The sequence below is a fragment of the Acomys russatus genome, chromosome 5 (assembly GCF_903995435.1).
Source record: "Acomys russatus chromosome 5, mAcoRus1.1, whole genome shotgun sequence".
Lineage (NCBI taxonomy): Eukaryota > Metazoa > Chordata > Mammalia > Rodentia > Muridae > Acomys > Acomys russatus.
The window spans coordinates 26,534,071-26,670,607 of NC_067141.1; the positions used below are offsets into that span (position 1 = coordinate 26,534,071).

The 136,537-nt window shown below is 51.7% G+C and overlaps 9 protein-coding genes and 1 long non-coding RNA gene across 15 annotated transcripts in view; 4 read left to right on the forward strand and 6 right to left on the reverse strand.

Annotated features, from left to right (window-relative positions):
- Positions 1-10,362: 10,362 nt before the first annotated feature.
- On the reverse strand, positions 10,363-17,844 carry Tbc1d10c (TBC1 domain family member 10C). Of its 3 annotated transcripts, XM_051145807.1 has the most exons (10): positions 17,567-17,844; positions 17,248-17,425; positions 16,309-16,408; positions 15,875-15,982; positions 15,684-15,790; positions 15,395-15,509; positions 14,694-14,759; positions 14,373-14,562; positions 11,401-11,555; positions 10,369-11,109 (listed from the first exon to the last, which is right to left on the reverse strand). In XM_051145807.1, the coding sequence occupies exons 2-10, from the start codon at positions 17,397-17,399 to the stop codon at positions 10,762-10,764; spliced, it is 1,341 nt and encodes a 446-aa protein (XP_051001764.1). In that variant the 5' UTR covers positions 17,400-17,425; positions 17,567-17,844; the 3' UTR covers positions 10,369-10,761. The 3 variants fall into 3 exon arrangements, with proteins under 3 accessions (XP_051001766.1, XP_051001765.1, XP_051001764.1); XM_051145809.1 differs by lacking the exon at positions 17,567-17,844 and having other exon boundaries at positions 10,363-11,109; positions 15,395-15,505; positions 17,248-17,392; XM_051145808.1 differs by lacking the exons at positions 17,248-17,425; positions 17,567-17,844 and having other exon boundaries at positions 10,363-11,109; positions 15,395-15,505; positions 16,309-16,786.
- A 1,436-nt stretch (positions 17,845-19,280) lies between these two features.
- Positions 19,281-22,752, forward strand: Ppp1ca (protein phosphatase 1 catalytic subunit alpha). Its single transcript, XM_051145810.1, is given in 8 exon segments — positions 19,281-19,437; positions 19,921-20,052; positions 20,193-20,311; positions 20,313-20,424; positions 21,101-21,205; positions 21,796-22,019; positions 22,110-22,244; positions 22,316-22,752. Coding segments are annotated over 8 exon segments (993 nt in total). The 5' UTR covers positions 19,281-19,382; the 3' UTR covers positions 22,427-22,752.
- Positions 22,753-23,148: 396 nt separating this feature from the next.
- Positions 23,149-29,877, reverse strand: Rad9a (RAD9 checkpoint clamp component A). The gene is made up of 11 exons (XM_051145811.1): positions 29,468-29,877; positions 29,314-29,384; positions 28,809-28,937; positions 28,142-28,256; positions 27,942-28,041; positions 24,951-25,060; positions 24,753-24,862; positions 24,614-24,678; positions 24,383-24,520; positions 23,460-23,661; positions 23,149-23,373 (listed from the first exon to the last, which is right to left on the reverse strand). The coding sequence occupies exons 1-11, from the start codon at positions 29,499-29,501 to the stop codon at positions 23,278-23,280; spliced, it is 1,170 nt and encodes a 389-aa protein (XP_051001768.1). The 5' UTR covers positions 29,502-29,877; the 3' UTR covers positions 23,149-23,277.
- A 13,140-nt stretch (positions 29,878-43,017) lies between these two features.
- On the forward strand, positions 43,018-51,834 carry Clcf1 (cardiotrophin like cytokine factor 1). Of its 2 annotated transcripts, none has more exons than XM_051145812.1 (3): positions 43,018-43,414; positions 49,320-49,486; positions 51,187-51,834. In XM_051145812.1, exons 1-3 carry the CDS (start codon positions 43,399-43,401, stop codon positions 51,679-51,681), a joined length of 678 nt encoding a protein of 225 aa, XP_051001769.1. In that variant the 5' UTR covers positions 43,018-43,398; the 3' UTR covers positions 51,682-51,834. The 2 variants fall into 2 exon arrangements, with proteins under 2 accessions (XP_051001769.1, XP_051001770.1); XM_051145813.1 differs by lacking the exon at positions 43,018-43,414 and adding an exon at positions 43,485-43,546.
- A 9,376-nt stretch (positions 51,835-61,210) lies between these two features.
- On the forward strand, positions 61,211-62,768 carry Pold4 (DNA polymerase delta 4, accessory subunit). The gene is made up of 4 exons (XM_051147053.1): positions 61,211-61,514; positions 61,761-61,850; positions 62,047-62,158; positions 62,526-62,768. The coding sequence occupies exons 1-4, from the start codon at positions 61,418-61,420 to the stop codon at positions 62,548-62,550; spliced, it is 324 nt and encodes a 107-aa protein (XP_051003010.1). The 5' UTR covers positions 61,211-61,417; the 3' UTR covers positions 62,551-62,768.
- A 748-nt stretch (positions 62,769-63,516) lies between these two features.
- Positions 63,517-64,209, reverse strand: LOC127190003 (ragulator complex protein LAMTOR5-like). The gene has a single exon (XM_051147054.1). It carries the CDS (start codon positions 64,181-64,183, stop codon positions 63,911-63,913), a length of 273 nt encoding a protein of 90 aa, XP_051003011.1. The 5' UTR covers positions 64,184-64,209; the 3' UTR covers positions 63,517-63,910.
- Positions 64,210-74,219: 10,010 nt separating this feature from the next.
- Positions 74,220-74,931, forward strand: LOC127190004 (uncharacterized). Its single transcript, XR_007830682.1, has 4 exons — positions 74,220-74,256; positions 74,416-74,471; positions 74,552-74,591; positions 74,870-74,931. It is a non-coding gene; the product is annotated as an uncharacterized LOC127190004 (long non-coding RNA).
- Positions 74,932-88,920: 13,989 nt separating this feature from the next.
- Ssh3 (slingshot protein phosphatase 3) lies at positions 88,921-96,974 on the reverse strand. Of its 3 annotated transcripts, none has more exons than XM_051145814.1 (14): positions 96,710-96,974; positions 96,221-96,261; positions 95,531-95,762; positions 93,402-93,520; positions 93,255-93,326; positions 93,029-93,094; positions 92,729-92,917; positions 92,554-92,659; positions 92,228-92,356; positions 92,063-92,109; positions 91,337-91,483; positions 90,953-91,153; positions 90,598-90,859; positions 88,921-89,335 (listed from the first exon to the last, which is right to left on the reverse strand). In XM_051145814.1, exons 1-14 carry the CDS (start codon positions 96,773-96,775, stop codon positions 89,051-89,053), a joined length of 1,962 nt encoding a protein of 653 aa, XP_051001771.1. In that variant the 5' UTR covers positions 96,776-96,974; the 3' UTR covers positions 88,921-89,050. The 3 variants fall into 3 exon arrangements, with proteins under 3 accessions (XP_051001771.1, XP_051001773.1, XP_051001772.1); XM_051145816.1 differs by having other exon boundaries at positions 92,554-92,647; positions 96,221-96,258; positions 96,710-96,973; XM_051145815.1 differs by having other exon boundaries at positions 92,554-92,647; positions 96,710-96,973.
- Positions 96,975-98,295: 1,321 nt separating this feature from the next.
- On the reverse strand, positions 98,296-113,591 carry Ankrd13d (ankyrin repeat domain 13D). Its single transcript, XM_051145818.1, has 15 exons — positions 113,327-113,591; positions 112,687-112,822; positions 112,438-112,562; positions 111,681-111,726; positions 111,455-111,598; positions 111,041-111,230; positions 101,704-101,770; positions 101,264-101,345; positions 101,005-101,066; positions 100,779-100,909; positions 99,542-99,699; positions 99,318-99,434; positions 99,072-99,235; positions 98,899-98,990; positions 98,296-98,682 (listed from the first exon to the last, which is right to left on the reverse strand). The coding sequence occupies exons 1-15, from the start codon at positions 113,414-113,416 to the stop codon at positions 98,469-98,471; spliced, it is 1,818 nt and encodes a 605-aa protein (XP_051001775.1). The 5' UTR covers positions 113,417-113,591; the 3' UTR covers positions 98,296-98,468.
- A 3,280-nt stretch (positions 113,592-116,871) lies between these two features.
- The window catches only part of Grk2 (G protein-coupled receptor kinase 2), a 20,709-nt gene continuing 1,043 nt past the window's right edge, over positions 116,872-136,537 (reverse strand). Inside the window, exons 2-21 of the mRNA XM_051145817.1 lie at positions 125,716-125,792; positions 123,595-123,668; positions 123,378-123,479; positions 123,190-123,264; positions 122,970-123,031; positions 122,428-122,479; positions 121,624-121,715; positions 121,136-121,235; positions 120,973-121,051; positions 120,758-120,888; positions 120,443-120,537; positions 120,267-120,374; positions 119,999-120,065; positions 119,683-119,783; positions 118,938-119,004; positions 118,764-118,859; positions 118,354-118,516; positions 118,085-118,221; positions 117,883-117,996; positions 116,872-117,805 (exon numbers count right to left, since the gene is read on the reverse strand). Of these exons, the coding sequence (XP_051001774.1) occupies positions 117,641-117,805; positions 117,883-117,996; positions 118,085-118,221; positions 118,354-118,516; positions 118,764-118,859; positions 118,938-119,004; positions 119,683-119,783; positions 119,999-120,065; positions 120,267-120,374; positions 120,443-120,537; positions 120,758-120,888; positions 120,973-121,051; positions 121,136-121,235; positions 121,624-121,715; positions 122,428-122,479; positions 122,970-123,031; positions 123,190-123,264; positions 123,378-123,479; positions 123,595-123,668; positions 125,716-125,792 (1,957 nt within the window). The 3' untranslated portion in view covers positions 116,872-117,640. The remainder of the gene's footprint in view (positions 117,806-117,882; positions 117,997-118,084; positions 118,222-118,353; positions 118,517-118,763; positions 118,860-118,937; positions 119,005-119,682; positions 119,784-119,998; positions 120,066-120,266; positions 120,375-120,442; positions 120,538-120,757; positions 120,889-120,972; positions 121,052-121,135; positions 121,236-121,623; positions 121,716-122,427; positions 122,480-122,969; positions 123,032-123,189; positions 123,265-123,377; positions 123,480-123,594; positions 123,669-125,715; positions 125,793-136,537) is intronic.

The window sequence follows — 136,537 nt, forward strand, 5'->3', positions numbered from 1 at the left end:
GACTGAAATAATTCAACCATGGTCCAACCCTGTTCTCGCCGGGACTCAGTGATTCATCTACCATCATGGGCTTTGCTGTTACCTAGTATGTGAATTTATTGCCTCCTCACCGCCCCGGCGCGGCACCTCTTAGCGAGGGCTGGGCATCCTTTTTATTTGTATTTTCTGAGGCAGTGTTTCATGGAGTTTAGGTTGGCCTCAAACTTCTAGGTATTGGAGAATGACCTTGAACTTCTGACAACCGTCTCTACCTCCTGTGTGCTGGGATTACAGGTGTGTTCCACATGGCACCTTTTACGTGTGTGCTGGGATGGAACTCGCCCTGGTGTCTACTGAGCCAGCACTCTGCCAACCACCTAGCCACCTCAGCCCTCCTTTGGTTCCTTTATCTTCTTTTTTCATTTTCCTTTTCTTTTTTTGAGACAGGCTTCTTCTCCTTAGACCAGGCTGGCCTCCGACTCAAGGCATTCCACCCTTCCAAGCAGTGAGCTAGCTGAAAGGTGTGCCCCACATCTGGTCTCATAGGGAGCTGGGGATTGAACCCAGGGCCCATTACATGTTAGGCAAGGATTCCTCTAAACAAATTACATCCTCAGCCCTGTTTGTTTGTTTTGCTATGTGGCGCAAGCTGGCCTTGAACTGGCAATCTTTTTGCTTCTGTCTCCTGAATGCTGAGATTAAAAGCACGTGCCCCCTAGCTCAACATCTCTACGGGTATATGGAGTCCTTTTTGTTGTTATTGTGTTTTGTTTTCTCGAGACACGGTTTTTCCTGTGTAACAGCCCTGGCTGTCCTGGAACTCGTTCTGAATATCAGGCTGGCCTCAAACTCACAGAGATCTGCCTGCCTCTGTCTCCCAAGTGCTGGGATTACAGGCATGTGCCACCACCACCCAGCTTGGTGTATGGAGTCTTGGCACTGTTTTCCTTGCAGGAAGTCTCACACTCCTGTCCCTTCTCTGGGGCCGGGAGCCTCAGGGTAACAGAAATGGGGACATGACTCCTTGCAGTGCCTTGGCCAGTACAAGCCTGGCAGCTGAGCCTGTCCTCAAGAGCCAGGTGGAGGCAACTTGGGCAGATTGTTAACTCTCTCTGGCTTGGTGGCTGCCCGGTGCCTGCCTTGTCCCTACCCCATGGCTTCTGAAGAGGTATGTCTGGCCTGGGGGAAATCATCTGTTGGCTCAGATACTAAGTTATAGCTCAGGGCATCTCAGGACACCAGGGCGAGTTCTTTGTGTCCTTTCCTGGGAAAGTACTCTGATGTCACAGAGCATAGGCTCTTTACTGTGTCCCCAAACCCAGACCAGTGCTGAGCTCATACATAGGTGGGACTAGACAGGTGCTGTTGGAATGAGGAACTGTCATTGGACTGACAGCACCCACCTTCTGGGGGTAATGTGACATAGGTGGGTGCCCACTACACTGGGTAGACATGGTTATGGGGTGTGAACTGACAGCCCTCAGGACTAGGTCTCTAGGTACCAGTCCTTGCCCTCCCTCTATCCAGGGACTTGGGCCTTTGTGAGAAGGGACCACAAGAGACTCACCATTTTGGAGGTGAAGAGGCTGAGAGACTAGGGGACAGAGAGACAAAGCAGGGATCAGGGCAGTCTGGTCCCTATCTGACCTTTCAATCCTTAAGACTTCAAGGAGCCCAAACGCCCTCTGTCTATCCCTGCCCCACTCCCACCGTCAAGGAAAAAGAGAGACTTCTGCTTTACGGATCCCAAGAGCTATGCAGCTCTGAGTTCTCCAACCCCCAGTTACTCCAGCTATGCTGGGAACCCCGGTGTTGGCTCAGTCCCAGCAGTTATGGTAGGGGGCGCCCAGAGTCCCAGTGAATGTAAGGTTAGTGTCTAGCTCTACAGGCTCTCGGGTCCCCAACCCGTATTCCCACTCATCCCCGCCCCACTGGCTTCCCTTGAGTAGGGCAGGAACCGGGGTACCTGCTAGTGGCAGCACTGGACCGGGCTGGGCGGGCAGGCGGGTGGGCAAAGAACAAGAGAGTGCTGCAGTAGTGGTAGCAACACAACGCACTGTCGTCCTTATATAGCGAGCCCGGCGACGCCCGGGGCGGGGCATCCAGACTCATGCCAGGGCCCAGCCTCCCCTTTTCCTTAATGGCTCCCAGTTGGCTCCACCTTCCGCAACTCTGCCTTAGGACGAGGGACTTGTGGGCGAGAGGGTGTTGGGACCTGGTGACCTACCGAGGCGATCCACAGTACAGACACAACCCTGATCCAGAGCTGAGGAGTATACAGACGCAGACAGAGATACAGTGAGACCCACAGGGAAAGGAGAGGGGAAACGCCGTGAACTGGGAGGAGAGACAGGGAAGGGAGAGTTGAGCTCAGGGGTCCTGCACAGGCTGCAGCAATCCACCTGCCCCTTATATGGAGCAGAACTCCCAGTCCTGCTAGCCAGGCAGCTGTTAGTTCTAGTCAGGACCCCTGGCCACAGGGCACACTCTCTCAGTGCCCCCTGAGCCATGGCCTCTGCCAGTTAGGTAGCAGGAGGACAGCCCATTAAGATGCTGGTGGGAAGCTATGCCAGAGCCAACATCCAGGAATAGGTCTCCCAGAAGCCCACATACCTGATCCATGTACATGCAGTTATACCCACAATCTCCCTGAGACCCACACAATCATATCTGGAGGCTCACACGGTCAGTCTCCCCCATCTTGGCTCTGGGCTGCAGGATCTGGACAGCTAACCTTTTAGTTCTGAAACTCAGTTTCCTTCTGTCCTCAACCATAGAGTCTGGCTCCAAGTGGCATCTACCTTGAACCAAATGCTCTGACCCTCCTTCCTCCTGTTTTGCTCCCCAGGACCTCCATTGTGCTCAAGAACATCCTGGGTAGTGAGAAAGTCCTTAAGGGGCCAGCAGCACTCCTTGGGGGCAGAGGTAGCACCTCTTGTAGTTCCTTGCAAAGTACACACATAGTAGTGTGTGAGGACCACCTCTGTCCCTACCACTCAGAAGAGAAGGTGATTTATCCAGCATCCTCTAGTCCCCCACGTCCTCCCTTTGGAATTTCTAGCGCTGCTGTGGGCTCCCCTGCTCCAGGTCTACATGGTCCCTGTCACCACCGTGATTCCTACAGTGAGGGGCAGCTATCCCAGGAGCCCCACTTCCTTGCTCCAAGTATGGCCTGAGCTCCAGAGGGGTTCTACTGTGCGGACAAGGTGGAGTACAGATGGGTTATGCAGCCACTGGGGGAATCTCTGCGCAATCGTTGGTTTGTTTGTTTGAGACAGGGTTCTTTTGTGATGCCCTAGACATCCTGGACTCACTTTGTAGACCAGACTGGCCTCGAACTCACAGCGATCCACCTGCCTCTGCTTCCTGAGTGCTGGAATTAAAGGCATGCCCAGCCCACTGTGCACTCTTTACAGGTAAGGCTGCGTAGGGGGTTCTCGATACTAGGTGAGCTTCTTTCTTTTCTCTTTTTGTTTGAGACAGGGTTTCTCTGTGTAGCCTTGGCTGTCCTGGACTCACTTTGGTTTTTCTGTTTTTGTTTTTGTTTTTGTTTTTTTTTTTTTTTTTTGAGACAGAGTTTCTCTGTGTACTAGCGCTGGCTGTTCTAGATTCACTTTGTAGACCAGGCTGGCCTCAAATTCACATCGATCCGCCTGCCTCAGCCTCCTCAGTGCTGGGAATACGGAATACAGGTATTCGCCACCATCATCTGGCAGTATCTCAATTATTTATTAACACTGTGAAAGCTGTTATGACTCTTCCTTCATGCATTGGGAAGTGAGGCTCAGAGAGGTGGTACCATCTGTCCAAGGTCAAACAGCTGGTAAAAGCCAGTTAGCTGGGATCTATCCTGTGCTCTAATTATACATGCTGTCCAGGGAACAGCATGGTGCTGTCCCATTCCGAAGCAAGCCTGGCCGGGCATCAGGCTCCTTGTGTTTGCCTAATAAGTGAACAAAGAAAAATTCTGAGATGTCTTAAATTTATTTAGAAATGGTAGAGAGGAGGAAGAAAAAAAAAAAACAGAAGTAAACCAGCTAGCAGCTTCCTAAACATGTGTTGAAGGATTGGTCCACACCCCAGGAGTTGAACCATGAGGGTGCCATTATTTTTTACAATCTAGCCAGTTAAGAAGCAATGTTGCGGGCTGGAGAGATGGCTCAGAGGTTCTGACTGTTCTTCTGGAGGTCCTGAGTTCAATTCCCAGTAACCACATGGTGGCTCACAACCGTCTATAATGAGATCTGGTGCCCTCTTCTGGAGTGCAAATGTACTTGCAGACAGAGCACTGTATATATAATAATAAATAAATAAATCTTTAAAAAAAGAAGAAGAAGCAATGTTGCTGGACATGGTGGTACAGCCTGAAAACCCAGCCCTGGGCAGGAAGGGAAATCGCTGTAAGTTCTAGGCCATCCTTGTTTACTTAGTGAGACACGGTTTCAGAAGAATAAAAGTAACACTAAGCTAGGGCTGGTGTCACAGGCCTGTCAGCCCAAGTACTTGGAAGTTTGGAGCAGGAGGATGACAAGTTCATACTTGACGGGGCTATGAAGCCAGCAAGAGTAGCCCTGTAAAACCTTGTCTTAAAAATGAAAAGTCAGAAGGAACACTTGGGGACTAAGTCAGCAATAGAGCTTGCCTGGCACAAGTGACGGTCTGAATGCAACTCCAGTACCTCAAACAAAACAAGACAGCCAGGCGGTGGTGGCATTTGAGAGGCAGAGGCAGGGGGATCGCTGAGATTGAGGCCAGCCTGGTTTACAGAGTGAGTTCCAGGACAGCCAGGGCTGCACAGAGTAGCCCTATCTTGTAAAAAACCAGCAAACAACAGCAACCAACAGGGCAAAGACACTGTAGCGTGTGGAAGCACACTCAGGCAACCCCAGCAACCGGAAGGCTGAGGCTGGAGGGTGGTGAGTTGAAGGCCAGTCTGGGAAGCATGGAAAGGCTGGCTTGAGGGAGGATTGGTGACCAACACCCGCAACCCAAGACCTCCAGAGGTAGAGATAGAAGGATCTGGAGGATCTGGAGGAGTTCACAGTCATTTGAGGCTACATACAGAATTAGAGGCCAGTTTGAGCAACATGAGAGATTTTGTTTCAAAACACAAGCAGACAAAGCTCTGTCAGAAAGAAAGAAAGAAAGAAAGAAAGAAAGAAAGAAAGAAAAGAAAAGAAAACCAGCCAGGCAGGGTGGCACTTACCACCCTAGTACCCAAGAGGCTGAGGCAGTTGGATCACCACATTTATGGATAGCTCTAAACACATAGGAAGTTTCAGCCCAGCTTAGGCTACTTATCAAGATCCTGTCTAAAAAAAGAGAGAGAAGACTGTGAGTTCGAGTCCAGCCTGGTCTACAAAGTGAGTCCAGGAAGCCAAGCCTACACAGAGAAACCCTGTCTTGAAAAACTGAGAGAGAGAGAGAGAGAGAGAGAGAGAGAGAGAGAGAGAGAGAGAGATAAAAGAAGAAGAAGAAGAAGAAGAAGAAGAAGAAGAAGAAGAAGAAGAAGAAGAAGAAGAAGAAGAAGAAACAGCAACAATACAACAACAACAACCAAGCATAGTGCACACACCTAAAATCCCTAGCACATGAAAGATGGTGGAGCCTGGAACAGAAGTTAAAAGTTCAAGTCCAGTCTTGGCTGCACAGAAATTCAAAGCTAGCCTAAGCTACTTGAGAACCTGTTTCAAAAAAACAAAAAGACACCAGGTGTGGTGGTGCCTGCCTTTGATCCCAGCACTCTGGGGCAGAGGCAGGCCTCGTAGACCAGGCTGGCTAGAGGGAGGCATGGTGACCAACACTCACAATCCAAGAACTCCAGAACTGGATATAGGAGGATTGGGAGAAGTTTGGCTAGCTTGGTCTACAGAGAGAAAGTTCCAGGACAGCCAGGGCTATTATACAGAGAAACCCTGTCTTGAAAACAAACAGCCAGGTGTGGTGGCACACACCTTTAATCCCAGCACTGGGGAGGCAGAGGCGGGCAGATCTCTGTGAGTTCAAGGACAGCCTAGTCTACAAAGTGAGTCCAGGACAGCCAAGATAACATAGAGAAACCCTGTCTCGAAAAACCAAAAGAAAAAAGAAAACAAATAAATAAACAAACAGGTAGGATGGGGTGAAAAAATGGCTTAGTGGTTAAGAGCACCACTGTTCTTTCAGAGGACCTAGGTTTAATTCCCAGCACCTACATGGTAGTACAAAACTGTCTGAACTTCCACTTCCAGGAGATTTGACACCCTCTTCTGACCTTGGACACCAGGCAAGCATATGGCACACATATATACATATGGGCAAAACATACACATAAACAAAAACGGCTGATAAGATGGTTCAGTGGGTAAGCACACTTGCCACTGAGCCTGAGTTCAATCCCTGAAAGCCATAGAGCCAACCCATGCAGGTTGTCCTCTGACTTCTACACACATATGCACGCACAAATGCATGCACGCAGCATAAGAAATGTAAGCCTCTGTCTTTTTTACATTCAACTTCTCTTATCCCAAACTTTGGCCATCAGATTAGCCCAATCTTTTTTATCCATAGTGGGTGTAAATCATTTATACCTTTTCTTTTTCTTTCTTTTTTTTTTTTTGCTTTTGTTTTTTTGTTTTGAGACAGGGTTTCTCTGTGTAGCCTTGACTATCCTGGGTCCCTTATGTAGACCAGGCTGGTCTCAAACTCACAGAGCTCCGCCTGCCTCTGCCTCCTGAGTGCTGGGATTACAGGTGTGCACTGCCATGCCCGGCTCATTTACACTTTCTTCCCCCCTGCCTCCCACCTTGACTCACTCCCCAGGTTTTCATGATAAAGGTACTCTGGCTTTGTAATTCTGGAGCCAAGTTTCCAGCTGCTACCCAGTCTTGCTGCTGGGTGGTGCCAGAACTAGTCCAGTCTTCTGGCCAGTATCATTGTGATGGTTCAATAAGCCATATTATTTCAGGGAAATCTCGGTCTCAGTTGTGAAAGGGGTGGTCAATCCAAGTTTGGCAACTTTAGTCTGGGCTCAGGGCACTGAGACGTGGGGCAAGCATATGGGCTGTTTTTGCCAGGGAAGAGGCAATGCCACCCAAAGCTAAGCTGGGCAGGGTTAGGACAGGGTGCGGTAAAGTGACTCTGTCCAGATGTCATTATGAGAGTGAAATGGGTAGGGAACCCAAGACGAAAGCTGGGATAGGAGTGGTAATCTGCTGATTATCTGTAGGGGAAAACTGGGGCTCTAAGTGATCGGGAAAGCCTTTACTATTTAAGAACTTGGCAGGAGGTCCATATTTTGGCTCTGAACCTGGGAGGCTGTGGGGATGGGAGATTTTGTAGTAGATGACAGTACTGGCATTGCTTTGTGGAGGAGGGCCCATCACAATGTGTGGATACAAGTGTTCACACTAAAGCTGGGCATGGTGGCACATGCCTTTGATCCCAGCAGGGATACGCAGATCTCTGTGAATTCAAGGCTGGCCTGGTCTACACAGTGAGTTTTGAGGCCAGCTTGGTCTACATAGTGAGTTTCAGGACAGCCAGAGCTATAAGATGAGACCCTGTCTCAAAACAAAAACAAACAGATAGATAGACAAACAAACCGTTCACATAAACCAGAACTTGGGAGATAGAGGCAGGCAGATCACCCCCAGTTTGGGTCCAGCCTGGTCTACACAGCGAGCTGCAAGGCCAGCTTGAGCTGCTGTATAGCAGGAAGCTGTCACAAAACAAAACTGTGCCTGCACAAGAAGGAGCCTTATTGTTTGACGTCTCAGGGTTGCCATGGAGATGGCTGACAACAGGACCTGCTCAAGTGCTGCCCAGAGACTGCTTCCCAGAGGAACCACAGTGACTCTGCTCCAGCCAGGGCCCTGCTGAAAACCCGCTCCTAGTGAGCCACTGCTACAGAGACTGTCTCGGCTCCTGGCTGCAGAGGTTGCCCCATCCTCATGTCACCTAGAAAAGCTGATCTGTAGAAGGAAAGGAACACATGGGTGGCCTCCCCTACCTGTTGCGTGCCTGAGGTCCCCACTTTTTTTGTTTTTTTGTTTGTTTGTTTGTTTGTTTCTCTGTGTAGCCCTAGCTGTCTTGGAACTCACAGAGATCCTCCTGCCTCTGCCTCCCAAGTGCTGGAATTAAAAGTGTGTGCCACCACCACCTGGCAAGATCCCACTTTTGCCTGCCAGGGCTTTGGCACTGACCAGAGCCTCAGATTCTGTTCTGGTAGGCCTAGCTGCTCTGCCTCCCACGGTGGCCTTGGGCTGCATGCTCGCTCAGCACCAAGCCTCCTTCCAGGGCCAGTATGGAGACACTGGACAGAGAATCTGAGGAGCAGCCTTATGAACCCCCCAGATAAAACAATTAGCTGTAGGTACCCCAGTGAGGAAGAGGGAGAGAGGGAGGCACCAGAGGCTCCTTGTGTCTTCGATCTTTCCTTTATGTAGTGAGGATAGACACTAAAGCCTCACACAAGCTAGACAGCACTCATCTACTAAGCTACACCATCCAGCCCTGTTTCCTTTCTTGTTTTTAGACACAGTATCCCTATGTTACCTAGGCTGGCCTTGAATTTCATAGGCCAGGTAAATCTTGACCTTGTGGCTCTCCTGTCTTAGACTCCAGTGTAGCTGGGAATACAGGCCTGCACTGCCAAGCCTGGCTTTTCTAGGTATTACACACAGGAGCCCTCCAGGAGAGTAGGCCAAAGTGGATATCCAGGGCTGGGGGCAGGGTACCCCCAGCGTGCAGGTTGTGGTAAACCTTTGATCTGCCATGGGAGTAAGGATTTGGCCAAGTTCTATGCTTCCATGCCTCAGTTTCCCTAGGAAAATACCGATAAGGGCATGGCCTTCTATAACTGCTTCCTCCAGGGCAGGCTCCATGTGATAGGGACAGGTCTGCCTGGACTTGGCAGATGCCAGGAAACATACATGGTGTACTTTTCTTTTCTTTCTTTTAGGTTTTTTGAGACAGAGTTTCTCTGTGTAACAGTTCTAGTTGTCCTGGAACTCGCTCTGTAGACCAGGCTGGCCTCGAACTCACAGTGATCTGCCTGCCTCTGCCTCCCAAGTGCTGGAATTAAAGGCATGCACCACCACCTCTGGCCATGGTGTACTTTTCTTTCTTGCTTTTTTTTGGGGGGGAGGCAGGGCATAGGGAAGGAGGGCTGAAACAGGGTCTCACTAGGTAGCCTAGGCTGGCCTTGATGAAATGCTGATGCTCCTACCCCCACTTCCTGGGTGCTTGGATTACACACATCATCTGGCTAAACTCACAGAATACATTTCCATAGCCCTGGGACTAGAACATTCCATATCCAGATTCTGACAGAGGACCATGCCAAAGTCCCACACAGCTATAGGACCCCCACACCAGGGACCCACACTTATCACAACTAAGTGTGTGTACTGCTTTGTGGCTTCCCCTTTGCACACCTGCTCTTCCTCCAACATTGTATCACAAGGAAGTGATAGCAGAGACTTCATCATGGCCAGGGTAGTGCTATCACACTTCCAAGGATGCACTGACCTCTGTTCCGAGTCTTACACAAGGGAGAAATTCATTAAAAACAAAAACAAAAACAAAACGACCCACTCCTGAGCCATGAAGAATACCAGGCCTTCGTCCATTGTCTTATAAAATGGGCCCCTTCCTTTGTCTGGGGTAGGAGGAGAGTTGCTGGTTTCTCTGACATAGCACTGTGCCTCTCTCCTCAAGTGGAGCATCTCCCTCTTCACCTTTCCTCTGCTCCGTCTCCCTTCTGTTGCCTCCACCACAGCCACTGCACAGTTTCTCATGGAGAGGGGGTCTCCAAGTCCTTCTTTTCAGTCCCTGCCTGCCTCACTCACACATTCAGGTGCCGGGAAGCCACCCAGGGAGCCAGGGAGCCAAGCCTGCAGCATCAGAACCGGCCCTGTTGTCTTGACAATGGCTCACATCCCAGGCACCCTAGGCACCCACAGGAGCAATTAGTGAGTGTGGGAGAGGGTTTCCATGGTGGCGGGCCCAAAGGGGTACACCAGGGCCTGGGGAAGAACAAGGGCCAGCAGGGCCTTTCTCCTTTGTCCGGAGCACACTGGGCCTTTGTTTGTGTCTGGCTCTCTTTGACAGATGGGACCAGGAGCATGATTAGGGAAGCCAGCATGGCTTAGAGTCCCCCACCCAAGGGAGGCCTGAGCCATCTGGGGGAGGCAATGGGAGGCTGGAGACCCTCTCTGGGCCCAGCTGTCACTGGGGAGTCTTCCTCTGGCAGGCAGAGAAGCTTGACTTGTACCCCAGAGGCCGGGGCAAGCTGGCATACTACTGGCTCCTTTCCCCTGTAAACACCTTACCCAGTAGCCAACGGGCAGCCTTGGTGTGTCCCTATAGGGCGCTAGGACAGGAAGGGTGGATGAAGGCAGGAAGGAACATGGCAATAGGTCCAGGGTGGAGTGTGGAGGAATATTCGATCCAACTTTATCAGGCATCTTCTTGGTCAGGCTTTATTTGAGGTTTGCCTGCAAGAAGCCCATGGGGGTACCATCACCCATCCAGAAGCTTCACCCCCACACTCCTTCAGTGCTGGCTTTCATGCTGGTAATGGTAGGCACCAGAGAGCTCCCCACAAGCTCTACACAGTGACCTTCCTTTATCTCTGTGCCTGACACAGTCCTTCAAGTGGGGAGATACTCCGCTCTTCAAGGCGGTCCTTGCTGGGAACAGCGGAGTCCCACAGGCCAGCAGGAAAGTGCAGGACACATTTCTGGGGCTGGCTTCACTGTTCAGATGATTGAAATATGGTGGCACTAAGTGCATGAACACTCAGAAGCGGGTGTCCAGGAAAGAGACGGAGCCTCGCTGGGACTTGGAGGGACCCTCAATAGGGGGTCCCCGGGCCCTGGTCAGGAGCCCATGGAAAGTCTTGCCTCGGGTCTGTGGCTTGCGTCGCGGTGGCCGGGGCTCCTCTGGGGGCTGCACCACAATTCGGGGTATCTCGGGTTTGGTGACTCCTCGCACCCCTGCCAGCTGCTGGGACTCAAAGATGGCTTGGGCCCCAGGAAACCTGGCATGTGGCAGAGGGGCTGGCCCAGACGATGACTTGGGCAGCTGGGGCAGCTGGATCCTAATTTCCCGTTGCAGGTCTCTCTCAGAGAGAGCTACACTGTGCACCTGTGGGGAACAGTTAACACCGACTTTGCCTGGACTGGGTTGTCAGGGCACAGGAAGCCTTGAGGTCCCCCCACACACACACCCGGGGCAGGCAGTACACAACCCCAGGAAGTGGCCGAGAGCTGAGACATAGCTTTGCCAGGGACCCGAAGAAAGACAGCTGAGGCCTGGGGGTTCTCACACCCTCTGCAGCTCAGAGCACAGGAACTGAGCCTGGCTCTCACTGAGGTTCAGCTTTCTGAGCTGTGCAGCATGGACAAGACCGCGGAAGACTGTAGCAAAGATACCCACCTGGGACATGAAGGCCTCTTCCTGCAGCTGGGTGGCGGGGATGGCTCGCAGGGCACCCAGTGTCTCCAGTAGCCCTGGGCACGCTGTGCGCTGTTCCACAGTGCCCAGTGCCAGGCGCATCAGTGTCAGCCCCACACGGAACAGTACCTTGACACCTGCAGGGAGGAGAGTAGCTTGCTCACAGGAAACCAGCCTGCCCCCTCCAGTTCCTCAGCCGAGTCAGTCCTCATTCTCCCTCTACCTCATTGCACTCACTTCACCCAACTCAGGCCTGGAAAAATGACCAAAGACGGCAATTTGTTTATTTTTTTGAAACAGGGTCTCATGTAACCAGGCCTCTACCTGTCTACATAGCCAAGAACGGCACTGACATTATGAGCCTCCTGTCTTCCTTTAGAGGGCTGGGTTACAGGCATGTGACACCACAAGTGGCTTGGGTTTTGCTTTTGCTTTGTTTTTTGAGACAGTCTTACTTTGTGGTTCTGGATGGATGAGTGGACTTTACCATGTAGCTGAGGTTGGTCTCCAACTCACAACAATCCACTACCCTCTGCTCCCCAAATACCTGGATTAAAGGTATGTGCTACCATGCCCAGTTTGTTTTGTTTTGTTGAGACAGGGTCTCACTGTGTAGCGCAGGCTGACCTGGAATTCATTATGTAGCAAAGATTGACCTTGAACTTGCAGCAGTTCTCCTGCCTCTGCCTCCTGGATATTGGGATTATAGGTGTGTGCCACACTTGGCTATTTATTTAGTGTGTGTGTGTACTGTAAGCCTGCCACATCACATGTGTGAAGGTCACAGAACCTCCTGTAGGAGTCAGTTCTTTTCTTTCACCATCTGAGATCTGGAGATCAAACTTAAGCCATCAGGCTTGGCTACAGCACCCTTACCCTCTGAGCCAGCTCCTCAGCCCGCACACCTAGTTGTGTGTGTGTGTGTGTGTGTGTGTGTGTGTGTGTGTATTTATTTTTGGTTTTTCAAAACAGGGCTTCTGTGTAACAGCTCTGGCTGTCCTAGACTTACTTTGTAGACCTGGCTGTCCTCAAACTCACAGAGATCCACCTGCCCCTGCCTCCCAAGTGCTGGAATTAAAGGCATGTGTGCCACCACGCCCACCTTGGCTTTCTGTTTTCTTGAGTTAGAGTCTCAGTCTGTAGGCCACACTGGTCTGGAACCATGTGACCCAGCCTTGCCTTGAACTCACGGCAATCCTCCAGTCTCAACTGGAGGCTGAGATGATGCCTAGAGGACACAGAACACTGCAGGAGCCAAGCCAGGCTCAGTTTGCCAGATACTCCCAGGGCAGCCAGCCAGGAGGTAGGGGCTGCTAACAATCTATGCCAAGCCTTCTCTGACCTCAGCATCCTGTCTCTTCGAGGAGTAGTTGGGTTGGTGCCTATTGAGGCCTTTCCATCTTGAATCTGCCACCTTCTGATTCTAGGAAGGTTCTGGGCAGAACTTCCTTTCTTCCTAAACCAAAAACAGCACTAGCACGCGCGCGCACACATACACACACACACACACACACACACACACACACACACACACACACACACACACACACACCTTGCCTAGTCCTAGGGCCTCATAATCCCTTCCTAGCCTCTTCTGAACCACTAAGAGGAGCTAGGGTGCCAGGGAGCCCTAGTGACAACTATGACTTATAAAGGAACGATTGCCACCAACAATGTCATCATTGCTATTAAGCAGAGCCTGTGCAGTGCTTTTCCCCAAGCAAAGATCAAATGGCCCACTGTGATCGGCCCTGCCTCTTCAGGTCTGAGGCTAGAGAGGAAGTGACACATGTGCTTTGGGTATTTGTGACATGATTTTCTTTCTTTTTGTTTTGTTTGTTTGCTTGCTTATTTTTCGAGACAGGATGTGTGTGTGTGTGTGTGTGTGTGTGTGTGTGTGTGTGTGTGTGTGTGTGTGTAGCCCTGGCTGCTTTGGAACTAACTCAGTTTGTAGACCAGGCTGGCCTTGAACTCAGAGATCTGCCTGCCTCTGCCTCCCAAGTGCTGTAATTACAGGCCTGTGCCACCATGTCCAGTGTTATGCAGTGCACCGGTTTTGGGTTTTTTTGTTTGTTTGTTTGTTTAGTTTTTTGTTGTTGTTGTTGTTGTTTGTTTTTCAGGATAGGATCTCTTTGTGTAGCCTTGACTGTCCTGGACTCGCTTTGTAGACCAGGCTGGCCTCAAACTCACAGCAATCTCCCTGCCTCTGCCTCCCAAGTGCTTAAAGGCATGCGCCACCACCGCCCGGCTACTCTTATCTCTCTATGCTCTTCCTCCCAAGAGTCACCTGGGTTGCTGTGGCCTGGTCTTCCTGCTGGGGGTGGCCTTCCTGGCCTCTGTCCTCTACCTGCTTGCCTTCCAGTTTACCTCCTCCATAGAGCAGCCAGAACTGGCTTTAAAAACAGCAACCACCTCCTGCTGCTCTCCTGACACTCTGTCACATCCCTTGATTTATTTTCTTCATGACACTTATGACAGTCTATAAATATCTTCTTAATTTGGGTACTGTCACCTCCTAGCCCCACACCCACCAATGAAAGTTTCATAAGCTAGCTGTCAGAGCCAGCTTTGCCGGGCCCCTCAGGAAGAGCCATGGGCTCAAGGCCCTGGGAAGGAGCACCTCCTATTTCTGTGGACCATGCCTCAACCTTGCACACCCTGAACCACTCGCATATCACAACACATGCTTTGATCAACCTGGTTCCTGCACACAGAGTCCCCTCTGCCCTCCCCGCAGTCAGAGACTTCCCTTTCCTCATTCTCAGCCTCCCACAGTGGTCCTTGTGACAAAGTAGAGGCCCTCATTCATTACTCTGGGATTGTTTCAGAGAGATGGGCTGTTTTTTCCATGGACACACTCGGGTCCATGTGACACAAGGCTCCAAAGGGCTGAGAGTGGGAGCAACAACACAACACATTTAGACAAGTGAGCTAGCCCCCCAGGCTCCACTCACCCTCACTAAGGAAGGCATCCCAGATGCGCAGCACTGTGGGGAAGGGCAGCGAGCGGGTGAAGAGGCACAGGAACCACTCAGGCAGGTAGAGCAGGGGCCCAACGCCTACCTGCTGTAGGTGCTTGTACACTCGTGGGAGCAGCCGCCGCAGGAGAGCCATGAACACTTCAGCATCTAGCTGCACCGCCTCCTATAGCCAGGCTCCTTTTCAGTCTGGCTAGCCGGTGCTGCAAGCCTCCACTCCCAAACCCCAGGCTTCTGATCCCTCATTCCCCAAGCCCTCACTTCCCATTTTCACCTCCTCCCTACCCAGCCTCTCACCATGTGAGGCCCATAGTAGCCAGGGAGGTAGAGCTCACAGATCTGGACCAAACACCAGAAGGCTTCCTGAAGGCAGGGGCACAGACCTGTGAGTGCTCATTAAGGAAGAGTTCTCTGAGGGGGAGGAGGGGTGGGGAACAGGCATAGGGACCTGAACTCATGCCACTTGCACCCTCCTCAGAGCCTGTCCTATCCTGGGGGTGAGGGGTTGGAAATCACAGGGCCTGGGTCGGGGTGGGGTGGGAGGGGCAGGGGTGTGTGTCTGTATTTGAGGGTCATAAATTAGGAGCAAAAGCTGGGAGTGCCTCAGAGTTTATATCCCAGGGTCTCCACCCAGGGCCAAAGCCGTGGTGCTCTAGAGCCTCAGTGTCACAAACTATAAGATAGGGGAGCTGGTGTGAGGGGTACTCCCAGCAAGCCTGGTCACGGTACGGAATTCAGGACCAATAGTCAGAATGTCAAAGTGAAAATTTCCCAGGTTCAGAAGTCAAGATGATAGACCTAAAGGTTACTGAGAGTGGCGGACATGAGGCTTTGGTCACTAGAGCAGGTTCTGAAGTAAAGGTACAAAGGAGCCTGGGGTCTGAGTACCTAGGGTTGGAGGTTAGGGGGTCTAAGAGCTCAGTATCATGGTGGTGGTGGGAGGGCACAGGTCACTAGGGATGGATTGAGGGTCTCAGAGCAGGGTCAAGGTCACTCACCTCCGGGGGCAGATGCATGAGCAGCACAGCAGCTACAGGGCCCTGAGCCTGGCAGTATCCCTGCTCTGGCCGGTACAGGGTGTAGGCCTTGAGAACCTGCAGCAGCCCCTGCTGCCTGTGCCAGAAGATCTCATTAGGGCTAGCCTCCGAGGCCTCCCTACCCTGCTCTCTGTGGCCTCTGCCCAGGCCACAGCCTCTCTCAGCGCCCCCCCCCCAAAGTAAAGTAGGAAACTGAACTAAAGAATCTAGCATGGGGACTTGGGGTCACTGTGTATCCCGGGTCTCATACCCATGTCCCTGGGGTGACACAAACATCTCGTGCAGAGGGAACTGGCGGTGCAAGTCCCTGCCAATTGTCTCCATCCACTGCGGGTCTCCAGGGGCTGCTGCCAGCTCCTATGAGTGGTAGCAAAGCAGATGTGAGGGCTCAGGGTGGCAAGGAGCTCTAAGAAGGGAGGTAAAGATCTGTCAACTTCTCACCTGATAGGTGCCAGGGTTGCTCTTCTGACACATATGAGCCCCACATAGTAGGGGCCAACACCGGGCCCGCAGAGCCGAGGGGATGCCTTTTCTGCACTGTATCTTTACCTGTGGGTGAGGTCAAGGTGTCGTGTTAGGTCAACATCTCTTGCTGTTGAGGGCAGGTCCCAAGCACAGGTCTTTCTTTCTTTCTCTTTCAACCGGGTTTCTCTGTGTAGCCTTGGCTGTCCTGGAACTTGCTCTGTAGACCAAGCTGATCTCCAACTCACAGAGATCCACCTGCCTCTAACTTCAGAGTTCTGGGATTAAAGGTGTGCGCCACCTCTGCTCATATCCAAGCACAGCTTCTTATTGGTCAAGGGTCCACTTGGGTGGCAGAGGCAGAAGTATTAACAACTATGGGGACCAGTGTATGTAGACCCCTCTTTCCTTACCTTCTTGTATTTTCGAGACATGGTCTTCTCCCAATGTGAGGTCATCTCTACCCATTTCATCTCCCGCTGGCGGATGAGGTCTGCAGGGGGTTGACCAGACCTGGAAGCACAGGGCACACACAGTATTCCTTGGAACACATGCCTTCCCATTGCAGCCTATCAGGGAAACCCCAGTTCCTGGTCTGGGGCACTCTGAGGAGTCCTGGAAAGAAATCTGTGGCCCAGAAGCTGCCAATGGTTGTCACAGTTAATGGAGGGGAATGTGGCTTCAACAGGGACAGAAGCAGGAGAGAGCAGGGATGAGGACGTATATATTGAGGGGGGGTCTGTTTATCTGTCCCCCAAAACAGAAATAGAGACAATTCATAGGGAAGTTGGGTGGACAGTGCCCAGGACTGGAAGCCAGGAGCCTTGAGTTTGAATCGGCTTCTGTTTCTGATCTGCTGTGATCTATGTGCTGTGTCAAGTTTCTGCCTGTCTCTGGTTGGTTTAATGGAAGGTTCGCCTGAAGAGAATGGTGGCGCACGCCTTTAATCCCAGCACTTGGGAGGCAGAGGCAGGTGGATCGCTGTGAGTTCGAAGCCAGCCTGGTCTACAAAGCGAGTCCAGGACAGCCAGGGCTACACAGAGAAACCTTGTCTCAAAAACAAAACAAAACAAAAACCTGAAAAGGAGATGAAAGAGCCACAGATTTCCCTCTGGGGTTCTTGGGGAAGGATGTGCAGCTTTCAGGGAGGATGAAGACCTCAGAGGATGAAAGAGACATAAGGGACATCACCCCCAGGGCCATTCTCACCTTAGAATCCACCCTGGACCGGAGAAATGGCTGAACGAGTTCTGAACTAGTCACTACAGGGAGCTCCCTGAGGCCAGGCCTAACTTCAGAACACAGCTCTCAGTCTCTGTACCCTACCGCCTCCCCTCCCCATGCCTACTTACCCCAGCTCTGCTGAGTTACCCCCAATGAAGCCATAGCGGTCTGCCTGGCGATATGGACTGGGCCCATTCAGCTCTGAGTCGGAGCCTAGAGAGCTAGAATCATCCTGTAGTTCTGATGGTAGCAACAGGTCCTCCCCCAGGGCCTGGGCCATTGTGCCCTAGACCCCAGTGTCACAGGCTGCAAGACATACAGGAGTGGCCAGACTAAAGTCAAGGGATTCTAGTCACCGGCCCTCAGCCCTGAGGTACCACAAAGGCCAGGTCTCTGCACAGAGACCCAGCTCCAGCCCTGGCCTCTAGCCCCAGCAGCCCAGCTCACCTCCTCCCTGCACCTCTCCTCCTCCTCTCACTTCCTCCTCAGTCTCAGCTTCAGCAGCCTGTTGGGGGCCCCTCCCTGGTGGGGGGGACACCCCCCCTTCCTCTATGAGGTTCTTCCTGCTTGCCCTAGTGCCCCAGCCACGAACTCCTCCCATCCACAGGATGCTAGGTGTGATGAGCCCCCGGCTTGCCAAGATGAAGATGACAGGCCACTTTGAGGTTATTTGCATGTAAAACCCAATTCATGACTCCAACAAGAATTATGCTTTAATGTTTTGGCTTTTTTTTTTTTTCCCTGTTTTCTTTCTTTCTTTCTTTTCTTTTCTTCTTCTTCTTCTTCTTTTTTTTTTTTTTTTTTTTGTTTGTTTTGTTTTTCAAGACAGGGTTTCTCTTGTATTCCTTGTATTCCTGGCTGTCCTGGACTTGCTTTGTAGACCAAGTTGGCCTCGAACTCGAAGAGATCCACCTGTCTCTGCCTCCTGAGTGCTGGGATTACAAGTGTGCCACCACACCCGGCTTCTGTTTTCTTTCTTTTTGGAGAGCAAAGGGATAAGGTCTGGGAACAGGGTCTATGTAGCCCTGGCAGGAGATGAACTTACTGTGTAGTTGAGCATGACTTTGAACTTCTGTTCCCTTCTCTAGATTCCTGAGTGCTGGGATTTCTTTTTTTGTGTGTTGTTTGCTTGTTTTTGTTTGTTTGAGACAGGGTTTCTCTGGCTGTCCTGGACTCGCTTTGTAGACCAGGCTGGCCTCGAACTCACAGCTATTAGCCTGCCTCTGCCTCCCCAGTGCTGGGATTAAAGGTGTGTGTGCATCATGAGTGCTGGGATTTTAGGCCCTGGTATTACAGGTGTAAGACACATCATACTTACCTTAATGTGTTACTGTTTAAAATAATACCTTTTAGCCAGTCATGGTGGCGCACGCCTTTAATCCCAGCACTCAGGAGGCAGAGACAGGTGGACAGCTATGAGTTTGAGGCCAGCCTGGTCGACAAAGCGAGTCCAGGACAGCCAAGGCTACACAGAGAGACCGTGTCTTGAAAAACAAAAAACCAAACCAAATAAAACAAAAATACCTTTTTTTCTTTTCTTTTCTTTCTTTTCTTTCCTTCCAGAGCCAGGGTTAGACCCTACCTAAGGTTTTGCACATACTAGGCGAGTCCAAGTACTCCACAAAGTAATTTACAATATGAACACGGTACAATACTATTACATCACTTAGGGGAAAGAAATTAACACAGCAGGCACCAAGGCAACCTGGATCAAAACATAAAAGTTCAGTAGCAGGAATGCATGGGTCTGGTCACGAAGACGCGAGGTGAATGTGAGGCTCTGGCAAGTCTGGAGCCCACTTCTCAGTATCACTGAGCCTTAGGGTGTTTTCCTGCACCTGGAGGAAATTCTTTACTGTGTTTGAGAAGTCAGCGACTAACGTGCTAACATCACAATCCTATAACTCGGGTGGGAAGAGATTTGGCGAGAGAAAAACAATTTCTACAGTACTTCCGGTCCTAACTCCTCTGAACATAGCGGGCCGATTCCTCCAGGGTGGAGCCGACCCAACCCAGCCTTACCAAACCCCGCCCACCACCCCCAGCCAGGCCCTCCCCGGCTGAGGCGCTTCCCGTCCAGCGGAGGCGCTAGAGAGCAGAGAACTACGGGCGCGGCGGGGCGGGGCGGTAGGCCAAGGAGGCGGGGCGGAGAGCCGGGGGCTGGCTGGGGCGGGCGGAAGGAGAGCCAGGCCGGAAGGAGGCTGCAAGAGGGCGGGAGGCAGGAGAGGGCCCGGAGCTGCTGGGCCGGAGCGGCGGCGCCGCCATGTCCGACAGCGAGAAGCTCAACCTGGACTCCATCATCGGGCGCCTGCTGGAAGGTGGGCAGGGTAGGGAAGGTGCGCGCGCGCCGAGCCGGAGCCCGGGCCCTTCGCCGTCCGGAAGTGGCGCGCGGGCGGGCCTGCCGCTCCCTGGGGCCAGCGTCGCTTGGGCGGGGACAGGCCGTGGTGTCCCGTGGCCACGGCATTCTCTCCCTCGCCCCCGCGCGCCTGGGCTTTGGAGCGCGCTCTGGGGCCGGGGACGCCCGGGTGGCCCGGACTCAGGGTTAGAGCCTGTGAAGCTAGCAGGGAAGGGGGTCTAGGAACGAGGAAGCAAGCTTCGGTTGACAGGCTCCTGAGCACAGCTATCTCTCTCACTCGAGGGCCTCCGGAGTGGCTGAGGGGTCGGGTCTTGCCCTCGGAGGCCTGATGTAGAGGTTTCGGGGAGGCTCCCTGGCAACAGTTGCCCGTGTTGGGGGGGGGTTATGTCACCTACCCCCATCGGGTCTCCGAGGTCAGGGTCCCAAAACCCCATTCCGTACCCAGTGCAGGGCTCACGGCCTGGAAAGAATGTGCAGCTGACAGAGAATGAGATCCGTGGTCTGTGCCTCAAATCCCGGGAGATTTTCCTGAGCCAGCCTATTCTTCTGGAGCTTGAGGCGCCTCTCAAGATCTGTGGTGAGCCCCTTGCTTAGAACCCCTTATCTTCCTGAAAATATCCCCTACTCCTGCCAAGGTACCTGTTTTTCTTCTCCCTTAGCCCATTGCTCCCTGGGTCCAAGTTTAAATCATGCACCTACCTAGCCTTTGGTTCCCAGGTGACATCCACGGTCAGTACTATGACCTTCTACGGCTGTTCGAGTACGGTGGCTTCCCTCCGGAGAGCAACTACCTCTTCTTGGGGGACTATGTGGATCGGGGCAAGCAGTCTTTGGAAAACCATCTGCCTGCTGCTGGCCTATAAGATCAAATACCCTGAGAATTTCTTTCTGCTTCGTGGGAACCACGAATGTGCCAGCATCAACCGCATCTACGGCTTCTATGATGAATGTGAGTGGTTTGGATGTTGCTGGTTGCCCAGAACTACATCCCTGTTCCTCAAGGGCCCCTTACATTGCTCTGCTGCCAAAAGACCCCTGATGTCCTATGAGCCCTGTAAGGCCCCAACATGCTGTCATCCACAGCACTCAGGAAGGCCCTGGTGAATGGTGGAGGGCTGCCCATTTGCTAAGGCTTCCTCTACAGTCTTGCTTGACCCCCTCCCCCCAATTACACCCCTTACTAAGCATTTAGGGTGCCTGTAAAAATAAACCAGACCCGCCAGGCATGGTGGCGCACACCTTTATTCCCAGCCCTCGGGAGGCAGAGGCAAGCAGATCGCTGTGAGTTCGAGGCCATTCTGGTCTACAAAGTGAGTCCGGGACAGCCAAGGCTACACAGAGAAACCCTATCACGAAAAACTAAAAATAAATAAATAAACCAGACCTGATTTTGGCTTGGCCTCCCATCAAGGTTGGACCAGAGTGGAGTTCGGGTCCCTGTGGACCCAGGTGTTGGAATTCTGGAAGGTAGATGAGGGAAGAGCAGGGAAAGGACTTGAGCCTTCCTAGCCTTCCCTTCTCCTACAGAGTAACCCATACAGTTACTTGGAGTCCACAGAAAAGTAGACTGAGGGTTTTGTGGGCTGGGTGGTCTTCCCTGTGAGCCATTTCCTTCTCCTATGTAGGCAAGAGACGCTACAACATCAAACTGTGGAAAACATTCACTGACTGCTTCAACTGCCTGCCCATCGCAGCCATTGTAGACGAGAAGATCTTCTGCTGCCACGGAGGTAAGCGTGCTTGTACAGTCCAGTGCTGGGCTCCGTGGACCACATCCTTAGGTAGGGGCCTTGGGAAGTTGTTAACAGAATTCTTCCAGTTTCCTGGAATAGCTCTCCTTGAATTTCATTTCGAGTGTCACTTACTGTAGTAGGAACTCACCCACACCCCAGTTTGGCTGCACTCTTTCCTGCTGTGGCACTTGGCATCCTGTAGGCAACTCACTCGTCTTCCCCAATGGAGGTCTGCTGTTTGCACTTCGTTGTTTTTCCTCTCTTTCTCTCTCTCTCTCTCTTTTTTTTTTCCTTTTTTGGTTTTTCGAGACGAGTTTCTCTGTAGCCCTGACTCTCTTGGAACTCTCTTTGTAGACCAGGCTGGTCCTGAGCCCACAGAGACCTGCTTGCTTCTGCCTCACAACGCTGGGATTAAAGGCGTGCGCCATGCCCGGTCGCTCTTTGCATTTTTAAAAGAGTTCTACCTGCCTGAACTTCAGGATTCCAACAGAGGAACCCGGGGTGGCGGGAAGGGTGGGGCTGACCCCTACCAGCTTCTGGAGAGTCCTTGCTTTTTGGTTTAAGGAATGGTACCCCCTTCACCCCAGGTCTGTCTCCAGACTTGCAATCCATGGAGCAGATTAGACGTATTATGCGGCCCACTGATGTACCTGACCAGGGCCTCCTGTGTGATCTCCTGTGGTCTGACCCTGACAAGGATGTTCAAGGCTGGGGCGAGAATGACCGTGGTGTCTCCTTTACCTTTGGGGCTGAGGTGGTAGCCAAGTTCCTGCACAAGCATGATTTGGATCTCATCTGCAGGGCGCATCAGGTGGGTTGCTGGGTCTGAGCAGGCGGGGTGGGGGGGGGGGGGGTGGCAGCTGTTTAACTAGTAGAGCAAACAGTTCTTGTCCTTGCCCAGGTTGTAGAAGATGGTTATGAGTTCTTTGCCAAGAGGCAGTTGGTGACACTCTTCTCAGCTCCCAACTACTGCGGGGAGTTTGACAATGCTGGTGCCATGATGAGCGTGGATGAGAGCCTTATGTGCTCCTTCCAGGTGAGTGTGGGGGAAGAGGCTGCCAGACTGCCTGGCTCAGCACCAGGAACCTGACCAGTGTTTTCTTTCAGATCCTCAAGCCCGCTGACAAGAATAAGGGGAAGTACGGTCAATTCAGTGGCCTGAACCCTGGAGGCCGTCCCATCACCCCACCCCGCAACTCTGCCAAAGCTAAGAAATAGCCTCCATGTGCTGCCCTTCTGCCCCAGATGGATTGTTTGACAGAAATCATGCTGCCATGGGTCACACTGGTCCCTTGGGCCCGCCCATCATGGGGGAACACACAGCGTTAAGTGTCTTTTCCTTTATTTTTTAATGAATCAACAGCAGCATCTAATCCCCCAGGCTCCCTCCCACCAGCACCTGTGGTGGCTGCAGGTAGGATCCTGGGGCCAAGGCTGCAGCTCAGGGCAACGGCAGGCCAGACTGTGGGTCTCCAGCCTTGCATGGCTGGCAGCCGGATCCTGGGGCAACCCATCTGGTCTCTTGAATAAAGGTCAAAGCTGGATTCTCGCCATGGCCTCTGTCTCCCTCATGCCAGCAGCCCTTTGGTACAGAGCCACAGGGGAGGGCAGACTGAGTCAGGTCCAGAGGCTGTTAGGATTCCAAGCCAAGGCCCAAGAATGGGGAAAGCAAGGGAAATAGTTCCTACTAACCACAGAAGGTCCCAGAGGTTTGATAGGGAGTTCATGATTGGCAGAGGGTAATCAACACTGACTTTTCCTTTTTAAGAAGTGGGTGAGCTTGAGAAAGGTAGGTTTTTAGCTTTGGCTAGATGCTGGGAGCCTGGCTCTGTGCAAGTAAGAGGTAAAGAACCTGTCAGGTGGCAGCTGGGCACCAGAAAGAGGTCTGATACAGGTTGAATCATGAGTAACATAGAACATAGACCAGACATAGCTGCCTAAGAAGCTCTGCAGCAGCCAGACAGGTAGGGCCTACCGCAGGCATAGCCTGTGTCCCATGCGCAGCTCCGCCAGTGGCGGTGCCTGCTTCTGCCCATGATCTTTTGGACACAGACTTCAGTTTCTCAAGTTCAGCCTTCACCATCACTGTCTTCAGCCAGCACAGGGCTGGTACCCTGAGGGGAGTGTGCAGGAGCCAGGATGGAGCCAAAGAAAAGTGAGCGAAACTGGAAAGAAAACAGAAAGCCCAGTGAGCTCTGAAAGCAGAATCCTTCCTCACCCCAAGGTCCCTATCCCAACCTCCAGCTCCTACCTTCTTGGGCGGGGGAGTCCCAGGCACTGTACTGGGCTCAGCTTCCTCCCCGGAGGGGGAGCAAAGGTCATGGGAGGGCTGGGGGATAGGTGGGAGGGAAGTGGAAGGCTGTGCCCGGGAACCCTCACTGCCCACGGTGGTTTCCATGGCAATCATGTAGCAGTCGATGTCATCATTGGTAAAGTCATCTAAGTGGGGTATGCTGTAGGCAGAGACAATATCAGGGAGGAACAGGGAAGAGGGATACAGAGGAAGCCCCACTTTGGAGGGCTTGAGGCCTCAAGACTGCTGGTGAGCTCTTGGTTTTATTACTTCCTGATTGGGCTGGGAGGAAAGGATGCAGGGGTGAAGTGGGAGCTTCCTGGTGGGGGTGGAACTGGAACCCCTTTGATCAGAGTTCAGGTAGGGGCCCAAGGGAGGCATCCTGGGGGCCAATTTAGCTCAGCTGGGGGAGGGAAGCAACAAGTCCTGTGATCAGGGCCACATGGGGCCCAATCCCTCACCTTCCCAAGGGATAGGAGCTGGAGAGCACCATAACCCAGGGATAGGCTGGGCTCAGAGCCAGACCAAACTTCCTCCGCTCCCACTACACTGAGCCCATCCTCCCAACCCACCTGCCCTTCCAGCCACCTGTTTCCCCTACACCAGGCAGCTCCCTGCCTCCCAGTAGCCCTTTCCCTCCTAGCCTGGGAGGAGGCTCAGAGGGGAGGCCTCAGCCAGAGAAGGAAGCCAGCAGGACCTTGGGGACGCCTCTCTGGATGGGAGGGGTTGAAGTACAGCTGACCATGGAAGCTGGAAGCCCTGTAGAGGCAGGCCTGACAGGAAGTGTATGGATGGGGGAGGTGCAGAAGCTGGAAGTAGCAGGCTCAGCCTGAGGTGTGCAGAAATGGAGGGGGAGGGGACTGGGTCCTGGATGCTTTTACCTGCGAACCTGCTTCTGAGGCACAGGCTGGTGGGGCTTTGGGGAGCACAGGTCCTGGGAACATGGGTCTTGCTCTAAGAGTGTGGCCAAGACAAAGTGGGCATCCAGCAGAGAATCCTCAATGGTAAAGATGACTGGCCTGGGTGACAGGATGGAGTGAGCTAGGTTACCCTGCTCTGCTCTAGGCACCCCAGAGCCCTATCTCCTCCCCAGTCTAAAACCCTGGAATTACCTGCCTGGAACATCAAAGTGGACGGTAAGAGGCAAATTCGCTGACTCTGCAAAGCTCAGGAGCCCCTGAGATGGAAGAAGCAGGCATGAGAGCTGGCCTGTGTCGGGACGAGTCCATGTGACAGCAGCAGTGAACTCACCCGAAATTCCTTAAGGCAGAAGGTGACAGCTGTCCCCTCAGAGGCGTTCAGCTGCTGGAAGTCCTCCTCTCCAATGCTAGTCTCAGTCACCATGGCTTTGCTAGTGCTATCTATGGGGCAGGTACAAGATGAGTTAAAAGTCTGTGAGTCCTAGCTTTACCCCAGCTGTTCCTCCTGAGGCAAATCTAATTCCTTCACCTGCCTCCTCCTCCTGATAGCTGCGCAGGATGACCCGTCGGCCACGGCCAATGCCCAGTGTCACCTCAGTCAACGCAGGGGGAAAGGACAAAACGGCCTCTGCCAGAACCCTGTGACAGGCAAACAACAGATGTGCATAAAGTGCTTTGCCCACTCTTGAGGACAGACGATGTATAAGCAGGATATGTCACCTGCCTGCCCAGACACTGCAGGAGGATGGGCAGGCGACACTGGAAGGAACAAAGGGCTATTTGCTATGGGATGCAGGAACCCCTGACTATCAGGGCAAAAGGCCTGCTTCATTCTAATGCAGAAGGGGACAAAAAGGAAAGCTGGGTAGGAGCACATTACTATTAGTCCCAGCTGCTTTTTTGGGGATGGGGTAGGGGTTGTTTAAAAACAGATTCTCCAAGCCAGACAAGGGGGCGCACACCTTTAATCCCAGCACTTGGGAGGCAGGGGCAGGTGGATCTCTGTGAGTTTGAGGCCAGCCTGGTCTACAGAGTGAGTCCAGGACAGCCAAGGCTATACAAAGAAATCTTGTATCCAAAACAAAAAAAAAAAAAAAAAAAAAAAAAAAACTAGGTTCTCTACATGTAGCCCTGGGTAACCTCAAACTCAGAGCAATCCTGCCCTCTTAAAGAGCTGGGGTCACAAATGTGCACACTATCATATCCAGCCTGGCTGCTGAGCCCAGGGAGCTCAGTAACTTGTGTAGAATAGCAACATTATGTACCCACACACAAAAATGGAAGTGGGAGTAGATCCTAATGGTGAGGGTGGAGGGGGGATGTTGAGACAGAGTCTCACTATATAGCTTGGGTTGCCCTTGAACTCACAGAGATCCATTTGCTTCTGCCAGGCCTTGGCTCCCATCTTTTTTTTTTTTTTTTAAGACAGGGTTTCTCAGTGTAGCCCTAGCTGTCCTGAACTCCTCATTGTAGACCAGGCTGGCCTCAAACTCACAGGGATCCACCTGCCTTTGCCTCCCTAAAGGCGTGCGCCACCATCCCCTGGCTTGGCACGGCTCCCATCTTCTAAGGATACATATTGCTGAATGTTTACAAAAGGGTAACACCTAGATTTGCCTCAAGACAACTTTGAGAGCTGGGAGTATAGTTCAACAGAATGCAGTCTTTGGGTTCCATCCCTAGAACTGGGGTGGTGGTGGTAAGTGCCTGGCATCTATATTTGAAATTTTAAAAATTATTTTGTGTGGGTGTTCTGTGGAGGGAGGAGCAGCTCAGATACCCTGGTGCACACGTGGAGATCAGAGAACAACCTACAGAAGTCGGCGTTCTCCCTCCACCATGTAGGTTCTGGGGATTTAAAACCTGACAATTCAGGCTGTCAGGCTTAAAGCAGGAGCCTTACCTGCTGAGCCACCTAGTGACTTCTGTATTTCAAAGTATGTGAGGAGAAAAGCAGCTGGCACTGGGAATTTAGCTCAGTGGTGGAGACGACCTAGCGAGCACGAGGTCCTTGGTTCTATTACCAGTGTTTAGAGAAAAGGAAAAAACAAAACAAAGCAAAAAACCAAAAACAAACAGCACCTAGTGCCTTTCCCTCTCATCACTATTACAGACCTTTGGGAAGTGACATTGGGACCTGAAGGGATGTTCAGTCCCTGAGGAATGAATGGGATCCCGGACTACTTGCGTGAAAGCAGTGTCCAGTACGGGCTGGGGGCAGTCCACCGCACACTGGGACCTTAGCCTCTGACAGAGCCCACGTCCTCCTATGGTGACTGGTGGCTGTGCAGCCCTCCTAGACTCATCTCCCTTGCCCAGCTTCTTCCTTTGGCCCAGAGCCCAGGAGCCCTGGCAGTAGGAAGGAGCCACTGTAAGAGGGACACTACCAGAAGAACGAACAGGTTCGAGGGCTTTGGAATTCTAACACAGGGTCAAGGACAGGCCTTTAAGGTTAGTTAGGTCATTCAAGAGAGCTGCAGACAGGTCACAGGTGATCTCTACAAAAGCAATCAGAGCATGCCTGAGTGGCAGAAAGCCAAACCAGGCCTCGGATATAGCAGGCAGGACCCCAGTCAGTGCAAATGGGGAGGGGCAGCAGCCTCTGCTTTTCAAGAGCCAGCTACGGGCCTAGATGTGCCCTGGGCTGCCTGATCTTCACACGGAAACCCCTGCATACAGAGAAAGGTGCTTTTATGTATGTTATGTGTGAAGTACACGAGCGGAAGCCAGAAGACTTTCTCAGGTGGTGGTTCTTCTCAGGTGCTGTCAACCTTGTTTTGAGGAGGAGGCTGTGTTTTTGTTTTTGATACAGGATCTCTGGCCTGGGCTTGTGAGCCCTAGGAATCCTGTTTGTATTTCCCAAAGACTAGAACTACAACTGGACACCACACTTTTGGTTTTTGTTTGTTTGTTCTTTCTTTCTTTTTATTTTTGTTTTGTTTTGTTTTTTCAAGACAGGGTTTCTCTGTGTAGCTTTGGCTGTCCTGGACTCATTTTGTAGAGCAGGCTGGCCCCGAACTCACAGTGATCTACCTGCCTCTGCCTCCCAAGTGCTTGGATTGCAGTCGTGCGCCACCATAGACCAGCCGACCACACATTTTTATATGAGTTCTGGGACCCAAAACCAGGCCTTCACGCTTGCACATCAAACATGTTACTGAACTATATCCCCGGCACACACCCTTTTTGAGACAGTCTAGAAACTCACACCTGCACCTAAGAATGGCTGGGATGACAAGCATAGACTGTTGAAAATAGTACATTCCTAGACCAACACTTAAAGCTCCAAAGGCCAGGCGTGGTGGCACACGCCTTCAATCCCAGCCCTTGGGAGACATAGGCATACGGATCATTGTGAGTTCGAGGCCAGCCTGGTCTACAAAGTGAGTCCAGGATAGCCAAGGCTACACACAGAGAAACCCTGTCTCAAAAAACCAAAAAAATAAAAAACTAAAAAAATTAAAAAGCTCCAAAGATGGAAGACAGAGACTCTGACTAAGTTTGAAACAGGTGTTCTTACCGTGATGGGGTACGGAGCAAGTGGGGGCACAAGGCTGGATTGAAGACAGCCTGCAGAGATTCACAATCCTGGAAGGAGAGGTTGTGTGTCTTCTTGACCCCTGGATAAGAGGAAACAAGTCTCAGTGGACTTGACAGTCTTCCCTTCCCTAACCCCCACTCCCATAGAGGAAGCTCTTGGCTGACCGGCTGCTTGCTCACCATACTTGCAGTGGAGCTGGATTACCAGGTGGCTGTTACTGCCACTGAGGAAGATGCAGCACTTTTCCACAGTCTTCTCCACCATAGCCAGAGAGCGGAAGACGGACAGGAAGGACTGGGCAGGGTAGGACATAAGCCTGGCACCATGCCTCCATGGACCAGCTCTACATCCCATGTAGGGCCTGGTCCATCACTTGCCCAGCAAAGCTGCGAAAGGGGTTCCCACTACATGCCAGATGTCTACACACTCCAGGCCTTGTCCATGGTGTTCCCATTGCTGGGAAGGGCTGGCTGCTAACCTTTTCTTGACCAACTTCAATGTTACCAACCTAACCCACGGTTGTTTTTTTTTTTCCTAAGATGTATTTATTATGTACACCTACAGACCAGAAGAGGACACCAGATCACATTATAGATGGCTGTGAGCCACCATGTGGTTGCTGGGAATTGAATTCAGGACCTCTGGAAGAGCAGTCAGTGCTCTTAACCACTGAGCCATCTCTCCAGCGGCTGCCCCACCCCCTCCCCGCAGCTCATATAAATCCTCTAGAATCTAAACATCTTCACCTCACTGCATTTTCATGGAGTCGTTCCCCTATGAGGCTAATTCTCCAGGCATTTACTGAGTACCCTGGCTCAGGGGCACAGCTGTGGAGATGCTCCGTACCTTCATCAGGATCTTACAGCGCAGCAGGTCCTGACCAGGGGAAGACGCCTGGTACTGCTGGAAGAAGAGTGGGGCAAAGAGGAAACAGGCATAGGCAGAACGGGAAGAGTTCACAGTCCGTAGGGAGAGCTGAGACACAAAAAGCAAGAAAGACATAGTCAGGGGCAACGGCAGACCCACTCCAGTGGCCTGCTTTTCCATCCTCTTCCGTCGATTACTGAAACTCCCTTCCCATTCCGTGTAGCAAGACTTTCTGCTTATAGCCCTCCCAATTTTCCGCGGCCCAGGATCTGCCATGATTGCTTTTTCTCTAAGTACGTTAGCCCCACATTGCCTGCCACTAGGCGCTCTAGGGAAAGCAAGTGCCCTCTGTACACACATGCAACCCCAACAACTCAAGGGAAATAAACTGCGCCGAAATACCTGTCCACCATCATCTTGAAAGCCCGAGCAAGTCTAGGCTCCCCATTGAATCCGCTCCCATCCCGGTATCCAAGGCTCTTACCCCGTCCTTCAAAGGTTCCAGATAGAGCTCATCCCCGATTCGGGATAGCGAATGGACAGCCTTGCCCAGCACTGTGGGGAGGAGAGCAGAAAGTGGTTAGGGGGACGCGTCGGGCTTGCTCACATTCCCCGCCGCCAGGCAGGTCCAAACTCACCCTTCACGTTGCCGCCGGTGATCAGGCACTTCATGGTGCACCAGCATTGAACTCGAACCTAACTAGCAACCAGAGCCGCTCAGGACCCGACTCCCCGGAGCCACTACGGAAGCCTCAAGTTCCTTTCCCCGCCAGCCCGGCCTCCGCATCCTTATTGGTCCACCAGGGGCAACTCCGTCACGTGAGAAAAACGTTCCTAAGCTCCGGTGTCACGTGATTTAGTCAGTTCCCGGGGTGTGGTCTGTGCACGTGACTCGAGAGTGCGAGCGCCTACGTCATTCAGGTCTGGGTCTTCCAGCCCAACCCCAGCCTTCCACACCCTGCAAAGCTCTGCAGCTCCACTTGGCTCACGCGAGGAAGGTCATAGTTACGAGGAATCAGGTCCCTGCACCAGGGATCGAGCTGTGGACCCGGATCTGTGAGAAGGAGTAGATCTTCCCGCGTCTCTAACTGATGAGGTTACAGGGTCAAAGCAAGATAGCCCGCGGATCAATTTGGGCTGTCGTGGCAATAGCCACCAACTCCCCCGAAAAGTTTGCGCAACTTGCTTCAAGAGCCATGAAAAGGAAAGGGGCTGTCCATTCTGGTTGCAGGATTCCTCCCTGATTTCCATAAATACACGGAAAGAACAGAAGGTCTAGGACAGGAAAGGGTAGGAAGATAGGCCTGTCAGAAGGAGTAGCAGCAGCAGAGGCATACTGGGATGAGGCACTCTATGAGTAGGGGCAAATGGGTGGGTGGGGCGCCCTGCTGAAGCGATGAGCTGGAACCCTGGAGACACTTTTAAGCACTACACATGATTTGTGTGCATTTTACCAATTATCCAGACAGTATGAAAGCGTGGAGGGTTATCAGCTGGGATGCAGTCACTCTGCCCTGGGTGTTAGCTCCCTCAAGTGTGGAAAGAACAGCCTGCAGCAACGCTTGCTCATTGGCCCTGTGACCCCTGTGATCCTGTGGGTAATGGGTAGGCTGTATTTGTTACCTAGTCCCCCGTTGTTTTCCTAGACTCTTCTCCCTTTACAGCTTTTTGTCCTTTGTTGTTTGGGGGGGGGGGGGAATGCTTTTCAAGACAAGAGTTTCTCTGTGTAGCCATGGCTGCTCTGGAACTCATTTTGTAGACCAGGTTGGCCTCGAACTCACAGAGATCCTCCTGCCTCTGCCTCCTGAGTGCTACTAAAAAATCTATTTATAGCCAAGAGTGGTGGTGTCCTAGCACTGGGAGGCAGAGGCAAGGGGAATCACTGTGAGTTCCAGGCCAGCCTGGTCTACAAAGCAAGTCCAGGATAGCCAAGGCTACACAGAGAATCCCTGTCTCAGGAAAGAAAAAAAAAATTTATGTATGCACATGAAAGCATGTGTGCTCGAATGCCAGAAGAGAGTATCAGATCCCATTACAGATGGTTGTGAGCCATCATGTGGTTGTTGGCAATTGAACTCAGGACCTCTGGAAGAGCAGTCAGTGCTCTTAACCACTGAGCCATCTCTCCAGCCTCTCCTGTCCTTTCTTAAAGCCTCCTTGGAGGAGAGGGGGCTGCTTTCTCTTTCCACACGTAGCCACCTCCAGCTCCTTAGGCCAGGAGTTAGCTCTTATAGCCCCTCCCCACTCGGTCATTTCTTCAGTAGATTCTGACTGCATCACTTCCCCAACAGCTGCTGCCCTGCTTTCACTAGCCAAACACATTCTCTATGATGTGCCTCCACTGGTTGAACTCTCCTGACCAAAGTCTCTTGATCTGGAACTCTCAGATCCAGGTCCCTGTCTCCACTGTCTCCTACCTTGATCACCTATCTCCAAAACCTTGTCTGGCCCTTGACTGCCACTAAGGCTGCTACCAAGGCTGTGGCCTGCATCTCCCATGCTACTGTCTCTTTATGGACTCAGCAGCAAAGGTTCCCTCAGCACAGAAAACTTAGGCCAACCTGGGCTATATAGCAAGACCCTGTCACACACACACACAAAAAACAAAAACCGAAAAAACTAAATATGTGGCACAGTTACACCAGGTTGCTCCTCAGTGTTGAGAAGGAGAAATCGAGCTTCCTCCCCTGCCCACAGTGACCCTTGCCAGGCATGGTGGCACAGGCTTCTAATCTCAGGTTCTTAGGAGGCAGAGGCAGAAAGGTCACAAATTCAAGGCCTATTGGGATTACAGAGAGAGTTCAAGGCCAGCCCGGGTACTTTAAGGAAAAAGGGCTGATAGGCCACCAATTTGTGCTTGCTGTGCAAGCTGGACAACAGTTCAGCCAGCAGAAGGCAAGAAAGGAGAGGCCTGATTGATTCCTGAAAGTTGTCCTCTGTGGGATGCAAGTGATGGCAATCCCGCTCTCTCTCTCTCTCTCTGTTTTTTTCTTTTTTTAAGATTTATTTATTTATTATTACATATACAGAGCTCTGCCTGCATGTACATCTGTAGGCCAGAGGAGGGCACCAGATCACATTATAGATGGCTGGGAAATGAACTAGGGACCTCTGGAAGGTCAGTGCTCTTAACTGCTGAACCATCTCTCCAGCCCCTTTCTTTTTGTTGTTGTTGTTGTTGTTGTTTTGTTTTTGTTTTGTTTTTTGGTCTGTTTGTTTTTGTTTTTTGTTTTTTTAAGACAGGGTTTCTCTGTGTAGCCTTGACTGTCCTAGATTTGCTTTGTAGACCAGGCCGGCCTTGAACTCACAGCGATCTGCCTGCCTCTGCCGCCTGAGTGCTGGGATCAAAGGTATTCAGCACCACTGCCAGGCTAAGTGCTGGCAATCTCAAACACACTAATAACAGATGAAAGAAAAATACATAAATAAAGAGCTGGAATGTGTCTCCCAGTAGAGCACTTGCCTGGGTTTAAGCTGGGAGTGGCCCACACCTTTAATTTCAGTACAAGGGACGAAAGGCAGGCAGATCTACAGAGTGAGTTCTAGGACATCCAGGGCTACGAGAGAAACATTGTTTCAAAAACAAATGAACAAAAGCTCTGGGTCCATCCCCAGTACCACACATGACACAGTGAGCTGTTGACTTCCTTTTTCTTCTTCCCACCCTACCCAGGGTAGGTAAGTGTGGTTTTCAAACTTCCTCCACTTCCTCCACTTCCTCCCCTGCCCACTGCCTGAGTAGCCTGACTCAGCAGGAGACAGCCAGCAAGGCTCCCTGGAAGCAAGGGAGATGGCTGCTGAGTGACCTGTTTCTGCCCCTGCCGCAGTGGGTCTAAGATGCTATCCACCTGAGGACATACATACTAGGAAAAGGAGAAAGAAATTACTTTGGGTGGCCACCCTCCTGCACTCTTGCTCAATTCCAGAAACCTTCTGAAGTACACTGGGCTGAGGGAGGACAGGGAACAGGATGCTCACCCAGACCCCTTCCGACCTGACACTTAGATCCTTAAGGGCTTCTCTGTGCTATAATCGTGGGAGACAAACTACTTCTAGGGCCTGCTTCCCCATCCCATGCCTGAGTTGAGTCTAGTAGGAAGCTTTCCAATCCACCTGTTTTGAAGTTGGCACATCCAGGCATGCACATTTGCCCCAGGAGCACAGTGGGAGAGAGAGTAGGGACCCATGGGGACCTTGTTATGTTGGGTAGGAGATGGATCACTCAGAGACTTGGGTCCATCCTGAAAGTTAGCAGAGCAAAGTGTGGCTCCAGCTATACTCACAGATGGTCTGGAGGAAGTCAAAGACCCTCTCTGCATCTCTCTTTTTCCGTCAGATGCAGTTGGGTGAGATGATCTCTCAAGATTCAACTGCCAAACTTAAAATGTTCACTTCTCTCCATGTTAGAGGCAACTTCCTACAAGTAGGTACCTCTGTGTATATGCAAGTGTATCTGGGGATGGCAATAAGGAATGGGTGCCTAGCCCCATATCTGACCACGCCCCCTGGAGGGGGAGGCCTGGTGGCACTCAGAGGAAGGATGGCAGCCTACCAAGAAGAGACTTGATACCCTATGAGCATATACTGGGGGAGGAAGTCCCCCTCAGTCACAGTCATAGGGGAGGGGAGTAGGGGGAAAGCGGGAGGGAGGGAGGAATGGTAGGATACAAAGGATGGGATAACAATTGAGATGTAACATGAATAAATTAATAAAGTATATTTTAAAAATAAAATAAAATAAGAAGTTATAGTATTAGTTGCCTTTGACAGGAAGGTAATTTGTGCCTTAGAAATTAGGAGTAGGGTGCTAGAGAGATGGCTCAGAGGTTAAGAACACTGGCTGCTCTTCCAAAGGTCCTGAGTTCAATTCCCAGCAACCACATGGTAGCTCACAACCATCTATAATGAGATCTGGGACCCTCTTCTGGCCTGCACAAGCAGAGTACTGTATAAATAATAAATAGATCTTAAAAAGAAAGAAAGAAATTAGGAGTAAATCTGGGTATGGTGTGCAGGAGGCAGAGTCATGTGAATCTCTGTGAGTTCAAAGCCAGCCTGATGTACTTAGTGAGTTTAGCCCAGGCCAGCTATAGCTAGAATGTCAGGCCCTGCCTCAGAAAAAGAAAAAAATGAAAAAAATTATTTGAGTAGTAATTTTGAATTATTTAATTAAATTAACAATCAGACAATCACATAAAATTTATCACCGCCAGGCATGGTGGCACACGCCTTTAATCCCAGCACTCAGGAGGAAGAGGCAGGTGGATCACTGTGAGTTTGAGGCCAGCCTGGTCTACAAAATGAGTCCAGAACATCCAAGGCTACACAGAGAGACCCTGTCTCGAAAACCCTAGATAAATAACTAAGTAATAAATAAATAATGTATTACCAAGTTCATGCCTATGTGCTTAAAGAATATTAAAAATATCTGAGCATGGTGGCGCACGCCTTTAATCCCAGCACTCGGGAGGCAGAGGCAGGCGGATTATTGGGAGTTTGAGGCCAGCCTGGTCTACAAAGCGAATGCCTTTTTTTCCCCCCCAAGACAGGGTTTCTCTGTGTAGCCTTGGCTGTCCTGGACTCACTTTGTACACCAGGCTGGCCTCTAACTCGCAGTGATCCAGCTGCCTCAGCCTCCCGAGTGCTGGGATAAAAGGTGTGTGCCACCATGCTCTGCTGGTTAGGGCTGAATCATGGGGACCCCAAAACTGGGACTCGGTGCCCAGCCGTTCGCTACTTCAACGCACACTGGGTGCAGCTTCCCAAGTATGAGGTGGAGACAAGCTAAAGCTCCTCGATCCAAGGGTTCAGTGTATCCACAGGTGCCACAGGGAGGAGGACAGAGGAATGCTGGGAGAGGAGAGCCTCCTGGAGAATAGTATGCCCCGGTTAGACATGTGCCTGAAGACCTGAGGGCATGAGGTGTCCCAGGGAGAGTTGAAGTGCTGGGGCTGGGGTGGGAGGGTTACACAGAGACTTAAACTAACTGGAGACAGCTGACAAAAAGCAAAGGTCTGAAATGTCACCGTGAAGCTGCACCTTGGAGAAGGCCAGGACTGTGGCTCTGGGAACATGCTGTCAGACTGGGCCTATCAGGAAGGGCTCTGTCCCTTCCTCTGTCTTAGGCAGTACTACTTATAGACAATACAGGTACAGTTACTCTTGGGAGTTTTGTCAGACTGGAGTAATTAAAAACCAGAAGGGTGGGCTGGAGAGATGGCGCAGAGGTTAAGAGCACTGACTGCTCTTCCAGAGGTCCTGAGTTCAATTCCCAGCAACGACATGGTGGCTCACAACCAGGTATAATGAGATCTGGTGCCCTCTTCTGGCCTGCAGGTGTACATGCAGACCACTGTATGCATAATAAACACATAGATCTTTCAAAAACAACAGAAGGGCAGAGGAGTCTGGGGAGTTGGGGTTCACTTGGGTTTGTCTTGAACTAGGCTGTACATACAGGGTATAGCATTTGTGTGCCTGCTGGGATAACTGACTAGGCACGGTAGCTCTGAGCTGTTGGGGCACCAGGAAGGGAGAACAGCACTTGGCCTGCTTATGATGCATGTGGGGCACACCAGGGGCTGCCAGCCCCCATGGCCAAGCCCTGCCCAGGCTTTCTTGTTTCTTGGCATTTGTCCCAGCAATCAGAACAATGTTTGGCGCGTAGCATTAGTTTGATGCATCTCTGCTGAATAAGTGAAGAGTAAAGATTCAGAACCTTTGCAAGCCTTGTTCTTAAAGTCTGAATTTTCTTTTTTTTAATATATATTTATTTATTATGTATACATTGCTCTGTCTGCCACAAGAGGGCATCAGATCACATTATAGATGGTTGTGAGCCACCATGTGGTTGCTGGGAATTGAACTCAGGACCTTTGGAAGAACAGCCAGTGCTCTTAACCACTGAGCCATCTCTCCAGCCCATGAATTTTCAGTGTATAGACTGGAGTTACTCAGAGTCTCTCCTTCAAGGAGCTACTGTACATATTAGTTCATTATGCAAAGCTCTTCCAATCTGCTATTGCAATAATGATGATATTCTACCTATTCTATTTGTGTAGTCCATCCTTACTGTCATCAGAGAGAGCAACAGAGCAGACCATCAGCTTAGATCAGGATGGAGCACAGGGATCCTGGAGGAGAGTCTCTCCAGTGAAACGGTATAGAGAAAGGCATGGAGCCCACAGGCTGGAGAGTCTACGGGCTCAGTCCGGGACAGAAGTTAGAATCAGCCCCAGAGAGCAGCTAAGAAAAGAAAGCAGGCTGCTGCTGCTTTGAGCCACCACATGTGGTCCTTCAGTTCTGGGCTTTCGCTGGTCCTTAGCCTCCAGAGCATGGAGAATGAGAGTGCTTATGGTTCTCAAAATCTCCTGGAGGCTCCCATGAGATAAAGATGTGGCCAGTCTCCAGACACACAGACACGGTGCACACATGGGGGACCAGGTCTTTTCAGTCTTCAGGGCTGGAGGTGGAGGGAGATGGGATGGAATTTTTCCAGCTCTCAGGGGGATGGAAAGGGGGAAGCTCAGCTTGTTCACCAAAACCTGGCATGCTGGAGTTACAGGGCCCCCTTGGAGTGCAAGTGAGGTAAGTTTAGGACAAATCAAAGGCAGCATGCTTCACCCAGCAGGGGAGGACACCGATGGAACTCATTACCCCAAGATGTGGTCCCGGTTGGAAATATAAATAGCTTCACAAAAGGTTTAGATAAATCCATGGATGACAGCTCCATTCATGAGTTAGATGGGGAATGAGGCTGTTGGGGGCCCCCTGGGCAGGCATCAGGGAGGCAACCTGACCTCCTTAAAGACCACCCCTTGGGGGTCCAGTTAAAGAAAAACCTCCGGCCACAGGGATTCCTGAAGGTGACAATTGGTGTTCCTGTGGCCCAGGGTGTGGTCTGAGTCCCCTGTCTTGTCAATTTACCCCACACTTAGCAGCCATTGCTGGGGAGATTTGGACATTAACTAGCTCTGGGGAAAAGTGGTTTAGCCAGGCTGTCCCCTACGGGACCAGCAGAGGGAGACAGACACCATATCCAGTCCTGGATTTCAGCGCAAAGCCAAGGTGGCTGGCCTGATCTGGGGTCAAGCAGGCATCTGTGACCTTGCCTTTTGCTTGGTGGGTCCTCGGTCCTCCTCATAAGAGAGAGGGGGAAAGGAGGTGTCTTTCCTAGGATTTGCATGTGGACATGAAAGTGGTAAGGGGCTTTCAGAGATATAAGGACAGAATGGAGAAGGGGCCACTTAATAGCAGGTTGCCTGCCTCTATGAACCTAAGCAAGTTAGTTATACAATGTGTGCCTTGGATTCCACATAGTAAGGTGCCAACTGCAATAGCAAGTGCATCAAGAGGACTGTGTGAGATTGCCTTGGGAAGCACTTAACTAATTTTCATTCTACCAGGCAGGTAATAAGTGCTCCGTAAACAGTAGCTACATACAGGGTGGGAAGACTACAAGGCTTTTGGTACTCCTTGGAGCGTTGCAACTTGCAAAGCCCTTTTAGTTCACCGTCTCCTGTGGGCCTTACCACAACCACAAGGATTTTGTGATGCTGAGGGCCACTTGTAGCTGGCTGACCTGGGCCTTCACTCTACCCAGTGCAGGGGGTAGAATTCAGGGCCTTGTAAAGTCTTGGCCACTGAAAATCCCAGTCTGGAATTTCTGATTAAAAAGGGGGGGATCTGTCTGACTAGAGTTCCTTGTGAGTCACAGGCTGGTTGAGAAGGAGCCAGTTCCAGGTACCCTGGTCTGCACTGCAGTCTCAGAGCAAGCTACCCACACCTCTGTCCAGTATTAAAGTCACCTTTCCATATGGCTCTGGAAGGCGGGCTGTCTCCAGGCCCACACTGGACAGTGAGGCACGCACAGCAGCTGCTTTAGACAGGACAGCACAGACATGAGTGTCAGCTCCTCCCCAGCTCTGTATTTCTCTTCTGTTAGCCATGCAATTTCCTCTGACCAATCAGGGAGGTCTTCTTGACATCTCCACATTCTATAGCCCTCCACAGCCTCTCAGCTCCTAGTTCATCATCATTGTTTTGGTCTGAGACAGGGTCTCACTGGGCAGCCCTGATTGACCTGGAACTCACAAGGGTCAGTCTGCCCTTGCCTGCCAAATGGGTGAACAAACTGTGCTTATCTTCGATTTTGTTGTTGATGCTGTTTGCCTGCCTTGCTAGGGATCAAACTTGGGGCCTTGTGCATGCTAGGCAAGCACTCTGCCACTGAGTGTCAACCCCAGCTCTAGTTCTTATTGTATTTAACAAATTTGACAAGTTGACTCTGACACAAATTCATGCAGATACTCTTATCAGGGACTGCAAAGAAGAGGCTGTCAAATTCATCAACCCTGTTCTAGAGAGGACTAGGAGTAGAGGGAATAGTGACTTGACCAAGGTCACATAGTAGAAGAGGGACATATTGTCTCGTGTCACTAAGCCTCATCAGCTCACCATTGATGGGCTCAGGGACCGGGGCTATCTCTGACCTTTGGCCTGGACAGTCTGGAGAGGTCTGAAAAGAGGAGAGTGGGGAGAAGGGAGGGAGAGAGTGGGAGGAGCCAGCAGTGACTCAGCAGGGCAGGATAAGGATCTCCCAGCCCAGGGAGAGGTAACCCCACTCCTCTGCCAGGGGAGACAGAGTCACAGAGCCTGCGGCATGGGTTGGCCAGGGCAATGGAACATCCTGGGAGAATGGCAAGGACAGCTCCTGGCAGGCAAAGGAAGAGTCAAGCACCTGGGGGTATCCCTTCTGCCCCTGCCTCTGCCCACACCCATCACCCAGACACCCAGACAGCAGAGGGGAGACCACATAGTGGGTGCGCCTTAGCTTCCTTCCAGGTTCACCGGGGAAATAGGGTGAGGTGTCCTTTGGGGAGGCCTAAGCTGGGCCAGGTATGGGTGGGGGAACCAGGGCAGGGCAGGGAAGTTGCTGAGGTAAGAGGAGCCCTCTGCCCCTAGGGTTTCCGCTGACATCAGGACCAGCTCAGGGTGAGGCAGGGCCCTCTGGGCTGGAGTGTGCTGGAGAAAAAGGGAAAGTGCCCAGTCTTCTATCCTCAGCTTCCTCCTCACAATACTGCAGGAGTTTCTGGCACACCCTGTGGGCCTGACTTTGTGGACCAGTGCAGAGGGAAGCGCCCTCTTGTTGCTCTGGTGGATGACTTCTAACCTCCACTGTGGCTCCACTGCCCAGCTCCAAACTCCTTCCTGATGGAAGCCAGAATCTAGCTGAGGTTGTTCAGTGTCCTTGGGATTTGGCCTCTCTTGGACACAGGAGGACATTAAGGCACCTGGCCCATCTTACAGTGCATGTGGTGGAGGGAAGTGACAGGACTCTAGTACTCCAGGTACTAGAATAATCTATATATATCAAGGAACGCCTTGTTATCTTGAAGGACCCCTGTGCCCAGAGCCACAGGCTCATAGCCAGAGGACTCAATGAAGTTTTGCAACATAGAATGTGCTTTCAGCCTCTTCTCTTTGGAATCCTCTTAAGGCAGCCACCAGGTTGGTACCAAAAGGACATACTCAAGCCAGGCGTGGTGGCGCACACCTGTAACCCCAGCACTCGGGAGGCAGAGGCAAGTGGATCTCTGAGAGTTTGAGGTCAGCCTGGTCTCCAAAGCGAGTCCAGGGCAACCAGGGCTACACAGAAAGGAGGCCCTCAGGAAATATCTGGTGACATTTTGTAGTGGATGACAGTACAAAATGGAGCTCAAGAGACCCCTTTCCAGCCAAGTGTGGTGGCGCATGCCTTTAATCCCAGCACTTGGGAGGCAAAGGCAGGGGCTGCTGTGAGTTTGAGGCCAGCCTGGTCTACAAAGTGAGTCCAGGAGAGCCAAGGCTACACAGAGAAACCCTGTCTTTAAAAAAAAAAAAAAAAAGTCTTTCTTCACACCCTCTGATACCTGTCAAGAGGAGAGCAGATTAAAGGTTTCCCTAGTTCAAGAATCAAGAATTGGGACTCCTTAGGCCAGGGTCCCTTCAATGCCAATAGCTGTACCAAACATAGTATTTTGGGTTACCTGAAGACACCCTTCCCACGACGGTTATAGGACAAAAGGAGGAAAAAAGAGAGGGAGGGAAAGTAGAAAGGGGTGGGGCTATAGCCAGTCCCTGAGCCAACACCCAGTCACTTTTAATCCTTGGAGGACAGCTTTGCCCCTAACTCAGCACACTTCTTGGGTCTACCTGCCATCCACCTGTAGCCTGCTCTTTGGAAGGTCAGAGGAGGTGGCAATCTAGCATCCCAACCAATCACTAACCCACTGAATAACGGAAAGAGGAGGGTAGAGATGGTCAGACCCCACTGTACACTGGCCAATGGGAACCCAGCCTCACTCTCCACCCTGCCTGCTGCTGCTGGGAGCTGTGTAGTTAGTGCCCAGTGGACCCTACTACTGTGGCTAGTGATGGCATTTAGTAAGTGTCCCCACACCCAAATTCTTGAAGGCAGGGCTGGGACTTTCTCCTCTGTTTGTTATGAGACTAAGTACCCCAACAGAAGCTGAGAAAACACCCTTCCAAGATCCCACAGGACAGAGGACAATTCTGTATTCCTGAGGGTGCTTATCTGGAGCTGGGGGAGGTATCTGGTTTCTCCTCCAGTCTCCACAGTACCCCCACTCACACTCATAGACTGCTGGAGTTGACCAGGTTCTGAGACTCACCAGAGAAGCAGTCGCTTCATCAGCCCTTCAGTTGGAAACCAGAACGCAGCACCTGTCCTGCCCCACCCTGCTCCCCAGAAACCCTGGGGGGCTCTCCTGATTCACTTTTCTTTCTTCCTTCTCCCCCAAATTCCAGGAGCCCACCCCTATTGGGGATTTGGCAGGAGGCAACGTTTTTACTCTGGCCCCCACCCCACCCCAACTGGCAGCTTCTAGCTTGCTGCCTTTGCCCAGACATGGCAGAGGGGCACTGGCAGCTTGGAGATGGAGTTGATTTTCCCTTTGGCACTGTAGGAGTTGGGGGTGGCCCTTGCTGGGTAAGGGGACAGGGCAGGGAGGCAAGTCCAGACATGGGGCTAAGGGAGAATCTGACTTCCCTAGAATGTGGGGTCACTACATTAAGAGTCAAAAGACACACAGTGAATCCCAGGGGCCATTTATAAGACCAGTTGCCCTGCTCCTCATCTGAGCTGACCTGCTGCAAACAACTGCCCACAGTCCCTGCAAGCCAGTGCCTCAGAGAGCCTTGCTGCGGCTGGGTGGGTGGAGTAACCCGCCAGAACCCTCTCTCCAGCCTAGAAGGCTGTTTCCCCTTTCCTTCTGTAACTCCAGCTCTCCTCCTTCTCATTCCTACCCTTCTGCCTCTCTACTTTCCCAAGTCCCTTCTTCTTTATCCTTCCTTTTCTCCCCCAACCCCCAGCCCTCCTTCCTTCTCTTTCTCAACTCTTTTCCTTCTCTCTTCATTGAGGTTGCTTTCTCCCTGACTCAGCAAGGTGCTTTATAAGGTGCTGAGGGGGCTCAGCCAAATCCAAACCACATTTTCTGCAAAGCCTTTCCACCAGGGGCGAGCTGTGGAGCTGCACAGCCCACGCTGGCTTTCAAGCTGCTCCCCTTTCCTTCCTTGGAAAGGGTAGTAGATGCTAAGACAGCTCCTGTGCAGTCTGGGTCAGTTACTTGTGGGCATCAGCCTTCTTGACCTTGGCCATCAAGAGATGGTTAGGCTCACTGGCCAAGAATGTCATTCAAACTCCAGAGCCCTGGCTGGTGGAGGGGTGGGGCGCTGGGGGAGGGAGGCCTAAGCACTTTTCACAAGGGCCCCTCCAAAGACTTTTCATCAGAGCAGCGACTGATGCTCCAGAGCCCCTGCCCCCACCCCAGACCAGCTCTCCATTCTCAGCCTTTTCTTGTTCAGAAAAAAAAAAGAGGGGGGGGTGAGCGAGAGAGAAAGGAAGGGAGAGAGGGAAAAAAAATAGAAAGAAACAACCCAACAACAAAGTCTGTCCCACTCCAGTGAGGTAATTGAAAACAAACTTCTTCCCCACCCCCCCACCCCCCCACCCCAGTTCTCCAGTGCAGAAAAGGGAAGTGCTGCCCTGGGAAACCAGCACTAGCCAAGACTGATGCCTACTCCGACCCACAGGCCAGAGGGGCCGTGCTAGACTGGCAGAGTGCCCTCCTTCCCCAGGGGCACCAGCAGAAGTGGGGTATGGATGTCTCATAGCACTCCAGAGACAGGCATCATCTTCCAGGTCTGACTGTCACCCGTACAGCACCCTGTTGAGACTAGAGACAAACAGCAGCTCAGTGTCAAATGACTTAAATGGTGATATGCTTTTACAAGCACCCAAGACTTGGGGACCAAATGACTGTCCCCCAAGAAAAATCACAAAATGGGGCTGTCTCCAAGCCCCAGATGACAGCTGTTTCCTCTGCACTGGCTCTCTAGCTCACTCACTTTCCCTGGCAGCCCTTTGGAGAGGGAGGGAGAGGAAAGGAGACCCTCCTGGGACGCTCTGGGCTTATGGGTCCCCTAGGTCTCCCACTCAGAAAGTCCCAACCCAGGCCTGAGGGGAAGGAGGGAGAGTGTTCGTTGCCAAACCACCCCTACCTCACCACCGGAAAAACCAACAACCCAAAGCCCTAAAGGGAAGAGGATGCCAAATGTCTCAAACGGGATGCTGGGTCTATCCGTGGCCTTGAATCTGCAAGTTCCCGCTGAGTCACCCGTGAAGCCTCTGGTGTTGAAACTGGTCTGGTGCCTTGTGCTGATTAATGAATTACAAATCCCCCACCCATGTGCACTCTCCCTGGTCACTGTGAAGAATGAAAACCCTTGTGAACTCGATTGAGAAGCTGGGCCTTGGTCCCCTGTCCCCTCCTCAGGGGGCATTGTGAGCTGGTTAGTCACCTGCCTCAGTCCCTGGCGCCTCACTTCTAGCTTTTGGAAATGGGACAAGTGGCGGGACAATAGGCAAGGGGGGCGGTCAGCTCAGACAAAGGGCAGCAGGAAAAACACCATCACTTGCTTGGAGGCCAGCTTGTTGGCATTTGAGAGAATGTGTCATTGCATTTACTCAAGTGGGAGGGGGAGGGAAGGTTAGAAATGAAGAGGCAGAGGTAGGGTGGGCACAGGGACCCTAAACCCCGCAGGGAGCGGAGGGAAGGAGGCCACCATGCCCTGGTTCATACCAAGAAAGAAGCCTACACCAAGGCCAGCTCCCTCTCCAAGCTCTCAAGAGTTTGCAGAGAGACGATGCCCTCCCTGCCCCCTCCCCCAGGAGGCCTAGGGTGGTACCGTCACAGCCTTGCCTCACCTCACCCCCCCTCAGTGTTGTGGGAGGGAAAGGAGCCCCAGAAGCCCTCCCTTCCCTCCTCCCCCCTCTTCCCCCACCCGGGGAGGGCTGCTACAATTTGTGGTTACAGCTTTACACGTCAGAAAAAAAAAAAGTTTGTAGAATGTCCCACACCGAAAAAAAAATGCGAAACCGAGAGAAAAAAACCTGCGAGTGGGCCTGGCGGATGGGATTATTAAAGCTTCGCCGGAGCCGCGGCTCGCCCTCCCACTCCGCCAGCCTCTGGGAGAGGAGCCGCGCCCGGCCGGCCCGGCCCCCAGCCCCATGGACCTCCGAGCAGGTAGGAGCCAGGCGTCCGAGGCCTCGGCCTCTGCCCCCGCCCAGCAGCAGTGAGATCCGGTTCCCGTTCTCCTCCCCACCCTTGGAGCCCCAAACCGGGGCCGGGCCGGGGAGCAGAGCTCGGGCTGGGGAGGTACGGTCGGGCGCCCTCGAGAGGGGCCGGGTGGGGACGCGGCATTCCTGGAGTCCGCTTGGCGGAGCCGGGAGGTGGCCGAGAGCGCGGCGGGGAGTCTGGACAACCCTCAAACCTGGACAGGCGACCACCTGGAGCCACGGCGAGGCGGGGTCCCAGGGAACCCACGGACACAGAGCCCCGCGCCAGAGTCGGGGCGAGCAAGTCCGAGGCGGGCAGCTAGGGTGTGGAGAAGGGGGGGGGGGGACGCGGCGCGAGGGAGGAGGGGGCCAGGAGAGGAAAAGGGAGGGCGGGAGGGAGTTAGAGGGGGAGCCCGCGGCCGAGCAGCGGGAGGCGAGGGGAGGCCGACACCTCGGGCCGCGCCGAACTTCTTCCTCGGCCCGCGGGGAGGGGAGGAGGGCGGAGGGTAGAGCAAGGCTGGCTGGGCCGGGCGGCCGGGCCGCGGGACTCCCGGCTACTACGCTGCGCGCGGCGTGGCCGGAGCCCTCCATGCTGCCCACCGCCCAGGAGGCAGAGGCAGGTAGGGGCGGCACGGCGGGGCGGCCGGGGCCCCGGGCCCACGGTGGCCTGGGAGTGATTACTGCAGGAGGGAGTTGGGGGGGGGGGGGAGACGCAGCCCCGCCGGACCCAGCAGGAAAAAGTCCGTCAGCTGCCCAGGAGCGCCGAGAGCTGCCGGCAGCCCCTCGAGCGGCTGCTTGGCCAGGCGGCCCTTGGCAGGAGGGCGGGCCGGGCAGGGAGTGGACGCGCCAGAGCGGGCAATGGCTCAGCCGAGCCCCGAAGCCCGGCGCCCGGACCCCGCCTCCGCCCCCGCCGCCGCCGCCGCCGGGAAGGGAGCGGACGGGGGCGGGGCGGGGCCGGGGGCGCCGGGGCCACACAAGGGGAAGGCGCCACCGCTGCCAGGAGGGGTCCGGGATCGAGAGGTCACGGTCGAGGAGGTAGGACTAGTGAATTGCCAACTCCCACCGCCGCAGTTCTCGGGGCTGAGCCCTTCAAGCAAAGTCCGCGCAGCTTCTCCAAAATCCCCGCACCCATGTTCTCACCTACCTTTCTATTACACTGGGCTTCAGGAGGCTTCCCTTTGGGAGAGCCCAGGGACAGGAAGAACCTGCCAAAAGAGGAAGGGGGGCAGACGGTGGATGTATGGCAGCCGCAGTCCAAATCTTAGAGACGGGAGGTTGGAACCATCAGGCGCACCTCTCCCTCCTGGGAGTCTGACGAGGGAAATCTCTGGCTTTCGTTGTCCTTGACAGACTTGAGTCTCAGTCTGGTACACACTTCCATCAGTCCGCCCCACACGGGACACAAGTTCTTAATTCCCTAACAGACAAGGTGCACTCCTTCTAGCTCCAGTATCCTGTAGCCCACATTTCAAGGCAGAGGAGGAACAAATAGAAATGGCAGCCACTGTCACCGGGCAGCCCCAGAAGCGTCTGCTGACTGGAGTAATGGGCCCCGGCTGCACACTGAAGTGACCAATTCACACTCTTGCAAGCCCTGCACACCAGCTACTGATTCCTGACACTTCACATTCCTCCCCTGTTCACAACCTGGATCCTGCACACTCTGCAGCCCCTTCCACACCCTCCTGCGTACTCTTGACCACAACACCCTTTACACACACACACACTGGTGACTTCTGGCCTCAGTGGGCTGCTCAGCCGTTTGACTGTGGCTTCACTCCCATCTCCCCGAATACACCAAGAGCCCTCTTGTGGCACATTGGAGCAGCTTTTCCCTCTGTCTAAGCGTAACTCCTGGACTGACTTCACACGGAAAGGAATTCTTTGCCTCTGCCTCTTTCTCTGACCCTGGTTTCTTCTATCTTTAGACTAGAGGGAAGAGAAGGTTAAGGGGGGGGGGCGGTGTTGGGAAGGACACAGAGATGGAGCCCCGCAGGATTCAGCTGGGGGAGCTGTAGCAAGCACAGTGCCATCTCCTGATGAAGCCCACTGTCACCAGATGGTTTGTGGCAGAGCTAGGTCCCCTGGCTTCCAGCACTACCTTCCAGGAATGCTTCCATTCCTCCCCAGCTTTGGGGGAAGGGAACCTGAGAAGGCAGAAGTGAAGGAAGGGACGAAAGTGAAGGGAGCAGCCAGGCTTGAGGCTGGGAAGACTAGATTTCTGTGGGTCTTTCTCTGGGTAGCACCCCTGATATCATACCACTTGTTAGGCTACTCCCTCCACCTCCCCTCAGTGGATCCTTTCAAGGTCACCCACATGCTGGTTCTGATCTGGACTAAGCATGACCTTTCCTTCTGGTTCCCATACTTAGCCTAGACTGTAGGACTCCTGGGCTCCACATCTAGGACTCACAGCTGTTAGCCCCTAGTCCCAGGTGCAGTCTCCCCCATCTACCCTGGACATCTGTGCTGCTGAGCCCCCCACCCTCACTGAGGGTGGTCAGCCTGTGGGATGGGCCAGGAGCTGAGGGGAGGCTGGCTGAAGGCCTGCCTGTGTAGCATGTGGGGGTGGCCCTTGGGCTTGCTGGAGCTAAGGCAATTTGTGTGTGTGTGTGTGTGTGTGTGTGTGTGCACGCGCGCGTGTGCGTGTGTGTATGCATGTTCATGAGGGGGGGCCTAGTTTCCCAGGGCCCAGGGATCTGGATAGAATTAGGGGCTGGCCCTGGCAGGGGCCAGGATGGGGAGTGTAGGGGTGCTGGAGCAGGAAACGTGAGCTGCACTCATTAGCTCCTCACGTGCTCAGCCGGATTTTATAAACACAAGGAGAGGATGTAAACAATCAGTGGGCAGCAGCCAGAGGCAGAGCTGGGGCTGGGGACCAAGGCTGGGGGAGGGGGCTGGGATGCAGCCTCATTGTAGGGTCCACCTGCATACCATGAGCTAGAGAGGAAAGCTGGGCTCTAGCAACCTGCCCTAGGCACTAGTAGCCCCTGGCTCAGTGCTCACAATGAGCTCAGGTGTTCTCTGAGCCGCCTGAGATATGGGTACATCTTGCCTAAGACCAGGGCTGCAGAGTCCTGTCCTTCACCTGTCCTTTCTCCTCTGCTGACCTCAACTCAGATCCCTGTGACTCCTGTGCTGCTTTCCGCTTCTCTCTAGGACTGGTCAGTAGGCTCCTTCTGTTCTTCCGTGTGCCCCCACCCCCCAGCCTGCAGTGACACAGTTACCTCAGAACTGAAATATTCCTGGAAACACCGGCCTTGTCTGGTTAATTTCATGAGCCGTTTTTCTGCCCAGATGACTTAGCTTTTTGTTTATCCAAAGGCTTTCCCCCCCCTTGTTGTCCCAGTGGAAGGAGCTGTACTCCCCAGGGGTGTCCCAGGGCCCAGGAAAGGAGGGGGGTACAAGCTCGGGCTGGGCTCCCGACAGTACCTCCTGTTATGGGACAGACAGAGCCTAGTCAGGATCCTGGATGACAGGGCTGCCTCAGGCTGGGTGGGGTGAAAAGGCCAGCCAAGCCTCCAGTTTCTGCTTTGGCAGGACTTTGGCAATGCCACTAATTTCCAGCAAAGCCATACTCCTCCATCCTAAAAGCGGTGTTGAGCTGGAAGAGCCACTCGCCATGGCTCTAGTCTCCAACCCTACATGATACCCACAGCATCTGACAGGGGATGTAGCCAGATGCTCATGGCTTGGTACAGAGGAGGAGGAGGACTTGGACGTACTTGGGGATTCAGTGACCAAGGATTAGAAAGAAAAAACAGAGTTAGGTAAGACCTAGGGAAAGGACCAAGGAAGGAACACAGGCTGCAGATGGGAGAGAGGAAAGTGGAGCCTGTTCGCCCAGGAAGCAGTTAAGTGTCTGACCCTGCTGTCAGAAAACACATGTGAACTTGCATACATATGAACGCACAGGCACGCATGCATACACACACTCAAGCAAAGACCCTGTCATTCCCAAGAGTTCCTAGGACAGGATACCCACTCCTCTCGTGCACCACCTGCAGTCAGCTAGTCAAGCCCCGGATAGTCTGTACTGAGTGTTTGCGCCATAGCAAAAGTACTCAGCTGCCTCCTGTGTTCCAATGTGACCAGCAGTCCTGGATAGTAACCTCTAAAGCCCTAAAGACTTAGCGTTAGGACAGACTCTAACCCTGATCTGGCCTTCACGCCTTCTTAACTCCAAACCCTATCCTGAGCCTCAATGCAGTCAGATTGTTAAGCCTATCCGATTGTTTCTACGAAACGTGTCATTATAGAAAAATCTGTAAACTAGAAGAAAGAAACCACTTGATCTCATACCTATCCAAGCTTAAAACCCAAACTAGCCCTGCTTTTTGTGACATGCCAAACACCATTCTATCTGACATGTAAAGCAACACATTCACAGATCTTGGTCCCAGCAAACCTTCTGCCTGCCCAGACTTAACCACATCCCCCTCCTGGACTCAAATCTCAACCACACTCATTCAACCAAATCCCAAGTCTAAATTCATCTGAAATGTGACGACTAACGGAGTCAGTCCTCCAGCCTGAGCTAGCCCACTGCTAATCACACCCCGCCCCTGTCCTAGCCCAGGTGGGCACTGATTTTGATCTTGGGCCTCACTAAGAAGCCCTTTAGAAAAGCATGTTTCCCACCTGAGTCTGGCCCTTTTCCCAGCCTCGACTCCTGGCTTCTGGCATGATAAAACCCTCCGCTGTCTTCTGTGGATCGGCCTGCCTCCTTAAACTCCCATCTTTCCCCTTGATACTTTTCCAGACAAAGATAGGGGAGACATGGCCATGCCTGTTGGTACAAGTCTGTAATCCAGCTACTTGGGAGGCTGAGGCAGAAGGATCATAAGTTCACAAGCAGCTTGTGCAACTCAGGGAGACCCTGTCTCAAAACTAGAGAAGGGCTGGGGCTGTAATTCAGTGATAGAACACTTGCCTGCATGAACAGGCCGTGTGTTTAATCTTAGCACTGCAGGAAAAAGAAGTAGTGGAGGGAATCAAACTTCTGCATTGCTAGTAAGGGGAATGCTATGTCCCCCTGAACTTCAGCTAACCCCCTCCTACCCTCACAACACCCAGGAAACACTCTAGTGTATACCCACCACGTTTTTTGTTTTTTTTTTTAAGAAGCACATTTATTTATTTATTTATTTATTTATTTATTTAATGTACAACTGCCCTACCTGCAGAAGACAGCATCAGATCCTATTATAGATGGTTGTGAGTCACCATGTGGTTGCTGGGAATTGAACTCAGGACCTCTGGAAGAGCAGACAGTGCTCTTAACCACTGAGCCATCTCTCCAGCCCCCCTCCACTACTTATTACTCCACAAACCCTCTTGGCCCCTTCAGTTGACCGTGGCCTTGGAACACTACTCCTCCCTCCCATGGTGCTGCCTCTCTTCTCACTCTTCCCCAGGTTCACTGCTCACAGCTTCCTGGAGCTGACATGTGCCATGTTCCCACCCTTAGTCCCTGCTGCAATGTGCCTAGAAGACACGGAGAAGAGGCTGGAATACAGCTGGCACTACAGCATATTGACACAAAGTCCCTAAAGCCTGGCCTGCCCCTCTGAAAACAGGCATGCATACATATTTGGCACATATATGCCAAAGACTTTCAGTTGACAGATGCAGTCAAGTATCTACTGATAGACACAAATGCCAGGACTCTGTCTTTGCATACATACCTTCACATACACTCTTCTTGGACCAGCAGTGGTCCCCTCCCCCACCTCCTCCACCTCCCATCTGGTCTCTCACTCTCACCCCCCCCTTCCTAGCCCAAGGTGGGGACAGACACCTGAGGGGCTGCCAGCTGTTTCCCCGCTTGGGCCAGGGCCCTCCCTCATACTTCTTGCCCATCCTATCCACAGGGGACTCGTGGGGGATGTTAGCTTGCCTATGCACGGTGCTGTGGCACCTCCCTGCAGTGCCAGCTCTTAATCGCACAGGAGATCCAGGCCCTGGCCCCTCCATCCAGAAAACCTATGACCTCACCCGCTACCTGGAGCACCAACTCCGCAGCTTGGCTGGGACCTACGTGAGTATGCCGGTTTACTTTGGTCACTTGACAAAGTGGGAGCAGAGGCTTTTGGGAAGGGAGAACATGGTACAGGGGTCCTGATGAATGATGGAGTGATGAGAGGCCATTTGGGTCAACACAGCTTCTCCACTGGCCTATCTCCTGCCCTTCCCTCTCAGGTGCCTCCCCCACCCCCATCCTGGCCCCAGGACTAGGCATGTGGGCAGGCCTCGAACCCGCCTTGGCCCATTGCCCCATTGGCTGCCAGCCCAGCTGCCTGCCTCCCCCTGGGGGCTGGGGAAGTCTCCTCTGTTTACACCGTGTTGTGGTGTCTCTTGCAAGGGCGGGGCTGGGTGGGGATGGGGGGCCCCACCTTCTATGCTTGTGTTCCAGCTCGCCTCTACCCCCAGACCTGGGGCCCTGTTGTTCTAGACCCATGGGCCTCCCTCCCTCCGTCTGCCTCCCCCATCAGTCACAGGCCTCTTAGGGGGTCAGAGGAGGATCTACAGAGAACGCAGGGCAGTCATGTCAAGGGTTAGGGCATGGAGGGTGGCGGTACCAGAAGAATTTGAGGGTAGTCCAGAGATGTTCATAGAGCCCAGAAGAGAAGGGAAGAGGATCTGAGGCGCTGAGGACCATGGGGAACAGGCCCCTCTTCCCGTGTTCCTCTTCCACATCCCAGACCCCACTCCTGAGCCAGGGAAGAAAAGGGGAGGAGGGTGGCGGGGGAGCTGGCTCCAGCCCCAGGATACACCGAGGAAATTAGTTTGTCTCTGTGCTTGTCAGCGTGTGAACCTCCCCCTGGGCCCTTGCCTATCCCAGGCCTCGCCCCTCTTCTCTTTCCCTCCCAGTTGCACATCTCCCATATCCCCTTCCCTGGGCCTCAGGCTGTTCCCCGGAGGCCTTGGCTTTGCCCTTTTCCCTGGGCTGTGCTGCCTTCCATGCCCTTCCTCCTACCCTCTTTTGAGATTTCCTCAGTTTCTTCCTTTTACAACCCTGCTTCTAGCAACCGAACCCTCTTCTTTGGGGTGTTGCTGAGTGCATTACTGTCCCGTGTCCCTTTGGCTTGAGGGACTGGGCCTGTTGAAGAGAAGTTTTGGTGTCACCAGATCCCTTTGCCTCTGATACTGGCTGGTTTCCCCAGCAGAAAATTGCTTGAGTCTGCTACCCTCTCTGGTTCCCGACCCTTTCTCTCGTGATTTTCTCTGCCAAATTTCTTGAAGGAGTCGTCTACACCCTCTGTCTCCACTTCCTCTCCACCTACTCATTTCTTAACCCCCTGCAATCTGGCTTCCAGGCGACCGACGGTCTGTCCCAGGTCATCAGGCATCTCCTTCTCAACAAACCTGGCAGCATTTTCTGCGGCTGCCCTGCGGAGCTCTGCTGCCTTCCTGAGCTCTTCCTGGCCTACACTCTCAGAGGCCACCTTCTACCTCTCCAGCCTGGCCTCCTGGCTCCTCTTCTTCTCTGCCCTGCCCTGTGGTGGGCACTCTCTGCCCAGCCAGTCAGCACGCCCTTCCCGAGAGGCTCCTTCCTGGTTTTCTCTTTCTACACCTCTCCATAGGCCAGCCCATCACCCCACTGCTCCACCTGTCACCTCCATGCCAATGCCACATTTGCTGGAAAAGCTCAGGAGCTCTGTGAACAGAGGCCTCCATGCCAGGAGCAAGCTGGCAGCTCTGCTCTCCTCCTTCCCCATCGCCCTCTCCTTTTCACAGCTGAACTACCTGGGGCCCCCTTTCAACGAGCCTGACTTCAATCCTCCTCGGCTAGGGGCAGAGACTCTGCCCAGGGCCACTGTCAACTTGGAAGTGTGGCGAAGCCTCAATGACAAGCTACGGCTGACCCAGAACTATGAGGCCTACAGCCACCTCCTGTGCTACTTGCGTGGCCTCAACCGTCAAGCTGCCACAGCTGAACTACGGCGTAGTCTGGCCCATTTCTGTACCAGTCTCCAGGGTCTGCTAGGCAGCATTGCAGGTGTCATGGCAGCTCTTGGCTACCCACTGCCCCAGCCTCTGCCAGGGACTGAGCCAGCCTGGGCCCCTGGCCCTGCCCACAGTGACTTCCTCCAGAAGATGGATGACTTCTGGCTGCTGAAGGAGCTGCAGACCTGGCTGTGGCGTTCAGCCAAGGACTTCAACCGGCTGAAGAAGAAGATGCCACCTCCAGCAGCTTCAGTCACCCTGCACGTGGAGGCCCATGGCTTCTGATCTCTGACCCTTAACTCCTCCCAACCCCAGCCACAGTCAGCTGTGCTTCTGGGTTGGAAAAACCTGCATACCAACATTCGTTGAGCCAGGAAATGGACAGTGGGAGCTCTGCCCTCCTCAGCCTTGGATGGGGAGTGCAAGAACATAGCTTCATATGCTCTGTCTCCTGACTAGCTCCTAGAATCCTAGGGACTAGGGAAAAGGTGCCCACTACTCTGGCCTGTTTCCACAGAAGTTACGCTTGAGGGACCCGAATGGCTCAGGTGGGCATAAAGGCTCTCCCCGCGTCCTGCTTTCTGCTTGCCACTTGCCAGTACCCACTCAGTTCCTCATGTGGCACTTGCAGAAGCACACCTGGAGGGCACGGGTGGGGGTCACAGTAGCATGTGCCTTGCTGGGGTAAAGCCCCTTGGCTTCCCTCCCTCTCCTTGGATGGGTGTTGCTCCCTTACCCCAATAACTACATGTCCAGTTCAGGAAACAAGACGGCCAGTCTAAAGAGGAGTGTGATAGACGCTGGAGGGGGTGGGGCTATGCTGGAGGTGGCCTAGAAACAGAAGATGGAATACTGAAAGAGAAGGGCAGGGACAGACCAGACCCAGCTGTCACCAAGGCAACTGATGACACAGGGTGGAAAACAGAAGCCATGTTGAGCACCAGGACCTTGCCTTGAATTTTCTTGCTGACATCTCGGTGCCTCCTCTCTGCCCACTTTCCCAGGGTATCTGTGGTTGCCTGGGCTGGGGAGGGCAGCCACAGCACAGCCACAGGGTTTCCTGAAAGTTTACATTGCAGTAGCATTCTGGGGTGAGGGGGTGGCTCCCCCAGGTTCTATCCCCAGCCCCACCCACTCATGACTCTTTAAGTGTGTTGTATTAATATTTATTTATTTGGAAGATGTTATTTATTAGATGATATTTATTGCAGAATTTCTATTCTTGTATTAACAAATAAAATGCTTTCCCCAGAACTTGGAATCTGCCTCGCCTGGCAATCTAACTGGGATACATTGCTGGTGATCCTAGCCCTGCCTGCTGTGATTCTGTCTCCTTACACCATAGAGTACAGGAGGCTTGGGGTACAGGCTCTTTCTGCTGGCCCTGGAGCAACACAAGACTCCTGGAACCCATTCTCACCTTTGCCACGCCCACAATGCCTTGTCCTCCCACATACCTGTGTGTGGTTCATGTTGTCTGCCACTCTTCCTTGCCTCTGGACTGCTTTACTGGTCATCCAGAGTTGTCTGGCCTGTTATGCTCCCCTCTGACTTCTTAATCACTAGTCCCTGACATTTAGTTGCAAGCTTTCCCAGCCTCCATTAGTGGCTGCCTGCTGGGGCCCTCACCTCACTCTTCTGGGCAGGGTGATGGGCAGCAGCCGAGCCAGTGTTCTTTGCTCTGGTCTGTTCCTTATGCTCCAATGTAAAAGCCTATTTGGAGGAGGAGAGTTCTTACTGGACTGCTAGACAATGGGATAGATGGGAGGGATGCTCCAAACGTCAGTCTCACATTACAGCCTGTTAGCTGGGTAGCTTTAGACAAAGTTTTCTGGTCTTTGGTTTCCCTATCTGTGAAGTAGGGATAATTAGATGTCCTTATGCAATTGTTGGAGAGGGCAATAGAAGCATTAAAAGTGTTTGGCTACAGCAGCAACCATTGTAGTAGCTACAGATTAGTCAGGACACATTCTAGTTACGAGCTACTACGCAAATTAATGGGTTAATTGCTCCCAGGAAACACATGGATATTTTATGAGAGCCTCCTAAAGAAAATGACTTAAGCAAGGAAGTAACAAATAATGACAGTGCCGGTCAGCTGACAGGTACTTTAAAGACCTAATTACCTGTCCTTCACCATACTGGCTGGGTATATTGAAAACAACCTGGTACCTGACCTTGTGGAACTTGAATCTTCTTGGGAAGAAAGAGAAGCTTCCCTGAAATAATAAGGTCTAAAAGCCCACTTACATGGTGCAGTGGACAAGCAAGGACATGAACCCTAGTAAAGGGTGAGCTGAGGGTGCAGGGAGGAGTTTCGACCACTTACGGCTAGCCAGCCTCAGCATCACGTCACTTGGCCCAAGTAGAACATGCCCTGCTTCTATGGGCCAAGACACTTAGAAAACTCTGCCCCTTTGCCTAATAAGACACACCTAGGGCATCAGGCTTTCTCTATATACATGCAAAATATATCATGGCTTATGACACGCAAATCAGTAAGCAAGGAACTATGAGGGAGACAGGAAGGAAAGCAAGGGCCCTGTCTTCTCAGCGTTCAGGAGACCATGCTGTATCAGCTGGTGAATTCCTTACGGCTCCTAGTCACCCTCCTCCCTCTGCTCCATCTTTCCTTCTCCCCTTCCCTCTTCCTTTGTCCTGCCCCAGTTTTTTCCTCTCCTCTCCCCCTCTTCTTCCCTTTCCTTCCCCCACACCAGCTTTTTTCCTCACTCTGTAGCCTACGCTGCCTTTAAACGTGCCACGCTCCTGTCCTCACCTCTGCAGTGCTGGGCTAAGAAGCATATACTGCTCTGTGCTAGCACCCAGCTCAGGCTCCAACCTAAAGGTGCTCTGTTCATGTATCCTGTAAGTGTGGAACAAACAATCTAGAAAGGCGAGTAGGGAGACCTCACATATATATCGGAAAATGATGAGGCAGATTTGCTTAAATGTAGAAAGACCAAGGCAATGGGCCAATGAGATGCCTCCGTGGGTAAAGGTGCTTGCTGCCAAGCCAAACAACCCGAGTTTTATCCCTGGAACCCACATGATGGAAGAAGAGAACTGATAAATACTAAGAAAGGTAGAAAGTCAAGCAGGCAGATCCATCAAATGTAAGTCTTGGACAGATGAGGGCTGCACCTGATGAGGTGAAAGGCTTAAGCTGAGAGCATGGAAGGAGGCAGCAGTGCCTGAAGCCACCAATGTATGTGCAGTGCCTGGCACACAGCAAGTGCTCCACACACCTTTTGCATAAAGGCACAGGGTGGGATTCTGTACCATACTCAAAGGGCAGGAAGATTTAGACAGCAGCGATTGGGTGGGACGCAGGTGAGTCTCCTTTTCAGGAACACAGTATTCTGAGGGCAGGCTCCAGGATTGCTCAATCATGCATCCAGATAAATGTTTTAGCATAATGCCTGACACAGTGAGGTCCTAAGTAATTTGATTTAAACTGATGTAAAGATTGTCCAAAACAAAAGTTTTGAAGAGTTTAGAAGTTGAGAGCTTATCAGCAGTCTCTTGCTCTGGAGAACCGGAGAGAAGACACCAGAGGAGAGCACACAGTCTGGGCAGTTAGGAGCCACAGGCATGTGTTTGTTGTGGATATAGGGAGCTCTGTAGATCAGGCTCACTTCAAACTCACAGTGATCCTCCTGCTTTAGTGTCCTAAGTGCTGGCATTATAGGCACGTGTCACCATGCACAACCCACAGGACCCTCTGAGATCGCAGGTGAGAGGCAGACACCAAATGTGAGTCCAGCAAAGCTACAGGGTGAAGCAAGCAAAGTGAACACATACTCTCAGTGTCTAGCCACGCTGAAGAATGGAGAGGTTTGGGGTACAGACTGAAGAGAGAAAAAGCAGGGAACCCAAACGCTTGCTGGACAGCCACAGGGAAGACCCAGGTGATTTTAGCATCTTATGAGTCCCTTTTGTGTCATTTCCTACCAAACCAGAAACAGCTTGCCTCTACCCAGAGCCGCCTCAATATGCTCTTAGCCTCCAGGAAGCTGCTCTCTCTCCTAGGTGAGGGGTTTCATCTGCTGGGCATCATCTTGGACACAGTGCATTTCCAAGCATGTAACATGACATGTAACAAGACAGAGGTTTCCAATATACATGTGCTCTCTGGAGAGGAGAGGGGGAGTCAAGCACTCTAATCTCCACTCTTTTTGTTTTTTTCTTTTGTTTTTGTTTTTGAGACAGGGTCTCTCTGTGTAGCCTTGGCTGTCCTAGACTCACTTTGTAGACCAGGCTGGCCTCGAACTCGCAGAGATCCACCTGCCTCTGCCTCTGGAGTGCTGGGATTAAAGGCGTGCGCCACTACTGCCGGCTCATCTCCACTTTTGCACCTTTCCCCCTCAGGACACAGGGCTGCTGGAGCAGTGCTCTGCTTCTGTGATACCTGAGGGATCCAGGTAGTCTTGATGTGTATCTTGGCCTTTCAATACCTGGGCTTCTGATTCTTAAGACCTTGCTTAAGAGTTGTAACCTGCCAGAGCTACAGAGATGGCTCAGTGGTTAAGAGCACAAACTGCTCTTGCAGAGGACCTGGATTTGATTCCCAGAACGCACAGAGCAGCTCACAACAGCCTGTGGCTTCAGCTCCAGAGGGCTCTGACTCCTTTGGCCTCTGTGAGAACCTACACTCATATATATGCTCATACCCTCACACAAGTACACATAATTAAAGGTAATAAATATTTGACTAAGAATATTGCTCAGTGGTAGAGCATTTGCTGTTTTTGTTTTTGTTTTTAATATTTTATTTTATGTGCATTGGTGTGAGGGTGTCAGATCTTGGAGCTAAAGACAGTTGTGAGCTGCCATGTGGATGCTGGTAATTGAACAGGGTCCTTTGAAAGAGCAGACCGTGCTCTTAACCACTGAGCCATCTCTCCAGCCCACTTGTTGTTTTTGAAGCACTGAGTTCAAATCCAAGTGCCTCAACCCCACCACCCCAAGAAAAACAAAAAACAAATAACATCTCAAAAAAACAACAAAAAACCCTGACTTTTGCCAAGCCTTGTGGCCCATGCGCTCGGGAGGCAGAGGCAGGCAGATCTCTCTGAGTTCAAGGCCAGCCTGGTCTACAGAGTGAGTTCCAGAACAGCCAAGGTTACACAGAAATCCTGTCTCAAAAAAAGCAAACAAAACAAACTAACAACAACCCAAGATTGTAACTTTTGTAACTTAGATAACCAAAGGCACCTCATTATCTCTGAGACAAAAATGTACATGAAACAGCAATTCTCTTCCACCAGGAGCTACTCGTCTCCCACGGGGACCACGGGGACCACAGGGACCACGGGGATGCTCTATAGGGTACAGTGCCAAAGACCCTGTCACTGTGATTGGAAATTATAAGAGATATGTCAAAAACCCAAGCAGGTGTGCACACATCTGTAACCTTAATACTAGGGAGGTGTAGGGAAGAAGATCAGGAGTTCAAGGCCAGCCTTGGTTTACATAGTAAATTCAAAGTCAGCCTGAGCTACAAGAGTCTTTCAAAAAACAAATCAGGAAAGAAAGAAACAAACAAACAAACAAAGGAAAGGAAAAAATGAGAGTTCTGAAGTGCTCTCTGACCCCGTGGCCCCCACCCTAGCTTTCTGTGTGTGTGAGCCTCAGTGCTCCCCACAGGAAGCGTCTCTTCCCTTCTGTGCCTGCCTTTGTTCCTTCTGTTATCTGCTTGTAGCATCTGGCACAGTGGCTCACAAGCACTCAAGGGTTGCGTTTCTAGGGGACCTCCTCTTAGAGCCCTCCTCTCTTGACTTCGCCATGCCTGTCTTGCTGGTGCTCAGCCTTGGGGAGTGCCTTCTCTATACCCCACCTCCACCTCTTGTTTAGATGCACTGCCCCCCCCCCCCCCCGCAGTCCTGTGATCCGAGGGGGAAAGGAGCCAGAGTGGAGATGAGAGGGGTTCACTTCCCCCTTGTCCTCTCCAGAGAGCGCACGTGTATTGGAAACCTCTGCCATGTTACATGCTTGGAAATGCCCTTGTGCCCAAGTTGCCCAGGAGATGAAACACCCCCCCCCCCCCCCCCCCCCCCCCCTAGGAGAGAAGGCAGCTTCCTGGAGGCGGCTCTGGGTAGAGGCAAATCACCACACCTCATCAGAGAACAGCCAGACCTCAGGGGCCCCTCACCAGCACCAAAATGGGGAGGCAGAGGACAGCCCCCTGCTCCCCTCAGCCCAGAACACAAAGGTCAGCAATTTGGGGCGGCTGCACACTCTGGTGGTAGTCCCTCTGACTTCTCCCTTCTTCTCTGGAGCCATAAACGTTCCTGTGTCCTCTCAATCCTGTCTGGAAAGGTATTTCCAGTGGGTTTTATCTTCCTCAGCCCCTAGAGGTCCAGAGTGTTCTGTCTGGTACACAAATGCACTAGCTGGGGACAAAACCCTTGCCAGCAGACTAGTGACAACGACAGTGAGGGGGCAGTTGTGAGAAAGCTGTGTGTCTGAGTCCCGGCCCTGCTTATCTTAGCCTACAGGCCCTACTAGTTCAGGGATAACTTGGAGGTCCCGCCTCAATTTGCCTTGTCTTCGGGGAGAGGGCTCCTAGGGACTAAGATTTCTTTCCTCCTGGATAAAGTCTGACACCTGGTGGCCAAAGTGAGGGATGACCAGAAGGGCACGTTTTCAGATCTTCCCAGAATTTCTTCAAAACCTTTGACTGGGTGAAAGGGGAGCTGACCAGAGCTGATGTGGAAAGTTCATGGGCATAATGGACACTAGAGACCCAGGGACAACTTCCTATTCCCTTGCCCTTTAAACCCATGGAACTCGAAATGCCAGGCACAGGAGCTGTGTCTGAGAGAGTGGAGAGGCAAGGAGGAGCTCCTGAAGGAATAGGGCACTGGGGCGGGGGGGGAATGAAGGCAGCATAAGTAACACATTTTGGGGGTGTCCTCTGTCTGCTCAGAATCCCCTGGGCTAGACTGGTTTTCAGTTCAGAGTGAGTAGCAGGGCCTGAGGAGGTGGGGGGGGGGGTGCTAAGAAGAAGGAAAGAAATGGGATAGCGCTCACATCCCTGTGTAGCTGCTCTCCTCCCGCCTCTCTTCTGCCTGTCTGTCTTCTCAGCTCTACATGGCTCTCTCCACATGACCCATCTCACCCTGGAGAATGGGGATTTCAGGATGTGTGTGTGTGTGTGTGTGTGTGTGTGTGTGTGTGTGCGAATGTGCCACACTTAGTAAAGATTAAGGCAAGCTTAATCTGCTCTCCACTGGAGCAGTCAGCAGAGACTCTCAGCCCCAGTTCTGGGCTTCTTTCTGTTCAAGTTGTTTGTTTTTCTGGTCTCCCCTGGACTTTGACCTTGAACTTAGGTATTTCCTGTAGGTATTTCCAAGGTGCAACAGTTAACTCCTTCTAGTTCCATCACCAGCTTCTGAGGACAGTGCTGACCAAGGACATTTTTTTCCTTCTTTCTTTCTTTTCTTTTCTTTTTTTTTTTTTTTTTTTTTTTTTTGTTTTGTTTTGTTTTGTTTTAGAAGACAGGGTTTCGCTATGTAGCCCTGCCTGTCCTGGACTCACTTTGTAGACCAGGCTGGCTCAAACTCACATAGATCTACCCGCCTCTGCCTCCTCCCCTGAGTGCTGGGATTAAAGGCGTGCACCACCATGCCTGGCCCAAGGACATTTCTAATACAAGACAAAACTGAGCCCTCAACACAGATCACCAGCCTGGTCTCCACTCTCAGAACTGAACAGCAATTTAGTGGATGGGCCCAGAAAGCTGCCTGCATCAGGCAGAGTTCTAGGTGGGAAGGGGAAATGATAAGGTTAGGGAAGAAAGAAGGGAAACCCCCAAAGACAGGAGGCCGAGGGTTAGTCAGCTCTCCAAACTCCTTAGAGAACCATCTGATGCTCAGCAGCCCAGGGTGCTCCCAGTGCTGACTGGGAGAAGAGAGCATGCATCCTAGGAAGAGCTCCCTCACATCCCAGCCAGAAGGCAGTGCTAGAGTTTCTGCACTCAGGCAGAATACTCTGGATCTCTAGGGGCAGAGGGAAGCTAAGGCCCACGGGAAATATCTTTCCAGACAGCGTGGGAGAAGCTAGCTGGGCCTGAGCCAGGCAGAACTGGGGTGGGGGGTGAGGGGAGCAGGTAGAGATGGCCCAGCCGGGATCCACAGAGCAGTTTAGGGTGTCAGGGGCGCCAAAGAAGAGAGGGGACTAGGCCCAGGCAGCAGTGGGAGCTGCTGTGGCGGCCCAGTGGCACACCCCATTTCACGCTCCCTGGGCGGTGTAGGCCCCACGGCTATCAGCTTTCAGGGGTGGGAGGGACCAGGAATGAGGAGGGGTCTGCCCCACCCATGGTTCCCTGATCCCTCTGGGCTTTGTGGACTCAGGAAGTGGGTGCCACATACCTTCGGGAACAGCCCCTGAGTCCCTTTCTGAGGCCCTTTTAGGGAGGAATGGTCAGTCCCAAGGAGCCTAGGAACTAGCCCACTATAGAGCACACTGTCCGGCTAGACCTAACCCCATGGCCTTCCCTTCTTGTAGAGAACCCTCTCTGTCCCTTCCCTCACTCCCCCTCTCCCCATATGTGGGCTGCACTTGTCCAGGAATCAGACCTAAGCCACATCACAGAGCTTCAGGAAAGGAGGGAAAAGGCCTCCCAGCAGCCATCGTTAGACCTTGTGCCCTGGAAGGAAGAAGGATGGGCTCTCCAGAGGGTGATTAGTGCTGGGTCAGCCCAGCGCTGGTTCCCAGACTCCCACTGGCCAGCACTTTCACCCGATGCCAGGAAGTTGGTGAGGGGGAGGTGGGAGTAGGGGTGAGTCAGCGATGACAGGAGCCCCAAGACAAAGGTCACGGTAGAGAACTGAGAGGCACTGTTTACAGAAATCCACCTCCTGGAGGTCTTCTCCCCGTGTCTAACATCCTCTTTTAACTCTGAGTTCTTTTCCTGCCCTCCTGCCCAGGACTGACAATTGTGTATGTCCCTCGACCATGTAAGCCTGGAAGCTTCTGGAGCACAAGGAAGGCTAGAACCCAGGGCACAAGTTACCTACACTTCCCACTTGAAAAAAACTTTTTTTTTTTTTAAGTTAGTATGTAGGAAATGCTTAAAACAGCACTTGGCACATGGCAAGTCCCTCATAAAGGTTAGGGTTATTGATACTGTTTTCTACTCAAGTACACATTTGGAAGAAACAGCAGCAGATCTGTTGATTAAGGACTGGGGATCTGAATCTACGGGGAGTGGGGACTAGATTCACGGCGTCCTGCTTGGAATGGAACCTTCCTGACTGGCAAAGTGGACAGAGGCAGGCTGTGGGACCTGACAGAGGACACAGCAGCCGCACGCCTGGGCTGAGTGGACAGTGTCTCTGCCAGCAGCCTGTGAGAAAGGAGCCTTCTGAGCCCATGGGCTTCTCCAGCCAGGTCTCCCGGGGCCGTAGGACCAGGGAAGGGCCTGATTAGTCCAAACTCTTTGGGCCTACAGATCTGATCCCACAGCACTCTGGGGCCAACCGACAGGAGTAAAAGGTTCCAGCAGGGCTCAGGGGACTTACAAACTGGCCACGGGGATTAGTGAGACTGAAAAGAACATTTGCCTAGGAAGGAAAAACGGGAAGTGAGAGGCCGAGGATAACTCTCTATAGGTCCCTAGGGACTCAAGTAGACCAATGAGGGACTAGAGGAGGTGGTGAAGTCTGGGGCATCTTGACAGGTCCTTGGTTCCGCCTAGCCCCTCCTCACTGCGAACCCGCAGATGCCCCGCCCCCTGCCGGCTGCCATTGGCTAGAGTTAGGGCCCCGCCCCGCAAAGGCCTCTTGTCATTTGCTTAGGTCTCTGATGCTTGTGTGCTTGTGGGGGCGGAAGACAGGCGTCATCCCCTGGAACCTAGGGACTTCCTCTCTCTGCTTGTCTGGGTCAACTTGTCTGTCCATCGCTGGCCCATCTTTCTCTGCTCCTCTCTCTCACTCTCAGCAGCTGTCTCTCACAGGCCCGCTGCCCTGCGTTTTCTTTTCCGCTATTGCCTCCTGCTCCGCCTGCCTGGGTGGCCGCCATGGGTCGGAAGCGGTTCATCACTGACTCCTACCCTGTTGTGAAGAAGAGGGAGGGGCCCTTTGGGCACAGCAAGAGGGAGCTGGCTCCCGAACTAGGTCTCTGAAATGTGGGGGTGGCAGGAAGAATGGACATGCAGGCACCAGAAAGAAGTGTGTGTGTGTGTGTGTGTGTGTGTTGGCTAGAAGGGGAAGCTAGCGTTGTCTTGCACTTCCGGTGAGCTGTCTAGCTGCAAGATGGCAAAGGCAGACGAGTGAGGAGATAGCCAGGGTACAGTGGCACAGCTCTAAGTCCAGGGTAAGGCAAAGGCCTGGATGGGCCTGAGAAGCCCTGTTTAATTGCAGGGGAAGACACCCAGTCCTTCAGCCAGGAGGAAGCAGAGCTGGAGCTGCTGAGGCAGTTTGACCTGGCCTGGCAGTATGGGCCTTGCACAGGTGAGAACCCCACCTCCAGCCCCTCCCATCAGGTACATCTCTGAACCAGTTCTATCGTCGATGTCTCAAAAGTAAGCCAGGTGCCTGCCTAACTCTTGGACCCTTTCTTCTGAGACTGGAGGTTCAAGAAACTGCCCTCTGTATCCTCTAGTCTAGACTCTTCTCCCTGTCCTGAGTCTTCTTTCCTCCCTGGCAGGCATCACACGGCTGCAGCGCTGGCATCGGGCAGAGCAGATGGGCTTGAAGCCTCCCCTAGAGGTGCACCAGGTGCTGAAGACACACCCTGAAGACCCCCGCTTCCAATGCAGGTCAGGACAGGCCAGACAGCTTTCAGGGGAACTGGGGCCTTCTCCAGGAGTTGCCGCTCTCTGTCTGCATAGGGGCTGCTTTGACTTGGAGACATGGGTACAGGTTTAGGGGGTCCTTCCTGACAAGCAAAAAGGCGCTTCTAGGTGCCTGACTCAAGACAGATCTCTACAGTAACCTTGGCCTCTATGAGCCACTGGTGCGGAAGAATATACCTAGGGCCCATGGAGCTATGTATGAGCACTGTGGTGTTCACCCGAGCCATAGAGCCATGACAGTAGCTGGGAAATGGCGAAGGTGCATCAAGGGCTAGAACTGACTTAGCTATGCTTTCCTCCCCCCTCCCCACCCCCCACCTGTCTTCCACAGCCTCTGGCATCTCTACCCAATCTGAGGTACCACCTAGGTTGTCCTCCCCTTGGCACCTCCTAGCAACCAAGAACTTGAGGACAGTAGACACTGTTCAGCTCGGCTCGGCTCTGGAGAAACATCAGACTGACTTGGGAGGTCTTCCTGGTTCAGCCTCTTGTCTGTCAAAAAAACAACTTCTGAAGCTCCTGAGGACCTGTGCAGCTGAAGCTAAGGTCCTCCAGGGCCTACTCATGACCACCAGATAAGACCAAAAGGTCAGACTCCCACACCCTGACCTATGGTGTGGCAAATCCAGCACAGTCTGGCATAAAGCCAGATGTAGGCAGATGACCTAAAAGCCTGCCTTGTTGGGCATCTAGCTGAGGACACAACTGGCTGAGCTCTTGAATCTAGAAGCTCAGTAATGCTTGCAATAAAGTACGTGGAGCCTGAAGTCTGTCCTTTAGTCCCTTAATATGGCCCTCTGGTAGCTATCAGTTCCCCAAAGGCAAGTAGGCAGACTATAGGATTTTTGTTACCTCCCTTTTGTCGGAGGGGGTGGTGGTGGTGTTTGAGACAGGGTTTCTCTGTGTGGCATCCCTGGCTGTCCTGGAACTCACTGTATAGACAAGGTTGACCTCTAACTCGCAGACATTCACCTGCCTTTGTCTCCCAAGTGCTGAGAGTAAAGGCTTGTGTATTACCACCAGACTTCGATATCTGTCTGCCTAAGGCAGTCTTTTCAAAGCTGAGTGGCCTTAGGTGTCCCCTGGTAGTACTTAGACAGGTACTCTAAGTCACCTTCACAGAGTAGCCATCGGCAAAGCATGCCTGTTATGCCCAGCTCATAAGCAGCTACTGAGTTCCTGGCACATAAGTCCCCCTGGGGTGTTACTGAAAATATAGACAAAACAGACATGAAAATCTGTTATGTCCTGTGGTAGTCAACATTAAGTAAAATTAGGGTGAGGGCTTTGTAGAGGGTCAGAGAACGTCAAGGTGAGAGCTGGACAGAAAAAGCCCCATAGTACAGTAGCATTTGAAAACACACAAACGAAGTAAGGGAGAGAATGCTCATGTCTGTGTGCCTGTCTTAGACAGAAAGAATGGCGAGGAGAAAGGCTCAGTGGCAGGAACATTTCCAGACTGTTCACACAAGAACATGAAGGTCAGAACACAGGGGACAAGGGGAAGGCAGAAGGGGATGAGCCCAGACAGGTAGCAGGCCAGTCCCACTGGACAGTGTAGACCGTGAGAAGAAATCTGGACTTTACAATGAGAGGAGCTATGGATAGCTTATTTTATTTTATTTTTTGAATGATCTAACTTCTGGAGCTTTAATAGTTTTACAAGTTAGGTGACACAGGTAGGAGTGAATCCCTGTGACAGGCTGACATGAGATGTCAAGCGGCCATTTTGTGCACTGCCACTGTGATGCCATTGTGTTTCTGGATCATGTTACCATTGTCTGATTCTAAGCATACCACAGAGATGTCAGTGGGGTCAGAGGTTAGCCTAGCTGCCTGCTGGGCTAGAACAGGTATCACTCCAGCATGCTCATCCGATAGGGTACCATGGCAGCCCAGATTAAGTCCTTGTGAGTCTGTGCACAGGACTCCAACAATGGATGGATTCTTCATTGTGTCTTCCAAATGCTGCTCCAAATTTGCCTCCATCTTGCCCGCTGTCAGCCCCAGCCCTGGACCCATAAAGTTATCAATAGCTTTAAGGAATGACATCACTGAACTTATGTTTTGTAAATATGACTGCAGCTGGAGACAGTCTGTGGAGCTGGGGAAGCAGACAGGTGGTGAAACGGCGCTCCTCAGCAGGCTAATGAAACCTGCCTGAAAAGAGGTGACATGGTGGGGAGTGGAGCTGGTAAGAAGTGGCCAGATTTTATTCTGAGGGGACAACTGACCATTAGGAGCAGGAGCCAAAAATAACTCCACAGGTTTTGGCTTGAGTGGCTGGAAGATCAGATATCCCATAGTTAATAGGGAGGACTGTGGGAAGAGCAGAGTAGGAAGGGAACCCAAAACCAAGAGCTTCTGCTGGTTTGGCCTCTGGGGGCGGTGCTGCGGGCAGAGCCTGGGCCTGGCCTATAGTATGCAAGCGGTCTATTATTGAGGTACACCCCCAGTCAATATGTTACATTTGAAGTATTTGCAAATGTACCTCAGTGAAGTGTAGGCAGAGGGGATGATAAATCTGGAGTTCTGGAGAGGTCTATCTTTGAGATATAACTTTGGGGAACTTTTAAATGGCATTTAAGGTCACAAGAATGAGTTGGGCACAGTGGTGTGCATGCGGAATCCCGATACTCTTGAATCTGACTCAGGAAGTTTCCAACCCAGTCTGGCAACACAGCAAGACCTTGTCTCCAAAAAGTTTTCAGCACTTGAAAAATAAAAGCAGGCAGATCTTCTGTGAGTTCAAAGCCTGCCTGGTGGAATTACAAGGCAGTTAGGGCTACATAGAGAAACCCTATCTTAAAAACAAAACAAAAAACCAAGTCTATCAACCACTCAGTATACTAAGAGTATTGAGAAAAGAGGGATCCGAGGACAGCCCAACCCACGGAGCTGGGAGAACAGAACAAAGGAGATGGCTGGGTGTATAGCCTGCAGAGCCAGAGAAAGACCAGTGGTGGAACGGAGGGCCAGGAGAGTCCTGGCAGAGAGTTTCAGCCTTGGGGGTTTTCAAGAAGTTGGTAAAATGCAATCTGAGAGGGTCCTGCTGGATTCAGCCACACACAAGTCCCTGGACACTTTGATAAGAACAACTTTGTGCTGTGATGCTAAGAGCCTGCCTGAGAGTGGGGACAGGGAGTCTGTCAGCTTTGGTTTGTTCTTAAAGGGAGGAAAGACTTATACTGGCTAAAGGCAGCATTGTGCTGGGGACAGGTGGCGACAATGGCAGGAGCAGCTCTGCTCTGACACTGGACTGTGAGGAAGAACAATGTGCGGTGCTTCGCAGACCCCATGCCATCCTGTCATTCCAGTTTCAGTGTCTGTGCTGCCCAAGGGAGCACATGCCACTTCTTTGAGGAGCACTTTACTGTAGAGGAGTGCAGACTGGAGTGCTAGCTAGAAAGGGATGAGATCAAAGGGACAGTTTGTTTTTGTCCTTTGTTTTAGATGGAGTAGCACAGCAGCTTAATTACACAGTGTGAACAGTCAAGAGTGCTGCCCCAGGGCAGGATGTGATGTCGTGGTTGAGTGAGGTCATTGTTCAGGTCAGGAAAGCTGGGGACTCTAAGGAAATCTACTGTGAGCATGCAAGAGTAGGTACTGGAGAGGATGGTTTGAGGGGTGGGGATCCTGGAGGAGCAGATGCTGCTCACCGAGAGCTCCCACTGCTGGGTAGGGTAGCATGCTTGCAGAGCTTCCCCTGCCACCTGCCGAGTACTGCACAATCTCATTAGGTAAGTGCTGTCTATGCTTTACAGATAAAGAAACTGAGGCTGAGAGGGAAATGTTCTGCCCAGCCAGTAAACAGCAAACAGCTGCCCCGGCAGGCTAGCCAAACACCTGCACTCCAGATGTTTAGGATGGACTTGATGAGATAAGGCCTACTTGTGGGGGAAATTTAAAAAAAAAAAAGCCTCCTGTAATACAAGTGCTGCCCCCAGGCAACCTAGGAGTCTAAAGACAGAGAGGCGCCTGGGTCTCTGGAAGCAGAGAGCATCTGGGGTGGGGGTGTACAGCAACAATTCTGCAGATGCCTCTAGTGCAAATGACCCCTCCTGCTTACCCTCATCTGTACCAAGCCTTTGGGTTCAGTGTACCTGCTTCTTAGACCATCCACCTCAGAGTCTCCGAGTATTCTCAGTAGTTTTGTGTTTTGTCTTTTAAAATATGCCAATTTTACACTGACTCAAGACTGCAGTGATGTGTGGGAAGCAGCTGTTTTTGTTTTTGTTTTGCTTTTTTTGAGACAGGGTTTCTCAGTATAGCCCTGGCTGTCCTGGAACTCACTCTGTAGACCAGGCTGGCCTCAAACTCACAGAGATTCACCTGCCTCTGCCTCCCGAGTGCTGGGATTAAAGGTGTGCGCCACCACCACCCAACTTGATATAGCCATTTGAACATAAAAATAAATGAAACCCCTTCAGGAAGATGTGTTGGTGTGGCCTATGGCTGGCTTCATATGCCTCTGACACCTATCACGGTCTAGCTGGAGCTGAGCAGCGCCGTCACAGTAAATAAGCACTCACTCAGGGAAATGGGAGGTACCCAGGCCTTGAAGGGTAAGGCAGAGGGCTGAGCAAACTCTGTGTGTGTGTGTGTGTGTGTGTGTGTGTGTGTGTGTGTGTGTGTGTGTGTGTTGCGGGGTGTTCAGAAGTTTCTGTCAACATGATACAGAGTAGAAACTGAGAAGAGAGAACCTCAACTGAGAAAAATGTCCCCATCAGATTGGCTTGTACGGCATTTCACGATTAATGACTGAGGTACAAGAAGCCCAGTCCACAGTAGGTGATGCCATCTCTGAACAAATGGTCCTGAGGTGTATGAGAAAGTAAGCTGGGCAAGCCAGGAGGATCAAGCCAGTAAGCAGCATTCCTCCATGGTTTCTGCTTGAGTTCCTGCCCTGACTTCCCTCAGTGGTGGATTGTTACCTGGAAGTATAAGATGAAATAAACCATAGCAGGGTGTGGTGGCGCATGGCTGTAATCCCAGCACTCAGGAGGCAGAGGCAGGCAGATCGCTGTGAGTTCGAGGCCAGCCTGGTCTACAAAGTGAGTTCAGGACAGTCAAGGCTATACAGAGAAACCTTGTCTCGAGGAACAAGCAAATGAACAAAAAAAGATCCCTCAGTGTTCCCTGTGCTGGCCTGCTTGTACCTGTTACGGCATGCCATTGTGACAGGTGTGCTCACTGCTGGAGAGGGTTTTACCTTTTCTCTGGTGACAACCGTCCACTTTACGTTCATGTCTGGTTTTGCTCTATTTGTCCCTCCAGCTTGTGAAATAATTTACAACGTGAAGGCTGCTCCTAAGCTTTAATGAAACCTAGGCTCTACCTAAATCACTCCTCTGTCAGGTTCCTGTGGCAAGCCTGGGCTTCCAGTGGCTAGCCTACTCAGTGCAGCCTATTCAGACCCACTGAGGGACAGAGCAGAGACAGTCATCATGGTGGGAGCACCTGGCACTGTCCAGCTTTCCCCACATGCCCTATATCATCAGCCAGGATCCTGCCATTACAGTCCTACGCAGCTGAGGTGCAAATTTATCCAACCTCAAGGATATTAGTTTGACATCCTTCATTGAAATCATAAATGCTGACAAGTCTCTTTCAGTCTCTATCTGGAAGCTGATTTTGCAGGTCCACACAATGTGGAAATACCTGTCTAAGGTGACGGGCTAACACTCTTTGTAAGAGCAGAATATAAGCAGCAGGAGCGAACTTTAAGTACCTGATGGCTATAAAGGCAAGAATATGTATGTATAAGCTGAATGTGTGGTTCAGTAGTAAAATATGTGCTTAGGGGCTGGAGAGATGGCTCAGCAGTTAAGAGCACTGACTGCACTTCCAGAAGTCCTGAGTTCAATTCCCAGCAACCACTTGGTAGTTCACAACCATCTATAATGAGATCTGGTGCCCTCTTCTGGTGTGCAGGTGTACGTTCAGACAGAACAATATATACACAATAAATAAATAAATATTTTTAAAAAATGTGTTTAGTATAAAACCTGGGTTTGATCCCAGCAACAGCCTCTCCCTCCTTTCTCCTCCTTCTCTCTCTCTCTCTCCCTCTCTCTCTCCCTCTCTCCCTCTCTCCCTCTCCCTCCCTCCCTCCCCCCTCTCTCTTATGCTATTAGGCTGGGAGGATGGCTCAGTGGTAAAGGCACTCACCAGCCAATCTGATGATGCTCATGACACACAGAGGAAGGAGATAACTAACTCTCGCACATTGTGCTCTGACCTCCACACATGCATCATGGCATGTTGTGCCTCTCATTACCACTAAAAATAAATAAATGTGATTAAAACAAGAAAGTTGGGATCCTGCTCAAACTACGGCACCAGCCAAGGACAATATGTGAAGTAAACTTCGAACCCTTACCCAGATCTAGCCAATGGACAGGACATTCTCCACAGATGAGTGGAGAGTGGGGTCTGACTTTCACACGAACTCTGGTGCCCCATATTTGACCACATCCCCTGGATGGGGAGGCCTGGTGGCACGCAGAGGAAGGATAGGAAGGCTACCAAGAAGAGACTTGATACCCTATGAGCATATACAGGGGGAGGAGGTCCCCCTCAGTCACAGTCATAGGGGAGGGGAGTAGGGGGAAAGCAGGAGGGAGGGAAGAATGTGAGGATACAAGGGATGGGATAACAATTGAGATGTAATATGAATAAATTAATAAAATATATTAAAAAATAAAATAAGAAAGTTATAGTATTAGTTGCCTTTGACAGGAAGGTAATTTGTGCCTTAGAAATTAGGAGTAGGGTGCTAGAGAGATGGCTCAGAGGTTAAGAGCACTGGCTGCTCTTCCAAAGATCCTGAGTTCAATTCCCAGCAACCACATGGTAGCTCACAACCATCTATAATAAGATCTGGTACCCTCTTCTGGCCTGCACAGGCAGAGTACTGTATAAATAATAAATAAATCTTTTTTAAAAAAAAGAAAGAAATTAGGAGTAAATCTGGGTATGGTGTGCAGGAGGCAGAGGCATGTGGATCTCTGTGAGTTCAAAGCCAGCCTGATGTACTTAGTAAGTTTAGGCCAGGCCAGCTAGGGCTAGAATGTCAGGCCCTGCCTCAGAAAAAGAAAAAAAAAATGAAAAAAATTATTTGAGTAGTAATTTTGAATTATTTAATTAAATTAACAATTAGACAATCACATAAAATTTATCACCACCAGGCATGGTGGCACACGCCTTTAATCCCAGCATTCAGGAGGCAGAGGCAGGTGGATCACTGTGAGTTGGAGGCCAGCCTGATCTACAAAATGAGTCCAGGACATCCAAGGCTACACAGAGAAACCCTGTCTCAAAAACCCCAGATAAATAAATAAATAAGTAATAAATAAATAATGTATTACCAAGTTCATGCCTATGTGTTTAAAGAATATTAAAAATACCTGAGCATGGTGGCACATGCCTTTAATCCCAGTACTTGGGAGGCAGAGGCAGGTGGATCACTGTGAGTTCAAGGCCAGCCCGGTCTACAAAGTGAGTCTAGGTCAGCCAAGGCTACACAGAGAAACCCTGTCTCAAAAAAAAAAAAAAAATTAAAAATAATAGAAATACCCAGGCTTAATGAACCATACCTACAATCTCAGCACTTGGGAGGTGGAGGCAGGAAGACCAGGAGTTCAAGGCCAGCCTCAGCTACACCGTGAGCTTGAGGTCAACATGGGTTTCTTGAGACTTAGTCAAAGAAAAACGATGATGATAATTGGGCGGGGGGGCAATGTCATAGGGTAAAAGGCCACTGTGCCTTACACTGCAACATTCCTGTGGCTATGTCTGGACTCACTGTGGTGCAGTCACTGGGAGAGAAGGGATTCCTACCTCTTCCTGGGTAGGTATCCTTTCAAAATGTTATTTCGCTGGGCGTGGTGGCGCACACCTTTAATCCTAGCACTCAAGAGGCAGAGGCAGGAGGATCACTGTGAGGCCAGCCTGATCTACAAAGTGAGTCTAGGACAGCTAGGGCTAACACAGAGAGACCCTGTCTCGAAAAACAAAAACAAACAAACAAACAAACAAACAGTTATTTCTAGCAGGCTCATTTCCCCTTTTTCCTGGCAGTGCCCCAACACTGGGACAAGGGGTAACTTGTCAAGACAACAGATTTGGCAGAAGTTCAAGTATGATGACTCTAAAATGAACGCAAACACTTCCACTTAGTTGGTTAGCAAGCACATGCGGGACACCTGTTGGTGTGGGTAGCATGTGGAAGAAAAAGCCCTGCCCCACCCCATAAATACATGATATGCTCAGCTTCACTCCAGTGACCTCAGACAGCACCCTCTGCCAGCCAGGTGCACCAGAAACAAGAAGTTTAAAACAGCCCGGCTCTGCGAGGATCTGAAGGAAGCGTGACGCATACCTCCATCACTGGACTCACAAGCCCAGTGCTACAACGTACCCTGAAGAATCGCTTCAACAAACAAAACAACATGTGCACAAGCCTGTTCATTGTGACACTGTGTGAACAGCAAAACGCAACGCAACCTCTGACCCTGCCCACGGGGGCTGCCCGGTGTGGCACCACAGCTAGAGACAGGGAAGAGGTCTTGGCTCATGTGCACTGATTTGCAAGACAAATTGTAAAATATGTAGTAAACTCTTTTTGTTTTAGGAAAGAAAGAGAAGTAAACTATGTGTTTGAATTTTTAAAAATGCAGGAAGGGTAAACTAGAAGTGCTGGAGGAGGGCACAAAGCCAGGCGTCACTAGGGGCATTCTACACAGTTTGGTTCTTGAACTATATAACTCTGCTAAAGATGTTACATGGCATCTTCATATTTAACTGAGGACCTAAATATAAATGTAAACAAGTAAATCTCACTGTAAATCTCACTGATATTACAGCCAAAGAAAAGGGAACTATGAAAGCTGGGAAGATGGCTCAGAGGGCAGAGGCCCTTGCTGCTAGACTTGACCTGAGTTTGATCCCAGGACATACCTGGTGGGAGGACTGACTCTTGCAAATTGTCCCTGACCTCTGTACACATGCCATGATATACCCGCACCCACACACACATGCACACCAAATAAAGAAATTTAATGACAAGGTCTGGGCGTGATGGCACACACCTTTAATCCCAGCACTCGGGAGGCAGAGGCAGACGGATTGCTCTAAGTTCGAGGCCAGCCTGGTCTACAAAGTGAGTCTAGGACAGCCAAGGCTACACAGAGAAACCCTGTCTCAAAAAACAAACAAAAAGAAAAAAAGAAAAGAAAAAAAATTAATGACAAAACAAGAAAAAATAACATAATAATATATTTTGACTATAATCCATAGGTTCCTAACAGCAAAGGAGCTATCGACAAACACTTTACTTCCTGGGCTTGTTGCAGATGACAGTAGTATGTTATATTTGCATATATATATATATATATATATGGGCTGGTGCAGTGGCAGATGCCTGTAATCCCAGCACTCAGAGACAGAGGCCGACAGATCTCTGTGAGTTCAAGGTCAGCCTGATCTTTTGTTTGTTTGTTTGTTTGTTTGTTTTATTTTTTTTTTCAAGAGTACCCTTGCTGTCTCAGACTCAATTTACAAACCAGGCTGACCTCGAACTCAGAGAGCTACCTGCCTCTCTGCATCCCTGAGTACTGGAATTACAGGAGTGCACCACCACGCCCAGCTGAAGCCAGGCTGGTCTACAGAAGGAGTTTCAGGACAGCCAAGGCTACACAGAGAAATCTTGTTGGGGGGAGGGGGGAGCTGCATGCCTTTAGTCCCAGCACTCAAGGGGGAAGTTGGGGACAGGACAGAGGCAGGTGGAGTTCGAAGTCATGTGAGTTTGGGGCCAGCCTGGTCTACAAAGTAAGTCCAGGACAGTCAAGTCTACACAGAGAAGAAACCTTGTCTCAAAAAATAAAAAATAGGGCTGGAGAGATGGGTCAGAGGTTAAGAGCACTGCCTGCTCTTCCAGAGGTCCTGAGTTCAATTCCCAACAACCACATGGTGGCTCACAACCATCTATAATGTGATCTGATGCCCTCTTCTGCAGATAAAATACTCATATACAATTAAAAAAAAAAAGGTCACCTCCATGAGCTTCAGACACACTGTTGCATATCAGGCACTTTGTTCACGACCTGGAGGCAGTGAGAAGGAGGCGTTAGAGGGGAAGGGAGGCAGGGGAGTCAGGCAGCAGAGGAGGCCTGTGAAAATTAAACTATGACAAAGCTGGAGGGAGCAGTAGAGGAAAAGAGAGAAAAGGAGACGGGAAAGGAGGCTGAGGCCGTGTTGCCCTTCCCTGCCAACAGCCAGGGAGCGGATGTGAGTAAGGATGGTGGGCTCAGAGTGAGATCAGGAGATAGAGGGTTTGTGCTTCACCACCCAGTGAACCAGAGAAGAGTGAGGCCTTTGTTGCCAGCCCCGGCAGGAGTGCAGGAATACCTGATGACTCTGTCACATGGCTAAAGGCCATAGGCCTGGGGGAGAGGCAGGTCACAATGAGTCAAGTGAAACTCATTTGTTTTTATGACTGAGTAATATTCCATGATGTGAATAAGCCCAGAAGCATTAGCCATTTATTCGCTGGTGGATACTTTCATTTATTTCTAGTTCGGGACCCTGTTGAATAAAGCTGTCATAAACAGTCATGTGCAAGCCTTTGTGTACACTTTCCATTTCTCTTGGGTAAATGCCAAAAACTCAGATTACTGGGTTGTATAGCATATGTGTATTCAATTTTACTTATTTATTTTTAAATATTTATTTTATTTCATGTGTATGGATGTTTTGCCTGCATGTCTATCTGTGCACTGTGCCACTGTGCACTGCCCACAAGGCCAGATGATGCCCTGGGACTGGAGTGACTGTGAGCTGCTGGAAGCCCAAGCCTGGTCTAAAGAGGCGCACCTGCCCACCGAGCCATCTCTCCAGGCCACGTCTATTAAATTTTAGAATAAATAGTAAATTCATCTCCCAAAATGAGTCTGCCGTTTTACATTCCCATCAGCATGTAAGACAGTGTTAGGGGATTAGGCTCAATGATTCCTAGCGTGTGGACCCAGCATGTGTGAGATCCTGAGCTCAACCACCAGAATTGAAGAGTGGAGGTAGTGTAGGGGCCTCATGTCCTCACCAGCACCTGCTGCTGCCAGCCTTTCAAGTTCAGTCATTCTTCTTAAAAATGTTTGTATCTAGGTTGGGCAGATGGCTCAGCAGTTAAGAGAACTTACTGGCCAGGAGTGGTGGCGCATGCTTTTAATCCCAGCAGAGGCAGAGGCAGAGGCAGAGGCAGGTGGATTACTGTGAGTTTGAGGCTAGCCTGATCTACAAAGTGAGTCCAGGACAGCCAAGGCTACACAGAGAAACCCTGTCTCAAAACAAAACAAAACAAAAAGAGCTTACGGTTCTTTCAGAGGGCAGGGTATGACATGTATATGTGCAGGTGTGCAGTCAGAGGGCAGAGCAGGTGTGTATGTGTGCAGGTGTACAGTCAGAGGGCAGGGCAGGTGTGTATGTGTGCAGGCGTGCAGTCAGAAGGCAGGCAGATGTGTATGTGTGCAGTTGTGCAGTCAGAGGGCAGGGCAGGTGTGTATGTGTGCAGGTGTGCAGTCAGAAGGCAGGCAGATGTGTATGTGTGCAGTTGTGCAATCAGAGGGCAGGGGAGGTGTGTATGTGTACAGGTGTGCAGAGGGCAGGGCAGGTGTGTATGTGTGCAGGTGTGTAGTCAGAGGGCAGAGCAGGTGTGTGTGTGTGCGGGTGTGCAGTCAGAAGGCAGGCAGATGTGTATTGTGCAGTTGTGCAATCAGAGGGCAGGCAGATGTGTATGTGTGCAGTTGTGCAATCAGAGGGCAGTGCAGGTGTGTATGTGTGCAGGTGTGCAGTCAGGGGCAGTGCAGGTGTGTATGTGTGCAGGTGTGTAGTCAGAGGGCAGGGCAGGTGTGTATGTGTGCAGGTGTGCAGTCAGAAGGCAGGCAGATGTGTATGTGTGCAGGTGTGCAGTCAGAAGGCAGGCAGATGTGTATGTGTGCAATTGTGCAGTCAGAGGGCAGGGCAGGTGTGTATGTGTGCAGGTGTGCAGTCAGAGGGCAGGGCAGGTGTGTATGTGTGCAGTTGTGCAGTCAGAGGGCAGGGCAGGTGTGTATGTGTGCAGGTGTGCAGTCAGAGGGCAGGCAGATGTGTATGTGTGCAGTTGTGCAGTCAGAGGGCAGGGCAGGTGTGTATGTGTGCAGTTGTGCAGTCAGAGGGCAGGGCAGGTGTGTATGTGTGCAGGTGTGCAGTCAGAGGGCAGGGCAGGTGTGTATGTGTGCAGGTGTGCAGTCAGAGGGCAGGGCAGATGTGTATGTGTGCAGTTGTGCAATCAGAGGGCAGGGCAGATGTGTATGTGTGCAGGTGTGCAGTCAGAGGGCAGGGCAGGTGTGTATGTGTGCAGGTGTGCAGTCAGAGGGCAGGGCAGATGTGTATGTGTGCAGGTGTGCAGTCAGAGGGCAGGGCAGGTGTGTATGTGTGCAGGTGTGCAATCAGAGGGCAGGGCAGGTGTGTATGTGTGCAGGTGTGCAGTCAGAGGGCAGGCAGATGTGTATGTGTGCAGTTGTGCAGTCAGAGGGCAGGCAGATGTGTATGTGTGCAGTTGTGCAGTCAGAGGGCAGGGCAGGTGTGTATGTGTGCAGGTGTGTAGTCAGAGGGCAGGGCAGATGTGTATGTGTGCAGGTGTGCAGTCAGAGGGCAGGGCAGGTGTGTATGTGTGCAGGTGTGCAGTCAGAGGGCAGGGCAGAGGACAACTTTGTAAAGTTGATTCTTCTACCTTTGAATGGGTTCTGGGGATTGAACTTGGGTTGTCAGGCTTGGCAGCAAGGGCTTTTCCCCCCAGTGGTAAAGAGCACTAATTTCCAGAGGATTCAGGTTCAATTCGCAGCACCCACATGGCAGCTCACAACTCTTTGTAACTCCAGGATCTGACCCCTCACACAGATGTGCATGCAGATGTCCTATACATACATGTGCACCAATGCACATCTTTAAAAAAAATTTTTTTTTCGAGACAGGGTCTCTTTGCGTAGCCTTGACTGTCCTGGACTCATTTTGTAGACCAGACTGTCCTCGAACTCACAGTGATCCGCCTGCCTCTGCCTCCCGAGTGCTGGATTTAAAGGTGTGTGCCACCAAGCGCAGCTAAATTTTTACAAAATGTTTTATTTATGTATATGTGGTAGGGGTATTTTTATTTTAATTGTGTGTATGTGCACATAAGTGCAAGTGTCTGCAGAGGCTGGACTGCTCTGGTGCTGGAGTTACAGGCGGTTGTAAGCCAAGCCGTCTAATATGAGTGTTGGGAACTGAACGTGAGTCTATGGAAGAGCAGGATATATCCTAACCAAGGGGCCATATCTTTAACATGATTACTTGGTTCAGCAACATTCCAGTCGCTCCATAGAGAAGCTCTGCAGCTACTGGCAGTCGGTTCCAAGTTGGCAACAGCCAACATATTTCAGTGTCTATGGATTTGCCTATTCTGAACATTTCAGAGAGAATCATGCAGGCTCGAAAGACTGCTCAGTGGTTAAGAGCACTGGCTGCTCTTGCAAGGGACCTGGGTTCAATTCCAACACCCACATGGCAGCCCATCAGCATCGGTAACCTCAGTTCCAGGGGATCAGATGCCCTCTTCTCACCTCCAGGGACCAGGTACACACATGCTCCACCTAATTGCATTTAGGCAAAACACTCATACACATAGAAGAAAAAGAACTAAATCTAAACAAACAGACAAAAAACCCCAGGGGATCTGATGGCTCTTCTGGCCTTTGGGGCACTGCATAAACATATTCATGAGTGTACTGCACAGATATATGCCAGCAAAACACCCATAGACATAAAAAACTTTTTTTTTTTTTTTTTTTTTTTGGTTTTCGAGACAGGGTCTCTCTGTGTAGTCCTGGCTGTCCTGGACACACACAGGCTGACTTCAAACTCACAGGGATCCGCCTGCCTCTGCCTCCTGAGTGCTGGGATTAAAGGTGTGCACCACCACACCCAGCTTATAAAAATGTTTTTAATGAAAATAAAAAAATAGAATCATGCAGCATGTGGTCTTTTTTGTTGTTGTTATTGTTTTTTGATTTTTCAAGACAGGGTTTTTCTGTGTAACAGAGGCCTGGCTGTCCTGGACTCTCATTGTAGACCAGGCTGGGCCTCGAACTCACAGAGATCCGCCTGCCTCTGCCTCCCAAGTGCTGGGATTAAAGGCGTGCGCCACCACGCCCGGCAAAAGATTTAATTCTTTGTATTTTATTTTTTTGTTGCTTATTTTTATTGTATTTGTATTTTATTTGTATGAAATGTTTTGCCCATGTGCCTGGTGCCCTAGTATTTTGTTTTGTGTATGTGTGTATGTGTGTATGTGGACCCACACATGCCATATGGTGGTCGGAGGACAATCTTGGGTGTTAGTTCCGGCCCTCTGCCTGTTTGAGATAGACTCTCTCTTCTTTACTGATGCATGCATCAGCTTCCAGAGATCACTTGTCTTCTTATCTCCCCACAGTAGCGCTGGGACTGCAGGTGCCTGTGCTATTGTGTCTGAGTTTACGTCAGGTTTGCATGGCAAGCACCTTACACACCTCGCCTTCTCCCCAGTCCTGTAAATATTTCTTGGGTGTGAAGGGAAAGGTTAGAGGGTCCCTTCTAGCTAGAGAGAGCAGCAGCAGCAAGCACAGGGAGCTGAAAACGTGTTTTGAAGGGACAGCTGTTGGTGTAGTCTAAGAAGACTGAAAGACACTGGGTGCTGGTGGCGCACACCTGCAATCCCAGCACTGAGGGGGCGGGGCAGGCGAATCGAAGTGAGTTCAAGGCCAGCCTGGTCTACAAAGCTAATCCAGGACAGCCAAGGCTACGCAGAGAAACCCTGTATGGGGAAGTAAGAGGTCAGGCGTGGTGGCATATGCCTTTAATCCCAGCACTCGGAGGCAGAGGCAGAGGCAGAAGCAGGCGCATCGCTGAGTTCAAGGCCAGCCTGGTCTACAAAGCGAGTCCAGGACAGCCAAAGCTACACAGAGAAACCCTGTCTCAAAAAACAAAAACAAACAAACAAACAAAGAAAAACAACAAAAAAAAGAAGGAACGAAGACTAAGGACGTCTTGGAAGATAATGCTAGAAAGGCCAGCTGGTGCCAGTGTGAGAAAGGCCCTGATTCATGAAGACAAGAAAGTCAGATGGGCACTTGCCAGGCCATGGAGAGCACCACTGAAGGCACTAGACACGGAATAATATGAAAGCAAAGAAATGTTTCTAGAAGAACCTAGCCGCTGGGCTGATGGAATGACACAACCTGGTGTGAGCCCACAGACAGCAATAAAGGCCTCGAAACCATGAAGGCATGGTAACAGGCAAGGTGGAGGAAGCGGGGACAAAGGGAGAGGTTTGGAGAAAGACCATCAGAATCTGGTAACTGGTTATATGTGGGAAGAGATGCTCACTGGGAGGCGTACATTTGGGTATAAGGGACACAGCTGGCTAGAAGCTCCTAGACTCAGAGACAAGCTGCAAGCACAGAGGAACTTAGTGTGCCAGCTATCCAGTCACGTGGACCCTTCACAGGCCCTCATGCTCCAACATGGTCCCGACTAGAAAAAGTATCCTTGCAAGGACAGTTGCTTGCTCAGACCAGCCTTGGGCTGGCCCTACAACCCACTGTCAGAAGCCTTGAAGCCAAGCTACTTTATTCCCGGGCCTTTGGTTCCACCATGGCATCCCTTTAACCAAGTCCCTTCCTACCTGGGCTCCATGTTCCTGGCGTTCCTGCCCTGCCCTCCTCTCTTAGCTGAGTCCTTTCTCCTTTGTCAGAGATATCTTCCCAGAAGACAACACACCTGGGACTAGCGCAGGGGCCAGCCAGGGGCTGGCTGTGTTCAGCAGCTTCCTGCCCAAAAGGAAGGGGATGGCAATGGCAAGGCCTTCTGAAGAGACGGAGTTCAGCCGACACAGGTGCGTTCAGGACAAGGACGTCCTCAGGATGTGGACAGGGCTGAAGGAGGCACGTAGCTGAGCCACAGTGAAGGGTGGTATGTTTTTCTGAGGGCTTCCGAGGCTGGGAGTCAGTCCGCAAACCAAGATGGCTGCTTGGGAAGACAGGCTGCTGCTGTCCTGGTAAACCCACCTATCTCCAGACCCGCTCAGGACACATGTGAGGACATATAATGGAGGACACATATAATCTGCCCCCTCCTGTCGATGTAGCCTTTTGCCCAGACCTGTCCCCCTCTGCATCTGCCTCTGGCCTGAGGGAGGGCAGCAGGCAGGCCCTGCTTTGGTCTTACACTCTGTGTTCCCTTCCTTGCCGCACTGCTGGTCGCTGTGCTGCTGCAGCTCCCTGAACCAGTGGGTGCCAGCTGGGCTGGGTCGGAATTACTACTCAGGCCAGCCTCGCCAGGCAAACTCTTATAGCTTCCTTCCCATGCAGGTGGGGAACAGATTTCCTATTCTTCCTCTCGCCAGAGACACAATCCCCCAAGTGTCTCAGCTATCTGGCTACCCATGTGCCAGAGGATGAACCCGGCTGAGCCAAGGAAAGGAGCTGTGACTCTCCATGGCACTGTCCACATGGGAGCTGGTTTGCACCTACTGAGACATGAGCATGGGAGATGCTCTTCTAATGCGTCTGATGATGAATAATCGAAACTTGTGGAAAATAGAAAGGAAATTCTGGCTGAATTGGGAAGAAAGAGAGTTGCTTCCTGGAACCCAGCTAACAGAGGACTGTGGCCTCCCCAGTAGGCAGATGACACCCACAGCTCCCGTGGCAGGTAAGCTATGACGTCACAGGTAGGCAGACTGAAGCCAAACTCTAACGACATCCCCTTAGCGATAGCAGGCAGGAAAGATCGCTGGTCTCGATGCCATCATGTAGCATTTTGAGCTACACCTGAAGAATCCTACCTCCAAGTTGAAAAGTAAAGCTATCTCACAAGAACCTGCTGCTGCTGTGGTTAAGTAAGATCTCATTTAAGCGGCTTTAGAAATGGTAAAGGATCAGCTGGCACAGGCCTTCATGGTAGACGTGGAGCTACCATGACTTTTCAACCATCAGGCCTGCAGTTACCAGGTGTCACATGGCACTTAGCTGCTAAGGAATCCCATCCCCTGTATAAGCACTTACCTGCAGCCAGTGGAGTAGGAGCAAATGTGAGCAACAGCAGGGCTCCAGGCACAAGCAAGGGCCATAAGAAGTGTAAGAGCTCTCCCTGGCTTATGCCTCCAGGACAGGGAGCACCATGTAGTCCCCTGAAGTCCTGAACCATATCATATCTAGGGACAAAAAAGGCAATGGTTGTGCACTCTCCCTCCTTTATAGCATCTCTGCAGCTTCCCTGTTTTGAAGGTGACTTTGCTCCCACCTGCTAGCAAGAAGACTAGGAGAATCCAGATCTCTTTAAAGAGGCCCTGTCCTCGAGGCTTTCCCCTTTCGGCCTTACTTATTTGTGCCTAACTCAAGACACATCACTGCTCTGAATCCCTGGACACCTGTCTCTGAAGGCTTAACTTCTGGGTAGGACTGGAGAAAAGCAGGCCCAAATAACCCTGAAAATGGTGCTGCTGGTGCTAATGTCAACCTTTTGCAGCAACCTGGTAAGCTGGTGTGGTAGATATGGTTTCCCACTGCCAAGGGGGAAGAGTTGGTAATGAAAAAAGCGAGTCCAGTGCAGACATAATGAAAGGGGAATCCACCACTGATCTTTTTCTTTTTTTAAGATTATTTATTATATATACAGTGTTCTGCCTCCATGTACACCTGCATGCCAGAAGAGGGCACCAGATCTCATTATGGATGGTTGTGAGCCACCATGTGGTTGCTGGGAATTGAACTCAGGACCTTTGGAAGAGCAGCCAGTGCTCTTAACCTCTGAGCCATCTCCCCAGCCCCTCCACCACTCATCTTTAAGATTGCTTCATGGCCTCAGTTTTGTTCCTCCTATCATAGCTCTTGCCCCTGACCACACTCCTCCTCCTATAGGAATGGCTGCATGAGGGCCCAGGGTAATTTAAGCACCATAGCCTGGTTCCTCTCTGCAGGAAAACTGTTAACTGATACATATCATGTGCTAACCATATATCAAGCAGAGAGTAAAGTGATCACCAGAATCTGTCTTCTAGGACCATCCAGTCACGAGTATAGACAGTTCCCTTCGGTGTCACAGGCTCTGAGAAGGGTCCCCAGAATACATTTCCCCTAATTTTTGACTTACACACTATACACATATACTAGGAAACTCCTTTGAAGTCTCCACTCTTTCTCAGTATATCATGACTTGGGCGTGGTCTCTCCTGCTTTGGAGTCTCCAGAGCACAGTGACCTAGACCTCAAATGCTATATTACTTGTATTAAATTATGTCTTTGAATCTGGGCCCGGTGGCGCACACCTGGAATCCCAGCACTCGGGAGGCAGAGGCAGGTGGATCACTGTGAGTTCGAGACCAGCCTGGTCTACAGAGTGAGTCCAGGACAGCCAAGGCTACACAGAAAAATCCTGTCTCAAAAAAAGAAAGAAAGAAAGAAAGAAAGAAAGAAAGAAAGAAAGAAGAAAGAAAAAGAAAGAAGAAAAAAGAAAAAAAAAAAAAAAAAAAAAGAAAAGAAAAGAAAATGCTCATGGTGCTGAAGAGCTGGCTCAGTGGCTTGGAGCACTTGTGGCTCTTGCATAGGACCCAGGCTTGATTCACAGCACACGGCATCTCACAAGAATCCCTAATGTCAGTTCCAGGAGGATCCGATGCCCTCTTCTGACTTCCATGGGCACCAGGCATGCACATGGTGCACAAACATACCTGCAAGTAAACAACTTCAATTCTAGAGACTCTGGTGCCCTCTTCTGACCCCTGTGGGTACTGCATGCATAAACACCCATACACATAAAATAAAAATGAGTATTTTGAAAATGTATGTTAAGTATATTCAGCAGCTTTCATATAACAAGTGAGTGCTCACATCCTCTAAGGATCTTTGTTTTGGTTTTCGACACAAGGTTTCTTTGTGTAACAGAGCCCTGGCTGTCCTGGACTCGCTTTGTAGTCCAGGCTGACCACCTCTGCCTCTGGAGTTATGGGATTGAAGGCACGTGCCACCATGCCCAGCCGTCCTCTGAGGATCTTAAGGAAAAGTGTCTTCTTCCCCACCATCAGACGTTAGGCCCTGACTCCTCCCTCCATGCTGTGCCAGTGAGTGCACGAGCTGTCAGCACTGAGGCTGCATCAGTAACTCCAGCCCCCTCTTCACTATCAGCTGCCACCAGTCCTGCTCGAGGAAATGGATATGCCCAGAAATAAAATAAGCTATTTCAAAAATCAGGGATCTAGACTTAGAATAGTGCTTACTGTCTGTGGGCACTGGGCTAAAAGTGTTATGTTATCTCATTTCATCCTTAAAAGCTGGGATGGGCTGGGGTTGGTGGTGGTGGTGGTTGTGGCAGCAGTGGAGGTGGCCACAGCAGCACACACCTTTAGTTCTAGCACTTGGGAGGCAGAGGCCTCTGAGTTCAAGGCCAGCCTGATCTACAATGTGAGTTCCAGGACATCCAAGGCTACACAGAGAAACCCTGTCTTGAAAAAAACAAAAACAAAAAAGAAGAAGAAGAGAATACAATGGGGGGGGGGGCGCGGCAGCTGGCTCAGCACTTAAGAGCGCTTGTTCTAACAAAGGACCAGATTTGATTCCTAGCGCCCACATGGAGGGGTTCATCACTATCCTTAAGTCCAGGTCCCGAGGATTTGACACCATTTCTGATCTCCATCAGCACCAGGTATTCACGTGGTGCACACACATACTTGTAGGCAAAACACCCACACACATAAAATAAACCTTAAAACAAAAACAAAAAGGTGGTACTGTCATTACTCTCATTTGTGCTCATGAGGTTTAAGAGGTGTAATAAGTCTGCACACACACCACAAAACCAGTTTTGAGTAGATCATATTCCAAGCTGAGATTCTTGCTTAAGCCACCTCTCTCTCATACATACACTTTTCCCCCCTCTCGAACTTGGTGGCTATAGCTGATGTAAACTGCAAGGGTAGAAAACACCTTGGGGATAATTTGCTTCAAGTTCATTTATTTATTTATTTTTAAGACAAGATCTCACTATGTACCCTTGGTTGGCTTGGACTTACAGAGATCCAGTTTAATCTAAAGGCGTGCAGCACCACAACCTGCTCAAGTTCCTTCCTTATTTTACAGAGGCAGGAACGAAATAAAGACATTTGTCTTCTATTCCAGGGCAAACCCCATTGTATTGGGCCGGAACAAGGACGAATACTGAAGCTGGGGGTCAGCCTGGGGTTCCTATTCCTTTGGAGGCAGTCAGATCCAAGCCCCAGATAGGGAGAAGGATTCTACTTTCACATTCACCTAGAGCCCACCATCCCTGCCCGCTGTCAGCTCGTGCCCGAGGAGTACCTGTGTGCGGTGCGCGGGCCCTCCGCCAGAGGGTGACAAGATTAGAAACCGGTTCAAGGCGAGCGGCACCTTGCAGGCCAGAGAGCCAAACAGTGGTCTCGCCTGGCTACTCAGGACGCCGAGACCCCGGGAGCGCTCGGACGCCAGGACACTCAGGAGAATATGGCAGCGCTAGTCCCGGGAGGCAGGACAAGGTCCCCCATAACGGTTTGCAAATCCGGCCCTAGCTCCTTTGTATTTGAGGGAGCAACATTCTAACCCTATTCAAAGCAGAACTGTCCAGATTACTCGGGGTCCAGGTTCCCATGGAAACAAGAGAACTTCTTTGCGCCTGTGCAGTTGCGCTCGACACGCTGGGAAATGTAGTTTCCAGTTTGCCACTAATAGACCTACGGAATGGACACAAGATGGCGCCCGAGCGTCGGGGTTGGTTCTAAGGAGCCGGCCGCTATTGCTGTGGCCTCAGGAAAGGCCGCTCAGGCCTGAAGGTCGTAGACTGGGGGGCTGTCTTGTCTCTGAGATGTCTAAGAATCGAGCAGGGGCGGAAGCACAAGCGATGAAGAGGGTTTGGTTTTGCTGTGTTTTTGAACAGCCTAATGAAGTGTTGCCCTGGCGCCGGGCACAGGGGTGACCCACTGGTGATCTCGCCTTGGCATAAGAAGGCTTTGAAGGTGCAAACAAGCCCAGAATGGGGCTAACCTGAGAGATGTCAGCTCCTCATGACTGCCAAGTGTTCAAGTCGGGGCTGCGGTATCAGGTGGGAATTGAACGGGGCCCCTGAGCACAGGAATTTTCTGATCCTGCTTGTGGGAGTTGGGTGTTTCCAGGCGGTTCTCCACCCAGAGCCCTGCTTGTGCTTATGTGTGAAATCAATGAATTGACCCTGAGAAACAGTCTGGAGTTAGGCTCCTGGATGGAAAACCTAGAAACGCAGCATCTGATTCAGGCTCTATTAAATGCACAGTAGTCTCTTTTGAGTCTCAGTTTCTAAACACTGGTGGTTATAAGGTCTGCCCTTTGTCCCTCTGCATAGTGACTTCTTCGGTGTGTAGGCTGGATGACTCTTTAAAGAGATAGATATCCCATTTATTGTTTAAAAAAAAAAAAAAAAAAAAGGTGCAACTTCCTGGAAGGAAATTAGACGTCTGATGAAATTAAAAATGTATAGTCTTTGCTTTAGCAACTTTAGAAATATGTCCTACAGATTTAGTAGCAAACAGGTTTTTTGTAAATAAAAATGTAGTCAAAAGTATTTAGGAAACGTTAGTGGAATGGGATTTTTAAAAATGTAGCCAGACTGTTCATCAATAAATGGTCACTTACATATCCCTTCAAGTGACACACATCTTTGATCCCCCAGCACTAGGGAGGCAGAGACAGACAGATTTCTGAGTTCGAAGCCAGCCTGGTCCACAAATGAGAAGAAATCCTGTCTCAAAATAAATGAATAAAAAAATAAATATTAAAAAATTAAAAGGTCAGGGGCCGGGTGTGGTGGCGCATGACTTTAATCCCAGCACTTGGGAGGCAGAGGCAGGTGGATCGCTGTGAGTTTGAGGCCAGCCTGGTCTACAAATCGACTCCAGGACAGCTAAGGATACACAGAGAAACTCTGTCTCGAAAAACTTAAAAAATAATAAAAAATTAAAAATTAAAAGGTCATTCAAGGACAGCCTGGTCTACAAAGGGAGTCCATGACAAGATACCACAGAGAAACCCAGTCTCGAAAAACCAAGCAAATAAATAAATAAAATTAAAATAAAAAAGGTCACTTAAATACACAACAGATTATATAAAATTGAATATATATGGTATTAAAATTTTTTTATGTGTGGTGTTGAACTCAGGGTCATGAACGTGGTAGGCAAACCCCTTTACCTGGGTGCTTTTAAATCGAGGCATATCTTATGAGAAAGTGATATGAAAGTCACAGTTTGAAAATTATTTTAGGGGCTGGAGAGATGGCTCAGTGGTAGGAGCACTGATTGCTCTTCCAGAGGTCCTGAGTTCAATTCCCAGCAACCACATGGTGGCTCACAACCATCTATAATGTGATCTGGTGCCCTCTTCTGGCGGGCAGGTGTATGTTCAGGCAGAGCACTGTATACATAATGCTAATATGCTGTTGTCTAGGGCCAGAGAGAGGACTGGTGGGTGAGGGAACCTGCCACCAAGACTGACCACCTGAGTTAGAAGGGAGAAGTGACTCCCTCCAGTTGTTCTCTTGGCCTCCACGTACAAGCTGTGGCATTTGTGTGCACATGCACACGTACAAAGTATAAAAATGTAATTTTAAAAATGTAAATGCTGCCAGGTGTGGTGGCACATGCCTTTAATCCCAGCACTCAGGAGGCAGAGGCAGGTGGATCGCTGTGAGTTCCAGGCCAGCCTGGTCTACAAAGCGAGTCCAGGACAGCCAAGGCTACACAGAGAAACCCTATCTTGAAAAACAAAAACAACAACAACAAAAAAAATGCTATCGTCTACACTTTTTTACCTCCCCCACCACAAACCCCAAGACAGGGTTTCTCTATGCAACAAGAGCCCTGGCTGTTCTGGACTCAATTTGTAGACCAGGTTGGCCCACCTGCCTCTATCTCCCAAGTGCTGGCCTTAAAGGGGTGCCTTTATTTATTTATTTATTTATTTATTTATTTATTTATTTATATTTTGGTTTTTCGAGACAGGGTCTCTCTGTGTTAGCCTTGGCTGTCCTAGACCTTGTTGACCAGGCTGGCCTTGAACTCAAAGCAATCCGCCTGCCTCTGCCTCCAGACTGCTGGAGTTAAAGGTGGCCCACACCGAGCTTGTTTTTTGTTTCAATGAGTGCTCTATCTGCATGTACACCTGCATGCCAGAAGAGGGCATCAGAACCCATTATAGATGGTCCTGAGCCAGCATGTGGTTGCTGGGAATTGAACTCAGGACCTCTAGACGAGGAGCCAGTGCTCTTAACCCTGAGCTATCTCACCAGGTCACTTACATTCGGACAGAATCCACATACTAACATATTTGTTTAGGTAACCATGGAGCATTGTGGAGGGCCTCAGAAGCTGTGAGTAGCCATTGCCTGTGAAGATAGAAGTGAGGCACTGAACAGATGGGACAGGGATGGAGAGATGGTTCAGTGGTGGAGAGCGCCACCTGCTCTTCCAAAGGTCCTGAGTTCAATCCCCAGCAACCACATGGTGGCTCACGCCCAACTGTAATGTGATCTGATGCCCTCTTCTGGCTTACAGGTGTACATGTGGGCAGAACACTGTATACATAAAAATAAATAAATAAATCTTTAAAAAAAAATAAAAAGAAGATAGGACGAAGACTTAATTATCAAGGTCTTTAGCAATTTGTTTCAGCTTTGTTTACACATATCTTAAGTATTTGCCTGTGTTCTTTAATGCAATTACTCTCCTTCCCAGGCTTTGTTTCCCCAATGCTGGATCCTTCTTTCTTAGGTCCTTGTGGGTAGGGGGCTGGAAGGAGCAGAGTTGATGAGGGTGTCCCTGTTTTTGGAGTTGAGCGAGCAGCAGCAAGCAGAGCTGTTCCCTGACACTGCTGACTTCACAAGCCCTCAGCCCTAGACTCAGCAGCCTGATGGGCCTCCTGGACGGCTGTCAAAGGGAAGGCAGCCCCATATTTGCTTAGTACCTTGGGTCAGTAATGGCACTAGTTTCTGTGTGCCTGTCCTCCTGACCTGATGCATGCCACCCAGACGGGCTTAAAGGACTTATTCCAGAGAACACCCAGAGGCTTGGCTCTAGCTGTGTAAATGGCCAGCATTGTTTCAAAATAAAAATCAAAGAGAGGGGCCAGGCAGTGGTGGCATACACCTTTAATCTCAGCCCTTGGGGAGGCAGAGGCAGGTGGATTGCTGTGAGTTCGAAGCCAGCATGGTCTACAAAGTGATTCCAGGACAGTCAAGGCTACACTGAGAAACCCAACCTTGAAAAACCAAACCAAACAACCCAACAAAAAAACCAAAGAGAGGAGCTGTGCTATGGCTTCTGAGGTTTGCTTTGTTTTACAAACAGAAACACTCTGAGTGCAGTGGCTTGGAATTGATGAAGTTAGGACTGAGACTCAAGTCTCCACACCCAGGACTCTTCTCCACTTCAGGGTTATGGAAGGCCTGGGGATTCCCCCAAGGGTTTGGGAGACACTTTCAGTTTTTGTTCACTTTGGTTTGGTTTTTCAAGACACGGTTTCTCTGTGTAACAGCCCTAGCTGTCCTGGACTCACTTTGTAGACCAGGCTGGCCTCAAACTCACAGAGATCTGCCTCCCCTCTGCCTCCCAGGTGCTAGGATTAAAACCGTGGAACACCACACTGGGCTGGGACAGACACTTTCATGAAACTGGACATGTTGTGATATTCAGGTCTGGTGTCAGTTCCTCTCAAGACTGCATTAAGGAGGCACTGATCACACTTACCCAAACCAGTGTAGTATGTCATAGTGTCACAGGACACAGAGCATGATCTTGGGACCAGTATGAAAATGACAGTGATGAAAGCACTAACTCCCTTTTTCTTTTTTTAAGACATGGTCTTACCTTGTAGCCCTGACTGGCCTCATACTTCCCATGTAGGCCAGGCTGGCCTCAAACTCAAAGAGATCGGCCTCCAAAGGGCAGGGATTAAAGGCTTGTGCGTGCCCCTATGCCTTACCCACTAAGTGCTTTTACAGGGTAAAATGAGCAGAAGAAACCCCTAGGTGGGTGGGATCCATAAGCAGCTACACAGAGAAACCCTGTCTTAGGAAGCCAGGAGGGGGGAAAAGGAAAGAGAGAAGAAAAAAAAAGAAACAAAGAAAGAAAAGCTGGGTGTCATGGTGCAGGCCTGTAATCCTAGCATTTGGGAGGCAGAGGCAGGCTGTGACTTCGAGGCCAGCCTGGTCTACAAAGCAAGTCCAGGACAGTCAAGGCTACACAGAGAAACACTATCTTGAAAACCCAAAAAAAACAAGCCCCCCCCAAAAGAAAGAAAGAAAGAAATTGGTGGTGGGGGGGTTTGAGAGGTGGCTCAGAGGTTAAGAGCACTGGCTGTTCCAGAGGTCCTGAGTTCAATTCCCAACAACTACATGGTGGCTCACAACCATCTATAACGTGATCTGATGGCCTCTTCTGGCCTGCGGTGTACATGCAGACAGAGCACTGTATTCATAATAAATCTTAAAAAAAAAAAAAAGGCCAGGCGTGGTGGCGCACGCCTTTAATCCCAGCATTCGGGAGGCAGAGGCAGGCGGATCGCTGTGAGTTCGAGGCCAGCCTGGTCTACAAAGTGAGTCCAGGATGGCCAAGGCTACACAGAGAAACCCTGTCTCAAAAAAAAAAAAAAAAAAAAAAAAAGACAGAAAGAAAGAAATCGGGCTTTCTTGTAGTACAGTAGGAAGGTGATTCTTAGAACCCAAAAATGCTCAAGAACTAGAATCAAATGTCCAAATGGAAGTTCAGCTTTCAGGACAGGCGTGGTCTTGTCCAGGCAGGCAGTAGCAGCTTCTACTTCCTCATAGCGAACTCCCTTTAGCTGACCCATATAGGCTTGTTCTCCCTGGACCTGCTGACGGGCTGGGTGGCTAGCATTTACCCAGGCCTTGCCCTAGAGATGAGGACGTAGCACCAGCCACCCGCTTCTCTCCCCCAACACACCACTCAACCAAAACAGGTCTGTCGTGGGACACCTGAGGGACAGGAGAAGCTGGAGGGGGCAGGAGAGTAGATGTGATGTATAGACAGAGAAGGGTCTGACTGAAAGACCGATGGCTTTGTCACAACTGGAAAACACAATATGAAAATGTCTTTTATTTCTCAGTACAAAGCCAGGTAGATACAATACAACTATGAAAAACCTGACTGGCCAGAGATCTTCACAAACAAGAAGACTCTCTTTAACCCAGTGCCCTGTGGCCCAGTGCAGGCCGTGGGAGAAGTGGGGCAGCAGCAGGGATTCTGGTCAGCGGGTGGGTAGGTAGGTGGCCTGTGAGCCCCCCTAGAGCCTGTGGGGCTGGGGTCTGAAAGTGCCATCTGCCTTTGTGGCCCTCGGCTCCCTGGTCTAGCTGCCTGTAGGACTGCAGTGAAGAGGGTGCAAGGGCGCAGGGTGGCATGGCCAGAAGTTGAAAGCCAGGGAGACATGAACTAGAAAACCTCCCCTAAACATTTCTGGTTTTAATTCCATGGCTGCATAAAATATTAGAGGGTAGGTGGAAAATGAAACTAGGGTGTTGTTACCCTTAAAGGCACCTTGAATGGCTCTATCTATACCCTATGTAGAAAGTCTTGAGCCCTTGACAGGTGGACATGGGTATGAAACCTAAGGCTGCAAGAAGTGACAAGGGTCCAGGGACTTCTGGGAGGGAGCTACAGGGAGTGTGCAGGCCCATAGGTGCAAAGGGTGCTCATCTGAGAAGCTATGACCAATCTGTTTAGTGTCTAAAGGGACATAGTCTAAGTGCTTAGGCCTTGCCCTCCTCTCTGCTGTCATCTACACTGGCCTGCCTCATCACCTTCCGGAGCCTAGGTGTAGAAGGCACACCAGCCTCCCCCTGCCCTTGTCCCTGCTCCTGGAAGGCCTGGGTCCTGCTGGCCACAAGGGCAGCACTATGAAGGGCAACCACAGACTGGCGAGACTTCAGGGCAGGCCAAGGTCCTTTGCGGACCTGCTGGCCACCTTTGGCTCTTGGAAGCTGAGGGACGGGCTGAAGAGGTTCTTCATCAGAAGACTCATGGGAAGAGAAAACCTGGGTGGGGAAGGAAAAAGAGGCACAGAGCTCAGAGCCAGGAAAGGGGTAGGTACACTTCCCAAGGGAAAAACAGCACCTGGCCCTCGCCCTTGGTCTCACCTGCTTGAACTTTCTCCTGGCCCCTAGGAACCTTTTTAGCTGACCGAACTGGCTTTAGCCACGGTATCCTCCCCCCCCCCCCCCCCCCCCCGTCTGTGTACATTCAACCAAGTGAGCCATAGCCAAAACCTTGCCAGGTGCCAGTCCCTGAAAAGGGCTCTGTGATACCAGGGCCTGGGTACCTCACAGGACACTTGTTTTTGACAATAACCACCATTAATACCACACCTTCTATTGGTCCATACTCAGCACCTAAAATGTTCTTCCTAGCTGAGTGTGGTGGCGCACGCCTTTAATTATCCCAGCACTCTGGAGTCAGAGGCAGGCAGATTACTGTGAGTTCAAGACCAGCCTGGTCTACAAAGCAAGTCCAGGACAGCCAAGGCTACACTGAGAAACCCTGTCTTGAAAAACCTAAAAAAAGAAAAGAAAAAGTTCTGCCTGCACCAACTCCTTCTTTTTGGCTAGCCATGTGACCTCATGTCACATGTGGGGCCTGGCTTCCTCAGTCAAGGGCCAGCTTCCTGTCCTAGCTTGTGCCCAACAGCTCTCAGCACACAACATGCTTGTCCGCTTAGTCAGTAGGTGGGCTGTGTGAGCACAAGGGCTCTTCTCTGTGCTTCAGGAATGGTCTTGCCTCTCTGCTCCACTTCAGGCTACTTCTCCAGCCATCAGCTGACAGTGGAGCTCATGGTCTGGGGAGCATGCTCCCTCCAAAGCTGGGAGCCAGGCCCCTTAGGAAGTGAGGCAGTTTGTCAGGCTGGGCCTGGGCTGTCCCTTGTTTCTGGTCAGACCTGCAACTGCTTAGACCCTGGGACCACTGGGTTTTGTTTGTTTGTTTGTTTTAGGTTTTTCAAGACAGGGTTTCTCACTTTATAGACCAGGCTGGCCTCGAACTCACAGAGATCCTCCTGCCTCCGCCTCCTGAGTGCTGGGACCACCAGCCTGGGGGAAAGGGAGGAGCCTGAAGGTGGTTCCCATCCTCAGGTACCCAGGACAATCTTGAGTTGCCTTGTGCAGAAAGGTGTGAGGTGGTCAGTGAGGAGGAAGCAAGACAATACCCTCCTGTGAGGGGCCTGCGGCCTCACATCAGCTCCAGCACTCAGCTCCCTTACCCTCTTGTGCAGAGCTACTGCAGGGAAGGAAGCTCCCCAGCTCACCTCAGGCAGGTCTCCAGCCTCTGGGGCCCTCTCTGGCTCCAGGAGACTGATGGAGCGCATGACCCCTCGGAGGTTGATGCGGGGCCGCAGCCCAAGCTCTTCTTTTGATGTTTCCTGGCTTTTGTCCAGGCCCATAACTATCACCTTCCCACTGCCCCCTGGCTCTGGTGGAAGAGGCAGCAATGGTGTAGAAGCTTCAGGTGCCAGGGACTCCTCTGGGGAGACCACGCCCGCCTTCTGCTCCCAGACATGGCTTTGCCGGCTGTGAGGAGGAGGCTCTGAGTCAGCTTTGAGTGACAAGGCATCCACCCCCTTAGTATACACATTGCCTTCTCCCTCATCCCCTCCCCCATACCTGGCAGTCAAAATGCCCTGGTAGGTCTGTAGCTGACGCAGGAAGCCGGGATTAGGGCGCACAATGGGCCGGAGCTCCTGCACATGGATCAGGGCTTGCTCCAGGCCCCAGCCATACTGTTTCATGGCATAGGCCAGCACTGTGGCAGCAGAACGGCTGACACCCATCTTACAGTGGACTAGCACCCGAGTGCCCTGTGCTCTGTGGAGGTGAGAGGCGGTCAGTCAGTCCGTCTCTCATCCCCAGCAACTGGCAAGGGGCAGGGAAGGGCTCAGGACACAGCAGTGAGAAGGAAGTGAGGATGGAGGAGGAGGAGAGGAGCAGGAGGAGGGCACCAGTCCCCACTGCAGGCTGGGGCTTAGCAGAAGCTGGGAGCAGCCCAACCTGGCGTCCTCAATGAAGTGATGTGTCTCCTTCCAGTGGGGCAGCAGCTGTGCAGACTCCTCATCCCAGACACGAACATTGTGATAGGTGAAGAGCTCAGGGAAGAAGTTGTCAATCTCCCGGGCCATGTTCAGGATGTGACTTACCCTGTACCAGAGGGCCCAAAGCCAGAGTGATGTGGCAAAGGACCAGGCTCCCTGTCCACCTCTCTTGGTTCTTGGTTCTGAGAGTCAGGAGATGGCAGCACTTGGAGTGGGAAGGGAACTGAGCCAGCCATCAGCTGACTACCCTTGGGCATGAGGTTCCCTGATTCTGTGCTTGCAGTCAGCGTTCAAGCTAAAAGCTGAGACTAGGGGGCTCACAGCAGCAGGCAATCAAGGTTCTAGCAGGTCTCCCAGAAGCCACGGTGGGGGACAGCAGATTCCTTTCAGAAGTGGCAACCATTTCCCTACTAGAAGAAGTAATATCCTTTTGCCTGAAGAGGTAGCCAGGTAGCCAGGCACCTCTTCAGCTTGGCAAGTGCCCACCACTGCCCCTCATTTCAGCACTACAGTGTGTGCTTCTTGGTAGGGCAGATGGCTTTAGAGCCCAAGTGAGTCCAGTATCCCCAGGGGTGGGCTAAAAGCAGAAACAGATGGGGATGACCGAAGGTTCCAGAAACTGGCCAGGCCACCCCACGGGAAGGGTGAGAGAGTGAGTGGCAGTCCTGAGGTGGGGGAACCCTACCTGTTTCTCTGAAGTTCCTCCAGGTTGGCGGCGTTCCACTCAGAGCCCTGCGGGAGTGAGAGTAGGGGAGGAGCACCGGGCTCCCATGGCTTGCCTCCAGCTACAGGGCCTGTCATAGCAGCTGCATTGGTGATCTGGTCCCTACTTCCTACAGCCTGTACTCACCAAGTAGAGGTGGGGAAAGATGCGGGAGGCCCGGTCTTGCTGGGCCATGAGTAGCAACATGTGGTTGTCGATAAAGTCACGGTACTGCTGAAGAGGGCATCCCAGACGCTGTTCCAGGGCCTGACGGATCTATGGGGGTGGGGGAGAGGCAGGAGGTAGAAGCAGGGCAGGCAAGGGAAGGGGGTCCACTGTGAAGCCTTTGAGGATAGTACCCTGTCCTGTCTACACGGAACTGAAATCAAGAACTGGGGAATGGCTCAGGGCTGGAAAAAAGGTGACCCAAGGAAAGGTGAATCTCAGGCCCTTGGCCCAGCCACCCTGCCTACCTCTTTGGAGGTGACACTGTCCAGGTCACTGGTGTCCAACACCTGCCACAATTCAGCCCGGATCGCCTGCTCCATCTGCTCCTGTTCTGAGGCCCTGGGAGTGAGCCTTCAGTAAGAGGTCACTTCACTGTGGTACCACCTCGTCTGCCTCCCCTTCCCCCTCCCCGGCACTGACTGTCCAGGCTCAGCACTAGGTGGTCGAAGGGACTCCAGGTCAGACATGGCCATCCACTCATTGAGGCAACCCTGGTCAGAGTTCAGTCTCTCCTGGTAGTGTGTGGCCCAGGCAAGGGCACTGCCACCAGGTACAAGGCCACTGCCTAGAGCCGCCTCACATGCCCGGTGCAAAACCTGCAGCGTGGCCCTGGGGCAAGAAAGAAGGGCTGAGTCACACAGTCCTTCCTGGTTCCCTCTCCCGGGCCTGGCTGCCCTCTAAGGAGAGGCTGGCCCAGGGCTGGGCTACTGCAGCACTCACCACATGGTCTGGATGGAGACAGGCTTGAAGATTCGGCTCTGACCCCCAGACGTCACACTGAAGCCCCTGCAGGAGGACCCAGGAGGGTGGGGAGGCTGAGGCCCACAGTTAGATGGCTTGCCCGAGATCTTACAGTAAAAGCCAGTAGGTCCCAGCTCTGGCCCCACTGTTCTTCAGTGCCTGCCTCCCCTTGCTCCTCTTTCCCTCTCCTGTTGCCACCTCTTACCCATCGCCGTCCAGGTACACCTGGGCATCACTCCACACGGGCAAGACCAAGCCCAGGGTGCAGCTGCAGGAGCTGGCAGGGGACAGGAGAGCCATTGTCCCTCAGCACCTCACATCCTTGGCCCAACCCACCTCTCCCTGCTCCTACCTGCTGTCAGGGAAGTCCACCCCAAGAAGGACAGTTTCCTCCTCACTCAGACCCTCTCCTGTGGTCACTACCAGCAGGTAGCGGAGTCGTGGGGGCCTGGCTGCCTCCAGCTGGGCTGCCTGGGAAGATGGAAGAAGCCTTGAATCATGGGGGCTCCTGGATCCTTCACTGCCACATGGACACATCGTGTGCCTTGCCAACCCCTGCATCCCTAATTCCCAGAGAGATCAGTGGCTACTTGAAAATACAGTGATACTCAACTCTTGCAATTTATGGTCTGACAAACTTTAAAACGCTTAAATGGGGAGTGTAAGAAAAGGAAGAGAGGATAGCATTGATGGAGGCAGCCTCATTTTTGTTTCTGACTAGCAAAGAGGTTTTATTAAATAAAAAAGATTTATTATTTACTTATTTATTATGTATACAGTGTTTTGCCTGCGTGTATACCTGCATACCAGAAGAGGGCACCAGATCTTATTGTAGATGGTTGTGAGCCACTATGTGGTTGCTGGGAATTGAACTCAAGACCTTTGGAAGAGCAGCCAATGCTCTTAACCTCTCAGCCATCTCTCCAGCCCTATTTATTATTCATTAAGTATACAGTTTTTAAAATAAAGATTTATTGGGCTGGAGAGATGGCTCAGTGCTTAAGAGCACAGCCTGCTCTTCCAAAGGTCCTGAGTTCAATTTCCGGCAACCACATGGTGGTTGACCACCATCTATGATGTGATATGATGCCCTTTTCCAGCCTGCAGGTGTATATGCATCCAGAGCACTGTATACATAATAAAAAATAAATCTTAAAAAATAATAATAATAAATAAAGATTTATTTATTTTGTATACAGTGCTCTGCCTGCATGTACACCTGCCGGCCAGAAGAGGGCATGTGAGCCACCATGTGGCTGCTGGGAATTGAACAAGCAGTGCTCTTAACCTCTGAGCCATCTCTCCAGCCTAAGGTTTTATCTTTTAAAGAATTATATCATTTGTAAGGATGCTTTGTCTGCATGTATGCCTGTGCACCACATGCATACCTGGTGCCCAGAGAGACCACAAAAGAGTGTTGGCTATCCTGGGACTGGTGTTGCAGATGGCTGTGAGCAACCATGTGGGTGCTGGCAATTGAGCCATCTCTACAGCCCTACAAGGAGGTTTTAAAAAACCTTGCCACTTAGCCGGGCATCGTGACACATGCCTTTAATCCCAGCAGAGGCAGAGGCAGGTGAATCTGTGAGTTCAAGGCCAACCTGATCTAACAACCTGGCATTTGCCAATATTCTGCTTGAGGAACGTCTTCCACCACAAGAACATTAAGGAGTTCATCTCTATTTATTTATTTATTTATTTATTTATTTATTTATTTATTTTTGTGGTGTTAGGAATTGGAGGTAGGGCCTTACACAGGCTAGGAGGATTCCATTTCATAATGGGCTCTAACAGCATTCCTGGGGCTAGAGAAAGAGCTCAGTGGTTAAGAGCACTGGCTGGTCTTCCAGACAACCCAGATTCAGTTCCCAGCATCCACATAGCAGGCAGTCCTAACTGTAACTTCAGTTCTGGGAGCTTCTGACCCCCTCACATAGACATACATGCAGGCAAAACACCAATGTACTTTTTTTTTTCCAATTGCAGAAAAAATAAATCCCAGCACTTCTGTTCCAACTCCAGCTTTATCAAATCTCACATCTTCTTTTTCATACTTTGCTGCTAAGAGCCAAGTGTCTGACTCCACACACTTTCCAGAGCTAGCGCTTAGGGACCAGCAGACCCTGGCCCTCTGTGGGTGCTCTGTTTGCCTGGCTGGCACACAGCAGCCGAGGTGTGCTCTACAGCCCTGGGAGTACGAGTCCATCTCTGGGCATCTCACTAGCATCAACAGGAGCCTTCTGAGGATTAACTGAAGCCTCCCTCATGTGACCCCCACCTCCTGGCTCAGGCAGAACACTCCCCTCCACCTTGTCTTTTCACAGCCCTCCAGAGACAGACATGACCTTGCCTTGCTAAGATGCCTCTAGCTGTAGTGGCAGAGTTCTCGGGGGTTTGGGTAACCGCCCCCTCCAACTGCCTGGGTGCACCCTAATCTCACAGCATTGTTCCGCAACAGACACAAGCTCTAGGGGCCCTTACCAGGCGGATGTCGTCCTGCGGCCTCAGCAGCCCCACCATGAGGTGCAGGTGCTGCTTTTCCACTTGTTTCCAGGGACTCTGGAACCCTTGCCCATTGTCGGCCTGGTCCTCAGCGGGCTGGCCCTCGCCCGAGGGTTCCTCCATTGGCTCCGAGTTGGCCTCAGCTGCATCGTTATTGTCCCCTCCATCCTGAAGTCTCAGGACAGCCCCCCGGAGCACTGCAAAACTCTGCCTGGCAGAGCGGTGGGGAAATGGTGAGTCCCCTGAAAGGCTAGGCTAGAGTGAGGGACAGTTTGCATTTTTAAGCTCAGCACCCAGAGTCAGCCTTGTTTTTCACATTTGGGGTGTGTTCCCTTTTTTGGATGGACTCTGAGGCTACAAAATTGCTTAGGGACCTATACATCTTCAGGTCCCATGCTGCCTTTGGTCCTGTAATCACTGGCCCCGAGCCAAGGTCCAGGTAATGAGTGAAAACATCCACTGATTAGGGCCAAGTTAGCCCTGCTAGGTCTTCCATAAACTAGAGGTGGGACGTTGGCCAGCTCAGCCCTCCGCACCTGGCTCCCACCTGAGCGCGAGTTTATCTGACAATACTTCAGTGAGTCCTTGGTCCAAGCCAGACACCTGGAGTCCACAATGGCCACGTAAGCCACAGTCTATACGGAAGCATATGTCCGGAGAAGGACTCACCTTCGCTGGAGCCGGCCTCTGCTTCTGACCACTCGGTCCTGCTGAGAAAGCAGCCGGGGGACAGAGTAAGAGAGCAGCCCCCAGGACAGGAAGCGCCCAAAGCCTCTTCTCCTCTCCCCCTAGGGGAACTCTAAGTGGAACAAAAATCTCTTCTCTCTGCAGCCGCTCCCCTCCACAGGCCCCAGAGAAGTCTCTGGCCTGGCCTAAGTCCAGGCACAGCAGGGCTACAAGGACAGGTGGTTGCCAAGTGTAGGGAGGTATCTGGGCAGATCTGGGCCTCAATAGACTTGGCCGGTTCTCAGGACTTCGCATCTACCTAGGTCGAGCTCCTGGGAGCCTCAGGACCTCCCAAGTACCCAAAAACATAAGATTCAGGGTTCCCCTCCGCCTACTCCCAGCCAGCGTGAGGCCGGCGGCCAGGGCCAGGATGTGCTCTCTCAGGCCCAGCTGGCAGCCAACTGAGAGAGGGTAAAACCAAGCTCAACTCACCGTAGGTCCCACAGGCGTGGAGTGGCCACTAGCCGGCGGCGAGCGACTCACGGTGACCAGCGCCATAAGGCAGGCTCGCGTCACCTGGGCGAGCACCAGGCACGACCCCTCCCACAGCCCTACGGTCAGTCCCAGCCTTCGCACAACCAGGAAGGAGAGACTGGAGCTACCAAGGCCTGGCACCTCCTCGGGAGCGGCCCTTAAAGGGCCCGACTCACGGGCAGTCTGGCCTCACGGAGCCCGCACCGAGGGCGGCGGCCCCTCCCCTCCGGTCTTGGTTCAGATAGCCCCGCCCCGTACACGCTAGAGGCGTGGCCGAGGGCGTGGCGCAGGTGAGGAGTCCAGATCTCACTCTCTCTCTGGGCTTTGGTCACTAGGTTCCCAGGAGGTGTCCAGCTCTCTTTGCTGCACCCAGTAAGATCTCTTGAGTGAGTAGTTCTGGACTTGTACTGTTTGGTTTACCCTCTGGCTCCTGGGAAGAAGGAGCAAGGACAATAGGTCTCCTAGGACTTTTTTTTTTTTTTTGGTTTGGTTTGGTTTTGGGTTTTCGAGACAGGGTTTCTCTGTGTAGCCTTGACTGTACTGGACTCGCTTTGTAGACCAGATGGCCTAGAACTCACAGAGCTCCACTTACCTCTGCCTCCTGATATCTTGGATTAAAGACATACTTCGCCATACCCAGAGACACTGGGTTCTTTTCTGTTTGTTTGTTTTCTGAGACAGGGTTTCTCTGTGTAGTCATGGCTGTCCTAGACTCACTTTATAGACCAGGCTGGCTTGGAACTCACAGCAATCCACCTACCTCTGCCTCCCAAGTGCTGGTATTAAAGGCGTGTGCCACCATGCCTGACCTAGAGACACTGGGTCTTAAATCTTTCATCCCATCCCATGTTCGCCTCCCCCCCCCCTTTGGTTTTTTGAGACAGGGTTTCTCTGTGTATCCTTGGCTGTCCTGGACTCACTTTGTAGACCAGGCTGGCCTCGAACTCACAGCGATCCTCCTGCCTCTGCCTCCCAAGTGCTAGGATTAAAGGCATGTGCCACCATGCCTGGTTTATGTTCTCCTTTCTGCTTGGGCTTCATTCCTCTACTCTGAGGAGATTTGGGAGACCAGCAAGCTTCTGAGGAAATGAGTTTGGGTCTTAGCAATAGTCCCCAAAGCACGTGGGCATTTCAGGTCCACCCTAGTGGTGACCAGGACAGGGCTGAGCTCCTTCCCCAGCTACTTCAGAGGGAAGTGACTTCCTTAAAATTTCACTCTGGTAGAAAATATTTGAAACTGGGCAAGAACCTGTGTCTGAGCTGCAGGGATTGGGGTGAGAGCTTTCCCCAGTGGGTTGGATAGGAAGACCCAGGCTTTCCCTCCCTCCTAGCAGGAGCCTGGGCCAGGTTCCGGGAAGAGGAGGCTGGGTGGCAGGCAGAACCTGGAATTGGGGTAGCATCCAGGGAAATCTCAGAAGCTGCAGGACCGCCTGCCCTGTGAGGGGAGGTCTTATTTTACAGCTGCAGAAGTAGAGAATCCAAAGCTAGAGCCGAGCTCACTGCCCCTCAACAGTCTCCTGTCCCGCTGTCCCCTCCCCGGCCCACGGAGGACAGCAAGCCTACTGCCGATGGTCTCTTTATTTCCACCTTGGTCTCACTGCTAGCCTACCTCCAGGGTCCCAGACCCCAAACTCAGCAGCAGACAGTTTATAAATAAATAAATTACAAAAACAGGCAGAAGGAATGACCCTGGAGAGCCTCCCCAGGGCTAGGCAGCTTAGTGCTCTGTGAGCGACAGCCGCAGGATCCGCTGTAAGTCTTCTTCCTCCTGCTGGCCCCGTCGCTCCCGCTCCTCCTGTTCCCTTGAAGACAACTCCAGGGCCAGGCGAAGTTGCTCCTCAAAGCTTGGGGGTGCCGGGGATGGAGGCGTCCTCTGAGGAGATTCTTGACCCCTGGATTCTGTGGACAGCTGTAGGCTTTCCTGAAGGGCCCTTCAGGGTAAGGGTTGAAGGAGAGCAGATCAGTGAAGTTTCAAAGGGGCCCAGGGCATGTAATTTTGAGAACAAGGTGTCAGGGCAGAGGCAGGCCCTCTTTTGGCCCTTCCTGCTCCTCACAGCGGGCAGCATGTTGTCCTGTGAAGGCACGGCTTCCTGCCCACCACCGGCAATCAGCCAAGGACCTACGCCCAGTTCCTGGGGGGGACCCACCTCTCCAGCTGAAGCTGCTCTTCGAACACTGTGACTTGGGGAGGAGGGTGAATGCCAGGCCGTGTGTTGGTCAGAGCTTCCCACACAGTCACCTGCAGCAGGCAGAGCCCAGAACGGTCACCGGGGGCCAGTGGCTAATAGAGACCAGGACCCACCCTCCACTGGCATCCCACCTGCTCGGCCTCTGTGCCTGCCTCAAGGAGGCTCTGCTGGATGGCAAACTGCAGCAGGTCATCATCCTCATCCCGGAGGGGCTCACTGCGTTCCGCACCCAGCACACTGTATCCCTCAGGCACCTCGAACACAGCGGGATCCACCTCACACGGAAAAGGGCTTCCTGGGCAGGGGCAGCAAAGAGGTCGTGTTCAGCCCCGAGGCTGGTCAGTTGCCACCTATGTCTCTTGTAGCTACAGCCATACCTGAAGCAGAAACTGCAGAACCGGGGGTGGGAACCCACACTGAGCTTACGGGCTCATCGCAGCCGCACAGGTTGCTGAAGGTGATACGGGCATTGAGCACGTGGAAGAGGGGAATCTCTGAGAGGAGAGAGCCATGGCTGAGCTGCTTGCACCCTACGGTAGACCCCAAACCTGAGGAGGGCATCGTGCCCAAGTCCTGGCGACCCCCTTGGCTGCCTTCTCACCAATCTTGACAGGGAAGCCCGGCGGGAGGCGTAGAGTGATGAAATCCCGAAGCTTGGCAAAGTGAGCATTGCTGATGGCCATCAGATCGATGATGGGTGTCACCTGGTCACCCAAGGACAAGGGGTGCTCTTCACTTAGCCACAGTGTCGCCTTGAACCTGTCCAATTGACCACAGGAAGTGGGTCAGGGACCCCCCTGGTGCCTCACCCTTTCTAGCCCCCTGCCTGTGCTGTTCTTCTTCCCGGGTCAGCTCCTACAGACTGCTGCCCCCAGGAGCCCAGTGCTGGCTCTAAAGATGGAGCAGTCTCAGCCCCAGGGCTGTTCTGGTGCTGATGATGGCTTTGTGCCACTCTTTTGATCTGCATGAGGAGGGGTGGAGCCACCCTGCGGGCTTGTCTCTGGTCCTTGTCCATAGTCTGGTCTTTGTCTGAAGCTAGTCAGCACTGTCCACTTGATTGTGCTAGATGGACACGCACGTATGCACGCGCACGCACGTGCACACACACACACACACGCGCACACACACACACACACACACACGCACGCGTGTACATACAGCAGCGCTGTGCTTGAGTGTGGAGTGCAGCCTAGGGGTTGGGAACTACTTTGGGCTTTAGTCCATCTCCAACAGTGTTTGAGCAGAGGCACATGAGGCCACACAGCGTGTAGACCTGCTACAAGGCACCATCACCGTGACTACATCCACTGTGGGCATGTACATCGGGTTGACTTTTTGTTTTTCTGGAGAAGAAAACAGACTCCCAGAAGAGAAGATTATCTCCTTGTGGTATAAGCCAGTGAACAGCAGAGCTATGGGCCTTCTCACTCTGTCATGCTCTGGTCCCCAGCATATGCTCACTGAGTTGAACAGAAAAGCAAGGCAGGAATGGTGTGATCCCACTACTTGGGTTGTTCTGAGCTGGAGACTAGCCTGAGCTACGTAAATGAGCTCCAAGCCAGGGCTACACAGTGGGACCCTGTATCAGAAAGCCCAAAACAAACAAGCAGTATCAGATTGTGATGATCAACTGAGTATGGCCAACTCCCTGGGCCCAAGGTACATGCTAGGTTCTCAGACCATGGCTAAGAGAGGCATGGCTCCCACCCTGCGGAACACAGTCCAGAGAGAAGCCTACTAGGCAAGCAGACCCCTCACTGTGACACTCCATTTGAGACAGGACTCTGCCAGTGCTCAAGGTCCCCTGACGGAACGCCCCACCTGCCCCCAGACCTCACCTCTGTACTTTGCTGGACATTTCGATGGGGCGGCCAATGTTTCTGGACTCCAGGCTGAAGGTAGGGTCAAAGTATTCCTCCGCAGAAATGGCTGTGGGGTTGGTGGGACTGGCCGCCTGCTGCACTGGAGCCTGAGTGAGAACCCAGGGCAGGACTTAGCCCTCAGTATGTACAGGAAGTACCCACCGACCCTGGCTTGTCCCAGCCCTTCCCTAGCCAAGCTTACCCCACTGTGGGAGGAGTGCTGCTGGGCCATCCCCAGGAAGGACTGGAATGGAGTCTTCCCGGCTGAGAAGTAGTAGGAACTGTGAGGGATCTCTGGGCCACTTCCCAGCCTGCATTCAGCCGCTTTCTGCCTGGGAGCCTCCCATTGGGTGGGAGAGGGTTCTAGCAAGAAGAGAGGCCTCCCACCCTGCCTGGAGTGGTGGAGCCCTGGCACCAGACCACAGGATGACTGGGCGGCAGGCAGTCGCACCTGGGTTTACCTTTGTTCCTTAACTTGTCCTGATCAGAAAGGTGCTCTGTTCTTGTGCGTGTCACCAGCTCCACGTTGGTGGCACTGTACACCTGGGGATCAGGGGAAGAAACAGGGAACTCAGGGCTCGGAGCCTGATCCTCACATTCAGACTCATCAGCCAGGATCCCACAGTAGAGCAGGCAGCAGGGTCTGAACCCCAGGAGTCAGTAACAGGGGCATGACGTTAGCGTGCCAAGAAAAACATGATAGAAAACCATCCATTAGTGCATCTCAGAGCCTAGGGAAGGGTCAGCACTGCTCTAGGCCATAGAAATTCCCTTTGCTTGGTCAGGCTTCTGGGGTGAAAACTATTACATCTCTCCCTGTACCATGTGAGGACATGAAGGAACTCAGCCCCAAGGTCTCACAGGCTATCCCCAAGTCCCCTAGCCTAGTAGCCCCTCCTACCTTGGCCTCATAACCACTAACAGTCTCCATTTTCTCAGACCGCCATCCCCAGATACCACATTTGTTTCTGCAACAGAAAAGACAGGAGTTGTGAGGACCAGTACCCCTTAGTATACAACAAAAGCCCCTTTACCCAGCTGGCTCTGACTACCCAACTGCCAGGGTCCCTTCCCACAGTGACAGATATAGGGGCCTGGACAGCAAGAACGTTTGCACAAGGGCCAAGGACCAGAAAAGCAAGAGTAGTTCTTTTTTGTTTGTTTAAGACAGGGAGCTCAGACTTGGCTTGCCTCTGCCTCCTAGTGCTGAGATTAAAGGCATGCACTAGCATGCCTGGCTCTTAATTCTTAATTTTATTAGGTATGATAATGGTGTTAGGGCTCGGCTAAAAACTGTGCATGAATGCAGAAACATTTTTTTATTGAGATAAGATGTCTGGGATAGCCGGGTGTGGTGGCACAAGCCTTTAATTCCAGCAATAGAAGGTAGAGGCAGGCAGATCTCTGTGAGTTTGAGGCCAGCCTGGTCTACAAAACAAGTCCTGGATAGCCAAGGCTACATAGAGAACCCCTGTCTTGAAAAACCAGAAAAGAAAGAAAAAAGATGTCTAGGATGATTCTGTTGTCATTTATTTTTCATTGTTGTTTGAGAGTCTATCTATGGAAACCAGGCTGGTCTTGAACTCACAGAGATCCCTCTGCCTCTGGCTCCCAAGTGTGCACACATACTCACAGAAATATAAGAAGAAATAAATCTAAATAGGTATCTATAACAAGTCAGGAGACGATTCTTTTTCTCTTCATCATCATCTACCCAGAGAGAAAAGTGCAGGACTGAATGGCTTTGCCATAGTCTACCAACCATTTAAAGAATTAGTATCAGGTATTTACCAGCTCTTCTACAAAATGAATAATGAGGTAATACTTTTCAACCCATGCTTTGCCTCATAACAAAACCAGACAGAGACATGAAAAGGAAACTGCGAATTCTAGGTGTCCCTCAGCAGCATTGTGCCTGCCTGGTTGGTGTGCATGGAAACCCTTTCTTCCTTCCTTTCTTTCTTTCTTTCTTTCTTTCTTTCTTTCTTTCTTCTTCTTCTTTTTCCTCGAGACAGGGTGTCTTTGTGTAGCCTTGGCTGTCCAAAACCAGGCTGGCCTTGAACTCAGAGATTCGGTTGCCTCTGCCTCCCAAGTCCTGGGATTAAAGGTGTGTGCCCATGCCAGCGTGTTTTCCTTTTAATCCCAGGTGTGGGATATGGGCCCGCTTCAGAGCAACTATGATTTGTCCTGTGCTCTAGCAGAGGCATGGTTTTGCCAGCTGCAGATAGTTTCTGCTATTGTGTGACACTTGGGATTCTGAGGCTTTTTCAGAGGGTATATAAATGCTAGGGACCAGAGAGAAGGGGTGTAGATATAAGGTTATTGTGTAGTTCAAATGCTGATTTCTGTAACCCCCATATCTGGTTGCAATCCTTGTTCTGAGAATCTCCTGTCTCAATGTTGTGTAAACACTGCTCCTCAATTGTTTCTTGATATGCCAATAAATCAGCTTACAGCTGAGCAGGGGAGAGAATAGGGCTGGACTTCCTGACAGCCAGGAGAGGAGGAGAGAGAGGAGGACATAGGGGATTCAGCCATAGGAGAGGTCCAGGTGACATCAGGAGAGGAGCTGGAGCAGAGAAGGCAGGAGGGATGTATGTTGGGGAGGAAACCAGATTAGTATAGAGGGCTAAGAATAGAGTAATAACTGCTTGGTTCTTGTGCTGTGAAGCTTGTTAAAATAAAGAGTCTCAATTATTTGTGTGATAGCCAGGTTAAAAGAGAAACTAAGAGGCTGGAGAGACCGTTCAGCTGTTAAGAGTACTGTCTGTTCTTCCAGAGGCCCTGAGTTCAATTCCCAGCAACCACATGGTAGCTCACAACCATCTATCTATACTGGGATCTGATGTCCTCTTCTGCCATCAGGTGTACATATAGATAGAACACTCATATATGTAAAAATAAATAAATCTGGGGCTGGAGAGATGGCTCAGTGGTTAAGAGCGCCACCTGCTCTTCCAGAGGTCCTGAGTTCAATTCCCAGTAACCACATGGTGGCTCACAACCATCTATACTGTGATCTGATGTCCTCTTCTGGCATGCAGGTGTACATACAGACAGAACACTGTATACATAATAAATAAATCTTTTTTACAAAATAAATCTTTAAAAAAATAAATCTTATTTGTTTTTGATTTGTTTTGTTTTTGAGACAGGGTTTCTCTGTGTAGCCCTGGCTGTCCTGGACTCACTCTGTAGACCAGGCTGGCCTTGAACTCACAGTGATCCATCTGCCTCTGCCTCCTGAGTGCTGGGATTAAAGGCGTGCGCCACCATAGCCTGTCTTAAATAAATCTTAAAAAAAGAAGAGAAACAAACACAGTTTTTATAAAAATAACTTAAACAAAGGGGTGGGCTGTTTGTTGTTTGTTATTTGTTAAGTAGTCCTGTGCAAAGAAAAAACATCAAGAATAAGAATAATAAAAAGAAGAAGTCTAGAACAGCCAGGGCTCTTACACAGAGAAACCCTGTCTTGAAAAACCTAAAAAATATAATAATAATAATAATAATAATAATAATAATAATAATAATAATAGGAAATAATTATTAGCCGGGCGTGATGTTGCACGCCTTTAGTGCCAGTGATGAGAGGCAGAGGCAGGTGGATAGCTGTGAGTTTGAGGCCAGCCTGGTTCAGGACAGCCGAGGCCACACAGAGAAACACTGTCTCGAAAAACCAAAAAAGAAAAAATAAAAGAAAGAATTAGATATCCTGATGGTGAGGACAAACTCCCCTGAGGAACAGGAAGGAGCCTGACAGTAACATCATCCTCTTTCTTCTCTCATATCTAGTGTTAGGGAGCTGAAAGGGAAGAGGGGAAAGGGTAGAGAAAGGTGAAAGAAAAAGGAACCCATAAAGAAGTAAAAATTCTATTACAGAGAGAAAAAGAAAAAGAAGCAAGAGAGACAAACAGGCTGACTATAGACCAATATTTCTTTTAAATATATAGACAAAATCCTCTGAAAACTATTAGCCAACAAAACCTGATAACAGACAGAAAGAGCTCAAGTAACATCATCCCAGAAATGTAAGGTTGGTTCAATATCAAAAAAATCAACTGATGTAATAAATCATATGAACAAGCTGGGCACGGTGGCTCATGCCTTTAATCTCAGCACTCGAAGGCAGGTGGATTGCTGTGAGTCTACAATGTGAGTCCAGGACAGCCAAGGCTACACAGAGAAACCCTGTCTTGAAAAACCAAAAAAAAAAAAAAAAAAAAAAAAAAAAAAAAAAAGAATGACCTCCCCCCACCATAGGCTCATACATATGAATGCTATGCTTGGTCATCAGGAAGTGGCACTTTAAAAAAATTATTATGTATACAATGTTCTGCCTGCATGTGTGCCTGCCCACCAGAAGAGGACACCAGATCTCATTATAGATGGTTGTGAGCCACCTTGTGGTTGCTGGGATTGAACTCAGGACCTCTGGCAAGAGCAGACAGTGTCCTTAACCTCTGATCCATTTCTCCAGCCCAGAGAGTGGCACTCTTGAAAAAGGATTAGGAGGTATAGCCTTGTTGGAGGACATGGGCTTTAGGACCTGTCGGTCTGCTTGCAGATCAGGATATAGCTCTCAGCAACTGCTCGAGTGCCATGCTATGGCCATGCTCCTCCCTGTCATGATGATAATGGACTAAACCTGTAGGCAAGCACCTAATTAATGGTTGTTTTTTTTTTTTAATAGGGGCTGTAGTAGTCACGATATCTCTTCATAGTGACAGAACACTGACTGAGTCAAAATCAAACCCAGGGTCTTGCACATGCTAAGTATACATTTATTATTGAACTATAACCCTCACCCTCTTTTTTTTTTTTTTTTTTTTTTGAGACAAGGTTTTTCTGTGATCCACCTGCCTCTGCCTCCCGAGTGCTTGGATTAAAGGCATGCGCCACCACCTCCTGGCTAACCCTCACCCTCAAAAGAATACTTAAAAAACAAACAAACAAACAAACAAACAAAACACATGGTGATACCAATGAAACACTGAACAAATCCAACTCTTCATTAAAAAAAAAAAAAAACCTCAATTATTAGAAATAGAAGCAAACATCTTCACTTGATAAGAACCTCATAAGTATTAGTAATGATGAGAGTGAATATTTTTTCCTGAGGCTCCTGACACTTCTAATTAACACTGTACTGGAACTCTCAGCTGGAAAACTTAAGCAAGCAAAAGAAATAAAGACATCTATATTGAAAAGGAACAAGATGCCAGGCGTGGTGGCGCATGTCTTTAATCCCAGCACTTGGGAGGCAGAGGCAGGTGGATTGCTGTGAGTTCAAGGACAGCCTGGTCTACAAAGCGAGTCGAGGACAGCCAAGGTTACACAGTGAGACCCTGTCTCAAAAAAAAAAAAAAAGAAAAAAAAGAAAGAAAGAAAGAAAGAAAACAAACAAGCTACATTTATAGATATGATTTTATATAGTAAAAATATTGGGTCTAGAGAGGTGGCTCAGAGGTGAGAGCACTTCTGGCTCTACTGCAGGGCAAAAATTTGGACCCTGGTGCCCATATCAGGCAGCTACATATGGCTATTACCCCAGCTCCAAGGTCTCTGACACCCCCTTGTGGCCTCTCCAGGCAGTGCACACACATGGTATATATACATATATGCAAGCAAGCACTCATACAAATAAAATCTTACTTTTAAATATGAAGGATTTTGCTAAATATCTAGTTGAAATAATGAGTATAGCAATGTTCCAGGTTATGTGGCCAATGTAGACTTATATTTTTATATTCACAATGAACAAATTCAAATTTTAAAAAGGAGAGGTTGGAGAGATGGCTTAGTGGTTAAGAGCCCATATTTCTCTTTTAGAGGACCCAGGTTCTATTTCCAATACATACATGGTGAATCCAAGGGATCCAATGCCCTCTTCCTACTTTCATGGGTACTAGGCAAACACGTGGTACACACACACACATATATATGCAAGCAAAATGCTTTCACATAAAATAAATCATACAAATTTAATTTTTAAAAATTAATGAAATAAGGTGGACGTGGCGATGCACGCCTTTAATCCCAGCACTCGGGAGGCAGAGGCAGGTGGATCTCTGTGAATCTGAGGCTAGCCTGGTCTACAGAGTGAGTTCCAGGATAGCCACAGCTAGATAGTGAGAGGCCCTGTATCAAACAAAGAAACAAACAAACAATAGCAGAACTGACAAAATGGCTCACTGGGTAAAAGAACCTGCTGCCACCAAATCTGAGCTCAATCCCCAGGAGCCACATGGTAGAAGGAGGGAACCAACCAATCCCAAAGAAATCCTCTGATTTTCATACATGTAACATTGAATACATATGTGTGTGCATCTCTCTCTCTCTCTCTCTCTCTCTCTCTCTCTCACACACACACACACACACTCTCACAACACACACACTCACACATGTGCACTTACACACACACACACATACACAAAATAGATAAAGTAAATGTATATAAGAAAAAAAGGATAACAGCACTTGGGAGGCAGAGGCAGGTGGATCTCTGTGGGTTTGAGGCCAGCCTGGTCTACAAGGTGAGCTTAAGGCCAGAGGAGTAAAAACCTCTCTGAAACAAATAGCAACAAAACAAAAAAGAAGGAAAAGGAACAGATGGCTTACAGAAATGGAAACAATTGTAAATCGTATGATCAATTTCTTTTTTTTTAAAGATTTATTTGTGCATCTGTGTATATAAACACTCTATTTGCACGTATGATCACATGACAGAAGAGAGCATCAGACAGAAGAGAACATAAGATCACATTATAGATGGTTGTGAGCCACCATGTAGTTGCTGGGAATTAAACTCAGGACCTCTGGATGAGCACCAGTGCTTTGAACCGCTGAGCCGTCTCTCCAGCCCATGATCAATTTCTCAGGGTATATAAAGAAGCCAGGCACGGTGGTCATGCCTGTAGCCCTAGCACTTAGGAAACGGAGACTAGAGGACTGCAACAAGTTTGAGGTCATCTTGGTATTAAGAGTAAGATTCTGTTGGTGTGGTGGCGCACGCCTTTAACCCCAGCACTCGGGAGGCAGAGGCAGGCGGACCGCTGTGAGTTCAAGGCCAACCTGGTCTACAAAGTGAGTCCAGGACAGCCAAGGCTACACAGAGAAACCCTGTCTCGAAAACAAAAACAACAACAACAACAACAAAAGAGTAAGATTTTAAACTGGGCATTGTGTGCAAATCTTTAATCCCAGCACTCAGTGAGGCAGAGGCAGGAGGATCTCTGTGAGTTCGAGGCCAACCTGGTCTACGAAGCAAGTCCAGGACACCCAAGGCTACACAGAGAAACGCTATCTTGAAAAACCAAAAACCAAACCAAAACAACAATAAAAAGGAAATAAAACTGGGCGTGGTGGCACAGGCCTTTAATTCCAGCACTTGCGAGACAGATGCAGGAGGATCTCTGTGAGTTCGAGGCCAGCCTGGTCTACAAAGTGAGTCCAGGACAGCCAAGGCTGCACAGAGAAACCCTGCCTCAAAAATCAAAAACAAACAAAAAGAAATAAGATTCTATATTTAAAAACACAAACAAAAAAATAGAATATGTAAAGAATTCACCAGGCACTGGGTGGTGACAGCGCACGCCTTTAATCCTAGCGCTTGGGAGGCAGAGGCAGGTGGATCGCTGTGAGTTTGAGGCCAGCCTGGTTTACAAAGTGAGTCCAGGACAGCCAAGGCTACACAGAGAAACACTGTCTCAAAAAAACAAAAAACAAAACAAACAAAAAAACAACCAAGAATTCACCAGGCAGTGGTGGCACATGCCTTTAATCCTAGCACTTGGGAGGCAGAGGCAGAGGCAGGCCAATCTCTGAGTGTGAGGCCAGCCTGGTCTACAGAGTGAGTTCCAGGACAGCCAGGGATACACCAAGAAGTCCTGTCTTGAAAAAACAAAACAAACAAACAAACAAAAAGAATCCAATAGCAAAAAGAGGACCCTGGGGCTGGAGAGATGACTCAGAGTTTAAGAGCAGTGGCTGCTCTCCCAGAGGTCCTGAGTTCAAATCCCAGAAACCACATGGTGGCTCATGACCATCTATAATAAGATCTGGTGCCCTCTTCTGGCAAGCAATCATACATGCAGGCAGAAGACTGTGTAATAAATAAAATCTTTTAAAGAGAGAGAGAAGCTGGATGTGGTGACACACACCTTTAGTCCCAGGACTCGGGAGGCAAGAGGCAGGTGGATGGAAGCGAGTTCAAGGCCAGCCTGGTCTACAAAGTGAGTCCAGGACAGCCAAGGCTACACAGAGAAACCCTGTCTTGAAAAACAAAAAAACAAAACAAAACAAAACTGCAGTGAGGGAGCTTGAGAGATGGATCAGAGGTTAAAAGCACTGGCTGCTCTTCCACAGGTCCTGAGTTCAATTTCCAGCAACCACATCTATAATGAGATCTGGTGTCTTCTTCTGGCCTACAAACATACATGCAGGCAGAACACTGCAAACATAATAAATAAATAAATCTTAAAAAAAAAAACAAAACTGGCCGGGCGTGGTGGCGCATGCCTTTAATCCCAGCACTCGGGAGGCAGAGGCAGGCGGATCGCTGTGAGTTCGAGGCCAGCCTGGTCTACAAAGTGAGTCCAGAACGGCCAAGGCTACACAGAGAAACCCTGTCTCGAAAAACAAAAACAAAAACAAAAACAAAAACTGCAGTGAGGTGTGATATCCAATCCATAAGCCTAGCTGGAACGCAGAGATCAAAGAACGACCAATAAGGCGCACTGGTGAGAATGTGGAGAAACTGGGACCATCATAGTCTGCCGGTAGCAGCCCTTTGGTAAACAGTCTGGCGTGTCATCAAACAAAACATATTGAGTTGTTATATAACCCACGAGTTCCTCTCAAAGGCTAGGGATGTATCTAGGGGCAATGAAAACACATGCTCGCCCAGAATTTATATATAAGTGTACAGTGTGATTATTTCTAAAGGGCAAACGGCAGAAACAACCCAAACGTCTATTGATGGAATTATATCAATCAACCAGTCAATCAATCAGGGCTGGAGAGATGGTCCAATGGTAAAAAGCACTAGCTGGCCTGGCATGGTGGCACACATCTGTAAACTCAGGGAGGCAGAGGCAGGTGGATCTCTGTGAGTTTGAGGTCAACCTAGTCTACAAAGGGCGTCCAGGACAGCGAAGGTTACATAGAAAAACCCTGTCTGGAAAAACAAAAACAAAAACCCCAAAAAAACAAACCCAAAAGGCAAAAACACTGACTGTTCTTCCAGAGGTCCTGAGCTCAATTCCCAGCAATCACATAGTGGCTCACAACCATCTATAATGAGATTTGGCGCCCTCTTCTGGCATGCGGGTGTACATATAGATAGAGGACTCCTTTTTTGTTTTGTTTTGTTTTTTCAAGACAGGGTTTCTCTGTGTAGCCTTGGCTGTCCTTGACTCACCTTGTAGACCAGGTTGGCCTCAAATTTACAGAGATCTATCTGCCTCTGCCTCTGGGTGCTGGGATCAAAGGCATGTGCCACCACGCCTAGTTAATGGTAGGTTCTTACACTGGGTTCAGCCATAGTAATAAATGAAGAGTTACATACTACGGTTACAGTTTGGATGAACTTTGAGAACATCATAATGTGAATGAAATCAACACAGAAAAAGCAACATATTTCAAATTCCATTCAAGTGCAAATTCCAAATAGGGAGATTGACAGCAACAGCAAATAGATTAGTGGACAGTTAGGGCTGCTTGGGACAATTGTGGTGATGGCATATATTTGTTAATAAAAGCCATAGTGGGCTGGAGAGATGGCTCAGAGGTTAAGAGCACCTTCTGTTCTTTATAAGGTCCCAAGTTCAATTCCCAGCAACCACATGGTGGCTTACAACCACCTGTTATGAGATTGGGTGCCTTCTTGTGATGGGCAGGCACACGTGTGGGCAGAATACTGTATAAATAATAAATAAATCTTAAAAAATAAATAAATAAATAAAAGCCATAGTAATGCCTGCACCCCAACCTAAGCAGCCTCTAGTGGCGTGGCATTGGCCACACATAGGTGTCAGCAGCCTCAAGGATAGCTCTGCTGTTACTGCCAGTGGTTTACACTGTGCATGATGACACGCCTATAATCCCACTGCTCAGGATTTGAGCCAGGAGGATCTCTGGTTCAAGGCTAGCCTAGGCTACAAAATGAGACTCTTTTTAAAAATGTGGGTTTTCCTATCACTCCTCCATCCCCACCCCTGGTGTGCCAGGCCCCGACTGACCTCTCAAAGGCCACATTGCGCGTGTCCAGGTGGGTAGACACGATAGGAGAGGTGAGGCGGCTGGCAACATGCTCTTCGCTGGGCCTCATGGCAGCCAGCAGTGCTTCTGGTTCATGCAGCGCGGGGCCTAATGTCTCTGTGTGCACCACCTGCCGGTCATGGTCCACTTCCATCACCAAGGCTCCTGCCTCTGTCAGCCGGAAGACAAACATGTCAGTGGCAAGTGCTACCAGTGAGCTATCCTCAGCCCGTTACTGCTAACTGGATATACCCTGAGCCCCTGGATGCCCTTCCACCCTCGGCTTCCGTCTCCACTTTCAGAAACCACAGAGATAGAAGGGTATGCCCTCACAAGTCACTGGGGAGTCAGGGTGCCAGCACACTTGTTCCTGCAGCAAGAACCCCAGAGCTCACCCTGACCCCTGAAGATGAAGCTCCTCCTGCCACGCTGCCAGGTCATGTGCTCAAAGCCCAAGAGACTAGTGTCCACCCGCAGGCTCTCACCCCGCTTCCACACACGGTACACATCGCTTGGGCACATCTTGGATACAAGCGGCACTGCAAGGAGCCTCAGAGTCATTGGCAGTCTCCCCCAAATGGCCCACCCCGAGGCCTCAGCCGCCGATGGGTCCCCACTCACCCCAGCTGGTGAACTCCCATTTCATTTCTACGTAGAAGTCAGGGGCCTAAGGAAGACCAGAGCTGCCCGTTAGGGCCTGGTGCCGCAGCCTAGCGGGCCTCAGGGATCACATTTCACCACTACTCTTTGGGTACCCACAAACTGATGCGCTGATGTGGCCCAGCCAGACTCCCACTCCAAATAAACCATGCCAAGGAGAGGGCCCAAGTAGGCTCTAACATGGGCTCTACATATAAAGAAGCTATGAGCACTGGGGGCTTGGAGCCAGTCCCAACATGGCCCACAGCCCCACAGTGGGGGCCTCCAAGGGCCTCTGTTCTGTGTCTCTGAGTCCTGATCTGTAAAGGGGACACAGTGAGCCTTCCAGGCCTTCCCTGACACGAGGAAGCACAAGTGTGCCCTGTCCTTTGCATGCCTAGGACAGAGGACACAGAAGTAGGCATTTCAGGTCCAGGCCATCTGTACTCAGTCACCCTTCTGGAAATGTACGTCCTCTAGAAGGCCTACCATTCTGCCCAAGAGAGTTCTGGCACCAGAGACCCTTAGTACTGGCCCATGTCTTCCTTCCAAAAGACCCAGTCTCCTCTGCATGGGCCTGGGATCCTCTGTTTCTTATATGACCCTTGGCAGAGGTCAAGGCATAGATGGTGGGAAAGCATACTGCACAGCGCAGATACCCTTTGAAAGCCAGGCCTATCCCAGGGTCCAGGGTGGCCCCTGTACTGATACCACACTTCTTTACTATACCCTACCATACCTGCCGGAGTTTGTTGAGCAGTTCTGGAATGCCAGCCAACCTCTGTGTGGCCCTCTGGAAGTCCCGATACTGGAGTACCAACTGCACCATCTCGGGGTCCCCAGTGCTGACTGCCTCCTGCAGGACTGGGGAGACATGTGACTGCTGGGGGAGCCCCCTCTTAGTGACCCCAGGCTCGACTACTCATTCTCTCCCAACAACCTGGATGCCAGCTAGTCTCCAGGGAAGACCCTGGGCCCTGGGTAGTACCTGCCCAGCCCTGGCGGCTCTCTCTGCCCACGTTGGCATTATGTCGAAGGAGGACTCTCACAGACTCCAGGTTCCCCAAGGACACGGCCAGCTCGAGAGGGGTCCGCCCTCGGGGATCCTCCTGTTCAATGTCATGCTGAGGGAGATGGGACACTCAACACGAGGCAAGAGAGAGCTGAAGCAAGATGGTCATTGGATTGAAAAGGGCTGGCGTTACTATGGGAAACCAGGTCAGTGAGAAGAAAGAGGGTGGCCTACGTGGACTGAAGGGTGTCAGGGTAAAGGGGACAGTGAGAGCCAGTGCCTTCTGCGGCCCATAGAGTTGGGGGCCTGGTGTCAGTCTAGAGAGGCCGGTTTGAGGACCGAGAGCAAGGTTCTTGTCCTCAATCTAGCTCAGAGGTGATGAGAGTGAATCCCGAGCTTAATGCAATACGAAGTGGGCAGAGAGCAGAGCAAGGCCCAGCGCAGGGAGATGCAGCTAAATAAATGCTCATGCTTGAGAGCGGATGACCTGGGCTTCGGATAGGGCTGGACCTAAGAAGTCAGGATGCGGCTGCGGAGCACAGCAGGGACAGGTGGGCTGCAGGGTGGATTCCACACCTCGGCACGGGGACCAACCAGATTCCCAGCGGGGCCTCACCTGGTTGCTGTGCAGTGCGGCCTCCAGTTCGCGGTGCCGGTTCGCCCAGACTAGCCGGTGCAGCGGGAAGGTGGGGCCCAGGCCGGCCATGCTGGGCCTCAGCGCCGCATCCCGAGTAAACGGCCCAGCCCTTCTTGGCCTACGCCTGGCACGACCCCCCGCGCCTCCGCTCCGAGCCGGACCTCAGCTGCACCCGCCGCAGACCCGCGGACCCCTGACAGGAGCCGCGGCAGCAAGAGCGAGAGCGTCAGGGAGGGCGGGGCGGGGGCCCGGGGGCGGGGCTACACGGGGCTAGGGCGTGGCGTCGGGCTCCGCGCCCCCTCGCCTCCCGCAGCCATGGCAACCACTGCAGGTCTGTGCGCTGGGGGCGGGTGGAGTGTGTAGGGGGTGCTGTCCAGTCTCCAGGGCAACCACACGCGCCCCAGGAACAGCCGGAACCTCGTTGCGAAGCCACCAGGGTCGGTAGGGGGCGTTCTGGAGAGCGGGGCCTGGCTGTAGCCGCACCCGCCTGCAGGGGGCGCTCCGGGAAGGGAGCGGGGAGGCGCAGTGGCGCGGAGACTGGGCCCAGGCACCTACGCATGCAATGGGCCCTGGCCCGGTGCTCTTACAGACCATCGCCCACAACGTGTCCTTCCACTCAGCCCACTCCCTTGGGAAGTCTTTACCTCATCCCTGCCAGGCAAGGTGCTTGGCTTCTAGAGATGGGTGCCCAGCAGCAACCCCTAAAGCTGACCTGTCAATGCCTCTTCCCTCTGCCTGGCCCTGATTCCCGGAAGACATCACACCATGAGTGGGGAGTCCTCCAGCATCAGTGGAATCAGGAACAGGAATACTAGGGTTGGGGATGCAAGCCTAGCCAATAACCAATATATATATAGATTATATATATAATACAGCTTTCCTGGTGGGAGACTGGTCATAGTGCACACTGCCACCACATGGGCCCCTTTTGCAGAGGCTGCATTTTGCTGTCAACGGGGAAGGAAGGAGAGTTTCGAAACAAGGCCAGCACTTCCACCCACACCGGATCTAGGGCTCAGGCAGTCAGCTTAGTTCCGGCCCTTGGTTCTCTTAGTCCTACCATGGAGTCTGTCTCTGATCCTGGTCTTGATGGGTGGTGAGGTAGTAAACCAGACTTTCCAAACTTGGAACTGATCTATTTATCTATTTATAAACGTTACACTTAATTAACTACCCATTCAAACTTGCACGTGGGTGCCCATGAATGTGGAGGTCAAAAGACAACTTTTTTAAAAAATTAATTTATTCAGATCACATCTCAATTGTTATCCCATCCACTGTATCCTCCTGTTCCTCCCTCCCTCCCGCTTTCACCCTATTCCCCTCCCCTATGTCTGTGACCAAGTGGGATCTCCTCCCCGACTATATGACCATAGCCTATCAAGTCTCATCTTGGTAGCCTGCTTATCCTTCCTCTGAGTGCTACCAGGCCTCCCCACCAAGGAGATGTGGTCAAATATGGGGCACCAGAGTTCACGTCAGAGTCAAAAGACAACTTTTAAGAGTTGGTTCTCTCCCACCCTTGAACTTGGGTTGTCAGGTTTGGCAGCAAATGCCTTTATTGGTTGAGCCATCTTGGTGGCCCTGTCTCCCTATCTGTAAGAGTTAGTGTGATGGAGGAAGGCCATTAGCTTGAGGCTCCCTTCTTGCCCTAAGATGTCCTCATCTCTGTAGCCTGATTGCCACTGTTACCTCCTTTCTCCCTGTGATCGGGCGGTTTACAGCTTGGCTGGGGATCTAGGCTACCCACCTTGTATGGCATGGTTGGGTCATCTGTGATGTCTGGACTTTGGAAGCTCAAAGGCTTCTGAAGGTCTGGAGCACTACAATTAGGCTCTGTTGGCTGCTACTTCCCTCTGACTGTCCCATCCTCACATCCTCTCCACCCTGAACCTGGAAGGTTGAGCATTGCTCCACCAGCCCTTACTTTTCTGACAGTGACCCTCTTTTCCATAGGGGCCTCTCCTGGCTGACATCCTGTCTGCTCCCACTCTCCCACTGCTAACCTGATACCACCTCCAGAACACCGGTGGTCTTAGGTATTCCATGCTGCTCCATTAGGGTGTCAGAAGCCAAACCCAAATGCCTTCCCTTCTTTCTCCCAGGCCAGCAGTGCTCTGGGCTGTCTCACCTTTTTTTTGTTGTTTTGTCTTCTGAGACAGGGTCTCACTAAGTAGCTTTATCTGTTCTGGGACCCTCTCCTTAGAGCAGGCTGGCCACCACACCCAACTCTACCTTATCTCTTGGCTAACAACATAGCCTCCCTCATATGCTCCATGTTTGACTCCCCACTCCTCAACTCTTAAGTGTGGCCTGGCCTGGTACACTGCTCAGCCATTTTCTCCCCTCTGGCCTCTTTCACTTCGTCCTTTACTGTCCCATTACAAGGAATCTTCCCTGGACAGAAGCAATAGCCCTGCCTTCCTACTCCTATAGGCCAGCCATTTGTTTAAAAACCAGATCTCATGACCGACCTCGGTCTGCCCTCAAGAACTAGCCAGACATGGTAGCAAACACTTGTAATCCCAGCATTTGCGAAGTGGAGGCAAGAGGATGAGGAGTTCAAGGCTACTCTTGACTACATGGTGAGTTTGAGGCTAGCCTCTCCTAACTGCCCAGAGCCAAGCAAGTTCAACCTCTCTGTCTGTTCATGTCTCTAGGCTGCAGTCACTGAGTACTCTGGGACTGTGCTAAATTAAGGCTGGCCTTGTGTTTTGCTATCTGAGATACTCAGACACTCCCTGGCCTGAAGCACAGAGCAGGGTGGGCGACGGTAGTCACATGCTCTATCATCAGCCCTGGAGACCCTGAAGCAAGGACACAGGAAAGAGGTTCATTCTCAGATGATGTTGGGGCACCCCTCAAGGCCCCAAAAGAGGTTGCACAGTGAGGCCACAAGAGAGGCCAATGCCAGACACAGTCAAAGGTAGTGTGGATGAGAAAACAGACGTGTCTTGACAGCGAGTGGGGACTGATATATGCTTGGTGTGCAGGGGAATTTGATGCGTGGACCACAGGCCACGCCTGCTTACCTGGGGGCAGGAGGGCAGAAGAATCCACTCCTCCAGGGAGGGCAGGATGGGTTTCGAAGGTCCTCCCTTCTCAGGCCCCAGACAGAAGTGACTGAAAAGTGGTCACCAGGCACAAAGAATCTGAGACAGCGAGGAGTCAGGCACCATTTTTTATAAAAACGCATAGTCTCATTTTCCACTCTTTAAAATCACATTCAAAAATCGGCAAGGAAACGCCCAGGGAATGAGTAGACAAGAGGGAGGGTGCGCCAACCCAGCCCCAGCAGGAGAGGGCGCGACACCACACACGGCTGCGTGACTGGCACAAGGGGGCATGCGGTGGGCAAGGTGGCACCTGTGGGTGGTGGCACTGACATAACGTGGGCTAATGGGCTGGTCAATGTGGGTGGGGGCACACTGACCAGCCAGGACAGGGAGGGCTGGCCCCAGCTGGGCTCTTATGCTGTGCCACCCACCTGTCCAGGCTGTCCCACTGTGGTCCTGGGCAGGTGAGCCTCACCCAGCGCAGGGTTGGGGACCTAGGTTCAGGCTAGGCCAGTGTGGGCCCCTCCACAATTGCCTTCTCTGTTCTCCTGAGTCTAGGCACACAACAGGAAGAGGGGATTTGCATGGAGGCCAGCCGCAGCCAATGGCAGCCTCCTAACCCAGCCCTACTGTCCAAGGAAGGGGAGATGGGGCAGTGCTAACACACAGGCTTTTCCTGAACAAGGACCCAGGAGCCCATCACTGTGGGAGACCTCCAGGTCTGGGGAGACAAGTGCCTTCTCTCACCAGTGGCAGGAGGGCAGGACAGCAGGGGTCTGTCCCCTTGTGGCATGAGGGCTGTGGTAGGAGAGTTCAAGTAGTACCCCTGTGTTGCACCTTCCTAGGGTAGGGGTGCTGGGCCACCCAGCTGGGCCACAGGCTGAGCACAGCTCACAGAGCCTCAAGTGACACACCCTCCGAGTGTGGCTTTACCCTACGGAGGGGCAAGAGGGCTGCTGAGGGCTGCTCCTCTTCTCTGCAGGAAGACACCTGGAGCAAAGACCCTGGGGAGGGGGGCAGGGTAGGGCTGCTAGACAGTGGCTGGGTTGGTGGCAGCAGGAGCCGAGGCAAGCAGGGCCCCTCCCTGGGGGCTGGGCCAGGCTGGGGCCACAGGAAATCACAATAATTACAAAATAAAACCTTTTCCGCTTTGCGGGAAAACAAATAATAAAAATTCGACAAAATAAATTAGAGGTTTATAAAAGGCGGGTGGGCAGGCGGGCAGCAGATGGGTGGGTCAGAGGCCATTGGCACTGCCACGCTGGATCAGTGGCACCTTGCTCAGCTCCACCACAGGTGAACGTGGCTTGTTCTTCATCTTGGGCACTCGCTGCACTAGCTGCTGGGCCTCACGGTAGGCGTCACGCAGTTCTTTCTTCCATTGTACCAGCTCAGGGTCACTCTGTACACATGCAGACCATCAGCCTCTGCTGGCCAGGCACCCACCCGCCTGCATCCTCATCCCAGGCTCCCACTTACATCACACTGCAGGACAAACTGCTTGCCACCTCGGATCTTAAGCAGGAGACACTTTCGTTCCTTGATCTGTGTCTCTTCCACCGACTGGATCTCTTCCATGGTCAGGAGGCTCTGCTGCAGGGTGGGAGGGGCAGCAGGCTGTGAGGAAGGGCCTGGGATCCACCCTGTGCCCACACCATGTCCTTCTGGTATCCCTTCTTACCGGAGCCTCGCCTTCACCCCGCCACTCCAGCCGGTTGGGGAACAGGTAGAAGTATCGCCGCTGCCACTGGGTCAGGAAGGGGTTGCCCATCTTGGACATGTAGCCATGCATGATGCAGTCCTTACCCAGGGCATAGTCTGCACAAGAGATGGGATGCAGGCTCAGCACCCCACCCTCACCCCAGGCACTTTCAGTTTCTTAGTAAAGCCTGCTTCTCATTTCTGCAGTGTGCATCGGGCCTGGTGTCCCCCACGGTCGGGAGTCCTCACCCTCCTCGTGGCCCAGCTGCTTGTTTTTTGCCTTCTTTCGTGCCTCCAGCCGGTCTGTCTCAGCATTGATGGTATCAAAGACAGTCTCTGCCACCTCCTGCTGCCACCGCTCCGAGATGGTGAGAGGAAAGTTTCGGTAGAGTTCCTGGTCGCTGTCCAGCAACTTCACCAGGTGGACATGGCGGGGACACATGGATAGACAAAGGGTGCCAGGACATTAGCAGCCATAACCCTGTGTAGGGACCTAAGCTGGGGATGGTCTCATGTGACCACCATCCCCAGGGAGGCTGGGGGATGAGGGGGTATGGCCCACAGCCCACCGGGTAGCCACAGTGTCTTACAGGGGCAGAGGAGGGGCAAGGGCTGCCCAGACCAGGCTCAGGGTTCAGGGGCCGGGCAAGGTGCAGTACCTTGATTCCTTTTGTGTCCTCCTCGTCGAAGGAGCCGATGTCAAAAGCGTCGGCTGCATTCACCTCCCCACGTGGGGGGATCAGCGGAGGCGGGTACTGCACAGAGCAAGGGTTGGGCATAAGCAGGGGTGAGGGGCCAAGGAGTTCCCATCCTAGCTCTCGATAGGGTGTTACCTTCTGTAGGAAGACCATCTGCCAGTCCAAGGAACGGAAGAAGGGGCTTTCTTTTACCTCCTGAGCCCTGTGGAAACACATCCCCATCACTTGGGCTTTGCACAACCCAAGCTGGGCTAGGTCATTAGCTTAGGTCTGACTCCTGACTCAGCCACCTTTTGTCTCTGTGACCTTAAGCAAGTTCCATAGCTCTCAGGCTGTTTGCTCATCTCTACATGGGAGGAGAAGCAGTTCCCACATCCTGGGGTTGGTGTGAGTTTTAATACTGCCTTGCCTGGCAATTAACAGATGTCCCAGGAGACCTACAAAGCTGCTATTAAGCTGGGTGTGGTGGTATACACCTCTAACCAGAATCAGGAGGATGATGAGTTCTCGGGCAGCCTCAGCTACGGAGTAAGGCTAGCCTGGTTTACACGAGACCTTGTTTTGAAAAATGACCACCCCCACCTCATGAAAAAACAAAGTTGTTATAATAGGGTTATCATCCCCTGCTACAAAGGCTCTTCTGGGCCTTTGGAAAGCTGGTCTCCAGTTGGTTCCAACTGTGACACATTCAGCTATTCCTGCCACCTTGAGGACACTGGACAGTGTGGCCCATGACATTCCTTATAAGCTCCTTACAAGGAGGTTAAGACCATGGAGGAATTCAAATGAGGGGACCCAGCCAGAGGCCCAAGAAGGCTGCGCCAGCAGTCGGTAGCAAACACTGACTATGGCCACAGGTTAGAGAAGCCAGGACACTCACCCGCGGCCCAGACAGCCTAGCCTCCGATTGACGTCCCTCTGCAGCAAACCTTCCAGCAGGGATCGGAGTTCAGGGGAGAAGGAGTCAGGCAGCTCGACAGCCTTCAGGAGAAAGACGAGAGAAGGAGCACATCAACAGGAGCCCGGGAAGAGCCCTCTGGGGGAGGGGCAGAGCTTCCTACTGGTCCCCAGCAAGTGTGAGCCCTGACAACAGGAGCACGGTAAGAGGCTGCGGGGCGAGAAGCCCGTCCCTTAGGGACGAGAACTAGAGCTATGGTTCTGATCACTGCTGACCTTCACTGCTGCTCTTAACTCACCATTGTTAATGTCATGCGATCAATCTCATGCTTATCTTTGGTCTTGTGCTGCCGGAAGGGGCTGTGTCTGGACAAGAGGTCAGAGGTCAATGTCAAAGAACAAGAATGGGGAAACTGAGGTAGACTGCATGAATAAGACTAGTGAGAAGTGAGGGAGGGTTCCACATCTACACCAGGCCATGGAGGGTTCCCCGCCCTACTCTCTATCTGGATTGGTGAAGTGTCTCAAGGCCTCACCCTACCTGCCCACCTGGGATAGCCTACTCACCCCCGCAACAACTTGAAGAGCATGCAGCCCAGGGAGAACCAGTCCGCACTGCTGTCATAGGCTACACCCTTCTGTAGGACTTCGGGGGCCATGTACCCGTGCGTGCCCCTGTGGGAGCACAGACCGTAAGTAAAGTGGAGGAGGTTTGGGAGGTGGGGGAATGGCTAGGCACTCACACACTGGCATGGGGCTTCTTCTTGGAGAAGTCACAGGCTAGGCCCAGGTCTGAGATTCTCACGTGGCCGTGCTCGTCCAGGAGAATGTTGGCTGGCTGTGAAGGAAGCCCAGGGATGCTAAGCCAGAGGCCGCCAGCCTGGGCCTTCACTAGAGGAACTATAGGTTTATGTGACAAGGCCGCACTCCCATGACAAATGAACTCAGAAAGTGGCTCAGGCGGGGGTGGGGGGGGGGGGGGGGGGGGGGTAAGGCAGGGAGCCAAGCTAGCCTTGTTCCAGGCCTAGAGGGAGGGATGGGTGGCAGCAGGCCCTCACCTTCAGGTCCCTGTAGACTACAAAACGGTTGTGCATGTGTTCAAGGCCCAGGATAATCTCAGCTGCGTAGAAGCGCATGTCGGCCTCAGAGAAGACTCCATGCTGAGACAGGTGGTAATGCAGGTCCCCACCTAAGGGGCAGCCCCCCCGGGGAGACTCAGCTTCCTGCTTAGGTCCAGCCCTAGGCCCACCCACTGGGTTGGTCCTGAGCTCACCGTTCATGAGATCCAGGATGAAACTGAGCTTGTCTGGTGTGTGGAATGCATAGGACATGCACACGATGAAGGGGCAGTCCTAGGAGGGAAGGGGAGGTGAACAAAGGCTGGCTGATGCTGGGGTCAGAGGTCACTATGGGGGACGCTCAGCCACCCAGCTCACCCCGGTGCTGACGAGGGAAAGCATGATCCGCTCGTTCAGAGCCAGGGTCTCTCCCTGCTTCATCTTGATGCGCTTCTTGTCCAGACACTTCATGGCGTACCTATGGTGGAGTCGGAGGTCAGCTGTGTCGGCACACCCTGTAGGGCAGAGCCCCAGGCTGCCTCAACAGGCTGCTGCTGAAGACCAGGCGCAGGACAAAACATGTGATACAGCCAGTGCTTTAGAGAGGGCAGAAGGTGCTGGCAAGTTAAGAGTCTCTGAGGAGCCTGAAGGACACAGAAGAGCCAAAGCAAGGCAGGAAGGAGGGGACAGTGGCAGGAGGGGATAAGGCATAGTTGTAGCAGACTGAACATTCAGGGATGGCAAGCTTGGGACTCTGATCCCTAGAACAGGTCTTCCCTAGAAGGTCCTAGTCCCTCATGCCACCTCTAGAAGCCTGACCCCTCCCTTTGGCACCCCACCCAGCACCAGCTGATCAGGGTGCTCACATCTTGCCTGTGTCTGCTTTCCGGCACCCATAGACCTCACCGAAGCCCCCACGCCCGATGATTCGATGCACACTGAAGTCATTCATGGTCAGCTGCAGAGTGGCAACAGCTGGGGTCACTGCAGGTCCCCTGGGCCCCACAGCAGAGGCATTTGGCAGCAGGGAGGGGCCCTGGTACCAGAGTTCCCTGGTCCTATGATCTGGCCACACACATACCTTTCTCTAGCCTCCCCCACAGGGATCCTAGCACTGGCCTTCCTCCCCTCCCCGAGCCACCACCGTGGGGTGGATGGCAGCCTTGGCCACCACACTTCTTCCCCGTGGTCCCCAGGCTGACCATCGCACTTCTTCCCCGTGGCCCCCAGGCTGACCACCGCACTTCTTCCCCATGGTCCCCAGGCTGGCCACCGCATTTTCCCATGGTCCCCAGGCTGGCCAGCCCGCCTCCCCCCAGCTCACCACCGTGGGGTGGATGGCAGCCCTGGCCACTGCACTTCTTCCCCGTGGTCCCCAGGCTGGCCAGCCCGCCCCCCCAGCCCACCACCGTGGGGTGGATGGCAGCCCTGGCCACCACACTTCTTCCCCGTGGTCCCCAGGCTGGTCACCGCACTTCTTCCTCGTGGTCCCCAGGCTGGCCACCGCACTTCCCCGTGGTCCCCAGGCTGGCCAGCCTGCCCCCACCCCAGCCCACCACCGTGGGGTGGATGGTAGCCCTGGCCACCACACTTCTACCCCATGGTCCCCAGGCTGGCCACCACACTTCTTCCCCGTGGCTCCCAGGCTGCCCCCCCCCCCGCCCACTCACGTGGATGTTGAGCTCTACATTCTTCCACTGGCAGAACCGTGTGAACTTGTCACTGGGAAAGGAGACACACACTCAGGCAAGCATCAAGGCGCTACAGGTCATCAGAGCCTGTCCCTCCCACTGCCCTCCAGGGTCCTGACAAATAGACACACAGCCAGCTCAGCTCCCTGCTGGGATGAGAGAGATGGTCTCTAGTCAGACCCACCAGGGCACACAGCTGCTGCTCACATCCCCTAGCCGAGAGCTCATTCCCAAAGAAGTCACCTTCTCAGCCCCCACTGCCTATGGCTGGGTGGCTGTGACTGAAAATGCTGCTCCTAGCACTCCACCTAGAGCCTGGTGGTTCAAACCACAGAGGACAGTGCATACTTCAGGCCTAGCCCTTCTATAGCACAGGGAGACACAGGGTAAGAGAAGAGGACAGAGGATCTATGTGACCTCCCAGGAGTCCTTGTGATGGGGCATGGACAGGCCCCGCAGCTGCCACTCAGGACCAGGGCAGGCTGCCTCTGTCCTAAGAACCGCTTCTCTCTCCTACTCACCTCTCAATGAACTTCTGGAACACATCCCCTCGGAGGTTCTGACAAATCTCCTCGATGTATGGCTGTGGGGAGGGAGCTGGGAGTTGGTGACCACGTCTATAAGGCCCTGCTGACCCAGGTCCTGCATTTAGCCCCAGGCTCCAGGACCCCCCACTGTCTAAGGCAGGAGGGGCCTGATCAGGGCAGGATGGGGCCAAGAGGAAAGGAGCCCAGCACGCACCTGGAAGAGACCTGGAGGCACCTGCTTCTTCACCAGGTGGCCCTGGACATGCTCGGTAGCATTCTTTGAGAAGGGCTAGCAAGGACAGAGGAGGCTGTGAGTCCTATACAGAGCCCTCCCTCCTTTCCAACCCCAAATGGGGGCCAGCACGTGAGCTGAACCCAAAGACAGCTGAGCAGGGCACTCACGTGTGAGCAGGCCAGCAGCTCCTTCATGATGTAGGAGTCAAAGATCTCCCGGCTGCGGACCACACGCTCCTCCTCTGTCTCCAGCTTCTCATATTTCCTGATCTGGTGGAAGGCACACCATAGATGGTCTGTGGCCGGGGCATGAGGCTAGTTGCCGGGTGCCTCACAGACTCAGCAAGGCACTCAAGCACCTCTTAGCAGACTTCACCCATCTTACCTCTTCATAGAACTCCACCAATGGCTTAGCCTCTTCCAGATGGTTCAGGCAGAAGTCTCGGAAAAGCAGGTACCCTGAAAGCAACCAGGTCTGGTCATGCTGAGCCACAGACACCCTCCTCTAAACGGCCGGCCGTCACTATGGGTGAAGTGAGCTTGGGGATTCCTAGACAAACCCAGCCAAGGCCACAGCAGAGATAGTGCATACCTCAGGAAGGGTTGAGGCAATGTGGCCACTAGGGTTGCCACCAGCCTAAAGAGACCAGATTCCAGGTTAGGGACCCTGGACTTCTGCTCTCTCCCCAGAATCTGCCTTTGCAGGTAATGGCTGGAAAATACTGGTACTGAGGCAAGGTAGGGAGGGGAGGGGTTAGCTCTGGCATTAGTAGCTCCAGGCAATGCCATGCCCTGACTCATCTGTGCTGGTAACATTACCTACTGTGGGCTATGAACATACAGTAAGATTCTTGGTGGGGACATCATGATGGACTGGCCGCTCAAGTCAGGTCAGGCTGTAGCAGGAGGGTGGTGGCAACCAAGAGTGGGTCCCTGTCCCTGCTGCCCGCCCCCCAATCTAGATGACTTTCACAGTATCCCTGACCAGAAAAGCAAGTCCAGCTAGGGAAACTGAGGCTCAGGGAGCCCTGTCATAAGAATGTAGAGCTCCTCGGTCCATTGGAGGACCTCTTGGAAAGCCAGGCCAAGGGGGCAGGTCTCAGAGCAGCTTCTAGATGATCAGGCAAAGTTGGTATGGCTCCCCCCTCAGGCCTCCAGTCCAACATGAATGCTTGAGGGGCTTTTTGTTATTGTTGCTTTTCTTGTTTTGTTTTTTGGTTTTCAAGACAGGGTCTTTCTGTGTAGCCTTGGCTGTCCTGGACTCGCTTTGTAGACCAGGCTGGCCTTGAACTTACAGAGATCCACCTGCCTCCCGAATGCTGGGATTAAAGGTGTGCACCACCACACCTGGCTGTTGTTTGTTTTGTAGACAGGGTTTTTCTGTGTATCCCTGGCTGTCCTGGAACTCACTCTGTAGACTATACCGGCCTCAAACTCAGAGATCCACCTGGCCTGCCTCTTGGGTGCTGGATTAAAGGCCTGTGACATCACTGCCCCGCTGGGGTGCCTGAGGTATGCTGGGTAGCTTTCTATGCCTCTCTGAGGGGCACTGGTAGCCTAGTGTTGCTAATGGCCTCTAATCGCAGGTCTTTGTGCTAGGGCTTAAAGCTATCGTTTCTTCTAAGGGCAGCCTGGCGGAGCCTTTCAGCGGCTTGTGGTGAGCGTTCGGGATTGCAAAGTGCTCTTACTGACAACACTGATTCAGGTCCACCCTGTCTGCCTTGGGCAATTGGGCTCAAGGTCCCATTTCTCAGATTTGAAGAGCAGGAGGCTCAGTGAGAGGAGAGGCAATTTGCCCAAAGCTAGACAATACAGACCTGTCCCTGCAGGCTGTGTTCTTCCTGGCCTACTGCTGAACTAAGGCTGACCTCCAATGCCAGATCCTTCCAGGCCACATTTGGTTCCATACTGAGATCCCATTTTCAGGAAGCCCAAATCTGAGCCTGTGTGACTGCAGTGGCTTCCTGGGACACCACCCCAAGCTTTCCCTTTAAACTGGGCAATGGGGTGGGTAGCATGATACTTCTAAGACAAGGGTGTACACCCCCACACATACCAGAGGAGGAAGAATGGAGGGGCCAGCTCCAAGACAGGTTGCTCACTTAGGGCCTAAGGGAGTTGGGTGGAGGCGGGGCCAACCACAGCTCTACAGGCACCACAGGAAGGGCCCCGCCTCTTCCTGTCAGTTCCACCAACGGCCCAGAGCAGCTGTGGCTGCGCCAAGGGGAAGCTGCAACTCTCAAAAACAAAAACCCCAAAGGAGGAACTTCCCTGGCGCCTAGGGAAGACTGATGGGCCCCCACCCCCACTACAGGGCTCCCTGGGCAGAAGCCAGGGGCTGGGAGGCACAAAGGGTTACCATTCTTAAGTGGAGGGGGAGCCTAAGTAGATAGGAGACCTTCTGGGACAGGGGCACATGGCACAACCATCGGTGGGGTGACAGGAAGCTGACCCTGGAGTCTTCTCGGAGGAGAGACCTCAGGCTGGGAGAGGTGGCTGCACTTACCCAACTTCTGTGAGAAGATCTTTTCAAAGGTCACTTCTCCTCGATCCTCCAGGTACTTCTGCATGACGCTGCGGATGCTGCAGGCAAAGGACACCGTGGGCTACAGGCCCTGCCCAGAAGCCTGGACCAAGGCACTTATTTTTAAAAGTAAATGTATTACTTATTGGGGGTGGGAAAGTGTGCGTGCAGGCCAGGGTGTGAGGTGGTCAGAGAACAGTGCCTGGGAGTTGGTTCTCTCCTGCAATGTGCGTCCCAAGGATCACACTTGGGTGGTCAGGCTTGGCAGCAACACCTTTACCCACTGAACCATCTCCCCATGAGGTTTTTTTGATTTTAAAAGACACACAAACACACCCTTGTGATGGTGGCGCACATCTTTAATCCCAGCAGAGGCAGGTGGATCTCTGTGAGTTCGAGGCCCCAACTGGCCTTGGACCTAAAGCTCCACCTCTGCAGTGCTGAGATCCAGGTAAGTGCCACCATGTCTAGGTGGAAGGGGACCATCCTTCAGCGCAGTATCGCCACGCCCTCCAGGGAGCCTGCACACTCATCCTGTCCACAGGTCACTTCAGAATCCACGGTCATGATGGCCAGCAGATCCTCATCTGTGCCACACACCGCCACATGCCAGCTCTGCTAACTTAGCCAAATGGCCAAGCCAGGGACCTGTCTATTAGTTGCATAATGGACAAATCAACAAAATGTGGCCCAGTTATGTTTGACCATAAGGAATGGAACACTAACACTTGACAAGTTCAGGCTAGATGGCAGTCACAGAGGGCTCAGACTTTTATGAGCCCATCCACATGACTCCACGACAGGTTCATCAACAGATAACCAAGTCTGTGATGCTAGGAACTTGGAGGAAACTGCTCAAGGGGCCATGGATTTATTTTTTTGTTGTTTGGCTGGTTGGTGTGTTGTCAGAGGACAACTTTTGGGAGTCATTTCTCTCCTTCAAAGTGGGGATCCCTGGGGTTAAACTCAGGCTGTCAAACTTGGCAAGTGTTTGTTTGTTTGCTTTTGTTTTTTCTAGCTGAGCCATCTCATCAGCACAGGGGTTTGGCTTCCTTTGGAAGTGACAGGGCGCTCTGGCATGAGTGCAGCACAACACAGTGAACACACACAGAAAACACTAAATCCTGGTTTTACTCTTTTGTTTTGGGGGGGCATGCTGGGATTACAAGCATGTGTTACCACACCTAGCTTTGAATTGTATGCTTTTTTTTTTTTTTTGGTTTTTTGAGACAGGGTTTCTCTGTGTAGCCTTGGCCATCCTGCACTCACTTTGTAGACCAGGCTGGCCTTGAACTCACAGCGATCCGCCTGCCTCTGCCTCCCGAGTGCTGGGATTAAAGGCGTGCGCCACCATGCCTGGCGAATTGTATACTTTAAAGTGATGACTTTCTATTGTATTCCATCTTCATCCCAGCACTCAGGAATGTCAGAGGTTCAAGGCCAGCCTGGGTGACATGACACCTTGTCTCAAAAAAGGAAAGTTTGGGGCTGGAGAGATGGCTCAGAGGTTAAGAACACTAGCTGCTCTTCCAAAGGTCCTGAGTTCAATTCCCAGCAACCACATGGTGGCTCACAACCATCTATAATGAGATCTGGTGCCCTCTTCTGATATACACGCATGCAAAACTATATATATATGATAAATAAATAAATCTTTAAAAAAAAGGGGGGGAGGGCCGGGCGTGGTGGCGCACGCCTTTAATCCCAGCACTCGGGAGGCAGAGGCGGGCGGATCGCTGTGAGTTCGAGGCCAGCCTGGTCTACAAAGTGAGTCCAGGATGGCCAAGGCTACACAGAGAAACCCTGTCTCGAAAAACCAAAAAAAAAAAAAAAAAAAAAAAAAAAAAAAAAAAAAAAAAAAAAGGGGGGGTTTCAAGCCTGTTTGTGTGTCCTAACACTTGGATAAAAACTTGACCCCTGCCTAGACCACCTGGTAGGGCCATAGGGGGAAAACTGATCACCAAAGTTCCTGAGACAAACTCCACAACTGCCACAAGCTTAACCACTGTAACACTGCAAAACTTGGGGAAATCTCACTGAGCTACATTCCACACTTCAGAAGCCTCCTTGCTGTCTCCGCCCTCCTCTTCTGGACCACCCACATCCCTGACCTGCCAACCTGTCCCAACAGCCAACTCTCCTCACATTTGGCCCCCACCAGCCTGGCCAATCTAGAGAACATATTTTACAGCTGCCAACTGAGGGCATATGTGAAGCCAGGGGCTGTGCTAGGCCAAGTCCTGGAGGGCAGGTGGTGCCCAGCAGGTCTCTGTCCAGGACCCTGAGGCTGGTGAGGATTCACACCACAGTCCAGCTCTCTACGCTCAGCTCTACTTCTTCTGGAATGTTGGAAGGTTAAGCCTAGGCTAGCCTGGGTGACCAGGCCAGAGTCAGGCACTGGTCATGGCCTAAGACCCATACCCACTTCTAAGCAGGTCCTTCCCCACAGGCCTCTGGTCTGTGAGTAATATCAGTGGCTACTGAAGCCTTGGGGCCTGTGGTCAGATCAGGCCCGGTTGGTGGGGAGCTGCTCTGGTGGCCTCTTGAAGTGCAAACAGGATGTCAGCAGGTGGTGAGGACCAGGGCAGTGGGGGAGGGGGCTGTTAAAACAGGTGAGGAAAAATTAGCCCAGCAACAAGAGGCCCACAGGGAGGGAGCATGGGAGCATGGGACTGGGTGCTCCGGTGTGGCCTAAAGGTACGGCCCTTAGAAGGCTGGATTCAAGACACAGCAGAGACCTCATGGGGTCACTATGTAAAGAAGTCCAGTTTGACACTGATGAGGTGAGGGGGAAGTGGGGTTGGGAGGATGGCACAGGCTGCTAGGCGTGGGTACAGGAGGGGTGTCTGTCAGCCTACCTTGTACTGTGAGCTTCCAAGTTTTTGGAAAGATAATAGCTCCAGTCAAAAGCAGATCTGGGGAAAGTGGTGCCAGGACACAAGCCTCCAGGCCCAGCCCTCCCAGGATCTAGCTTCCTAGGCCAAGGCCTCTCAAGATGCTGAAGCAACAGAGCTGCCCAATCCTGAGCAGCTAGAGGCTGGGAGGCACCATAGCTCCACCAAAAACTGTCCCTGGCCGGAAGTGGGGCTCTGATGACCAGGCCAGACCTTGGTGACCCTGGGCCTCCAGGCTGCAACTAACTCCTGCCTAAACTCAGCACCCCCTTCTCATACTGCTGCCTCAGAGCTGGCTCTCTTTGGGACAGCAGAACAATGCTGTGGTAGCTGGCAGAGGCACCAAGGTCACATATATACAAGGTCATCTACACTGGCCCAACCCCTCCTCCTGGGGACCACCCACCATCCAACGTACTTCCCAGTCTTCAGAAGACTCAGGGACTCAGGTGAGGACAGGCTAAACCTCACAGACATGCATGGGCAACAGGAACTTGGAGAAAAGCCGTTAGGCTGAGACAGCCGAGTCCAGCTGGGTGGTCTATACCTCAAACCCCAGCTCAGGAGGCTGAGGCAGTGGAGTTTTCTGTGAGTTTGAGGCCAGTCTGGGCAACAGTGTAAGACCCTATCACAAACTTAACTGAGGAAATCAACCAGACACAGCCCATGCTCTGCCTGTAGATGGCAGCCTGGCGAGGCGAGGCGAGGCAGCCCTCCCTCCACATAGAAGACTGATCTCTCAGATCTGGCAGGGTAGTGGCACTCCCAAAAAACCTGGCAGGAGGGTACAGGGGCATGGAGCTCAGGAACCTGCAAAACCAGGTGCTTGGATCTCACCTGGCAGATAGCCCAGGAGGGCGAGAACTTCACCACCCCAAGTCCTGGTCCTGGGCGCTCTGCTTGTCCCCTAGTCTTTACATTCTAGAACATTTTGGTCAACAGACAGGATATGAGGCACTAAAGGGGGAGGGTGTGTGTGTGTGTGTGTTTTCAGCATGTCAGTCTTCCACGCGGTGGAGGGTCAGATGGACGTGGCCAGGTAGTCAGGTGATATGTATGGACAGGAAGATGCTGGTAACAGGCAGAGCCCAGCTGTCAAGGAGAGCTCCCCAGGAGCTGGGCGGGGGCACTGAGGACAGCGGCGGCCCTGGCACCATTAGGGTACTCTCCCAACCCCATACTGGCTTTCTGAGAACTGGCAAAACGGGCCATCTTGGCTGAAGGCACATCCACCCAGGGTGAGGGAGCTACCACCACTATTTCTCGCCATGTGGCCTAGAGCAGCTGAGATGTGGGTGAACGAAGGTGCCCAACAGAGACGGTGCTTGGTAAAAGGCCCTGCCTTAGACAGGCAGGGACTGACGAGGCAGGGCCCAGCAGGAAACAGGACCTTGGGTGGAGACTGTCCCTCTCATCAAGCAGTGCACCTGGGCATGGACAGAGCATTCTTCCCAGCACTTCATTTACCTCCTTAAAAGAAAAAAGTCTTTCTAAAATAAAATAATTATTACCCCAAAACCAAACTAAAGTCAGCTCTGAGCAAAGTCCTGGAATGGAAGGCCATCCAGTATGGCCATTTTAGGGTTTCCAGTCTGTCCTCATGGAGTTGGAGGCTATGGAAGCTGGCTGGTTGGAAAAAGTATCAATGGACGAAACTCCTGACCAGGAAGCAAGTGCAGGCTTGCATGGGAGGCAGCAACAGTCTCCTGGCTGGGTCCTGATGCTGGCAGTGCCCTGAGTGGCATCTCTATCCCTACCCAAGCCAATCACCCACATCCACCCAGAGGCACATGGTTCTCAAGAGTCCCTCACCTGGGAAACTGAGGCTGGCACACAGTGGATTCCAGTTCACCCTTCCAGAGTGAAGGGCAGTAAGTCCACCATTATGTGGATGGGAGACATTGGAGCCCCCTGTGCCTCAACAGATGGAAGGGCACCCTGGCCAGGGTCCAAACAGCTCTCCCCAGATGTCATCCCCGTGAGGCCATCACAAGCTTTTTTACGTTTTCTGGCATATGTATGTATGTGTGGTATGTATGCATGGCATGTTCACATGAATTTTGGGACATGTACATGCAGATGCAGGTACGTGCTCTCATATTTATAGAAGCCAGAGGTTGCCGTCAGATGTCTCCCTGAATAACTTCCCACTTCATTTACAACAGTAGAGGCTTCTGCAGAACTCAGAGCTGATGACGGGGCTAGTCTGCTCATCAGCTTGCCCCAGGAATCCCCGGTCTCTACTGTTCAGGTCCTGGGATTCCAGGTGAGCTATAAACCAGCCAAGAGTCCAAATTCTCTGGTCCTCACGTGTACACAGCAAGCTCTTTCACCCACTGAGCCATCTCCCCAGCCCCATTTTAGTTTTCTAATATAGGGTCTTATATGTAGCCCATGCTGGCCTCCAGGGTAGTAGAGCATGCACCACCATGCTCACTCAGCTAAGTCACGGACTTCAATGCTGGCTTCCTCTTTTGCAAGAGAGTGTCAAGGCAGTGGAATTGTCACTTCTCTACTGCATATCAGAAAGCCTGAAAGGTCTTTAAAAAAAAAAAAAAGCGGGGGGGGGGGGGTGTGTTCCTGGGGTGCCAGGTTTTCCGTGCCATTGTTAGCCTGTATTTTTTCTGTTGGACTCTGAGACATGGCTACCCTAAGCTTTATTATCTGGCACCCCACAACTCCTAACTGCCTCCACTAGAACATGACTCTATGCTATGAGAATAGTCCACACTTGCCCTATACCTGAAGGAAGGCAGTCTCTGAGAGGCAGAGCAGTGGCCGCAGCCAGGCCCATTGGCAGGAAGTGAACAGAACTGCTGCCACTCCTCTGGCCTGAGAGCAACTTTAGACACTCCTAGGCCTCCACCCGAGCGAGTGCCCAGCAGAGAGCCCGATACCTGCTCTGCCAAAGCACTACCCCACCCCCATCCCTAGGACCTCCAAGAGCCAGGGTGCTCACACAGTTTGAGGAGCAGGCCTGGCCCAATTTCAGGAGTGGGAAGAGAGCACGTCCTCCCTCTCAGCAGTGACTAAGGTGAGAGGACAGCAGGCAGGGAGGGAGCAGTGTCTAAAGAGAACTTCTGGTAAGAGCGGTACCACGTGCTTCAGTGTGAGAGCAAGTCCCACGCTCTGGCGTGGTGGCCTAGTATGCCAGGCATGCCCTCACAGGTGGCTCCCCACGTAGGGTCAGGGTGCTCATCTGTATGGACTGGGAGGGCCTACCAGGAAAGACTCTGAGGCTAACACGCCCATGTTGATAGTAAGGAAACCAAGGGTGGAAGAGTCCATAAGGCCACTGGTCTAGAGGCCCACAGTAAGCTTTCCACAAAGGAAACAGCCAAACTGGCTTTAAGTAATGTCTTAGCAGGGGATGGGAGGGGACGGCCTCAGACCAGCACAGTAGCCAGCCCCTTCCACCTTACCAGGTGCTTTAAAACATGGAGTGTCCCTCCCAGGGGCCTGCGAGGCTGGAGGGATAGTCTTGGCTGCCACGTGTTTCTGGTGTCTGTGTGACAGTGACACTGATGCTGTAATACCCCAAGAAGCTGGTGCAGAAGCTACAGGCCTCCAGGCTTGTGTGTCTCAGACAGCCACATTGGGAACTACCACACTCTGGGAGGGGACAGTTAACAAGCTGTGGCTGTAGTTGAGGTACTCCCTGGTGGCACTTCCAGGAAACCTGGCACAGAGGTGGCAACAGCAAGAGGAAGTCCCCTGGGGTTTCTTATTAATATTTCTTGATGACTCTCCCTGTGGCTTGACAATGTTCTCAAAGCTTAAGCATGAGGCTACTACCTAAGAGGAAAGACCAATTGTATTTTATTTGGGTTTTTGAGACAGGATTTCTCTGTGTAGCCTTGGCTGTCCTAGACTCACTTTGTAGACCAGGCGGGCCTCGAACTCACAACGATCCACCTGCCTCTGCCTCCCGAGTGCTGGGATTAAAGGTGTGCTCCACCACGCCCGGCTGGAAAGACCAATTGTGACCAACATGTCTGAGCAAAGCCCCGGAGCCATGGTCAGTGTCCAGCGAGCCCCAGACTCTCAGGTTTCCCTGCAGGACATCGGGAGGAGACACTTCAGCCATCACACACAAGACAGAAACAAGCACCCTGCACCTCACTGCCTACGAGGACACCAGGAGTTGACATGCCATCAGTGTACACTGAGAAGACAATTCTAGGGGCCCTACCCCTGCAGTCCCTGGAAGCAGGTTGTCCCTGTTGCAATTCCAGGGCAGCTTCCACCCTCAGAGAAGTGACCCCCATTTTATCACCAAACACCCACGTCTGCATCACCAAAGCCACCCTTTTTGGTAAGCAGTGATGAGAGACGTTGTTACAGAAGGATGCTGCTGCCGAACGCCTTCCTCCTGGGATCTTATTGGAAGCGGGCTTGAAGTGATCTAAGTGTAACCACCTAGAGGAAGAAATGGCCTTAGGATCCAGTAGGGAGCAGGGAAGGGGCCCAGGGAGAAACAGCAGGTACGGTGGAGGCTACGCATTCCTCAAAAACCATCACATGTTCATGCCTCCTGCTGTTTATTCCATAATACCCTGAGAAGAGCAGACATGTGCAGGCAGCTGGAACTCCCTGGGGGCCCTCAGGCTCTCAGCTCCCTACACAGCAACCTGGGCACAAGGAGAAGCTGCTGCAGTGTGTGCTTGCACTTGACGTCACCCAGGATTTACTACTAGCATGAATCGTGCATTAATAGGACACATCATTCCTAGGCTGACAGAGACCAGATACCTGTGTGTGCACGGATCCCGACCTATGATGCTCACCCTCCCTCCCTTCAAATCCATTTTCTGAGTGCAGCGGAGAAGCAAGCAGAGATGAGCAACTTAATAGCAAATCCATGAGAGCCTTGCTCCGGAGAGGAGGACAGATGGGAAAAGGCATCCCAGAGAGCCGTTCCCAGGGAGTGGTAGCAGCTTCAAAGGCCCGCAGGGACAGACTGCAGAAAAGATAATCTTGTTTTCAGGGGCAGGAGGGGGTGGGTTGCTGCTACTGGAGTGGATTGTTCTGGTAAGGGGTAAGGGCTGGCAGTGGCAGGCTTTCAGCTGGTGATGGAGAAGTGGAGGGAGGACGAAGAGCAAAAGCCTTCTCAGCTGTCCTCCCACCCCCCCCCCCCCCCAAGCTAGGCAGGAAGTCCTGGCTGTAATGAGTTAACAGGAACGAAGAAGCAGAGAAGGCAGAGCAGCAGGGTCTGGGGAGGCCGGGGAAACAAGCAAGGGGCGGGGCGGGCAGCAGCCAGCAGCGGAGGAAGCTCATGGTGGGGGAGGGACCAGGAAATAGCCCAGAGAACCAGAAGGCTGCAAGAGGCACCCAGCTCCCACATGCTGCTACTGTCACTGGGGAGAGCAGGGACACCTCCTGGGACCGCCCAGGCAGGGCTCCTCACCCAGGAGCCTTGAGATTAATTACACAGGGCCTCAGTGGTCATATTAAGCAAATGATGATAATTATAAGACTGCAGCAGCTGCTGGGGAAAAGGCAACAGTTTGTACAGGGCGAGGCCCAGACCACAGCCCCATAGCCCTGAGAGGTCATTGGTGAAGGACCAGCCGCCTTATTTTACCAAGGCAGATAAACTGAGGCAGGCCCAGTCACGATAAGTTCGCCTGGGTCCTATGTGAGCCAGTACTGCAGAAGTGAGGAACTAGGACCCCTGTGTTCTATCCACACAACACCCCTCCTGTGAGAAGGTCGGGAATGAGTCTGTTTCCCTAGATCCTCTAGGTGACAGAAGGGGAGGTCCCTCTGCCAAGTTACAGTGGCACTCTGCCCAATACTTCCCAGTCCCCAGCCCTGGGAAATAAGAGCTGTGATGCCAGCCAAGCTCAGCCAAGCCACAGCCCTGAGCCCCAGCCACAGAGAGGCTGCCAGGATGGCCCACCCCAAAGAGGGAACAACTCCCATTGGCACACTGGCACAAGAACAACTCCCATTGCTTCTTTACCTGGGAGGGCAGGACCCTGTATCTGATGAAGGCCCTGGCACGGAGCTGCCCTTCTATGTGTGCACTAGCTTTGCCACGGCAGCCCGTTTTTCTGTCTCAGCAAATGGTACAGGGTTGGGCCCTGTCTACCGTGACAGCTGATGATACTAGAAACTGCCCTGTTACTTTCAGGCCACCACCCCAGACCCCATAGCTCCCAAGACAAGGGCTGTCAGCCATCCCATCCCACAAACCAGTTATATGGGAGTGGGTAGAAGAGACAAAGCACAGACAGGAAGAGGACAGCGGCTAGGACTCCAAAGAGCTGTGATCCAATCCCAGATCTCCTATATGACAAGCCTCAAGGCCTCAATTAGCAAATGAGGAAAACACCAGGGCACTTTGCAAATTGGGACATATTGAGCAAACATGAGACATAGTCGTAACCACCTTCAAGGGCAAGAAACATCTGCCTCAAGAATGTGCAAGTGACCTGCTTTCCGTCATGGGAGGCTTGCATGCCTAGGGCCATGGCCACTGCAGGGTGTCTGGGGTCCTTCCCTGGAATGAGCATACCAGCGGTGAGAGTGAGAGGCTCTGAACCATTCACAGGTTGACCAGTTGGCCCAACAACATGCTACTTAGTGATGGTGAACCTGCACCTGCTCCCTCCCTAAACCTCTCAGTCTGCCTCAGCTCTGCTCACAGATATTACCCCATCCTGGTACTGTTGAGCAACCAGTACACGTAGGCACGGCCTTGCCAACTTCACATGTTGGTTTTGGATCAACTGAGATGACAGATGTCAAAATAAATAATGAATTATTAAAACTTCCATTCTTATTCCTCTCACATCATCACTACCACCGAGCGAGAGGGGAAAGGGAAAGAGTTACAGCTCATTTACCAGGGTTTTCAAACACCTGCAGGGGTGACCCAAGGTGGGGTCCATTAGGAATGATGCATTCTGGGGAAAGATTCTCCAAACATGGGCATTTCTAGAAAAGGCACCACCTCAAACTTTGCAAACCTCCCACCTGCAAGAGAATCCCATGGCTGTGGCTGCTCAGGGGAGCTAGACAGTGCCCTAGATGCTAAGGGTGACCTCCCCCCCCCCACCCCGCTCCCTTGAAGTTTTGTCATTTCTGAACTCATTTTCATCCTAACTGCTGCTGCCCCTTGACAACCCCAGCTGACAGTCTAGTTCCTGTTTTGAGAAATCTGATTGCAAATGTCTTAGAAAAAAAGGGGGGCCCAACGGCCTCTTCAAAACGCAGACCAATTTTCCTCTGCTGGGCTTGTTTCTCAGTCAAACCGAAACCCAGTGAGCAGCCACTGGAGGAGGGGCACAGAGAAGCCCAGCAGCATCCATGCAAGCTCCAAGGACTGAGGCCACCAGAGGCCTAGTGCACACTGCCCACCGGAAAAGAGCTTTGCCCTATGTCCTATGAGAGAGAACGGCAGTAAGGGCAGGCCCCATGACCTATGATAGGGTATGGCAGGAGAGTCAGACCCAATTCTTGGCTGGTAGAGGGGTGGCATGAGAAGCTGCTGAGATTGGCCTCACCACCCACCATGAGGCATCCATCCTAGTGGGTGGACACACCTGCTCTTCCAGATGCAGGACAGAGAGGCCACCCTTCAGGTCAGGTCAGTGAACAAGGCACACAACCAGAAGCCGAAAGCCCTGATGTGGAGGCTAGGTGCCACTGTGCACACACAAACATATTCTTTCTCTCTCTCTCTCTCTCTCTGACACACACACACACACACACACACACACACACACACACACACCCCTTGTTCTATGGGAACAGAACTCCACCTGTCTCACTCACTCTCTAGTCTCCTGTGCAGTTCAAATGGGAAGATATGTCTATTTGCCACAATATACTGGACAAGCCCCAGCTACACCTCTCACATCCTGCCCGACTCTGCACCCACATCCTGGACAGTTGAAACTTTG

Bases quoted from the DNA above. Each gene is read 5' to 3' on its own strand.
- Tbc1d10c (XM_051145807.1), bottom strand. From the start codon at position 17,399: ATGGCCCAGGCCCTGGGGGAGGACCTGTTGCTACCATCAGAACTACAG. The intron at 15,983-16,308 runs GTAAGGAAAGAG...CCTCACCCACAG, and splicing joins TGTCTCGAAAATACAAGAAG to GTAAAGATACAGTGCAGAAA. The intron at 15,510-15,683 runs GTATGAGACCCG...CTTCTGGCACAG, and splicing joins GTGTCACCCCAGGGACATGG to GCAGCAGGGGCTGCTGCAGG.
- Rad9a (XM_051145811.1), bottom strand. From the start codon at position 29,501: ATGAAGTGCCTGATCACCGGCGGCAACGTGAAGG. The intron at 29,385-29,467 runs GTGAGTTTGGAC...TCCTCCCCACAG, and splicing joins CACCGGCGGCAACGTGAAGG to TGCTGGGCAAGGCTGTCCAT. The intron at 23,374-23,459 runs GTAGGAGCTGGA...TTTTCTTTCCAG, and splicing joins GGACTCCCCCGCCCAAGAAG to TTTCGCTCACTTTTCTTTGG.
- Clcf1 (XM_051145812.1), top strand. The intron at 49,487-51,186 runs GTGAGTATGCCG...TCCTTTTCACAG, and splicing joins GCAGCTTGGCTGGGACCTAC to CTGAACTACCTGGGGCCCCC.
- Pold4 (XM_051147053.1), top strand. From the start codon at position 61,418: ATGGGTCGGAAGCGGTTCATCACTGACTCCTACCCTGTTGTGAAGAAG. The intron at 61,851-62,046 runs GTGAGAACCCCA...CCTCCCTGGCAG, and splicing joins GCAGTATGGGCCTTGCACAG to GCATCACACGGCTGCAGCGC. The intron at 62,159-62,525 runs GTCAGGACAGGC...TGTCTTCCACAG, and splicing joins GACCCCCGCTTCCAATGCAG to CCTCTGGCATCTCTACCCAA.
- LOC127190003 (XM_051147054.1), bottom strand. From the start codon at position 64,183: ATGGAGGCAAATTTGGAGCAGCATTTGGAAGACACAATGAAGAATCCA.
- Ssh3 (XM_051145814.1), bottom strand. From the start codon at position 96,775: ATGGCGCTGGTCACCGTGAGTCGCTCGCCGCCGGCTAGTGGCCACTCC. The intron at 93,327-93,401 runs GTAGGAGCAGGG...GTCCCCTGCCAG, and splicing joins GTGGACTTCCCTGACAGCAG to CTCCTGCAGCTGCACCCTGG. The intron at 93,095-93,254 runs GTAAGAGGTGGC...GTCCTCCTGCAG, and splicing joins GTGTACCTGGACGGCGATGG to GGGCTTCAGTGTGACGTCTG.
- Ankrd13d (XM_051145818.1), bottom strand. From the start codon at position 113,416: ATGGCCGGCCTGGGCCCCACCTTCCCGCTGCACCGGCTAGTCTGGGCG. The intron at 101,771-111,040 runs GTCAGTCGGGGC...TTTCTGTTGCAG, and splicing joins CGCAATGTGGCCTTTGAGAG to AAACAAATGTGGTATCTGGG. The intron at 100,910-101,004 runs GTAAGCTTGGCT...GTTCTCACTCAG, and splicing joins AGCACTCCTCCCACAGTGGG to GCTCCAGTGCAGCAGGCGGC.